Source organism: Rattus rattus, chromosome 14 (assembly GCF_011064425.1).
Source record: "Rattus rattus isolate New Zealand chromosome 14, Rrattus_CSIRO_v1, whole genome shotgun sequence".
NCBI classification, from domain to species: domain Eukaryota; kingdom Metazoa; phylum Chordata; class Mammalia; order Rodentia; family Muridae; genus Rattus; species Rattus rattus.
Window position 1 is genome coordinate 9,288,921 of NC_046167.1, and position 115,555 is coordinate 9,404,475.

The 115,555-nt window shown below is 41.9% G+C and overlaps 2 protein-coding genes across 3 annotated transcripts in view; both read right to left on the reverse strand.

Annotated features, from left to right (window-relative positions):
• The window catches only part of Slc39a12 (solute carrier family 39 member 12), an 82,701-nt gene extending 82,043 nt beyond the window's left edge, over positions 1–658 (reverse strand). For both annotated transcript variants that reach the window (XM_032884888.1, XM_032884887.1), the window contains exon 1: positions 328–658. In XM_032884888.1, coding sequence (XP_032740779.1) covers positions 328–585 — 258 coding nt within the window. In that variant the 5' untranslated portion in view covers positions 586–658. The remainder of the gene's footprint in view (positions 1–327) is intronic.
• A 22,251-nt stretch (positions 659–22,909) lies between these two features.
• Mrc1 (mannose receptor C-type 1) lies at positions 22,910–99,815 on the reverse strand. The gene is made up of 30 exons (XM_032885181.1): positions 99,758–99,815; positions 96,103–96,504; positions 92,190–92,363; positions 88,201–88,365; positions 78,248–78,361; positions 73,993–74,139; positions 70,034–70,219; positions 67,410–67,567; positions 66,400–66,510; positions 61,234–61,349; positions 58,006–58,154; positions 55,470–55,669; positions 51,997–52,124; positions 51,089–51,176; positions 49,803–49,947; positions 48,290–48,331; positions 46,994–47,157; positions 45,935–46,002; positions 44,381–44,481; positions 43,571–43,713; positions 42,708–42,822; positions 38,328–38,494; positions 36,784–36,886; positions 32,426–32,658; positions 29,890–30,055; positions 28,812–28,961; positions 27,023–27,136; positions 26,339–26,503; positions 25,020–25,061; positions 22,910–23,908 (listed from the first exon to the last, which is right to left on the reverse strand). The coding sequence occupies exons 1-30, from the start codon at positions 99,813–99,815 to the stop codon at positions 23,655–23,657; spliced, it is 4,368 nt and encodes a 1,455-aa protein (XP_032741072.1). The 3' UTR covers positions 22,910–23,654.
• Between the last annotated feature and the right edge of the window lie 15,740 nt (positions 99,816–115,555).

Below are 115,555 nucleotides of genomic sequence, written 5' to 3' on the forward strand. Positions count from 1 at the left end.
CTCTGTCTAACATCATCCATGGTCAAAAATAAAGAAGGATCTCAGAGAAGCAGAAAGGAGGAAGGGCCAAGTATTCATCAGCAAGCCAGTGCCCCTAAAGAAGCAGAGAGGCTCTGGAAAGCTCAAACGCTATTTTCCCAAGAGGGGAAAAATCCCTTGTGAATGGGCTGTTGTCGGGCAGATATGGGGCATTATCGAGACACACTTCACTTCCTGCTTGCATGTGAGCCTTGCATGTTATTTCGCTGGGATAGAAATGATCTCTGTGCAATCCACTATTCCCTTTGAAGAGAGTCTTAGTACCCAACCCCACATTAGTTCACTAACCAGCTTGCAATCTTCTTGTGTCCCGTCTGTTCTCTGTGGACACCCAGTCCTCTCCAACAGAATCTTGATGAGACTTTGTGGACGGTTGAGGGACCTGTCGTCACCAGCAGAGAGGACTCTCAGAACTTCTAACAGGCTGTGGCTCCCAACTCTGCTGTTATCCTGAGTGAGGGCTTTGCTGGTCTCAGTAGAGGAAGCAAGGTTGAAGGAGTGGGACACTAGGACCACCCACACTGAGAGCTCTGTCCAGAAGCACATATCCACTCTCTGGCTGGAGTTGCCCTGCGGGTGAGTGGGAGGCTTTGCGTAGGATAAACTTATAACCAGAGGGGTTCCTGTGGTGGAAAGGGAAAAAATAAAGACTTCAATTACTGTGCATGAACATGTCTGAAATGACTCACTAATTGGGTGCCTGAGCCGATTGGCGACAACAGGGGGTCTGGATGCAGCTTGTAACCCCAAAGACCAGGAAGGAAAGTCCCACTTCACAGTGGCCAGGAAGCTATACCTACACTAATCAGTCAAATGGTAGAAAAAAAAGAGGGTGCACTCTCCTTGTCTGCAGCCAATGCCCCAGAACCAGAGTGAGCTGCAACACCGTTAAATAAAAAATTCTGTGTAGTCAGTGGAGAAATTTAAAGAGAAAATGACTTCTAATGCATTTTCAATATCATACCGAGTTAGAAGCCTTTGAAGAGGCCAATGTCCTAGAGAAAAATAGTTACATTCAAGAAACACTAGTTAGTCTTTAGCTCAGTAAAACCATCCACCAAGACACTGGAGAATGAACTATCTACAAAAACTTCCAAGACCCCAGAGGGATAATAAATCCACCTACAAGATAGTCTCTGAAGAGACGGGAAATCACTGTAGAGTCCATCAGAATTCAAGAAGAAAACAAAGTCTTGAATCAATTGTTTAAGAAGTGCAAAATGTTAACAGCATCTCTTGTAGTATCCAGAGATGAGCCAATAATGACCCCCAGGGTAGTGACACGATCCCGAGGTCATATTTATGGTTTAAACAACAGCCTCAGACTCTTATGTTAGCATTTTAAAAGGAGACACGGTAGGTAACACGGACCTTTCTAAACCCAGCACTTACCTTATTTATCTCGAGCTCCCTGGGCCTTTAATTCTGAGAGCATTTTGTGGTCCCCCAGTTCTCTGTTTTAAAATTCCTTGATTGTGTGTGCTGGGAGCTGGAGAGGATTATCTCAGCCCAGAGACATTTCTAGTTGCTATGGAGAGAGCTGCTCAGAGGTAAAAATGAAGGTGGAGAAAAGCAGACAGTTGCTGGCTGACAGATTTGCAGGATAACTGAATAAATGCGGTTGAGGAATTATTCTTTTATATCAACAGTTAGCACAGCATTTTAAAATTATCTATAGTCATTTGCCTTCCAAGGAACAGAATCTAGGTCAAAAAAATAAATAAATAAAATAGAATTCTACCTTGCAAAGTGAAAGGGATTAGTGTTAGAGAAGGCATTTTCCTGAACAGCAGATTACTGTTTAACCCTGGCTTAAACCAAGAGTTGCCAGAAAGATTGGCCCTTTAAAACTTGGTTTCACAACTTGAAAATATTGAAACGATGTAAGGACTTTATAAATAATGGTTTAAACTAAAAGTGCATATTGAAGGAACACATTTTTTTTTTAAACTAAGAAGTCAGTAGATACAAATGGGGCACCTGTACCAATCACTCATTGGGTATGGAAACTGGACTCAGCCGGCTGAGATAACCAGGGTTCAATTTAACTACCCATTGTGTGCATGGTTTTGTCTCAAATGTCAAAGAAAGGGAATTGGCTTTTTTCTCATAAGCACCATGGTGACAGTGATTGGAGATAAAGGCCAGATTCACTCAAAAAGCAAGGAATTAGACCACAGTTAAGACTTTCAAACTGAAGGTTGAACAAGGGCTGAGTAACCAGGAGGCTTTGAACTTTGGACTACAGGACATTGGACCAAAACTCCTTAAAGGCATGTGTTCATCACCTGTGTCCACCCTCCATGTAAAAGGACTGGGTTATACAGTATCAAGAACTTGGTTGAAAGGCCACTAAAACAATAGTTCACTGCTTGTACAACAATCTCCTTGTTAGTCAGTCCCGTTACAAAGAACAGAACAGATCATCAAATTCATTCAACTCCCACAGTATAACTCGTCCCATTACTCCAAGACTAGTTTCTGCTGTGCTCTGATCACTGCTCTCAAGACTACAGTCCCGCCAGGCACTTTCTTCTACCACGAAACACCAGTTACATGTTCAAAACTCCTTACAGTACTATTCAGAAATGCTCAACACCACACAGCCAGTGAGCAGCTCCCGAAATCTAAAGCCGTCTGCACCAGAGTTAGAACAGACCCTGCCAAGCAACTGCTGCTTGCCATGAGCCATGAGACCCATGGCTTGTTTGTCTCTTTAAGATTTGTTTATTTTTTTTTGTGTGTGTGTGTGTGTGTGTGTGTGTGTGTGTGTGTGTGTGTGTGTGTGTGTGTGTGTGTGTGCTTGGCGTGCGTGCGTGCGTGCGTCGTCGTCTTGGCGTCCCTGAGTCTATGTATGTGAACCACTTATATGCAGATAACCACAGAGGCCAGCAGAGGGCACCATATCGCCCAGACCTGGAGTTGCAGGCTGTTGTGAGCCACCAAGTTTGCTGGAGCCCAACTCAGGGTCTTTGGAAGAGCAGTAAGCTCTCTTAACTGCTGAGCCGTCTTTCCTGCCCGTCAGCCATATTTTTTAAGTTTCCAAACTGCATGTGGATAATAGGTAGGACGGGACAGATGGTTGCCATGAGAACATACTGCACAGGTGATAATACACCATCTTTTAATCTTTGCCTTCCTGCCCCTTCAGCACCAACATTTTCAGAGAAAGATAATTAGAAGGTAAAAATTTCACACAAATACAAGCTAAAGTGTACTCCGTTCGTAATACTTGCCATTCATACTTCTTACTGGGTAGTTAAAATATTTTTCTTTTTCTAAATAGTTTTCTCCAAGTATGTGTTAGCTTTAACCGCTGTAATGAAATATTAAGAGAGCAACTTAATAGAGAAACAGGGTTTTTTGTTTTGTTTTGTTTTGTTTTGTTTTTTTTTTTTTGTTTTTTTTTTTTTTTTTTTGTTTGGTTTTTGGTTTTGGTTTTTTGCCTCACAGTTTCATGGTTACTTGATTCCATTGTTCTGGGCCTGCAAGTGATGAGTGTGATAAAATATCCCAACGGGGAGCAGGAAACACTAACGTCATAGTACACAGGGAAAAAGAGAGGAAGAGAGGGAGGAAAGGGGGAGGAAGAAACAGAGACAGAGACAGAGACAGACAGAGACAGACGGAGAAAAGAAACATTCTTTAAAGACGCACCTCTATTAACTTTCTCCAGCCAGCTCTGCTTCCTGACAGCCCCATATGAACTACGACCTCAGGAGAGTAAGCAATTCACTGATGAGGTCAGCAGGCTTCCCACCCCGTGACACCTCACCAGCATCGTCAGCTGTGGACCACACCTCCCTAGGGACCTGGAGAGACACTCCAGGCTATCACAGAGTATGAACCCACTGTACAACCAAACAGGGAGTGCCACAGACAGCAACTAGTCACATGCACCTCTCCGTGACACTGCAAAGTCATAGCATTTCCAATATTTAGAAAACCGTCAAGATAGATGGAATTTAGCCCTATGAGTCGCCTTCCCTTTGGAAGTACATAATAAAAGAAAAAAAAAAGCTAAAAATTTAATGTGAGATTCTACAGCGGTGTTTCTTTCCCATGTAGAAATTAAGCCTGGTTACAAATTAAAATCTGTAAAAGGAAAACAAAAAAGAAAAAAATCCATAAAACTAATGAATAAACCCAAACCAACTGAGTAGGCTAAAAACATCAATTATCCAACAAAGATAAAGACAAAGATTAAAGAGACTATATGAGATAGTTTGGGTCTTCACTCTTTGCTCCTTTAATGCAATTTCAATTATACATCTATTTCTGGGCTCATTGCTTATCTACTGCATTATATCAGTCTTGTTAGATGTTATCTGCCTTATCTTGTATATGTATCTGCCATCTTGAAAGTTCGATTCTCAGAAACTGTAGCATGCTATTCATGTGACTCACTGAGTTACTGGCTGCCATCTTTGGAATTTAGGGGAAGGATCAATAGACTCCCATTTCTGTGAGAGCACTTCCAGGGTTTTCATTGATTTGAGCCAGATGTCAACCCAAGAACAGCTTAACGCAACGGTGACGCGTCTTGCCATCTTTTTATCACACTGTTTCCTCAGTGACATTTTCAGGCAAAAGAGAAACTAGCAAACCCAGGAAGCTGGTGTTAGGAGAAGTAGTGCTTTCAATTTCGCAGCTAATCTGAGTCACTAGGAATGAGCCTCTACATAAACAGGTCTGCTCTGGGATTCTGTATGACAAATTGACATGAAATAAGTCACAGCAAAATGCATGACCTAACTCACAATCTTTGTGGATCAGGAATCCTCTGCTTCATAGTGGAAAGGTTTTGAGCCAGGGTTGGGGGTTTTTTGAAGGCTAGCCTAAATTGGGGTCCCCCTTTCAAGCACACCTGAGTGTTAGCAAATGGTGAATTTTAATTGGAGTAACATAGACATAGTGGTTAAACGTGAATTCCTGGTCCTGCTCACACTTGATGAACTACCACAGGGTTTAGCTCACCATGAACTTATTTAGGGCCATAAGGTGCTACAGACAGATGGGTAAGATGTTACAAGTTGATGCAGCATTCCAAAAGAGCACGCTTGTCACTCATGGCCTTTCCTGGGGTAGGGATGGGTGAGGCATTACATAATCTCTTGATCATACTCCAAGTTTGCCCATTTTTAAATCCCCTGGATTAGGTACAAATACCACCAAAATATAGCTTCGCATTAAGATTTATTCAGAATCCTTAGTAATCAAGTAAAATATTAGGGATATTTTTCTATTTTAATTAAGTCTTATTTGCTTGATTCTAAAATTGAAAAAAAAAAACCTATTCCACATTCCACATCCTTCTGTAACTCTCTTGAGTTAGAGAGACAGCTTAGTTGGTAACATGCTTACATGAGCACAAGGATTTGAGTGTGAGCCCCAGAAATCGATGAGAAACTATATATGGCAATGTTCTTGGCAATGGCTATTCCTGGTTAACTTGTCTATATCTGGAATGAACTACAGTCTAGAACTGGACGTCTCACCTGTGATCCTGATCTTGAGGCTGGGAGATACAAGTTTCTGACCTGGACCTTGGTATGGAGATCTTGAGGCATAGTGGCTATGAATCCCAGGAGACTAAGGCAAGGAGATCTCTGAGTTCAAGGTCATCTGGAATGAAGCAAGTCCCAGATCCAGGCATGGTGGTACACACCTTTAACCTGGGACACAACTTCTGCTAGAGACCTACATAAAGACATTAGAAGAAGGAAGATCCTCTCTCTACCTGCCTGCCTTGTGGGACTGAGCCACTGCTAGATCCTTGGACTTCCATTCACAGCTGCTGTTGACCATTGTTGGGGAGTTGGACTACAGACTGTAAGTCATCAACAAATTCCCTTACTGTATTGAGACTACCCATAAGTTCTGTGACTCTAGAGAACCCTGACTAATACAATTTGTAATACAGAGCCAGAAAAACAGGCAGGAATGACTATTGAACTTGCTGGCCATCAAGCTAGTAAATTTCAGGTTCAGTAGAAGACACTACTTCTAAAAATAAGGTAGAATGTGATTAATATGTCATCGTGTTGCTTCTACATGCATGTGCACACTGTATATTTAGGTACACACAGAAAGACATATATACACACAGACACACAGACACACAGACACACACACACACACACACACACACAATTATTCTGAATGAGCCTCTTTGGTGCTAAGATTACACCCTGGCTAAAAATGAATATTTTATGATTTGAAAATTTAGCATCATAAACATTGATATGGTTTGGATGTAGTACTTCCCCCATGGGCTTACTAGTGACAGCTAGGTCCCTAGACTATGATACAAGTATTAGTAGATGAAGTGAAACCTTTACTCTCTAGTAGGAGAGTCTTTTCTTTTCTTTTTTCTTTTTTTTTTTTCGGAGCTGGGGGCCGAACCCAGGGCCTTGCGCTTGCTAGGCAAGCACTCTACCACTGAGCTAAATCCCCAACCCCTCTAGTGGGAGAGTCTTAGACCATAGGTGTCCTTGGCAGAGTGAATAGCTATCATGGGACTTGCTTTAGTTACTTTTTCATTTGTTAGGATAAAAATAACCTGACAAAAGTAACTTAAGGAATTACCACTTTGTTTGGGCTCACAGTGTGAAGGTACAGTCCATCATGGTGGGCAAGGCAGCCTTAAATCAGGCACACTGCATCCACAGTCAAGAAGCTAAGCATGACGAATGCTTTTACTCAACTAACGTTCTCCCTTTTGTACAGTTCAAGTCTTCAGTCCAGGGAATGGTACCCACAGTGGGCAGGCCTTCTAACCCCAAGAATTATAGCCAATATAACCACACATAGGGATGCATAGGGACTCATCTCTCAGACGACTCCTGATCTTATCAAATTGGTGTTTAAGGTTAATCATCAAAGGATGGCTCAGAGAGTTTTAACAAACGAGCTTTGCTCCTGAGTTTTGCTCTCCGCCTCCTTGCCCTGAAGTGGTTTCCTCTCTGCAAAGCCATCTACTGCCAGGTCCTCACTGAAGGCTCAACCAACCAGAGGGGTCCACTCTGTCTCCGGAATTATGAGCTGAATAAACATTTTATACATAAACTTAGCCTGCCTCAGGCACATTCTAGTAGTTAAAAAGGACATGATTTTATTTCTCAGGCCAAAAATATTGCCATCCTCATGGATGTTCTTAGAAAAATAGAATTCTTTATTCTTTTAAGATTTTTAAATTGATGAATGGATATATCATATCACATAACTTATGTTAAAATTTTTACCACTTAGCATTCAAAATAAGGATGCTTTTTAAAAGTTCGTGTTTAAATGTTGCTTCAAAAGAATGATTCAAGACTCTGTTAAGTGAGTTAAAGGCATTGATGAGTATTCTAGAGAGAAGCCCCGAGGGCCAGCAGAATGAATGGTAGCAGGCAACTGGAGAGGTGGGATGTGGAGGCACCCTCTAGAATACACCAGAGACCTGGGAGGTGAGAGACTCACAGGACTCAAAGGGAGAGAGACCTTAGATGAAAGGCCCTACAGTGGGGAGAAGGAATTGTAGAATGCTCCTCTAGTAGAAAGTCAGAACATCAAATGGAGGGATGGGGTCGCCATCCCACAGTCAAAAACTATGACCCAGAATCGTTCCTGTCTAAAAGAACTGCAGGGACAAAAATGGAGAAGAGACTGAGGGAAAGGAGGTTCATCGACTGGCCCAATTGCCCTCCATCTCAAGGGGAGGCTCCAAGGCCTGGCACTATTACTGAAGCTATGGTGTGCTCACAGACAGGAGCCTAGCATGGCAGCACTCCAAGAGGCCCAACAAGTAGCTGACAGAGAAGCAGATACTTACACCCAACCAATGGAAAGAAGTCAGTGATTCCTGTGGTTGAGCTAGGGAAAGACTAGGAGAAGCTGAGGAAGAGGGTGAGGAGGGTCGACCAGCAGTCTCGACTAACCCGGACCCCCGAGATCTCTCAGACACTGAGCCACCAACCAGGCAGCATACACTACTGGTACAAGGACCCTGACACATATACAGCAGAGGACTGCCTGGTCTGGCCTCAGTGAGAGAAGATGCACCTAACCTTCGAGGGGCTTGAGGCCCCAGGGAGTGGGGAAGCCTGGTAGGATGGGGGCACGGGGGTGGGAACATCCTCTTGGAGATGGGGGAGAGGAGGAATGGGATGAGGAACTATTGGAGGGTGGACTGGGAGGAGGATAAAGACTTGACTTTTAAAAAATGATTAAAAGAATTTAAAAAAACTTTGTGGATAGTATAATTTATAATGAAATTATAATTTGTATTATAACTTATAATAATAATTGCATTTTTGGAATAATATCTCTTATCCTTTGTTCATCTTTACTAGAGTAAAACGTTCTTGGAGTAGAATTTTAAAGCTTTCTGACCTTAAATCATACCACAACGATAGAAAATGCTGTGATATTTGAGCTGTGTCTTAGAAGAAATAAAAGTCTGTGTATTACTGACTCCAAGTAGGATCCAAATAGATGTTTGTACCCTCTGGCCACAGTATACTCTGTATCAGGCACATTTATGTTCTGGAAAAATGTGTTTTCCACATGCCAGTGCTATCCAAGCTCTACGGTCTCATTCAAGAAAACACAGCCCCTCATCCCTGTGCTCGTTCACATCAATTGTCAACTGGTCAAGATTGAGATACGCCTGGTAGACAAGCCTTTGCACATGTCCGTGATGGATTATCTATATTGGGTTTATTGAGGTGGGAAGACTTGCTCTAACTGTAGGTGGCAACATTCCATGGGTTGGGGTCTTAGAGGGGACAGAAACAAGCAAGCAAGCTGAGCAGAACTCATAACTCTGCTTCCTGACTGTGAAAACAGGGTGGCCAGGTGCCTCCAGCTCCTACTGATGTGCCTTGCCATGCACCCAAACATGACCGACTGCACCCTCAAACCAGCTCAGACCAGGCCTTTCCTCCTTAAGTTGCGATTCACAGGTATCTGCCAACCCATTGAGAGTAGTAACTGGTGCAGCCACCATGTCTTTGGCTCCTTCTGTAAGCTATCATCCCTTGCTTCTTTAGATAAATTTTCCTGCTATTGTACCAAACTAAAATGGCCATTCCCTTCCCTTCTCCTAAACCTCTTCTCCTAAAATCAAGTTCTTATTGCTTTAAGACCAGTCCAGATATCACTTCAAATCAGAGCATTTTACAGAAGGAGCTCTCTCCCTAGTCCTGTTTCCTTTGACCAAGAAAACAGACACCTGTAAACAATGATCACAGTAGCATTGTTATCATGGAGGTCCAGGGTCTGTCAACTGCCTAACAACAGGGGAACTAGTCCATTTGTAGAATACTGTTTCAGTTTACCACCACTACGGAGCCAGTAAACTAAGTCATTTTATAGGTACTATGAAAAGTAGTTTTTCAAAGTTACCTTAAGGGAGAAGTAAGGCATATGATTTTGCATTTGTATAAAATAACAACGGGAGAAAGTATATACTGCATTTTTCTTTTGCCACATATAGGGGTCTATATGTGTAAAAATGCTACTATTTCAACCTTTGTATTTCCAGAGACATGCTGTGCGTATGTAACTATATATAAGAGTGTGTGTGTGTGTGTGTGTGTGTGTGTGTGTGTGTGTGAGAGAGAGAGAAAGAGAGAGAATGAGAATTGACCACACTAGGACAAAATAGATCAGATTGGTATATTGATTTTATTTCCAAGTGATACCAATTAAGGCTCTATAACTACTTCAGGCAAGATTATTTGGTCTGACTTCCTCTTTTGAAGGAACCATAAAGATTCTTTTGCAAGAAATGTTCTTCTCAAAACAAGGGTGAACGATGATAGCTGTTAAAACCAGAGACTAGGGTCTGCAACAGATATAAACAAACTCTGAAGTGGCCCTTATCTCCCACTAGCCTCTGACCCCCGGCTTTTAGTAGTATCCGGAGAACTGACTGTTTTTAGTAATATCCCTAGTCTCAATTGTTTATTTGGACTGCTCTTCCTTCAAATGCCAATATTTTTTTTTTTTGCCTGAAAAATATAAAAGCATCATGGTTTTGTCATCTCTTTGGACTTTACTCTGTGTAGGGATCCCCATGCTATGAGGAAAAACTTTTCTCTTGCAAATCAGCTCCTGACTTAAGTAGGTTCCTAGATGTAGCCAGGGAGCCTACACAGAATAAAAAAGGGGGGAGGGGGACAGTGTAGAGATGTCTTTCTACCCTGCAATGCAAAGAGCACCCTTTGAGTCATTAAATCTGTGTGCTGTACATAGGTGTTATCCATTTGTTTTAAATCTGTGTGCTGTACATAGGTGTTATCCATTTGTTCCTGATGAGGATGCTGGTATAAATGACTATGGTGCATGGAGAAACCGCAGCAGGATTCTGACTCTGTGGTTTCAGGAACGACGGTTTCAGGAAAATAGCAGAAAGCCGTATCACTCTGTCCACCTACAGCTAAGTACTCCAGGCCTTTCAAATCCTGGGAAGGGAGACATGGGGGCTGGAGGGAAGCCCACTGGACCTTGCTCTCCCTACTTCAAGATCCTCTGACTCGCGGTGCCTTCTCTGGTGAACACTGACTCTCTTGCCTTTGGGATGTTCTGGCCTTCGGTTTAGCTCCACCTCAAGGCCGATCTCACTCCATCCTGACCCCTTCTTTTCTCCCTCTTGCCCAGGAAAGAAACGCACAGAGATAAAAATCTTCATTCTCCTGTTTTTTTTTTTTTTTTTTTTTTTTTTTTTTTTTTTTTCTCTTTCAGAGTTATCTTGATTACTCGAGATCCCTGGCTTGATTACTCAAGAGCCAGCCTATCAAGACTCAAATTCTGCCTCTGCTACTTGGGCTGCAAGAAAAGCTACATGGGTGATGATCCCAAATTTTTCTGAGTAACTCTCCAAGCTACTGCTCTGTTGCTGTGCAGAAACACCACGACCAAGATGAAAGCAGTTAACCGAGGGCATGCATCCGTGACCATCATGGCATCGAGCAGGCAGGCATGTGCGGCTCCAGAATGGTAGCTGAGAGCTTATATCTTAGCCCCAAATCAGAGGCAAACAGAGGAACACTGGGCCTAGCATAGGCCTTTGAAATACTAAAGCCATCCCTACTGAACCCCCTACACACAAATCCACACTACCCAAGCCTTCCTAAACGGTCCGCCAACTGGGAACAGGCCAGCCAAACGTATATGAGTCTGTGGGAGGCCATTTTCATTTAACCTACCGCAGTGAAAATAGAAATGTAACATCCGAATCCGAACACAATTGATGGCAGGTGTGACTACAGGTGTAGCCCAAATTCCAGTACGGATGAGGAGAAGCCAGAGGATTCTCACCGCCTAGCAAAGGTGTTGTATAGATAGCTGATGGAGATGGGGTGGGTGGTGGGGTAGGGTTTTAGTTTCTACTACCCTGCTGTAAACCCCAGATAGACCGTGCAAACCAGACACTGTCCTGGTTTCCTTGGATCCACAGATGAAATTCACACATACCGTATCTTATTGTTAATATGATTTTTAGCTCAGTGGCCGGGCCTTTCTAAGCTTCCCTTGGCTAATGTGCCCTTACGGTCACTCCCAGCTTAACACTCTAAATCTGACCTTAGTTTAGTCGCCTGGTTACCTTCTCCTTGCTCAACATCCTACATTTGGCCTCAGCTTAGGTGCATTTCTAATCTCTGCCTGGGGAAGTAGCCAGTGGCCAGTAAACCCGAGATCTCCAAAGTGTGGTGAAATCCCTTCCCTCCTCCTGAGCCTCCTTGCCTGCCTGGGAGAACCTGGAAGTCCCGCCTCTTCTGTCGAGCCATTGGCCACTGGCATCTTTATTGATCAGTCAAGAATCAATGAAAAGCTGACCATGCTGCACTAGCTGGTCTCACATTCATAAAACAGCCCTAAGTAGACATTGTCAGGTTGTTTTAAAAAAACAACTGAAGTCGAACTTGGAAAAGAAAAATGGTAGGGGTAATAGGAAAAAAACGGAAAGAGATGGAATGTAGATTTTATTAAAACACATTATATAAATATATGAAATTCTCAAAAAAAATTAAGGAAGGGATATTCACTGTTCTGTGACAATCCTTAATCTATTATAGAGGACAGAAAATTTGGGGCGATAAAAGTTAAATTGGCTTTGAACTTTATAATAATATGGAGATTTCTATGAGAAATCAAGTGGACCACACAGGTTAGGAATGTCCTTGAATAAATGGCTATTGCTAGGCACCAACTGGCATGGAGCCATAGCTGTCAAGGATTCCTGGGGAGTTGTATTGGACCCTCAAAGTAGGTCACAGTGTATTCTGGCTCATTAATAGACTGTGATGTGGAAGCATAAATGTATCTCCTTGTTTGGACTCCACAGGCTTACCTCAGAAGAAAGTGGGGACAATGAAAAGGCAAGAGCCACCATGTCTCCTGGCACAGAAGGTCAAATGCTCAACTCATGACTCTCAGATTGTTGTGAGCACTGTCATACAAGATTTTCCTACCATGAACTTTCAGGGTCATACTCCCTTCTTTTATTTAATTTCCTCAGTTCTACCCTGTTTTCTGTTTGCTGCCCCTATTTAAATTAAGTCTCTCTCTCTCTCTCTCTCTCTCTCTCTCTCCCTCTCTCTCTCTCCCTCTCTCTCTCTCTCTCTCTCTCTCTCTCTCTCTCTCTTACACACACACACACACACGTATATAGATATGTACAACGTATATTAGATATATTTCCTAGTAAGATTATGGAAAAGTAGTTCACAAATTGTGAAGGCTGTTAATTCCAAGACCTCCTTGTGAGTTGGAGACCAGAGGAGCAGGTGGTAGAATTCAAGCTAAGCTCTAAGACACAAGAAGCAGGGAAGCCAGCCAGTGGTGTGAATCCTAGTCCAAGGACAGTGAGGTGGGACTCGCCCAGCTTAAAGAGGAAGACTGGAAGCAAAAGGATAGACTCATCTTCCTCCTGCCTTTGTTCCTCCCAGACCCTCGCTGGACAGGGAGATGCCCACCCACACACAAAGGTGGACTACATTGTTGAGATATCCAGATCTTAGCTTAGTACATTGGCGAATGCCAGTAATCTTGGCATCTGGATGCGGAGAAAGACTTAATGTGCTTTTTTTTTTTTTTCCTACCAAGAACTCACTCTCAAGGACTGGAGCTTTCAGTTTTTATCTTACCCTATGTGAGATTTCTTGGCAGGGATGTTATCTTGGCTAAAGCGTTCTGCTTCTTGTGAAGGAGAGAGTGTTTTGTAAGCAGTTCTTTGGTATCCTGAGGCTTGGCACCACACAACGTGCTCGGTTGAAGACGGGCCAAAAGAACACAGTGGCTCGGATGTCCAGGGATCAACTTCAGGAAAGGTGGCCTGACACAGCCTCAACTTCCTCAGCTAATTTTTCCTCACTCCTGCGCATGTGCAGAGCTCACATGTTTACTGCCCTTCAAGGAAGGAATCTGGCTTTTAAATAAAACAAGAAAGGAACAACAAAAACAAAAACAGGAAAACTTTCCGCACTGGGTGGGTGGTGGGGGGCGGTACAGAGGCGAGCTTTAGCCTCACAGGCTGGCCAAGGCGCTCAGAAAGTGCGCCAGATTCCTCGCTACTTGGCAGTAGATTCAAGTCAGCTGCTCAGGCTAAGGTCCTAACTGAATCTGTTTTCTTCATGCCCTGCAGGTTTTGCCTGGAGGAGGTACAGCCCTGCAAACATCAAAACAGGAGTCCTACCTGTGATAACATGTGTCACAGGTGCCTGAGACTCATGGCTGACGCATTCGGCCTGGTTGCCGCACGTACTCGGGGAGATGGCTGTCAGCAGAGGTTGCAGAGCACATTCGACGTGAATAAACCGTTCTGACAGAACATTTATTTCATGACCCATTCCTGGTACCAGTGAGGCTGGCAATAAGGCTCAGTTGGCAAAACCCTCATCATGCAAGTACCAGGACATAAGTTTCATCCCCAGAATCTACATGTTATAAAGGTAGCACACATTTGTAATTGTAGCTCTGGGAGGCAATCTCCCCAGCCACCCTACTAGGGGAGTTTCACTGGGACAAGGAAGGGAGGGAGGGAGAGAGGGAGGGAGGGAGGGAGGAAGGAAGGAAGGAAGGAAGGAAGGAAGGAAGGAAGGAAGGAAGGAAGGAAGGAAAGACAGGCAGACAACATCACAGGAATAATGCCTATGATAAATCTTTGGCCTCAACATGTGCATGTGCATGCGCCCGCGCGTGCGCACACACACACACACACACACACACACACACACACACACACACACCCAGATATACAAAAATAATAAGAAGGAAATCAGAACTTGTTCTAAGACTCAAACTCAGTAACACAAAAATGACAGAGAGATAGCTCCATCCCTCTGTTCAGAATATTTCCAAGAGAGTTAAACCTTACTAAACAAATAAATGCTTACATTCAAAGAAACAGAGTCCTAAAAATCAGTAACACTTTCTATTGGACACTTTAAATCCTCCTTTGCCCCATCTATGTAAGAGCCAGTGCCTCAGAGTTTGGTATATGGCAGAAAAGGACTGTATGGAATCCAGTTTACATGCTACTGCCCAAGCCCAGGATGGGCGCCAAATCAATTATAGTATGACAAATGGTACCTTTACCTTCATACACTTAGGGGAAAGAGCCAGGATTTCCTTCAAAATACATATTGCTGTTCTCTTAAGAAACCGTTGTGGTTTCTACTTCTGCCTTTAAAAAAGAGAGAGATAGAGAGAGAATAAAGCTGTGTTAACAAGTTCTGCTCATTCTGCACTCTCAGCCCAGAAGCTCATGCTTCCTTCCTTTTAGGAGAGGAACAAACACTGACCCAAGGACTCTGAAATTTTCATGAAGTCAGCATCTCTAGGGGGACACTCTCCACTGTTATCATCAATAAGGTAGAGATGTGGTTTTCTTTTACAAAGATGTAAGTTCCTCCTCCCCAGGACTACAGAATATCCGACCATTCTTCTCTTGGGAGTTCACACTCCAGAATTTGACAAATGAGAAGTATTTGCTGGTTCATACTCATTTAATGGTGCTTATGAAAGGGACCTGGGAACCATAAAGCGCAGGAAAGTGAAGGAGATCGAAGCACGTGTGTCATGCTACCAGTTTTCTGTTACTGTAGCACAACACCCAAGACTATTAATTTATAAAGAGGAAAAGGTACATGTAGGGTGCCTCCGGTTTTTAGACTTGGGTACTGAAACATAAGGACCATGAAACTTCAAGGACAGAATAAGCTACATAGAAGTTCTGCCATAGCGCGAATGATACAGTAAGACCTTGTCTCAAAAAGAGAGAGAGGAGAGGAGACAGTCACAGGAAAATGGAGTGAGCTTAAAGGAAAGATGGTAGGAGGGAGGGGAGACATTTGTTTTTGATCATAGTGTTAGAGATTCCAGCCTATGACTACGTGGACCCATTGTTTAGGGGCACTGTTCCATTGCTATGAAGAGACACCACCATCAAGTTAGCTCTCAGAAAAGAAAGCATTTAATTAGGATCTGGGTTACAGTTTTAGGGGATAGTCCATTATCACCATGGGAGAAGCATGGCAGTGCAGAAGTGAACATGGTGCTGGAGAAGTGGCTAAGAGTTCTATATCCTGATCCATGCACAGAGAGGGAAAGACAGACAGAGAGACAGAGAGTCTGGGCCCAAGCATGGGCTTTTGAAAATGCAAAGCCCTCCTGCCATGACACCCTTCCTCCTACAAGGCCACACCTACTCCAACAAAACCACACCCCCTATTCCTTGTAATCCTTTCAAACAAGACCACTCTCTGGTTACTAAGCACTCAAACATATGAGCCTATGGGGGCCATTCTTATTCAAACCGCAGGAGCCTTTCTTAAGGCAACAGTAGTGGAAGGGGTGAATGATACAGTAAAGATGACCACAGAAAAAGTCAGAAAAAAACAATGAAAACTGGGGACTGGAGGTCCCACAATTGCCTTCAAGTATGCAAGGAGTTTTCACAAGGTATTATCTCCAAAAGATCCTTTGCTCCCTAATACTGCTACAGTAGGAGCAGGCCTGGCGACCATTTATGACCCAATCTACGTCAAACACAGGAGCTGAATTTAGAACCTATGGTTACTGACAGGAAAAAAAAAAATGAAGATGCTACACCCTTAGTTGACTTATTTGTTCTTGGGCTGTGACCTCAGGTTATGTGAGATTCCTAAATGCTTAGGGAAATAGTATGTTAATACAGTATATCTCCAAATGTAAATGTCCTGTAGGTATACATTTTTTGCAACCTACTTTTAATTTCTCAATGGAAATGTTACCACAAGTGGAGCTCAACGATGCTATGTAAGGTGAGCCTCTACATGCCTGTCTTTAGTAAAGAGTAGCGAGGCAGAGCAAACCAAGCCAATGCTCAGTGCTCGTCTCCCACTGTCTCCGGGGCCAGGTTTATATTCCTTTATCAAGGGTCCTTTCGCTTGTTTGCTTTAGCCAAACATCCTTTCACCTGTGTATGCCAGCAAAACATCATTTGACATAACAAACTTTCCAAAGAAACTAGATGTTTCCCCTTCAGTGTCCATCAAATTCATTCCTCGGGCTCTCTAGAGGAGCTGACTGAAATACAGATTCCAGGACTCTGGCCAAGGAACTTCATTAAAATTCCAAGCATGGACCTACAGAAACGGGAACGGTGAACAGGATCCTAGGGCCCTAGCACACAGCAAGGTTGGAGATTCCTCCACGAAAGCCATGTACCAAAGAAACACAAAGGAAGTTTGGACTTTCTTGTCCTTTAAAGTCTGAAACCCAGCAAGAAAAAGAAAAATTATGCAGAATTCTTTAACATCCCCTGGGATCTAATCAGACCCCGAAGGAGAAAGTTATACAAGGAAGGGTTTCCACTTTTCATTCAGGGCTAGTTCAAGATTAATAATTATTACCAAACAAAATTAGCAACCTGCAGTGTCCCCGACCAACAAAGGGAGCCCTCTAATGTCCTTGTCACATTCTTTTAAAGGATCTGTCTGTCAGGGACCCTTCTAAATGAAAAAACGCTATTTACAGCATGCAGAAGAACTGCTAATACCAAAACAGGCATTCCTGGTACTTGGCGGTGTGGTTTGGGTAAAATTTTTCACTAAAACCATCTCCTCCTGAAACATTTTTTTATGATAACATTTCTTGAGACTTAACCAAAGCCAATATTTTACGGCCATTTTTATGTGATCTTTGGACATAATATGTATTCCCTATGGAAAGAAATAGCAACATGAAGCAGGCAGTAATTAGATCACTTTTGGTTAAAGCCCATCTTAAAGGGAAATTGGGCATTTTAGGAGCAGTCTCACTTCACCAGGAAGGTTTCTTCTCATAACTGTGAAAGAGCTCGCCACCTTCTCTTTGCAGGAATTCAGACTGATCAGGAACGGTGAGGAATGATTCACACTGCTAGTCACAGACTGTTTTGGATCATTGCTTCCTCTCTGAGGCCCCGTTGTGCTGTTGTGATAGAAGCGGGTAACTTAAGAGAACAGAACTACTTTCTCTCAGTCTCCAGGAGGAGAACACATGAAAGGTACTAATGTGCAAGAACCTCCATCATTGTGATTCAGAGGAAGAAGGCGTGGTCCTCATGTGGCAGAAGGCACAAAGAAAAAAAAAAAAAAAAAAAAACTTAATGTGTGTGGTGGCTCTTTCCTAAGGAAGGCAATCACATCTCCAAAGGAAGAATTCCTGACCTAACACCACGAAACAGTCATCTGGCATCCCTATCCCACTGACTTGGAAGTTTGGATATTACTTTAGGAAAGTGTCAATCAAGCCTCGGAAACTCATTACCCAGTAGAAATGTCTGGAATTTTTCTTTTGTTTATGTTGCTCCAGTGCATACACACAGAGGCCATCGGCCAATCTCAGATGTCATTGTAGGGATGCCATTCATGCCCTTGGAAACATCGTCTCTCACTGCTCTGGCGATAACTGACGAGGCAGAATTGATGGCCACTGGGCTCTAGGAAACTTCCTGCCTCTGCCTTCCTCGAGTTTGGACTATATGTGCATACTGCCATGCTGGTTCTTCACATGTATTCCGGGGACTGGAGAATCAAGGACGGGTCTTCATACTTTCCAAGCAAACGCTTCATCAGCTGAGATACACACAGGCATGCATGAGGGCGGCCATGGGTGTGGACGAGGGCGGGCACGGGTGCAGGCATAGGCGTGCCTGTGTCTGTCTGTCCATATGCCCCTTACATAAAGGTTCCATTAATGGTATTGATTCCCTCTCCCAGATTCTGATCTAGGATGTCTGGAGGAGGGCCAGGTGATTACAGTCAAGTCACAACAGAACACTCTCGCTTAATGAAACTCTCTCTCCCTAAGATCTCAGCTGAGAAGTTCTTACTAGCATAGGGCATTCTATTCTCTTAATAATTCAATGGTTTGCAAAGAGAGGACATGCTGACTCTGGTCTGCTATTGAGAAGGCAGTGATGTGGTGATTTGGAGTTATGGTGTGTTTACGCACATAACGGTTCAGTGGCCAGAACTGTGGAGACCTCTGACCCTAATTTCCCGTGGCTATACCAGATTATGGCCTGGGAATTTAAATGTGTATAAAGCCGAAATACTTCTGGCTTTTAAATTAAGCCGGGTCAGGGAGGCAATTTTCATTATGCACTATCAGTTCCTTTGGTAGGTCACTTTGGCAGAGTCTGACACCAAACACACCAGGGTACTTTAAATGCAGGTGGAGGACAGGGTCCTACCATGTCTAAAGCCCAGTCCCAGCCCAGCATTCCTCCCCATCCTTTCTGCTCAAAGCCCTCTTATCCCAGCAGCTCTCAAGCTCCACGTCTGCTGTCCTTTCCTCTTAGATACTTTCCACTCCTTTCTAGGCCCCTCTTCGTGTGTCCATTCACTTTTTCTGGCCTTCAGAGCAATGCTACTGACTCTTACATTTCAGACTCACTGGCTTGCATGGGCTCCTTCCAAGGCCCATCAGGGCTCTCACATACTTGTGGAATTTTGTTGTTGTTTGTTCTGGTTTGGGGGCTGGGGTCTTGGTTCCTGAGGAAGGGGTCTTGTTCTGCAGCCAAGATAGTCTCATTCTCACAATCTTCTGCCTCAGCCTGGACTTCACGCATTGCTATGCCTGGTTATCATGATTGTGTTTTTAAAATAAACATCACGTAAGATATTTTAACTACAACAGTTTCAATTGTTTATCAAAAATTTTTTGCTTGCTTCCCCATCCCCCACCCCCGATAGCATGTATCTATGTAGGCAGAATGTCCCGATTCTTACTGTGTACCCAGCTACATTTCAGCTCACAAGACACGAGCCGGCCTTAACCTCTCAAGTTCTGGGATAGCAAGCGTGCACCGCCACACCTAGCATGATAATTGCTTTCCATCCTTCATTTCAACTCTTCCCCTATCATCTTCCTCTTGTACCGAATACTGATGAGCTTTTGGGGGGGACTCAAGGTAAACAGACATTGAGATTGGAATAAATCATGTGGCTGTGAATATGGAAGAGATATGTAAGTCAAGATCCTACTATGGGTACAAAACCTAGAGGGAGCTGGCAGTGGTGGCCAAGTTATGCCACCCAGCACTTGTGAGTCTGAGACAAGAAGATTAAGAATTCATGAACAGCCTAGTAAAATTATATCTCAAGAGAGAGAGAGAGAGAGAGAGAGAGAGAGGAAGAGAAGAGAGAGAAGAGAAGAGAAGAGAAGAGAGGAGAGACAGGGTGACAAAAACAGGAAATATTAGAAATGAGCACAAGACAGAGGCTGTCTTATGGTGCTGGTGTGAGGTACATGTGACAGCCGCCAGGAAAGGGGAACCAGGGGACAACTGGAACTTCCCTGGTCAAAGTGGTGCTCCATGCAGGACTCTCTTCTTTCCAGCCTTCAGAACTAAGAGAGACTTCCTATCTGCTGATAGACTGCAGATGCTGTCTTACATTAAACCAGGAAACAGGAAATTTATCAGATTAACTTCTAACAGTAACATGCAGCAATTTGTGATGTCATGCCTGGTAATTTCTCATGATCGCTTTATAGTTTATGGTTTTTACTTGCATATCTACTTTTGTGTTTCTTTGAGACTTGTTAGACCCTGCTGGGTCCCCTGAAGTGATTTGACCCCAGCTGAAGCTCTGCTGATGCATGTAGAAACCTTTTGTTCTTAACAAAGGAATGCCCTGGTCCTATAGCGACACACCCGGGCATACACCTGGGCGATGGTCCATTAGTTCCTGTCTTTTGTTCTCAGTCTTTGTTCCTGGGACTTAGGCTGGTCTTCCTGGATTTCTTCCCAGTAAGTTTGGGGCAGTATTTGGTCTTTTGTTTCTGAGGCCCTAAGCCAGTTTTTCCCACTGTGCTTCCTGGAATTTTCCACCCAGTAAACTTGAGGTATATATTGGGTGAATAAAGCTACAGATTTGGCATTCTCTTAACAGGAATGACCCTAATATGTGTGTTTTTTTTAACCCCGCAGGCTTATGCCTGGCTCTTGGTACTGTGTCGGTGCGGGCACCGACAAAGACTGTCTCTCTAAACATAATACTGAAAATTGAGTGTCCCCAAAAGTACTGGATCCCCTTGTTCTCTCTTCAACAGATATCTGTAGAATGACTTACCAACATGCCCACCACATTGCCATAAAGTAATGGTGGTGGGTCTGTGACTCTTCTTCCTGAATACAGGCACTATTTCTCATATATTTGTGAATCTACACAGGACATACCATGCATCCGTCTGATGACTGAATGGATAACCTATAAGTGGAAGCTTGAATGGATGCTGAGAGATACAGGAGTGACCTGGACACAATCAAGAACACCTTTGCTTTTAGAACTCAAGTTGCTCACTAATCATGGGATTTTTGTGTGTGTTTATTTGACTTGGAGCAAAGAGTGCTTTAGAATCATTCGGCTACTGAAAGTGTTGAAAGCCAGATGCTAGTATAAGACCAGTGAGGAGATCAAGAGCTTTGAAACGGCTAATATCAAGGGAGAAAGTTCCGGTTAAAAACATGTCCGCACACCAAACCCATTATGACAGCCCAAGATGTAAGTGACTGAGTGAGACGATCCACACAGAGCCTGGTCTTGTCTGTGCAATGTCCCCTCTCAAATGCACCTTGATAAACCAGTGCAGTTGCAAATCGGGACCTGAAAATGCAGGACTCCTCTGTTTGGCTGTGTGTTTGAGAGAGGGTGTGGAAGTGTGAAATACAGTACTCAGAAGCTCTGTCAAGCACAGGTTGTCCTTTAAAGTGATAGCATTTATGGGTCTGGGGTAAATGCTGTTAATAACACAAAGTATTTTCTATGGGAATGTAACCAAAATTACAATGAAATGACTTACATAAGAAAGTGTAAACTATTTTACTTGTGTACTCTCTCACCCCCGGGCTCCCTCCTCGTTCCATTTTTGCCATTCTTTGCTATATCTCAAGGAGGGTGGGTAGGACAGAGATGCACATATACACAGAGAAATGAATGTCCTTCAGATAATTCCCCAACCACGGCTTTAATACAAGTCATCCTTTCTGTTAGAACATGCTCAAAGTGAGTAGGTTTAATATTTTTTTACCAAGAAAATAAAAAGCATTTGCTTTTGATTATCTGATGTGTAGAAAGGAGTTGTCGATAACCCAAAGCATCTCCCACAATCCCCCACATCTCGATTCCTGTTTCCTTGTCCCCATCATGTGTGCAAGCCGTGGTACTGGCAACTCCATCACATGACTATTAACAACTCACTTCTTACCCTTGTATTATATTATGGATTTCTTGAAAATGCAATTATTCTGTCCTCAAATAAAAAGCCACAAATCTATATGCACACAAACGCAGAAAATTCTAGCTGGGCACAGTGGTACAGAGCTTTACAGCCAGACTACATAGCTAAACTCTACCTCAAAAAGTCACAGGAAGGAAGGAAGGAAGGAAGGAAGGAAGGAAGGAAGGAAGGAAGGAAGGACGGAAGGAAGGAAGGAAGGAAAAGAAAATACATTTTACATCATCATCAGTGATGCAGGTCACAGAGGCAAAACCTGGGTGAGAAACCTTTGTGTGTGGGTGATCCATTGGGCAAGTGAAGGGAACAGCTACTTATGATAGCACTCTCCTGTGATCACAGCCACCGGGGGGAAGCAATGGGACAAGAATCAAGACAGATGTCTCAGAAGGTAAAAGCACTCGCCACCAAGACTGACTGCTTGAGTTTGATCCCTGGAACCCATATGGTAGAAGGACAGAGACAATTCCTACAAGTCCCACAAGTCATCCTTGGACCTTCCTATGTGTGCCTATGGCACATAGGTGAATGGACACGTGTACATGTATTCACACACATGCATGCTTGCATACATACACACACAAACACACACACACACACATACACACACACAGAAAGAGAGAGAGAAAGAGAGAGAGAGAGAGACAGAGAGAGAGAGAGAGAGAGAGAGAGAGGTATATAAGTCAAAATAAACCTTTAAACTTTAAAAAAAAAACCAATTTGAAGACATCCTAGGCTCACAGGTAAACTGTGTCTCTAAAATAAAGAAGCAAAGAAACATAAGAAGATAAGAAGTGGCTGAGGGATAACTTTCTGGCAAACTTGAAACCTACAAGGTATTTCACAATTTACATAAAACGTTATCTAGGGCAATTTTGTAAATAAGCAGCCATCACTCCAGAGGAAGGTAGTTATTTGTGTTTCTCATTCCCAACAGTGGAGCCTCGGATTGTTGGATCTTAAAAGATTGTGCAGCTTTTATAAAAAGGAAAAGATCATCTTCCCCAGACATGAACTCAAATCACCATTTCTCTACAAGTTGGTCAAATGCAAAGCAATTAGATTTTATGTTTGAGCAAATTTACACTGAACAAGCTCACAAAAATCAAAATAGATGTCATTTTTAATGTTTATTTCACATTAGTTCATCACATTAATTAGATAATAAATAGTACTATTTATTATCTAAGTACACCCAGTTATGTAAATTTACAGGGTTTTTTTTTTTCTTCACATAATCACTTCCCTAATATACATACAACAGAACACATTTGTAATATTTAGCCTGTCAAACCTTGCCTGGGACAAACAAGATTCTCAGCATCGTTTATTATTTTACATATGGATAAATACAGTTCTCAATAATTGCCATGAATCAGGACTGTTGAAAAAGAAACTGGGTACATTCCATCTGGGGTTATGTGCACTTGTTTATCTTAACACGGTCTTCTAACTGTTGATTTACAAGTGAGTGTATAACTCATCTCTGGGAGGCCCTGAAAAGACCCTGCATGGCTTACGTGGTTATTTCTAGAGCTCTTGAAATCTGCAGAGTTGACATGAGACCTACCACCACCAGCGTAGCGGTGTTGAGACTGTAATGCTGCGTGCTCACCAAGGGTATCTTCGAAAGTGGCAATCAACAAGCAGCCTTACTATCCCTCTTTTGGTTTTTGTTTCTCTAATCTTGCCAGGATAGAAAATGAGCAGTTATCGTTCCATTAGGCAAAGAAAAAAAAAGACAGGCCAATGCAACCCAGTGCTAACTTTTTAAAGGAAACGATCATATTGAATTAACAAACTGAAAATTTTAGTTAAGGCTTCATGAACTTGGAATATAAGACAGTCACGTTAGGATGCTAAATGACTGCATGCTCATTCTGTTCGATGTTGCCCACGAGATCTTTCGTGTCACTTGTTCCAGGACTTGGATTACTGTTGAAGTAGAGAGTGTTTTCAAAGGTGGCCTCTTGAGGTATGTGCAGTACACGCCTTTTCTTGTAAAAGAAATAGGCCGCAACACCGGCACCTATCACAATCAGGAGGACCACGATGACCACTCCCGCTGCTTTGGAAGAGCCCTGGGGTTGAGGATCCATCTTCCTTTGGTCAGCTACAGACAGATAAAACCATTGGCAAATAAGTGGAACACGGGAAGGGGTGAGGGGCAGATGCTTCGGAAAGCAGCATAGCCGCTCTGGCTGGGAAGCTTTGACACAGGAATATTCTTTAAAACAGTATTTGTCACGAGATGCGAAGGCGGGTACTTTACATGTTCAGATGAGGTTTTGGTGGATAGATAGAATGATTATTTCACCTCCTTATGTAACACTGCGGTAGTGCATCAGCTGGAATTCACACATATCGCTTGTATCAAAATAATTAAGTAATTGAAAGATGGCTAGGGGGGGAAAGCTCAGTGATTAGGTTCCAGAAAACCAGAGTTTGGTCCCCGGGACCTACCTCCAGAAGCTCACAACTGTCTGTAACTATAGCTCCAGGAGATCTCATGGTTTCTCTGGTTCTTTCAGGCTCCAATACATATGGAACAGCCTGTCACACAGACACACACACACACACACACACACAGTCACACACACACACAGTCACACACACACACAGTCACACACACACAGTCCCACACAAACATATTACAAAAATAAATCCTCTCAAACTAAAACAATAATGTAAGGCTGCTTACAAACATCCTTTCAGGAGAAAAATAAAGTGGTGGTCGTGATGGTGGTGGTGGATAGTGTAGCCATTACAAATAAAAATTTAAAACTAGGGGAGTTTATAATGGAAATCTGAACTTCTAAATATAATTAATAAATAAATAAGGTATTTATAAGCAAGTCATTGGTCTCATGTTGAGTTCCTGTAGCAACCACCAAAAATAGCTAATTTACTTTGTCTATAAAGATGAAAATGAACTTTTTAAAACAGGAAAACAAAATGAGAGACCTAGAAAGACCTTGAAGGAAATGTCTTTTCCTAGGATCTCACGGGGCAACTTTTTACAGTTCAGCATGTTCAAGAAATTTTTAACATAGAAATACAAATTTCTTTTTCTTAAACATCATGAAAGATGGATTGTGGCCTAATGATAAAGGTTAGTATTAGTCAGTCTACTGAAAGTGGAGGAGAAGGAAGGATACTATGGCTTTTAAAATAAGCAGAATCATATGACTAACGGTGAACTCGAGGTTTCATAATGATCTTACCTTTGGTTGTAATAGATGAGTGTGTAGTTACAGGATCAATAACTGAAAGAAAGAAAGAAAATAATTGTTGTAAAAATCCATAATAACTGCATGTAGATACATTGCATTCAAGTTAGAGATGCATGACATCTCCCATCGTTATCTGTGATCTGATATGATATGATACGATGTAATCCGATGGATTCTCACCCATCAGATGTGATCTGACCTGATGTCATGTCATGTGATGATGTGAGTGCATGGATGGTGTGATTGATATCCATGAATGTAGGCCTAGGCATATAAATAGGAAAATACCTCTACTTCCAGCTGTTTACTCCCTCCCTATCTACCTGTCCATCCGTCTGTCTTTCTCTGTCTTTTGACACTCCTGCAGCATCCTTTACCTATGTGACGAGTTTGGCTATGCTAGAAGATTTGAAAATAAGGACTTTCAAGTGTTATTTGAACATTAATATACCTAAACACCTCCAAAATCTATGTGTAGCTAAGGTAATCTCGATGAGAGGTTTTGAAATTGGTACACTGAAGCCTAATCTGTTATAAGACATCTAACTGAAAAGTAAAGTAAGACACCAGGGACTGTAACCATAGCTCTCTCTATACCAAAGGGTAGAGAATCTTAAACTAGAGTAATAAACTAAAAACCTACACACTTCCAAAACAATAAGACCTACTGAGGAAACAAAACTATGCTCACTGCTTGCTTGCTTCCTTCCTTGCTAGCTTGCTTGCTAGCTTGCTTGCTTGCCTGACTGACTGATTACGATCATAGGAATCACAGTTGCAAGGGTTCTGTCCCTGAACTACACCAGGCCTCTTCATTCACTTATTTCAGATTCCAATTAATAATCTTTTTTTTGGTAAAGATTGGTAGAATGGCAAAAAATATCACTCATGTACAGTCAGTGGCAAACAGAGGTTTACCAGTTGTTTTTCTTTGCATGCTCTACCACTCAATCTCAGATAGAAATTGGGCTGGTTTTATATGACTTAATTCTCTGGCTTCTTATGCTGTGGACTAGTGTCTGCCCTCCCCTTTCCTAGTGCAGTAGCACTGTAGAGATAGGCTGTCCAGACTCCTTGCAACTTAGCAAAACATTACAAATGTACCAGTAAACCAAGGTTTGTCAGAGCCGCCGCCTTTCACTCAAAGCCACAGGCAGAGATTGATCCTCATGACAGGATGGATTCCCACCAAGAACGGAGAACAGTAAGCAAATGGGAGGCGGCCACCCTAGCCCTTTGTCAACATGTTACATTTGGGGGGAGATGGTGGTCTGGGAACACATAACCATAGTAAAGAACGTTTAACTTACTTTTTGGCATTTTACAAATAAATCCTTTGTATGAAGTACAGTGGATATTATTCCAGAGGCCAGAAGATGAAGATAGAACTACACAATCATTCCGTTCACCAGAAGGGTCACCCGTTTTCCAGTTGACAAAGGACACAGGATTGTCATTCAACCAAAGCCACTTTCCTAGCCATCAAATAAAACCAGCGAAAGCACGAGTTAGAAACACTCTGTCTTATGTTCCTCTCCTTTGCATGAAATGCTTAACCCTGATATTATTATGTCATGCTAGAACCAATGGTTTCCTTCCGTTCTATCAGGCAAGATGCTAATGGGAAGTTGTTACAGGGAAGAAAAGCAAGAATGTGTTTGTTAGATTGCTTTAGTTGAAAATTTATTTCCACTTAACGGAAAAATGCACGCTCATCTTTCTCTATCATTTCTATTATGGTGGAAAGAAAAAGAAACTGTTCTCTGAATATTTTTTTAACTAACAGCTACAGGAGAGCTTTGAATTGACAACTTTCAGGGATGGACAATATGTCTTTTAAACTTTTGGTCATTGCAAATAAAATACGATTTCAACTTTTCAGTCTCACCACAGATTAATCAGTGTTTAAGGCTTGGCTTGCTGGAACCAAAACACCGTTTTCTATACAACATTTAAAAATATTAGCTATTAAGTAGTAGTTTTGCAAGAGTTACCTTCAACATTTCGGAACATGCCTATCCAAAAATTGGTTTTACTTTTAAGAGGTTCAACGCGGTATGACAGAAAACTGGATTCAGCAGCAGTCTCGATGGAAACCAGGGAGGCACCTGCAAAGTGTACAAGAATAATGAGAGTAGCCGAGAAAAGTCCTGATATTAAGAACAATGAATGGCAACCTGAGCTCTACTAAGGCTCAGTACACTGTAGTGGTGTTAGCCCAAGGCCATGCACACAATTATTCAAAGACTAAAGAGAAAACTCAACAACTGTCCACGAATGGCAACCTGAGCTCTACTCAAGGCTCAGCATACGGTACAGTGTTAGCCCACGGCCATGCATGCAATTATTCAAATTTTAAAATACTTCTGACGTGTTTTGATCAATGAGAATTGCTCCTTTTATCTGATAGATAATATAATACCTAAAACTGAAAATAAAGTTTGTGCAGATTCATTTTAAAACTTAAAAGCAAAACACTTAAGCAACTTGTAAGAGTTTTGTGGAGCTGGAGAAATGGCTCAGTGGTTAAAAGCACTGACTGCTCTTCCAGAGGAACAGAAGCATTGGTAATGGGGAATCCATTGCCCCCTTTGATATGCCGGAAGAGTGTGACAGTGTACTCACATTAAAAAAAAAAAGTCAAAGGGATATTGCAAGTCCTCTGCAAAACAACGGGAATTTTCTTAGCCATGGGCTTGCAAAGATTCTAGGAGGACAGGAAGGAGAGGAAAGGAGGGAAGGAGGGGAGGGAGAGAGGAGGGAAGGAGGGAGAGAGAAAGAGAGGGTGGGGGAGAGAGAGAACGTGATCTTGATAATGTGCCCACAGCTTTTCTTTAGCCCTGTGGTACCTTTGAAAGCTAAAATTCCAACAACCACCCTGAAAACCAGCAGTCCAGCAGCCACAAGTGGGTATCAGAATAAATTCGGAGCTCTTTTCAAATTATGTATGCAGTGCACTGTAATCCTCATGTCAACCACTAATAAAATAACTAAACGGGAATTAGAAGTTTCTCAGCTTAAAGTGGAGCAGGAACTCAGTAAGCTCATTGTATAGTTCAGAAATCCTAAGTTGAATGAACCATTTTAATAAGTTGGAAATTCTTTTTAACTTGAACAAAATTTTGTGTGCTTGCTATCCCAGCACTTGGGAGGCAAAGGCAGGAAGATCAGGAGTTCAAAGTTATCCTCAGCTACATTTCAAATGCAAAGCCACTGGAATATGTAAGACCCCCTGTCAAAACAACTACAGCAGAGCTATCTTTACCATTTTTAAGATTTGGTTTTGTTTTTCCTTACAAACAAAGTAGACAGGCATACAACCTCTTCTATTAATAATAAAGAAGTCATTTCCTAATCAGTTATAAAATCTAATTTATTAGTGATGACACGGAAACATAACCGTTTAGTAACTTAGGATCAGATCCCTAAGAATTCAGACTATTTGGATAGAAAGATTTTACATTTTAATAAGAGGGCTTTTAAACCTAAATTCTTCAAAATTTTGAGGTTACAAAATTATAAATTACATTTGTGGGAAATGGTGTTGACTATTCTGTTAATAAAAAAAATTATTTTTATAAAAATACACATGTGGTTGGGGACGTGACTCACTGACAAGAGCTGTAGAGCTCTTACCTAGGAGTGCCCTATATTTGATCCCCAGCAACAGAAAATAATAGAAAGCCACTCGAGACCCCTTACATGTTAATGTATAGCATTTTAATGTCATTGATCTAGAAATAGATTACTATGGGATTTTCTTTCCGGAAACGTGGCACTCACCCATTCGAAGGCACTCCAGGGAGGCTTGACCCCAACTCCTTGTAAAAGAAGATTCAATGTAGTAACAGTGGCCGTGGAAAGGGATCCACGCGGTCTGCTCTGACTCTGGACATTTGCCAGGCAGCTGTGGGGGTTCCGTAGCCGGGATTTCTGTAAGTAAACAGGCATTTAAAGGAATCAAAATAATTCATAAATAAAAGCTGGGGTTGCTGCAATACGTGGAATATTATTTTTATAGCTAAGGAAAGTTATATCCTCTACCATTACCTATAATTTACTGATGTTCATTATTTAGAGCCACTAATTTTCGTGGATTTTTTCATTTACTTTATTGTTTCAAGTATACTTAGAAAATAGTGGTCATGAATCGTATTCCTCACAATTTACAATTAGTGATGTTTAGACTTCTGTAATGATGTCTGAGAGTTAAGTTGGGAGTGGTGGCATAGCCTTTAAACCCAGCCCTCTAGAGATGGAGGTGGCTGGAGCTGTGATTCAGCTTGGTCTACATAGCAAGACCCCATCTCAAGTAAACAAACAAATAAAAATGCTACAAGTTTAACAAATTATGTCAAAATAACTCATGAGCTGGATTTCCTTCAAGCCACTTCTTTTCTGAGATTCTAAGTCCTGTAGTGTCCTCTTAGCTAAGAACAGCTGTGACAAACTGCCCTAGTTTGAATTCTAGGACTGCGTCCACAGCTTTGTTTACTGAATTCAAGTTGTATGCATCCTGGTGTAACTCAGCTAAAGCAGTTGTGTTGTTGACACCAAAGGGAAGGCCACCTTCTTTGGAGAATCTGTCACTGTAGATTCAGAGGACAATTTCAATAGCAAGCATTCAGAAGTCTATCACGAGCAAGTAAATCATAGGGATAATGCAAATTTCCATCTCCATCATTTCGACCTGTGCATATTGGTTGACAGCCAGGTCCATCTTTTGATAGGTTGAGCGGACGTTCTATTTTGCTCTCAGCTACCCAGGATACATTACTGGTTAATAAAGTCAGCAGTAATGGGTAATAGTTTATTTCAGACATCTTGAGATTCCCCAACGCCCTTTTGCACATCCAATTACCATCTGATTTTTTGCAGAGAAAATAAAAGCTTTCATTGCAATATGATGTCTTCCAGTAGCCGTCGACATCCATGTAAACGCATGCTGACTTAAGCTTGGGTTCATCAGTTCCCCAGTTAGTGTACCGCACCCTCCATTTATCCGTCCAAGTGTACTCATTGTTGGTCTGCACAAAGAAAAACAATCACGGTGCTTCAGTCTTCCTTCTCATAGGAATCGTGAAGGAAACAAGCAAGGGATAAGCACAGTACTGGAGGCTGTAATTTGACACAGAACCTTGAACACTGGTCATTTTTAATAAATTATAAGTCATGCTACCAACTCAAATTCAGTAAAAACACCCTTTCTTAAAAGTGATTATTTCATGACCATCTTTAGGTCTACAACCTGGAAAGTATTTTGGCTTTTTTTAAAAAAATGATTTTTGTTGTTGTGAAATTTTCCTTTTCTTTTCTTTCTTTTTTAAGAGAATTAGAGGGGGGGGAGAGTTTTGAGAAATATGTGTGTGTGCGTGTGTGTGCATGCGTGTTTGTGTTTGTGTGTGTGTGTGAGAGAGGGGGGGTGGGGGAGAGGAGAGAGAGGGGCAGGATGAGAGAGAGGGAAAGAAAGAGAGACAAAATGAGAACAGAGCATTGGGTACAGAGATGAAGATGATCCCTTGGATGGAAGGGTTTGGGGGAGTAAAAAAAAGCAAAATTATATTTATGATTAAGAAATTGAGGAAAGGAGTCACAACTGATGGTTTACAAAGAGACAACTGGTAAGAAAAGGAGACAGTGACTAAAGACTATGTGTTTATTCCATAAAGCTGCCTTTGTTCTCATGGCTAAAGAGAAGTAGGATTCTCATAACAATATAACATTTATCTTACTGAAGTTAAAATAACATCTGTATCATCGAATCCTGAAAGAAACCTTCATTAGTTCTCATGATCTTGTTCTGCTGCTGAGAAACCAGTGATAATACAACATCAGTAGCCTTTCAACTGTGCGGATCGTGCTGTTTTTAAAAGCTGGCTGTTTTACTCCATTTGCACATTTGACATATTTTCTTTTTAAATTTAGACAAAGGTATGATCACATCCAAGCTAATTAGCCATATAAAAAATACTACTTATCTATCAATCAGAGTACATGATCTAAAAGTTGTTTTATAAGTAATGCCTAAGAAGAGTGTTACAAAACGTTAGCAAGGGAGAAATAATTTTTTAAGGCTGAAACACTTTCCTCATCTTAATTCCATGATTTATTTTACCCAGATAATCACTAAAGATCCAACAGGAAAAAGTAAAAGCACATTTTTATCTCAAGGTAGAATTGTGCAGCATTCTCTCATTTACTCAAACAATGTTTGCATATCATTGACTCTAGAGGTAGCATGAAAATGCCATTGCTATTTTAATTGTAAATTTCAGCCTTGAGGGAAAGTATTTCATCTTTCACAATACATTTGATGGCCAATTTGAAACAAATCTATGAGAAGAAATGAATGATTTATCAGATACATTCATTATCTAAAAAACAGTCCACAGAAATATGAAAATTTCTTATCTAAGCACAATCACCAAAAACACATGGGGCTAATTATTTTAAATATTCTTCACCCTTCACCTTCTCCCTGGTACCCTTCACTAGGTACCAGGAAGTACCTAGTGTATGATTAGTTTGCATTTCTGCACCACAATCTAAAGCTCCACAAAACCTGACCTCAGGCCACCATCCAATCTTATGCCCTTCTTTCCTTCTCATGTTTTCTGGTACCCACCCTCAGCTCTTACCAACCCAGTCCATGTCTAATCAGGTTGAGTTTCTTGGGATGATGGGAGAGCTCAGTGGTGGAACCCTTGCCTAGCATATGTGAGGTCCAGATTTAACCCAAGTACTGAAAGAGAGTGGTTGAATTTCTTTAACAAGCCCTCTTGAGCCACTCCCCTGCCCCAGGACCTCAGCAATGCTGCTTGCTGGTTTGCTAACTACTGGGTGGGCAGAGGAATGATGGGTGGTATATGCCTCAGGAGTCTCGTCACTACCTCATTGCCTCTCTTAGTTTGGCGCCTCATCCCTCATTCTGCCCCAGTCCTCCACCAACCCTTCTCTCTCTGCTTTGGAAGAAAAGAATATGACTTCAGTGAAACACTTTTCACACATAGATTAAAAACTCTGCAAGTCTGGGACCCATCACAATTCTAAATTGTTTTGCAACAAAAAAATGAAGTATCCCATCCCCTGTTCCCTATGCTCCTGACCTACTTTCTAGTCTCGTGCTGCTGCAGCTGTGTGACTATGACACTGAAGAGGGATAAACAAATGCATGAAGCTGTTTAGATGTACAATATAATTTTGGATATAACTATTCAAAGTCAATTATTGTAAATACCAGAGAGTTCTCCATTTGGTTTCTGACACATATCACTAGGTCACTAGACCGTTGACAGTGGTGCTTCATGGTAAGTGTTCAACTGAAGAAAGGGGAAGAGAAACTCATTGGACTGTCATTTTACTGATCATGTTAAGCTGTGAATGTTCTAGCATCTTACCAAGTTGCTGTTCAGGGCAATCCATATGGGTACATTAAATGGGTGCATTTTCATCCATGCAAATGCATTACTATAGGGGTCAAGAATGCTGGCAAGCAGGGAAGTACGGTCCTTGCAATATTTCTCTGCTTCGTGCCATGACGACTTCAATTTCATAAGGGCATAGCTGCTTTTACCATACTTAACAAAGCCATCTTTTGGTGCCGTGGTTGGAGAGATAGGCACAGAAGGGTCTAGAATAGAGAGATTGTTTTCATTAACATTATCAATGAGCAATGATTGAATATCTTCAGTATCAAACTCCCCTGCTCATCCATCATAGATGTAGACATGAGATCATTAAGTCCAAAACTAGCAGGCCTATAAATATTTTCACCATGTATTTTACAACATAAAACTAGTATTTCTCTCTGTGTACACATTTGTGTACATTGAGGTATATATAGTACCACATGTGTTGGGGTGCACATGTGTATACATGTGCACGTAGAACCAGGGGTCAAGCTTGACTTTTTTCCCTAGAAGCCAAGATTGTGACTTTGAGAAGGGGCCTCTCCCTGAGCTGGAATTCCTCAAAGAGTGTGAGATGACTGGGCAGTAAGCCTCAAAGATCCACCTGTTTCTTCTACCCCTCTGCTGGGATTACAAGTGTGTGTCACCTCCCTTGTCTTTTTATGTTGGTAGAACTCCTTACATTTGCCAGGTAAGCACTTGACAGAGCTTTCTCTCTAGCCCACAGAGCTTTATTTTTAATCAATATGTTTGACTAAATAATTTCCAAACTATGAAATATATATGTGATTATGCATGTGTATGTATATGAATACATATGCATATATAATAAACATATTATACATGTACACTATACATGTATACTATTATATCTATTCTTTATATATGAATCTAGAGGGAAAGCTCAGCAGTTCAGAACACTTGTTATTCCTGAAGAGGATCTGGGTTCAATTCCCAGCAACCACATGACGTCTGACAACCATCCACAACATCGATTCATGGCAATGTGATGGCTTCCTTTTACTTCCATGGGAACAAGGTATGCACATGGTACACAAACATATAAAGCAAATCACTCATATACAAAAAATTAAATTAAAATTGTTTAATATATATCAACAAATTTCTAAATAGAAAACAAAGATTTTTGCAAATCTATAATCTACCGTCTCCATAAAAGAAAGGCCACGGTTTAATACTACAAATTAAATAATATCTGTCTTCCTGCCATCATTAATCCTTGATTTTTTTTTCTCGTGGCCAAATGTCATAATCGAGAACATCTTTTGGGGCTGGAGTGATGGCACAATGGTTAGGAGTACATGTTGCTCTTGCAGAGACCCTGTGTTTGGTCCCCAGCGCTGACACAGCTGCTCACGACCATCTGTAACTCAAGTCCCAGGGTATCTTTTTGATCTTCTCAAATGTTGCATGCACATGGAGCACAGACAGGACTGCAAGCAACACACTCATAGAATAAAAAGATATTTTCTCAAAGAAACCCCTCTGGGCCTTCTGTGATTTCATCTTTCTATCTATCCAACTCTATCTGTAATACCCCTGTAGAAACTAGTGCTGTCTTAGCCAAATTAATTCTGAGGCTTGGAGCCCCTCAAAGACAGGTCTTCTCTTCTTTCTTTAATGTCCCAGCTTGGGCTTCTAATTGCTATTTTCTATCTGGACTTAAGACACAGAGAGAAGAGGTTGTTCTTGTGAACCTTAGCTAATACCACTGGGGAGAGAGACCAGCAAATAGAAAGAAAGCTAAATCTGATCATTTCTCTGGTTTTGTAACATATAAGCTACTTGCTGGTGGGGGTAGGACATAATGTTTCTTGACCTATGAAAATCAAATTTGTGATTTTGTTCTATTGGAAAGCACTTACTTTCATTTGTTTACATCTTATCTAAAACTGTTCCCAACTGTGACAGGGTGGAGGGGTCTTGAGAGACATTGTTTGGGCAGCACACCCCAAATACTCTGGTCTTTATAGAAAAGTGATCTGTAGTCTCCAATTCTATTTACTCTTGGCTACAGGTTCTGTCCGGGCCAATTCTCTATCCTGTTCCACATAAACATCTGCCTTATTCCACACCTAAGAGGTACCAAACTTTCTTTATTCAGTCATGATCTTTATCCAGAACTCATTTCAGGAAGTGTCGGCCTCCCTCTCCTCTGCTGCTGCTGCCATCTTGTGTTGGTACAAGAGACCCTGGACAGACTCCTTAAACTTTCACATCTTCAATAGAAGCCTTAAAACTCCCAGCCTAGGGAGAACTGGGTGCCATGCCATTGGAATTTTTTTTGGATCATTAAAAGTACTAAATGAGGCTTGAAGTGAAGAGGAGGAGGAGGAGGAGGAGGAGGAGGAGGAGGAGGAGGAGGAAGAATAAAGAAGAAGAAGAAGAAGAAGAAGAAGAAGAAGAAGAAGAAGAAGAAGAAGAAGAAGAAGAAGAAGAAGAAGAAGAAGAAGAAGTGGAGGAGGAGGAGGAGGAGGAGGAAGAAGAAGAAGAAGAAGAAGAAGAAGAAGAGGAGGAGGAGGAGGAGGAGGAAGAGGAAGAGGGAGAAGGAGGAGGAGGAGGAGAAAAGGAAAGGAGGAGGAAGAGGAGGAGGAGGAAGAAGAAGAAAAAGAAGAAGAAGAAGAAGAAGAAGAAAGAGAGAAAGAGAAAGAAGAAGAACAAAGAAGAAAGAAGAAAGAAGAAGAAAGAAGGAAGAAGAAGAAAAAAGAAGGAAGAAGAAGAAAAAGAGAAAGAGAAAGAGAAAGAGAGAAGGAAGAAGAAAGAAGAAGAAGAGGAGGAGGAAGAGGAGGAAGAGGAAGAAGGGGAAGGGGAAGGACAACAACAGGACAGTTTCACAGAAATTTAGACACAATCAAGACATTTGAGTGTTATGTCTAGTGTACTTATTCCTTACAATATCAGTAGGAAAGAAAAAGAAATGTTACCAAATATTGGGAAATTGTTTCCATATAGTTAGATTAGGCAACTTTTTAGTTTTTATTTATTTTCTGTGTGGGGGTGTGTTTTTCATGCATACATATTGGTATGGTCTAGAAGAAGGCATTAGACCTTCTGGACTGGAGTTACAGATGGTTGTGACCCATCAGGTGAGCACTGGGATTGAACCTGAGTCCTGCACAGTGCTCTTGCATCCCTCCCACCTCACCATGTGCTTTTCATAGGCTCCATCACTAGTCTATGGTCGTATTGTGAAAAAGAAGAAGAACACTAGAGGTAGTAGACGAGTGTTGTCCCTCACATCATGCCCTTGAAGAGGTGTAGAGGAATTTTAACCTAACAACATGGCTGCCCTGGCACAGATTTACATTTGAAGATAGAAACTGACAGGAATGGAGACACGCCCTGGATTACAGAATGATTTGGCTGGGATACAGACATGCCCTTAGTACACATTTCTAATCTCTAACAGCATAGGTAAATTTAGTTTGTAGAAGGAAGCAACCATGTTTGAAAGGAATGTCTAATTGAGGAGAAGACAAACTGATGAACCAGAGAATAATTTGACAGAATGATTCAGAGATAGGATACACCCCAGTCTCGTGAGAATAGACTGGAAAGAGGCTACTGAAGAGAGCACTCCAGGGAATGGGGGGGGCGTTTTATAGAGATGGGTTACAGAAAGAACAAGCTAGCCACAGGTGAAGAGAGAACGAGAGCCAGAGAACGAGAAGGACCCAGAAGACTGGGACAGATTGCCACAGTGACTTAGAGGCAAAGCAGAGCAATTCAGTCAGAGGCCAAGAGAATCTAGTATGAATCAGTCAGCACGTAGAGGACTTTTAGGCCAGATCAGCCGAGCTGAACTAGCCAGCCGGAGATTAGAAAGAACCAGAAAGCATGAACCTATTTAGCAGTAAGCTGCAGAGATGACATTACATCTGGAGAATAAAAGATTCTTCTACAATGGGGCAATAGCCCTTCCTTTCTTTCCCTTTTGTTTCCCAGCCGCTATGACATGGCTGTGTTTTTCCATGGCCTGCTCCAAATTGTATTTTTCCTCACAACAGGCTAAAGTGATGGAGCTTAGAGGCCAGATGCTGAAATACAGAGTCAAATATACCTTTGCTGCTTTTAAGCTGATGCCTTTGGGTATTTTTTTCACAGTCACAAAAAAGCTGACTGGCACATATTACAATTTTCCTTTTTTAAAAAAAAATCCACTTCAAGCTTAATCTGCACAGAACTTCTATAATGATAAGGGATCAGATTCATAAATATAAAAAAAAATAGTACCTCTTTGGGGAGGGGTAGATCACCTCTTTTGTCTGTCATAGGCTCTTGTGGCTTAAACCCAGCCCTTGTTGGTGAAGTTTAGCAAAACTTACCAGTCTGTGTTTGGCATATATAGCCTTGTTTACTGTCACAGGTGCTATCCATCCAGGTCCCTGCCTCTCGTGAATTGCCACCAATCACAACAACACAGTCAACCTGTCACATTTGTGGGTAAGGAAAATGAAAGCCACAGGTATAAATTAATAATGATTCAAATCAATCCACTAGTAAGACAATGCACTCTCATTATCCCTCACTTAAAAATTTTAAGACCATCCACGCACACAGCTTATTCTGCCCACCATCACCTGCCAACTGCTGCACCCACTTCCCATGCAGAAAACTTTCACTGCTTATGGCTTCCTACTGCATTCCATTTTATTTTACCCTCACTATGTTTTTAGCCCTAATTTACACAATTAGTGTCAAGTAATTGCTACAAAGGAAGTCACTTACATATCAACAGAATGTATCTACCTTGAATATAGTTTATCAAGTTAACTGTCACAAAAGCCACATTGATCAGATTGTTCTCTACCCACCCTTACTCTTTGTTCTCCATGTGACAACTCACAAACTCTCTCACACAGCGTCAAAGTTTCTCTCAATTCTGCTTATCCTGAGCTTACTCTTACTTTTTTTCTAACATAGAAACTCCCACTGCCGTCTGAACCATTTACCCATTCTTAAACACAACTGGAACATTTTCCAGAATGACTCTGTTCATCTCATGGCTGCCATATTCATCCTCTTTAGTTTTCCTGACTATTCTGTTTTAAACTTCCTGAAAAAAAATGACTACAGCTATTCTTTTCCACCCCCAAGCCTACATCATGTCCTGCAGTGACAGTGTCTGATACAGAGTCCCACAGGCGTGTGCCCACACAACAAAGTCACCCTATCTTCTGGCATTGGACAGCAGACTCTGTCTATCATGATACTCTCTCATTTCTCTATTACCACATTCCTAATGTAAGACTTGCATTATGGTTTAAAACTTTCATGCTTAAATATGGATAGCCATACTTAAAAATAACACAAACAGATTCGTATTTTTTCATGTTGTTCAGAATCTCTAGGATAATCTTTAACACTAGCCAATTTATCATTCGATGATATAAGAATGAAGTAAAAAGTTTAAAAAGAAGGTAGAGAAGCAATAGTCTATATTCTGCTGTACAGAAGCACTTAGCATGCTGTTTGTCACAGATCAAGTGCTGTGCAATACAGGGTAAGTAATGGTCATGATGCTGATGATATCTTCAAAGGTGGTGGTGGCATCCTAATCAGCATCCCAATTGCTGCAACAGCTACAAAGGATAACGGGCAAATGGTGCAATTATAACCTTGGGATCAAATCTTTCTCCTGAGTACCAGTGAGGCTTAGAGCGAAGCTGGTCATCTACTGCTCACTGCCAATGGAGAGTTCTTAACTAAATCTATATCCCTCCTCTACAGTTGATTCAGTCTGACAGAGAAAAATCTGCAAACACAGAGGAAGGAGGGTTCTGGCAGGTATATCATGGAATACTAATTAACAAGGTGACTCTTTGCACATAGAGATGGTATGCAGACGTGACGTAACAATTAAGCTCACATCTTCGTACGACAGACTGCTTCTCCTTCCGCCGGGATAGCCTTTCCCCCAGTTTGTATAATGAACTCCTCGTCCGTCTGTCCAAAGGAACGTGTGCTCTGAGTTGATGTCATTCAGTCCAGTCCAGGCGTTGAAAGTGGAGTCTCTCATGTGATAAGTGACAAATGCTGAAAACAAGGTACGGGATTTAAAATTGGGAACTTTGAACAGTACGGGGACAAAAAAAAATACGTTTTAAATATGTTAAATTAAAAATATCGACCATATGACTCCACTCTTGTTAGTAGTCCCAAGCCAAGAAAGAAAAAAAAACCCACAAAAATAGACAGAGTCTGATCTTAGTGTCCCCATCAGCAACTGAGTTTTGGGCTTTGATATGTTCCTTAAATTACAAGTCTGGGTTGCATACAGCCACTGCAGGGAGTTGGGAAAGTTGTATCTTACCCAAAGGCCCCAGAAAAAGGGCTAAGTGAGTCTCAAAGCCATCCTATCCACTCATGCTGGAGACCTCAATATGAGCTGTGGTTGGGGGCTGCCTACTACCCTGCAGAAGGAAGTATGCTTTCTTCTAACTCGTTAAAACTCATCCTGTAATCCTATTTTGCAGTTTCCTTTTTAAGGGTTTATTTTATTGGAGAGAGAGAGAGAGAGAGAGAGAGAGAGAGAGAGAGAGAGAGAGAGAGAGAGAGAGAGAGAGGTGTGTGTGTGTGTTGGGTTGCCTCAGAGGCCAGAAGAGGATGTGGAATCCCTTGATATTGGAGCACAGGTGGTACAAGACTTTATACCCAAGATTCTGAGGTAGGAAGATCCCAAAGATCCCAAGTTCAGAGCTCTCTGGACTATGGGATAAATTTAAGGCCAGTCTTAGCATGACCCTGACTCATAATGAAACATGAAAAGGTGACAGAGCATATAGAATGGGCACCAGCAAGGCCCTCATGTATTTCTCCCTGGCACCCTGTAAGCTACCAGTTTTTCTGGTTCTATAAACAAAACAATATGATGACAAGAATGAGGAGAGGAAGAGTTTCCAACTCAGAAAGGCTCTGAAAATCAAAGCCATTTATCCAAACAGTAAGCAGCCTGCTCCTAAACTTTCAGTATCACAAAATACCCAGGCAAAGGTTATCTAATCAGGATCCCTCCAGGGAAGCAAGGCCTGGAGAACATTGGCCATCTAATGTGGATGTATAGAGCCAGACATCCTTAAGCTAAAGGGTTCACGACATGGAATTGGAAGACCTGTAGTATATAGAAAGCCACTGCTTTTTGTTGCATCAGTAATTCTGTGGCAGAAAGGGCAGGAACGAATATTCCAAAACAATGGAAGATTTTATTGCCCATATGCCCTATACCTTCTCTTTAGCTCCACGCCCCTCCAAGCCTCACTCAGCAGCTGCTTCTTAATCCCACATGCTAGATAAAAGATATCTCTATTGACTAAAACAGCAATATATCCCCCATGAATATGGACAAGAAATTGAAGGACACAGCATTTGGGGATTCTGTTAGAAAATACAAAATAGGGGCCTGGAGAGATGGCTCTCTCTATATTTGAGAATGTATGCTACATTTTCAGAAGGCCCAATTTCAATTCCTAGTACCTATACTGGGTAGTTTACAAGCACCTGTAACTCCAGCCTCAAAGGATCTAAAATCTTCTTCTGGTCTCCACAGGCAGACACACACACACACACACACACACACACACACACACACACACACACACACACACGCTCGCGCAAATAATAAATAAATCTTTTTAATGCAAAATAAAGTCTGCAGAGACATAACCACCTGCTCACACATGAGCACAAAATTCTGAGGAACAGCTGTTCCCAAATTCTAATCCTATTTTCAAATAGAAGAGCCTTGTTCATTTTTACATTTTGCTCAATTAACTAAAGATAAAAATAGGTCCAAATGTTTTTCTTTCCATATTCTTTGGTGAACTAAGAGTGCAAGTAGATATTTGTTTTGATTTTACTTGTCTCCTAAACAAGACTGTAACTTCTGCCTCCTGCTCAACTTGAAACATGACGTGAACAGCTCTACATGGTAGCCAGCATACAGCACTGACTTCCCCACCAGTGCCAACAACCGCATTACGAATTCAACAGCGTGTGTCTGTTCTGCCAGGAATAATGTTATTTTATCTGAAAATTGTTTCCTTCTGTACATCCCACTGCTCCGGTTCTAACTCTGTTGTGCCAGGAATCAGCACTTTGTGGGGAAGAGAGGAAATTCAGTACTGTGTTTCCCTGCTGGGTAGCTCAGGCAAAAATTCGGTGAGCCAGCTCGAGAAATGTGAATGTTATGTTCTTGTACCATGTGTTACTGTTTGACCCTTTGCTGTGGGTGTCTGAATAGCTGGTGAACTTGTCAAAGATTCCTGTGGAAACTTGGTTGGTTTCATGTTTCGTGGGTCCTAAGAAAGTGCACATCTGTGCCTTAATTGAGCAAGCATTTGGGAGAGCAACACGCAGGTTTCTAGGATCTTCTGTACTTTTCCGGATACATAATCTTTGATAAGTATTTTGAAAGTCAAAGATGCTCTGGGGTTGGAGATATGAAGCAGTAATTAAGAGGTAGGACCCAAGTTTGGATAACAAAAGATCAGGTAGAAACTGGATGTGATGATATACATGCCTGTAACCCCAGCATGGTGGAGGATAGAGGCAGGAGGACCACTGGAGCTTGCTGGATGCTAGCCACGCTGCAGCTTCAGTGAGAGACCCTGACTCAAGACACAAGACAGAGAGTGGTAGAGCAGAAGAAACCTGGTGTTCTCCACTAGTCTCCGCATAAGCACACACATCTATGTGTACCTTTACACACATGCACGCACACACCATACAAGCATATGTTCCCGCCCCCACCTAACCAACTAAAAGAGATGTTAAAGATATGTAGCCTAATTTTTCCTATAACCTTCTTATAAATCTGCACCCACAATAAACCTCTATTCCGTATACAACATATGGGCTCTACTCTGTACACAGTATACATGGCTCTACTGTGTCCATTTGAGCACCATACAACTTAACCATTTGCAAACTTTGACCCATTCATGACACAATGTATTTCATCAGTCCTGGCTGCTGGAATGGCCTCCTCATTTTGAACCTAACTATAATTCCCTATATCCATCATTCATCGAGACCTTCCTATTAGAACCATACAAGGTGCACCCTCAAAGGACATGTGTTCTCAAAGTGTTTAACCTGAGGGCCTCTGATCCATAACTCGACTACTATGGTTTCCAAACTCTACAACAGCTTTAGTCTTAGAACACAAATCATCATTTGAATGGGATTACCTATTTCAGCAAAGTAGTCCCCAAAGGGTCACTCAAGAGTGGTCAGTACCTTTATTTCTGGGTAGAAGAGACAAAGTCTGTGTGCTCATGCATGTGGGCATGTGTGTTGAAACCAGAGCACCTCTGTGTATTTCTCAGAATCTAGCCAACTAAGGTTTTATGTAAAAGGGTCTCTTCCTGCCCTGGAGGCTGCTGGTTTTATTTTATTAAGCTGATGGGCCAGAAATCCTCAGGGATTTTCCTTTCTCGAACTCCCCTGTGCTGGAACTACACACGTATGTCACCATCCCAGGCTTTGAACATGGGTGCTGAGGATTAAACTCAGGGGTCCTCATGGCTTGCACAACATGCTCTTCATTGACCGAGGTTTCTCCCTAGCTCCAACTTCTTTCTTTTGACAGAATAATGGATTTAACAGTCCTCTTGATGGTTGTGACAAACCATTCTCTTATCAGATACTCCCATAACCAGTTTATCCTCGAATCGCATCAAAAACTTCTTCCTGCCTTTGTCCAAAGCTTTCATTAAAATGTCAGCTTGGATGTATTATAAATTATATGACCAGGGGCCAGACAAGGAGCATTTGTGAGATCAGCAGCTGCTCACTTTGTACTCAGAGCTACTTGTCCTTAGTCCCTTGCATGACAGATTTGTTGGCAACTAGACAGGATGTGGACTGGTACCCAGGGTTTTGATCCTAAACTCCACTTCTGACTAAGCATGCTCCTTCCCTCAAGGCTCTATGAACATCAGTTCCTTGTCCACAAACTAGAATAATAATGCTTGGCTCATAGAGTTGCTATGAAAATGGGAAAGAATTCTATGGAGAATTTTCTTTAAATCCCAGTATAGCATCTAACACTATATAAAATCACTCTTAATAAGAAACTGAGAAGATATTTTCCCCTACTGTATCTTATTCCAGAAAAAAAAGTAGTTATAATAAGCAACAGCCTATCACTCTAGGGCACACACACACACACACACACACACACACACACACACACACACTTGTAATTGCCAGGAATATTCATAACTGCCCAGGTGTGTACTTTACACACCTTGCTCTTTTGCATTCTCTATGGACACCAGGTTTCCTTTCAATCCTACGCAAGCTTTCCGTGCCTCTTTCCAGGGCTTTTTTTCTTCTTCAGCAAACCCAAAAATTTTAAAGCACTGTAACCAAAGGGGAGGAAGAAAACAGAGGTTTTAGCTAAAGATAATAAAGTTCACATCAAGAAATCAAGTTACTCATGAAACTTACAAATAAATAAAACTTTCCTCAGGCCTAAACAAGAACTAAAAGGGAAAATTAAATCAGCTTCATGGCCCACATGTTTTCTCTACAGAGTTTTATTTTTGCCCTTGAGATACGGGCACAGATCTTTGGCTAATAGCTCAGGTAGGTTCTTTCTTTCCATTGAGAATTTGTGATGGAAATCTCCAGCTATTCTTGCACAAGTTGTGCTAAAGTGATGACATAGGCAGAAGTTAACTCTGAGGCCTGCGGTTAGCATCTGTCACTGTTCCAGAGTGAAGAGCGCTGCTCGGGTTTAGTGGGAAATGATCCCCACACAATGGTGCCATTTTGTAACGAACTATAGAAATGATCCCTGAAAGTATAGTCTTAATGGTGGCATTTTGTGATGCGCCTGGATTAGGATACTGAGGTAGGCCCTCAGGGATGCAGCTGGACCCTGTTCCGGTCCTTTGTGTCCTAACCCACTATGGCATGAGGAGCCTCTACCATTTATTCCCACCTCCATGAAGCCAGCCATCTAGTCTACCTGCTCTGCTCAGATAGACTGGGTCCTCTGAAATACGGAGCCAAAATCTCTCTTGCTTCTATTGTCTATTTTTCACAACCACAAGAAGACCACCTAATAATACGAATACCAAGACTGAGATCAGTGTTCTCTGATACCTTGTTGTTGTACAAATGCCAACCTTCCTTGCAGCCACCTGGAGTTGGGGGTGTGGTAGGCATGACAGTGGCATTGATGCTGCTATTATGTCGCTGGCAGATGAAGTTATTTGGATAACCGCAGTTGATATCATTCCAGAACCCTGTAAAAGAGAAGTGCTAAAGTAGATCTGCGTATTCATAGTTTAAAGCATACCTTCAAAGATACAATATCTCAGTAGGGGTCTCGGAAAATGGTTCAGAGTAACTTTACCTTATTTTCACATGACTAGAAGAACCTACCCAGGAATTCTCTGTCTTTGTTTCACTTATCTCATAAGAGCTCAGCTTGGCAGAAAGATTCCTATATGCTGAGCATGCTCTTGGTGTTACAGATATGTTATTAAATTATTAATCACCAATAGTCAGTCAAATAATACTTAAGTATGTGTTTAGCATTAGACATTACTTCATTTAATCTCCCCAACAAAAGACACATCACATCAGCCCTCTCATTTTATGCAATGAAAAAGAGCTAGACAGAGAGAAAGATGATTGGTTATAAGCATATTCTAGGTATTTTCCTCACATAAGAACATTTAAAAATGCCTCGCAAATTGGAAGAAACAGGATGATACATCATTTGTTAGCTTGCTGATGAACAATCCTGATAAATTTATCTTTGCAAATGGAACTGTTGCACCAATAAAATTTGGAGTCTCTGTTCTTCTCCTATGAAAGTATACTGCTTGCTATTTTTAGCCTAAAGATGTAAGAAATGGCACACATCACACCCCAAAGCATGTTCAATAAGCTCGGTATATGATTTACCTGAATTTGTGTACATTGTTACACAGTTTTCATCATCATTTGCAAAGTTTGGTTCCCCTGTAGCCCAAGCCACAAAATCTACTTTGCTTCCGTCCATCCAACTGCAAAAGAAAATTGAAGCATTTTTCGACAACCCAGCCAAAATGACAACTTAGAGGTGGGAAAAGGCAAATACATCAAGATAAAGGGGGCATGGGATGTGCAGCAAACGGGAGGAAACTAAGGAAAGGAACTCTCAGATGTCGGGCACTGGGTCTCCTTTGTTTCCCTCTGCAGTCTCCCTGATGCCTTCAGGTCAAGTTCACAAACAACCACGTAAGATTTAATCTCAGAAAGTAAGGATTCCCCACATGTGGGAAATGCATAGTCTATTACTAAAAAATCTACTTAAGAAGATGCATAAGAATGACGTGAATACTAAATGCTGTTCCACCCTCTGCACTCCTCAGAACAAGCTCCCAATAGCCCTGAAGAGGGAACCATGTAGAGCCTGATTAGTCTGGAATTCAGAAGCAAAATTCCTTCCAAAGTAATCTTCAATCACGATGTCCATACAACTTAACAGCATGCGATTTCCATACAATTTATCAAAGAGGAGGCAAATACAATTATTTCTCATTAGTGCCATTCTAAGTCTTTTGCTTACTCCATGTTTTCATTAAGTGGGTGAGCCAATGACTATTGTCATAAAGTTATAGAAATTCAAGGACTCTGGGAGCTGGAAATAAATCATAAAAATCAGCCCTCTTTTTTTGGAAATGATCAAATGGGTGTTTTCCATAACGATAGCCAACGTCTTTATTCTCTAAAAATAACAAACTTGACTCTAGGTCTCAGTTGCTCGAAAGTAGCAATCAAAGTCCCACAAAATGTACATCACTAAGATGTGGGACATCTTATGTGGGACAGATAGACACATCTGCTCTTGAAATGCATGAGAACCATATTAATGAACATTGGAAGAAACCTTCAAGATATAAGAATTCCTTTTCTCCGGAGCTGGGGACCGAACCCAGGGCCTTGCGCTTCCTAGGCAAGCGCTCTACCACTGAGCTAAATCCCCAACCAAGAATTCCTTTTCTCAAACACAGCCATTCCTGGCCCTATGTCTAAGGAAGGCCCTAAGTCTGCTCTTCTGGGGGTAAGTTTCATCATGAACTTGAATACATTAGAGACCCAGAAAAGGGATCATTTGGCCTGTGTACCAACATTGGTCAAAACAGGGTTGCCATCTTGAAAATATATTCAGCGTTCTTCTCTCTTTAACACATCTTCTTAGTCAATGATTGACCTACGGCTGAGTGCCTTAAAATAAAGACTAGTGACATTTTGTGAGATCAAATCCATTTTTGAGCTTTTAAATAATTAACAATGTTGAAAATCTTAATAGAGTTATCGTAAATAGTTTTACTTTCACATTTTGAAAGATTTCTTTTTTCAGATTCAGATCGTCACGGAACTTTCAATGCACTCAGCAAATAAAGGTCTCAACACAACTCATATGTGTTTATCTGATCTCTTTTCTAAGCCATGATGTCGGCTTGATTTACTTACATGAACTTCTTATCCAAGCTGATCAACAGGCCAATAAAATACGGTGACTGCCCACCATTCTTGTTTATCTAGAACACAAAAGTTTATAGATACAATTTACAGTCACCTACAAAGCAACTTAGGCAAAAACGTATGTATTAATAAGGGGGCCTATTTACATTTGCCAAGAAAGAATTCATGCACAAATACTATAGGATTATATTCATAAGGACGAAAAATACACTCATGATGCAATAACCTGAGTTTAGAAAGTGAATACTGTAAGTAATTTATTATAATAACAAATAACTAAAACATTTTGGTGCTGAAGAGGCCATTTGAAATAAAATAGGCAATGAGATTTGTACACTATACATAAGGATATAATATGCAGCACGTATTACAAATAGGCATTTGTGCAACATTAGGGAGTATCCTGGGAGCTTCAAAGCAAGGCATATCCACAAGGAGGAATGCTAAACTATCCTTTGTACTTAAGTGAACTTTTCCTTTAAATATTGACAAATCCATTTTCTGCTATTCTGCTCATTCCCTCTTTGGCAAATGATGAGAAGGTCACATAAAGATTCTTTTTATTTATTTTTTTAAAGCAGAAAAGTACTCAGAAAACACGAAGAAAATTTTTACTTTCAGGAATAGCTAACAACACGGGCACTACTGAGCTTTTTGTATAAATAACAAAACTGTACTATCTGTTAGCAAATAATTTGATCCAACAAAGACAGACCTCTTGATTAATAATCATAGTGTATGTTATACAAGTGGTGTGGGATTGAGACAACAGTTGAGACAGTGATCCTTGAAAGTTAAATTCATAAACTAAAGGGGATCGTCGTGATGTTTAGACTTAAAGTATTTCTGCGTTCTGTGATTCTACAATGGGTGTTCTAACAATACAGTACATCCCTCTGTGAGGCTCTGTGTCAGAGCCTCGGGAACGTGAATCATTTACCCTCAACCTCGCATTTAGTACATTATTTGAGAATTTGTTCTAAGGCACTGGAGACAGAAATCATCTTTCTTCCTAGCATGGCCTTCTACTCCTTACTATATCCTTACATATTTCCACAGAAACTTCTTTTCACTTTCGCTTTTAATGGTAGCAAGATCACCAAAATTCTTCTTGCAGAAGGCCCGCGCGTTGTCCATGGTTTCCTTCTCCTTGCTGAAATAGTACTGGTAGTCTTTGTAAATAACCCACCCATCTGCAGTCACTGGTGGATCTGAAAAAAAAAGTCAGAGAAAAAGATATTTCTTTACTTAGATACATTATGGAATGTGGTTAGTAGGGATAAGCACTATTGCAAAGATACGAACAACTCTAAGACCCCAGAATATGTACCGTGTCAGTCAGGGACAGATTGGATTGTTCCAAGCCAAATATCTACCTCCCGTCAGTTCAATGAAGACTGGCCTCTCTCCTCCTAAGTAAGATCTATGAGTTACTAGTGGGTGAGAGAACTCCTGGCATGGCTCTAGCAGAATAGCAGATCTAGGAAGATTTACACACATACCTGTGATGTTCAAAGGCCAAGCTTGAGGACTCCTAAACTTAGATTTCATCTACAACCCCCAAGACTTCTTACAGATGGATTTGAGCTGATCTAGGTTGGATTAGAGAGCCAGGCAGCTTATTCATAAAGAAGGTGTCTAAACCCTCTTTCAAAGCATAGAATTTTCTTTTTCTATACTGCGAAAGGTTGTAAAGGTGTCTATAACCTAATCCTAGGAGCCTGTGTATGTCAGACAACAATGGAAAGGACTTCGTAAATGTGATTAAATTGTGGGTCTTGAGAAGGAGTTATTATCTTGGATTATGTGGGTGGGCTTTAGATCTAATAATGCAAGGGCTCTCGGGGAAGGACTCAGAGGCAAAGACCCAGTGCACAAGGGTGCGATGTGACACTGAACAACATGGTGCAAGGCTGGGTTGAGGATGGACCCAGGGGCCATTTAGGGAAGAATTCAAGGAAACCAAGGAAGGCATGGCACAGAACTCTGTGGGTGGGGTGGGTGGTTCTGTGATGAAAGCATGTGTTTGGACTCAGGGGAAGCAATTTCAGATTTTGACTTCTAGAATTTCAGCAAATAAGCGTGTACTGCTTTAAAACCGCCAAGTTGCAAGTACTGGTCATGTGCAAAGAAAACCTTGGACCCTTGGATTCGACTCACGAAACCACATGCTAACAGGGCAACTGGTTAGTGTCTCCGGAGACAAAACTCCAACCGTTCATGAGATCCTCAAAGATACTAAGATACTAAGAGCTCTCTTCCCACCATCTCCCTTTTCATCACGGAAGGAAAGGAGTCAGAAAAGGCTATAACAAAGAAATCAGAAAAGTCAGGGACACCTACTGTCTTGAGGAGCGGGTGTGGGCTCGGGTAGTAGTGTTTTCCCTGTAAAATAAAAATACAGAGTCGTCAAGCGTCCACTGGTGCCGATCCTTGGGTTTTCCTGGGTCAATAAAACCTTGACACAATCTTCCACACTTGCCCCATTCCTCTCTCCCATCACATGGGGGTGAGAGAATGAAAGGAGAGAGATAGACAGACTAAGGTTTATACAAGTCCATACCGATACCATAAGTGGGAGGAAATATCTAGGCCTTAATAGTGCCATATAAAGGAAAGAAAAAAACATTAATTTTGGAATCAGGAAGTCCAGCTTCAAATCCAAAACTATTTTGTCTTCACTGCCCCCCTTATAAGAAAGGACTAACCATGTTTATAAATAGGTGTGTAAAAGATTAAATTTTCAGTATGCAGTCAGTGTTCACTACAGAATAATTTTCCAGGTAGACATTTTAGTAGTAACCATGAAATAATGTACAATTCATTATCTGGAACTATCTGAGGTGAGTCGTATGTGGATAAGACACAAATATTGTCTTTTCAATTATTATATCCTTACTAAACTTTTACTTATAGCTCACTAGGATTTTTTTAAGAAATATTTTTCTTTCAAAAAATAGTTAATATCTGGATTTCGTTAGAATCTGACATGAGGGCACAGGTAATACTTTGCCTTCCAGGTAACATATTTTCTATCTACCAGAGTAAAACAAAGCGACTAACAGCATTAAAAGGTCACGATGTGTCTTTCACTGGCAGACAGCAGGAGACTGTTTTTAAATACAAGGCAATGATTGTTCCATTTGGGAAACTCAGAAGGATGCTAATCCAGAAGGTGGAAGCCTGTGCATCCAGCCAGCAGAGGGCAGTACCGGGCCTCTTAACTGCAGAATAGGGGCAGCGGCCATGATTCCCCAACGGCAGAGGGCAATGTGATTCCACTCAGCTATTGCAATGATGTCAATATACGTTTTGATTCGAGGGTGAGCTTGTTTCCTCGTTTGTCATAATCCACCTCCTCTGACCTCAATGACTACCCTGACTTTGCACTAATTTCCAAGTCCTCATACATAATAGGTGAGTTCCATAACACTAGGGCCTTGCCCCACACAGCTGGTTCTCTGAGTGTTTTGGATATTAAAATATCCGACTTGGAGGGAGCTTGTACCTGTGTCAAGGGTAAAATAGAAGGTCAGAGGGTGAAAGTTACAGAAAGTGAAACGGCACTAAAGGCCAGAACTCCCATTTGCCCCTGCAGCTGCAGGTGACGGCCAGAGTCCCGGCTGCTGGTGGGAATGTTTCTGAGGACGTGACTCTCGTCCAGGATTCTCAGGTGGCCTTTTGATCTTCTGTTCCTTGGGAACGCCTATCTCAACGCCTCCATTCTTATCCTGTGAAATAAGGGCCCCACACTTCCCTGATGCTGGTATTTTTGTTTGTGCCAACAGAGGAAACAAAAAGGGGTGTCAGGAGGCTAGCTCTGTAGTGAAAGAGAAAGGGGGCACAGGATTCATACCTTTTTGTATCTGACAGATCCAGTTGTTGAGGTGTTCACAGTTAATATCATTCCAGGACATGCCAGGGTCACCTTTCAGCTCACCACAATATTCAACGTTTTGGTAATTATTTGGCTCTCCGTAAGCCCAATTTTCATAGGAAACCTATGGTAGAAACATCACGCTTGATATGAACCACAACACCAGGTTGCTATGCTGTGCTAGAAACATTAGGCTGCAGATATTAACCACGAATACCACACCAGTGCAAATCCACATTGGGGGCAAGGGGGAAGAGGAGTGGCTTGGATTCTTCATTCAATTGCTTTTTACTTTTAACTTTGGAAGCACATTCTGTAGACATGGGCGAGAAACTGCTTTTATTACATGGAAACTTCTGAAGCCTACTAGAGTAGGGAATTGGTTTTTTAAACAATTCCTCTATTCCCATTAAACAGAATGGATCCAGGGGCCACAAGCAGTGGGATTTACATGTAGGAAAAAATTACCAAGAAACTTCCACATCTCAGTCGGTGGTTGTAATTTCCTAAATCTACAGCTCGTTCTTAAGGGATGATATTTCAGTAAGTTGTTGGAAACACAGGCTACAGAAAAATAATTAGAGAAGAAAAAGTCTTATAAAACGCGGCTAACGGAACGGCCATCCTTGCCAAAATGAACAGTGGAAACAAACCGGGGACCTGGGTAGTTTGCAGTGATCAGAGTCCAAAGAGCTCTGGATTAAAAATTATGATCTGTTTTCCATAAATACAAACGTGAAATCCAAACACCAATGCAGTCACCAAACAAACCATGTCACCTAAGTCGGTACCTTGGGAGGTGCCTCTGGGTTCTAAGAGGAAGCAGTGCTTGTTGATATCATAAAGCACCGTTTCCCAAGATGACCAGGACCACCAAATGCTGTTAGCAAAGCCAGAGCTCCATCTGACTCTGATGGCTACCAAACTCGTGTCCAGTTTCACTGAGCTAAAGGCAGCCGCAAAAGAGCTTTGAAGGCGTTCAACCATGTAGATGCTGGCTTTGTGCAGAGTGGAGTCATTTTATAAAAACTGGGAGGTGGGGCTTTTCATTCCTTAGGTTATTCTTAAACATGGCTATGAGGAGGCCAGTGCTAGGCAGTGAGTCTATACTACACTTACATTCATTTTGCGTAAAAAAGTCTCCAACTGTCTTAATGACATACCTTGATAAAGCACCAATTAACCCAAATGATAATGCCAATGTAAATACAGTACAAGGTAAATATATATATATATATATATATATAATATTTAAAGCTACTTACAGGAGAACCATCACTCCAGGTGAACCCCTCTGAAGGACTTCCATAGGTCAGTCCCAACCAAAACAGCTCATGGTAGCTTCCACTGCTCCTGTAACAGGCAAAGAAAGAATATGCCTCATTCTGAAAGGGCCTCAGACTTCCAAAGGACCCTCAAGAGTTGATAGGTCCCTCTGAATAACACGTCAGAGAATACACAAGCAAAGAGAATGGCAATTAAATGTGTTCTGCAAAACGTGCCTCTGGTGGTTACGATTGGTTGTACACTTGATGGGTTCTAGAATCTTCTAGCAAACAAGTCTGTGAACACATCCATGAGAAGTTATCTAGATTATGTTAGCCTTGAGGCACGCCTGTGAGGAATTATCTGGATTATTCTGAAGTGCGAAGACCTACTCTAAAAGTGGGTGGCACCATTCCTCGGACTTGTGTCCAATACTGCACAAAGAGATGGCGAGCTGAGCACCCCACTCACATCCTGTATACTGATGTCAATCCAACTTCCACCTTGCCAATACAATGTGACCAGCTGGTCTCCTACACCTATTCCCTGCTTTCCCCGCCGATAGCTACGAGCAACCTCTCAAGCTATCGGCCACAATAACCTCTGTCACCTTCAAGTCATATGACAGCAAGAAAAAAAGTGATTAAGAAAGTGTGATTTTGGGTACCACTTATCAATGTTCTGAAAATGGACCGCTATTTGTGGAGGGGAGACGGTCGCAGGAAGGTGTCGAAAGACATCCATTCACCTAAATATGCATTGAACATCTTGTACATTTTTAAAGAGCTTGGTTGTAGGATCTACAATTACTACAGGATTTTGAACTGAAACGTAATCAAATATTTTCTCGGCATCCCAGGGACCAAGTGGGTAGCACACGGCAGCCCTGCCCGGAAGAGAGACTTACGTAATCAGCCTCCAGATCACTTGCTGTTCATCTTTACTCTTGATGCTCGCCAGCTCTCCCCCAATAGCTTTGCAAAAATCTCGAGACTCAAACCACGTTTTCTTTTCATGTTTTCCTTTTGCGTACAGCTAAAAGAAGAAGAAGAAGAGAAAGGTTGGGGGAATTATTTTACATTTGGTAGCTGGTCGAATCAAAATAAACAAGTCATCTACTTTCAGTGAGCTTGCCATTGAGAGACAAAGCAAGCAGCACCATGTTCCCAAACAACGTAGGTCATTTCTGGGTGACTATTTGGATACCTAAACGTGGGGTGGGAGGTGATTTCATTGTGAAAGCCTTTCAAAATAAATGCAGTTGAAAGCCTGGGGGTAAATTAGATTAAAATAGTGGAAGCTGAGGACATGTGGATTGGGTATACAGATCACTGTAGAAGAAGAGAAAGAGAGTAATTTGGTTAAGTATGAAAAATTGCATTGGAACACACACACACACACACACACACACACACACACACACACACACACACACGTACATGTAGCCTGGCAAATTTTCAACAGTGTTGGTGGTGTCCTTCAGAACCTGTTGTCTCTTTTCCTTGAGTCTGTGTATTTTAACAACTACTAGAACACACACCACGGTCGACTCCCATATGACAGAAATGGGTTAAAGTTAAATTAAATTGTACAGACTGTGTAAGTAAGTACTAGGCCCTGTCATCCAGAGAACTGCAAACGGGACCCAAGGTGCCAGTGTAGGGCGTGTTTAATGAATGCCAGAGATAGTTAACTGTAGGGAGTAAGAGAAAGGGTCCATGGTCAAAAACGGCAAGTGGCTCACGTTGAGAAAGGATTCAGGGAAAAACGAAATGCTAGGAATGGGAAACAAAGAAGTTTGGAGCAGAATGCAAGATGCCAAGCTAAACAGGCAAGAAGAGAGACAGGGCCCTGGGCTAGTGACAACAGGCCCACTGGTCTCCTGAAGCTCTTGAGGAGCATATGTAAGTCACCTTATCCTTTCGTACATCTTCTAAGGCCCCTAACTAGAGCAAACAAAGATAGCTGCTAAGAGGGCCTACCTATCCCAGGACAGAGAGCCTAGACCACTAAAGTTAACTAAAACCTCTGCCACTGACAAGGTACAAGGATCATTTGGACCAGGTACTGGCCCTGTACAAGCATGGAGGAGGTGGTGGGCCAGTGACTGACAGCTTGCAGAAAGTCACAGTCTACCCATCAAAGCTGAAGTCTGTTGAGAGTAAAGAGAGGCTCCACCTACCACTAACTGGGTTGGCTACACAGGAATAAGGCATGGCCATTTTCTTGTTTGGCTAGAAGAATATGCATAGCGAGCTGTGCCAACTAATCGTCCAACTAATGAAATTATCTTAGTCTTTGTCCAGTGAATTGGCATGAACAGAGGAGACCAGCAGTTTTCCCTCTTTGGGGAATTCCTTTCACTCTGGGAGTTACTCTTGCTTTGCCATTATTATTATTATTATTATTATTATTATTATTATTATTACTATATTACTATTATTGTTAATATTAGCTTTCAATTTGTCATTTTTCAATAATTCTCTTTTAGAAACTGTTTCTGCTTTGCTAAATCTGACAAACATCTTCATCTTTAACCTTAGTGGCACTAAGGTTGACAATGAAATCAAGAGTTATTCTCTCAGGTCTATTTTTGGTGACTTTTTTGGGTTGAGGATACCTGGGCCAAGAAAGATACCATTTCTCTAATATATACATATATATATGCAATATATACATTGCACCAGTAACACTAAGCAAGCAGAATCAGAGCTCGCTGAAGCCAACATTTTTTTTAAGTTTTCCTCCAATATTCTTCATGAGTCATGGCTTCCACCCTTATAGGCTTGCAGAAAAAGAATTAGCTTCCAATGGGTTGTGGCTGCCTAGGTGGTTAACAATACTTTGACCCGTACCCGGCTTGAGCTCTACAAGTAAATATGTCTTAAGCAAATTTTCTTAACATCAGCTCTCTCAATACTACCTCAGCTTCCTGTATCCTGTTATTGTATTTGCTTCCTTAACTTACCTACCCACTGAATGTAATTAATTCCCACATCTTAGAATTTATAGGAATAGTTTTTACATGTGTAACAAACTACTTCAAATACTTCTGAAACTGCATAATTTATACTGAGGCATAAACGGATCTGTTGAACATCTGGATTTTCATTCTGGAATTCCTAGTTCACAGCATAGCTACAGACAATTCTACTGGGATCAATCACTACAGCCTATTACCTTCAGATATTTGTACCATGATAGGTCTGGTATTTGAATGATGATGCATAATTTTCAGAATCTATTTTAAAAATCCTCTCTTGCCTTGCCCCATATATCCCCTTTCATAGAAATTATACATTTAGCTCTTAATAGTCAAACTCAGTCAAGCAACTCACGGGTCTCTACTTCTACAAACAGGAGTTCCAGCTCAACCAGACATCCCTTCTCTAGTCAGAGCCTAGACAATTTTATTTTCTCACGTATTTTTTCATAATTTAACACTGGGGATAGACCCCGTGTTTTTCACTTGCTAAGCAAGGATTCTACCTTGAGCTACATCCCTAGGCTCTGATTGAATTCTTCAAGTGTTTTATCAAACGGTCTTCTGACGCATGTCAGGATCATGTGTCTTTGAAAGGGCAAAAGAGGTCCCGAGCATATAACCACTAGATACATTATCATTAGGCACAAGATACATTTCTGTGTTAGTGTAAATCTAAATTTTTCTGTGAAGTTTAGGGCAACATAGAGGGGGAGGAGGGGAAACCAAATCCTTATTTCATTGGAGTTGTGATATTTTGTTTGGTTGATGCTGGTTTTGTTCTTAATTTTGTTTGACTGGTTGATTATTTTGGTGATCGCATAAGGAGAAAACAGAAGGTTCAATCTGAGAATATGTAAAAATAATGACAGAACACTGAATCCCCAATTAAAGGAATTGAGGGCCTGTGCACTTACAATATTTCCATTGTCCATCCTTACCGTCATTAGGTCTTAAGTTGGAGAAATAGAACATGAACTATGTAATGCTGACACAACACGAGTGTAGACCAGCTTTTCAATTAAGCTAGCTAAAGCTCAGGCTTGACGGCAAGGGCAAAATGAAATGCCAGAGGTCAGAGTAGGAAAGAACAACTGTGTTCTTAATGAGCATTACAAGCTCAATACAGGGCTAGAAAGTCACGGAGGAAAAACATAGAGGGAATGATTACAGCAAAGCAAAAGAGGCAAGAGGTCGGAAAGTCCTATCTGGGCTGTTGCCTGTGTTTGTGGGTCTCAGTTAATGAGTCATTTATCTCTATCCGCGGCACTCATCGTCAATAAAATCATATTAAACTTTCTACAGGTGGAACTGGAGCTGGACGCTGCATCTTCTGGAGTTTGGTTTTAGTTCTTGGGTATTTCAGATGCTTTATTAGTTCGACAAGTGATCCTTACCTTGAAACACATGCTGGTTTTACTGGTGGTACCCCAGTCTTCTGGACATTTGGGTTCAGGAGTTGTTGTGGGCTCTGGTGGACGAGTTACTCCTTCTGCCCAGTGTTTGCACACAAATTTTGCCTTTTCTTCACAACTCAAAACATCCCATAAACCACCTGACACTCCAGTTTTCATGGCAACGCATCCTGCCTTTCGTCCTGCCGTTAAACAGAAAGTGGAACTCAATCAATGGGTTGCTGGCTGAAGATCCACCATGCTCACAAAAGGCAACCAAAGCGGCAAGATAGTGTGGCTCATTCCCTGCATGTAAAAATGAAATGTGGCATTTGGAAGATGGGTTACCATATTTTGCCTTTTATTTGTGTGGTCTATATTCCCAACATGCTCATAAGAATAGGAAGTTTTGATAACATCTTATATTTTCCACATCAGGCAGAGTGGTCCACATTTAGACATTTAATGATAAAATATTTCTACTATAATGGCAAAGATAACCGTATAATGGATTTTCCTTCCTGTCCTTCTGCTGGACTTCCTCCCTTTCCTTTTTAATTCTTTGAGATTCCCCCTCCCCACCATGATCCACTTCAGACTCCAGGATTTGAGCACTTGGTAAGATTTCCAAACAAGAAACATCTCAATTGGACGCTCTGGGAAAGTGGGTCAAGCTCTCTTGCTTCCTTGTCTTAAAATGCAAACCGCAGGTTCTACTATGCAGAACTGAGAGGTAGGTAATGAAAGGGTCTGTGAAAGTCAAACAATGACCCAAGTCGAATTAAAAGGTTGTAATTCTGTTTGGTGGCCATTGTAGTAAGAAGTCTCAGAGAGGTTTAAAAACATCAAGATTCTTGCCACTAAGAGGAGCTAATAGTGTTATCAATAGTTTTCAAAGGATCTTAAATGCATAAAAGTTTATTATCCTAGTGCTGAGGAGACATATCCTTTCTAGAATGTTTTCTCTAAACCCTCCGATTTCCTGCGACTGTTTTCAGATTCCTAGAGTCATCTCCCTCCCATTCACAGGCATGCACTGAAACCGACTACTACTACAACGGATGGCAGTTGAGGCTGCTGTGACATACTGACCCACTGGTTACAAGAGTCATTCACTTTTCTTGATACTTAGGTCAGGCCTCCGAATGCCTTGCCTGTTCTTGAAGCTGCATGTTTGGGCACTCAGTCAGCATTTCTTGAACAGAAAACATCATCTTTCCATCAAGTAGATACAGGCTAGTGGGGTCTGATTGCAAGGCTGTGGTCAGCACATGGGGGGTGGGGTGGGGCTGAATCAGAAGGATCTTGAGTTTAAGACCAGCCTACATAGTAAGCGCCATAGAAAGTTCTACCAGCTACATTGCAAGTTCAAGTCTAAGCCTGGACTATACAACAAGAGGCTTTGTCTCCAAGATTCTCAATGGTTACAGCTGAATTACAGTTCTAGTTTAATGAATTTTTATTCAGAATCCTCCTGGTGAGTAAGTAACTGAGGCAAAGTAAAGCTACCCAGTAAGAGCTGTGACTTTCACCAAAATCGAAGCAAACAAAACAAGAATGTGTTCATTTACATGACCTGGAATCTCACAGTTCCTATAATGTTTAATGATTTAATCATCACACAGCAGTTGTACAAACAATAATCTGACTGGTGACATCAGTTCCTCACTCAAAGCTGCTTATACAAATTCAAGTAGCAGATGGAGATTAGGTTATATTGGGCCAAGGAGCAAACCCTTGCACTTAAGTAGTTATTCCGCTTTTAGCTTGTGATCCTGGCACACTGACTTGTTTTTTGTCAAGGGGGTTGAACTGTCTGAGAAATGGCATAGTCAGTAATATTTGCCAATAACATCAGAGTATTACAATGATATAGGAGCCTCAGAGTCTGCTAGAGAGGCCACTCTGGCTCTCCAATTAAAGAAAGCAAGTCAAAATACCGGGGCAGTCAGTTGGTCCAAAACCAGATACCTCAGATTAGCTTATTGACCTGATTAGTATAAATCTAGGCTTGGGTATCACTAGTCCTGTAAATCAATTTCCACATCTTTTAAATGAAGATACTTAAACACCCTTTGTAATTCTTAGAGAGATAAAATAAAATCCGATGTTTGTAAAGGGTTAATGATAAAGATACATGGAAGACATTGGAATATTGATTCCCCATGAGCACTCCCTTTGGTCCCGCTATTCAAGGACATTTATATTCATATTCAGCCCCACTGAACAGCTTTACATCTACTACCTGTAGAGCCGAGTTTTAGGGCATTAAACAAACACCCATGACACTCAAGAGCACTTGACATCTCCCATCTCTTTGACTACACCAGAACTAAATCACTTAACAATTGTCCTTGCTCCAGAATGCTGCTAGCTCATGGGAGCACATGGCGGAAGAGAAATGTAAACATTACTGGAACACAGTTGACTTGCATGCTGCATTAGAGAGGTGTATTCTCGGCTGGCAGGAGTGAGCGAATGCCCTGAGCACGGCACCCCCATACCTGGCAGGTCTACCCTGAACACGGCACCCCCATACCTGGCATATCGGCGTTCCAGTGTGTAAACTGCACCTGCTCGTCCACAGTCCACCGAAACGTCCCTTTGTTTTGAACATCTGAGAGTCCTGTCCAAAAATATTTTTCAGGCCTCAATCCAACCAAACTAGTCAGGAATGCTTGTTCATATCTTTAAAAGAATTAAATTCAACTAAACTTTAGAAACATTTATGCACATCGCTTAAATGATCAACATGAAAAGTATTTCAATTGTATATCTGAGTTACGATTTAGTCGATAAATTCAGACATTGCTTTACTACTCTGCAGCTATTTCCCCTGGATTCTAACACTCTCTCTGAAAGACAAAACATGTCTCATAGATCCAGGAAGCTAAGGAAACTGAGAAAGCTCAGGAAGGTTATGAAAGGTACAGGACTCGCAGGGCCTCTCCCTGGGATTACAGAAGCAATAAATAATTGCTAGGGAGATGAGATCCTTCTTTGGAGCTCCTGCAAGTTGGTCAGGGAGTGTCAGGGATGCAGCCTTCATGAATCATCCCCCACACTGAGGTGAGCTTTCCAGGGAGAGAGCTGCCAATAAATCACTCATATCCATATATGTAACCTTTACTCACACACCCCTTAAAGTAACCCTGTAAACTCCCTGATTCACCAAGCTGGACCTGGGCAGAATCATTTCCTTTATGATCGTGCATGAATAAACACTTCATAACTCCCCACAAGGAATTCCCCCGCAGGAATCTTAACTTTATATTACTTACATTATAATATTCTTCGCTAAGGAAACATAAGTTTATGAAGTTAAACTACCATCCAGCTGAGTGGATCAATCAACTCAGACATCGTTCTCTTGTTCTCATTTTGGCCTCTTTGGCCATCACAAAATTTAAAAGAACTTTGAAAATATGAAGGAGAAAACTATAGCAGTTGGAAAAAATTATTTGAAATGACCAGTCCACTTTTCACACAGGCCAAGTGTCCTGCTCAATTCTTGATGGCAGAGGTAGAGAGATGATAGGGTTATCAAGGAAAATCACAAATCGAGACCATCACATCTCTTTCCCCTTCACATTGATAGGCAAAGCAATAAAAATCTGTCTTAGCTTAAAAAAAAAAAAAAAAACCTTGAAACAATGCAGGCAACTTGGGCAGAAACATCTCACAAAAGAGCAAAAGAGGCACTCCATTTTCAGGAACATGGAGAGCCAGGGAGAACAAAGAGGACTGTGGACCCTGCTAAAAATGACATGTTTTATTTAACCATAGTCCAAATAATTCCAGATACCTAAAACCAGCAAACAAAATGCCATGAGGACAATTTAGTTTTTAAAACATGAAAAGCAATTTTAATGACAATTAGTAGAATTGATTGCTAAATACAAATAGCTCAAAGAACACATGGAGAATAAGTCTTTTCTTGTACACGATTCTTTAACCAATCAATCACAGTTCAGTCCAAAATGTTATTCCCCTAGTACTTAAACAATTCATGTTCTCTGTCTTAAGAGAATATGTATCTGTGTTCTTATAGTCAGATGTTTATATTAGCGTGTTATTGCTGTCAGAGGAAGATGCAGTTTGAAACGCAATCCTCTGATACCTATTTTTATCACAGGATTTTTAGTATCAGCAGGACTCTGTGGATTTTGAGTCGGCCCTGAAGTAATAAAATGTCCGTGACTTTTAAATTTTTTGAAGTTTCTCAAGCGTATAATCCAAACTTTGAAAAGAGTAAGAAACAAAAAACAAAGAGGTAAACAGTTCTCAAAGATGGATGGGACCTCAGAGGTTAAAGTTACGTTGTTTTTTTTTTTTAAATCCTCTACTTTCTGTTTGATTTTCTTGGTCTATCAGTCTATTAACCTAGCCCAGCAAAACTTAATTAATTAGTTAACCTGATTAATTAATTAGTTAACTAAAATAAAAGAATAGAAAAATGAGTAGAATAGTTGCAGATATTGCAATATGTATTTGGGAGGTTGTAATCATAATTTTGGGCTCTGATCTGCCTTCTTCAGTAATAAGTGATAAGACCCATCCTATCAATCCTGGAGAGGGAGAAAGGCTGCGTGCACTAAGAGGTACAGAAGAATCTTGACACATGCTGTGATTCCTTGCTTAGTCTATTAGCAAGCATCCTCAAGCAATCATGTCTCTCTTAGTGGCTCACCTCTCTCTCTCTCTCTGTCTCTGTCTCTGTCTCTCTGTCTGTCTGTCTCTCTCTCTCTCTCTCTCTCTCTCTCTCTCTCTCTCTCTCTCTCTCTCTCTCTCTCTCTCTGTCTGTTACACATATGAAAACCAGAGATCAGTGATGTTGGGTATCTTCCTTGCTCTCTCTCCATCTCCTCTCCCCTAATCCTCTCCTTTTGACATCCCCTAAGTGAATCAGGAAATGTAAGTGCTTCCCAGAGTTCTCTGAGTTGTTCAAGCAAATGAACGGAACCCAGCATGGTGTTGTAGGAATGCCTTTCTGTAGCTGGCCATTCAGAAACTCCAGCAGCAGAGTTTAGGGCCTGCAACGGGATCTGACATGAGTAAAGCACAAGATCCAGAGGGTTGAACCCTGCCTGTGGGCTCGGACACTACTGCCACACAGACAATGTAAGAATTGAATTAAATTCAGGGATCCAAGGGTGGGGTCATGGAAGAATTGCTTGCTGGGTGCTAGGGGAAGCCTTGACACCTTTGAGATTGGAAAATTGATTTGAGCTGTGAGTGTGCATTAGGAAAACATATCTGTGGGCTGGTCTTTCCTTGGAGTCAAACCCCTCTGCCCCTCTTTTCCAAAGAGTGAGTGCTAAAAAGCACAAAATGGGGTGTTACTTGAACAAATCTTATTTCTTTCTTGCTTTAAAATTTGACAGCTAACAGATTAGGAAACACTCAATCTATAACATTCAGTGGATTAGCCATAAACTTCTGAATACAGATGCCAGTCATGGTGTCTCACACTTATATCCCAGATCTCTGTGAGTTCAAGGCCATTCTGGTCTACATCACAAGGCTACATCATAAGACCCTGTCTTAAAAGTAAGGTTTTAAGTAAATTGGTGCCTAAAAGTAACAAAATAGTTTTATAACGTTTTCAATTTAGCCAACAAATGAGAGCATTTTTAACATTTCTACCTTTTAAAGCATGACTCAAGAGCATATGTAATCTACTTCAGCATGAATAGCATGCTAACTCTATGATTTTTTAACACATACTATTTGGCTCATTTTAGAATACGTTCAATATAGTCCATACCTGTCTTCAACTGTTGTCAAATAAGCCTTCTCATTTGTGCATGTTTGGTTTGCATCAGCGAATGTTGAAAGGGTGGATCCAATCAAGTAGCAGTAAAACCCATGCCGTTTCCAGCCCTGTGAACACCATCAGGGAACAAGCAAACCAGAGGGTTACCATGCATATTCATACTTTTAAATACTTTTCAGTGATTCCTCCATGTAACAGGAGTTGCTGGACAGGAGAGTCTAAAGAAAACATGTCAGAATGCTATCAAATACAGTGTGAATTACTCATGTATTTGAATGAAGGAAACAGCATGACATTGTCCCTCACATACTAAAGGAAGGGAAGGCTGCCCTCTGGATTCTGAGGCATTCTGCAAGGCACACTGCTTGTGAAATGACCCCTGAGGAAACCAAGTAGTACAGTGCAGGATCCATTTCACATGAGGTCATCCCAGAAAATAGCTTGAGGAACTGTAACCGTAGATGTCTACTGATGTCAAAGGTAGGTGGTGAACATGAAACTGTGACTCCTGGCCATTGGACTTCATGACATTTGTTTCCCACAGTTCAAATACACAAAATACTACATAAAGTCATGCAAATTAAAATTCCTGGGAAGAGACTGAGAGGAACTGAGGAACTCTCTGGGCACAGAAAATCAAATTAAAAGCTAAAGTTGTGGTTGGCTGGGAGTATATCAAATGCAGACTGGGGTCTGGGGCGAGGGTCCTGCTGTCAACACAGAGCATAGTATTTGGCCTTCTTCTACAGTGAGAGCAAACGAAAGTGTAGCCGTACAATTCCAAGTTAATAGTCCTGTTATCTGCTTGGTGTGTTAGATTCCAGAAAATAATGTTTCAAAATAAATGCCATCTATGTATGCCCACAATGCCAAACTTTTGAGACTTAAAAGTTAGATTCCAGTCTGGGCTATATAACAGCAGGACCCTGTCAAAAAACCAAAGACAGGTGACTGTATCTCAGTGATGGAGTGCTTGCTTGCTGTTTTCAAGGGTGGGAATTTTACATCCAATACGGCAAAAATTCAATCAATCAATACCAGGCATGGAGGGTGTTCGCATCTGTGAGGGAGAGAGTAGGCACATGGGCACTAACTCACAAACAAAAGTCATAAACTAAATGATGTCTTGTATTGGATGAGAATCACTGGTTTCACAACAGAACAATCAGAAATCTGTATTGCACAAACAATCATGTTTGAGACGATTTAACAACCAAAGATAAAATAGAGATCAAACTGTGGAAGATTTAAAGTAAATTAGAATTTCTAGAAGAGAAAAAATATAGAAATGATGTTTAAAAATACAACACTCAGATTAAATACACTAAATACTGTTTCAGAGATAAACAGTAAATTAGATAGATGGATGGGAAGACGAAAAGAAGCTTAAACAGGAAACATATATTTCCTGGGAAAATATAAACGCTAGTTGTGGTGGTTTGATATGGTTGGCCTAGGGAGTGGCCCTATAGGTGTGGTAATGTTAGAGTAGGTGTGGCCATGTTGGAGGACCTGTGCCACTGTGGGATTAAGCTTTCCCATCCTATGCTCGAGCTCTGCCCACTGCGGAGGAGTCTCTCCTCAGAAGACAGTTTCTTCTGCTGCCTTTGGACCAAGATGTAGAATTCTTGGCTTTTGCAGCGCTGTGTCTGCCTTGACACCGACATACTTCCCATCATGACGATAATGGACTAAAACCTCTGAAACTATAAGCTAACCCCAAAGAAATGTTGTCCTTTTAAGAGTTGCCTTGGACATGGTCTCTCCTCTCAGCAATAAAACCACAGATATTAGTACTGAGGGTAAAGTGCTGTTGAACGGGGGTGAGGAGGAAATTGAGGGAATGGCCACCCAATGACTGGCCCAACTCAAGACCCATCCCATGGAAGAGAGCCAACCCCTGACACTATTAATGATACTCTGCCATGCTTGCAGACCGGAGCCTAAAGTCACTGTCTTTTGAGAGGCTTTGTCTGACAGCAGATGGAAACAGATGCAGAGACCCATGGCCAAACATTAGGGGGATCTTGGGATTCTTGTGGAAGAGTAGAGGATTGAGAACACACCAAGAAAATCTACAGAGTCAACCAACGTGGGCCCTGGAGATTTGCAGAGACTGAAGCACCAACCAAAAAGCATGCATGGGCCGACCCTAGGGCTCCCACACATTCGTAGCTGATGTGTGTAGCTTAGTGATCATGTTGGTCCCCTAACAGTTGGAGCAGGGGCTGACTCTGACTCTGTTGCCTGCCTTTGGATCCCCTTCCCTACCTGGACTGGCCTCAGTGGGAGAGGGTAGACTTAGTCCTGCTGGGATTTGATGTGCCAGGGTACGTTGGTACCCAATGGGGGGATTCCCAGTTCTATGAGGGAGAAGGGAAGGAGGTAATGAGGGCAGGGATTTGTGAGGGTGGAACTGAGAGGAGAAGAGGGAAGGGGCGGCAACAGTGATACAAAATAAATAAGTAAATACATAAATAAACACATACATGCATACATACATACATACATACATACATACATACATACAGTCGATAAAAAAAAAAAAAAGGACAAGTGTTCTAATCCCAGCACTGGAGGTTGGAACAGATGGATCCTGGGGTTTGTTGCTCATTCACTCTGGCCTGTTTGTTGAGCTGCAGGCCAATGAGAGACCTTGTCTCAAAAACATCAATGTGGGGGTCATCATCAGATAAATTTCCCCCCAGCAGCAGATGGAACAGATGCAGAGGACCCACAGCAAGACATTACTTGGAGAGAGTCTAAATGGAATTTCTTCATCAAATCCCTTCCCTCAGACCTCAGGAAACCCTGTGGAAGAGGGGGCAGAAAGTGTAAAAGCGCCAGAGGGGATGGAGGACACCAGGAGAACAAAGCCCTCTGAATCAACCAAGCAAAGCGCACATGAGCTCACAGAGAGGGAAGCAGCAGGCACGGGGCCTACACAGGTCCTCTGTGTGCACATTACAGCTTTTAGCTTAGTATTTTTATAGGACTCCTGACTGCGAAAACAAGCGGGTCTCTGAGATTTGTGCCTCTTCTTGGGACTCTTTTCCCCCTGTTGGGTTGCTGTGTCCTATTTTGACATAATGGGCTTTGCCTTATCTTATTATATTTTATTGTCTTGTGTTTGGTTATTATTTCTTAAGCCTGTTTTTTTTTAAATAAGGAGAGACAGAAAGGGATTGGCTGCAGAGGGGAGGGAAGGTGGGGAAGAACTGGGAGGAGGAGATAAAGGGGAAACTGTAATCAGGATATATTGTATGAGACAAGAATCTATGTTCAATAGAAGGAAAAGTAGCAAAATATGACAAACGAACAAACAACAACAATAAGACAATGTGGGAAACCTCCTCATTAGGGGTAACATAGGTTGCTGAATAGCCTCCACTTACATACACATATAAACACAAACATGCACACACACACACACAAACACACACAGACACATATACACACACACAAACACACAGACACACACATACACAAACACACAAACATACACATGCACAAACACATGCACACACACACAGAGACACACACACATACACACACAAACACACACACACACACAGAGTGGGTGGGACATAGTACTTGAGGAAAGACACCATAAATTGACCTCTGGCCTCCATACACATATGTGTATACATGCACAAATGCCAGCACACACAAGTGTATCCACACAAACATGCACAATACAAGAGGAAAGACATCTTTATAACTTCCCTGACTAAGTTCTTGGAATGCGAAATCGGGAGGAATTTTGACCACTGTTAAGACCGTTCACGAATCTCTCAGATGCTGCGGGTTTTTTTTTTCTATTAACTGCTGCTTTTCTTTACAGTGTATCTGCCCACTAAGAAGTTATGAGTCATATATTCCTATTTTTCATGGTTTGTTATCCGATGGTGTGACCAGCGCATAACACTGGAAATGCTACCAAAAAAATCATAAGTTTTCACTTTGCCCTTATTTCAGGAGAAGTGAGAAAGTACAAAAGAGGAAGATGAGCTACTCTTCGGATGGGAAAACAATAACCATAAGCCTATGCTGTTTTTCATCCTTTTAGACGTCTTTTACAATATAATTTATTTTAGCCTTCTGGAACTCTATGTTTCTATCTCTGTGTGTCTGTCTCTGTGTCTGTCTCTCTATGTATCTGACTCTCTGTGTCCATCTATATTTAATCTATATGCCCTTTACTATCTATCTGTCTGTCGGTCTGTTGGTCTGTCTGTCTATCTATCATCTATTTATCATTCTTTCTATCTATCTATCTATCTATCTATCTATCTGTCTATCTATCTATATTTAATCTATATGCCCTTTACTATCTATCTGTCTGTCGGTCTGTTGGTCTGTCTATCTATCATCTATCATTCTATCTATCTATCTATCTATCTATCTATCTATCTATCTATCTATCTATCTATATTTAATCTATATGCCCTTTACTATCTATCTGTCTGTCGGTCTGTTGGTCTGTCTGTCTATCTATCATCTATTTATCATTCTATCTATCTATCTATCTATCTACCTACCTACCTACCTACCTACCTCTTATCCATTTCTCAGCGTGTCTCTCTGCTGGTAAGGCACACACACTGTGAGTTTGTGGGATTTTATTTGACACTGTTACTCAGCACAAGCTGAAGGCTAGTTGCCTTGCCTCTTACTGTAGTGATGCCCTGAAAAGTTTCCCTAGTGGAAGAAAGCTCATTCGAAACTCTGTAAGCAAGAGTGGCCAATAATGGCTTGCTACCAGCGTGTCCGCACTGAAACTTACTCACTGGAAATGTCTCCAACTGCCCATAGGGTGTCAGACTCCCGGATCCTGCGCAGTGACTTCTCTTGGGTCTTTCTTTGTCTCAGCCCAGGCTCTTTTAATCATTTCATTTTATTTTCTATTTCCTGTTCAGTTCTCATGACATTCTGAATGGAGCCCAGGAGTGAGTGCACCTCCCCCGTTAACCAGAGACTGCCCAAGAAAACCTCAAGAAGGATGGAGAAAACTTCTTACTTCAGACACAGTAAGACACTGAACACTTACACAGTGGAAGCGCTGGCCTTGGACGATAAGTAAGCACTGCCTCATACGAAGCAAAGCCCACTGTACCACCCAGCTATCTTACGTCACTGTGGATGGTCTATACTCACTTTCCGGCAGCCTTTTTCTGCACCCTCTGGTACTACAGCGTGGATTTGTGAGACCGTCTTACAGATGTAACCCAGTGGTTGCTCACAAGCTCTATCTGCCCAGTATCCATCCTACGGCGTAAAAGAAAAAGAAATGATTATCTGCTTTAGGACCTTGGTATATTTGTTTCGTGCCTGAACCCAGGGTCTAATACATGCTAGCCAGGGGAAGCTATGTCTACAAACAAATGGCAAATTCATATCCTACAAGTGTATTTGTCTCTAACTGTACAGGCGTAAAGAGATCGCAGGACTAAGGTGAGTCTTTATCTTGAATATTCGAAGCCAGTATGTGTAGTAGATTGGCCTCACGCTGTTTGAATTCTGACGTTAATTCTGCTTCCTCAAGAGGAGTTGCCCCTGATGAGCACACCATCACATAGTCAGGTGGTGTCATGTGAACCTTTCCCCCATGTTAACTGGTCAATCAAAGGCTGGTGACTGGGCAGTGAAGAAGAATGGTGGGACTGGAGGTTCAAGAGAATGGGGCAGGTAGGAGAGGAAGAGGAGAGAAGAGAGGATGGAGAGAGAGGAAGAGAAGCCGCAATGAACCAGAACTATGAGGCCAGGGGCAAGTAGTAGAAGGTACAAAGCTCTGAATTGTTGAAGTCATATATATGCATACATACGTACAGATTTGCATACATCTATATATAAACATACATAAGTATGTTCAAAATGATGTTATATACATAGATATGGCATGTGCATATATTTTTTTCAGAATTCAGCAGGCAGTATTATTAGTTATTACTTAATGCTACCTTTCAGCCAAACTTTTATTCCATTTACCTATCTTACAGTCTTCCTGACTTCGCTAAACTTTGCTATAGTGAGACACTCAAAGACCTGAGTCTGAATTGTGGTGTAACATAAGTCTATATCAACAAAGGAAGCAATCTCAGCAGACGATAACCGAGGCAGAGAAAGAGGTCACGGCACCACAGTCAGGCATCAGCAGAACACCTCACCTTCCCTTTCATCACCACGCAGTCCTCCTGCCTGTTGTTCTCATGGCTCGGCTCTCCGGGAAGCCATTTAGTAAATGTCACCGGGGTCCCATCGCTCCACTCAAAGTACATCTGAATCTTGATGTCATTTAAACCAATCCACAGCTCATCATTTGGCTCTGCACAGGAAGAGGAGCACCTGAGTAAGTAGCTTACATACTGTTTTCCAAAAGTAACGCACAAGTACAACAGGAGTGTGCTTTCCAAAGGCCAGCAGAGAGCCTGAGAAGGGTGCTGGGCTGGCCCGCTCAGCTCTGCTCCCTTGATCTTATAGAACTATCATAGAAGATAATCTATATGCAATAGACACACACCAACTATATATTAGAATGTCAATTTTAGGTTATTCAATGTTTTCTTTCCATTGTAAATGTGACTATTTCTACTTAATATTTATACATTAAATATTATATTTTATGGTAGTTGTAAAAATTAAATGAGCAACCCCAATCTTGTGAATCTATGTTATTGCTGCAAATAACTTATATTTCTGGAACAACAGGATCATTCACATATATATATTTCATATATACATATATATATCATTCACACACATATATATCATTCATATATATACATATATATATATATATATTAGTCAAGGATAGTGAAATATATAATTGAATGAATTTGTAGTGACTGAAGATCTCAGGTTTCATGACTACAAAATAAACATTTCCAAACTTAAAAGTTAAGTGTTATACAATTCATTCTCTGTGTAATTTGCTTAACTGAGAATGCCCCTGTAGCCTCTGATTCCAGTCTTTGAACAGTAGAAGACAATGATTTCAAAGAATTATAAAGATGGCAATTGGTAGAAAATGCCAAGTGGCTAGTTTTCTTCCTCCTGAAAGCTGTCAATCAACTTTGTTTTTGGAGAAGTCCTCAAGTGGCCTTTTGCCAGCTTGAGCAGATGTTTCCAGTGTCCTGAAGCCCGGGGGAATTGGGCCAGGATGGGCCCCTCTCCCTTTCACTTGAGTTAGCAGATCAGGAGCTTGTGAGTAACAAACATAGGCTTCGAAGAGAACTTACACACTCTCAAGAACTTTAAGATACAGACCAGTTTAAAATTACATAAGTATATATGAATTTTCTATATATATTTGCTTTAATTTATTTTTATTAGTTTACAAAGAATTAGACTTTATTATAGCATTCCCATGTATAATTTTCTTACTAAACTTCCTCCTGTTAGATTGCTTGCAATTCTAATATTCTACAAACACATACAAACACACACACACACACACACTGTTTCAAGTTGTTAAATCAATTGTCATAAGCCAGTTAAACAAATTATATGAACTGGAATTCATTCTTTCCATACTTAGGCTCCATACTGTCTAGTTTGTTCTTTATTTCCATGACTAATATTAGAGCTTCTATCTCACCTAATTAAATACTTTTGAAAAGTTTTTATTTAGAAGCAATAATCTTGATTTTATATTTTACTCTTGTTGAGATTATTTTGTTCTGTTAAATAAGGAAATATTGTACTAAAATATTATAAATGCTTTTAGTAATATTTTTTATTTCTGTTCTTTCATGTGAGTTTTTCCTTCACATATATCTCTGTCCCAGGTGTGTGTAGTGCCCACTAGGATCAGAAAAGGGCAGCAGATCTTCTAGAACTGGTATCACAATGGTTGTGAGCTGCCATCTGGGGCTGTGAATCAAACCCAGGTTCTCAGTAAGAGCACCAACTGCTCTAAACAGCCGAGTCACTGCTCCAGTCCCCACAACTCCTTTCTTCCTAAGGGAGAGCTCTCCAGCTCATTCATTTATTCTCAGGCTGAACCGAAAGGAAACCTTGGCCACCTAACTTTCATAACCAATTACAGTTTAAAAAAAACCCACAGGGTTCTTCTGTGGCTCTGTCACGTCACAGAGAGTAGAATGGACAGCCCTCTGGCCTCTTAACTAACCTGCTTCCCACACTGGTTAATGCCAAGCTTCCCAATAGGTCATGATAAGCTTGAGTGACTAATACTTAGATACTCCCATTATGATTTCAGTTCCATCAGTTAATCTGAGTTTCCCAGGATAGGTGGGCACAGAAAAATTAAGAAGTTGTTCACATGCTACAGAGGCTACTTTCCTGTGTGTGTGTGTGTGTGTGTGAGAGAGAGAGAGAGAGAGAGAGAGAGAGAGAGAGAGAGAGAGAGACAGACAGAGAGAGAGACAGAGAGAGAGACAGAGAGACAGAGAGAGAGACACAGAGAGAGACACACAGACACACAGAAACAGACACACACAGAGAGACACACAGACACACAGACAGACAAACAGATGCACAATTCCAAAGTTGCAGCAGGCAACTTTAACACAGACATCCGCAAATCCAGATATGTGGGAAAATAATATTGAAAGATACCCATGAAGAGAACATTTTAAATTTCTTAATGATACAAGTATTTAAACTACTCTACAATCTGTGTTGGCAGAAGTACCATCTACTTAAATCTGTATTGTCAATCAACTACCAATTTAAGTTAATGAAACTGAACACTTGTGGCTATGTTTTTGAGATGAGGGTGGAAAGGAGGCAGCCAGGGTGAGCCTAGCGTCAGGGGGATATCTCTCACCGTATCCTAGCTGGGAGAAGATGAAGTCAAACTCCTCAATGCTGTGGACACTTGCCAGGTCACCACCCTCCTTCCTACAGGCTTGCAAAGCATATTTCTGGATCTTCTTCTCTTCCCTGTAGATCCTGTAGCAGTGGCCTGCATAGGGCCACCACTGATTAGGGCAGGCAGTAGGCACATCACTTTCTAGAAAGGGAAAAGAAGTTTAGAAAGCATTTGAAAGAAATTTGTTTAAAATTTGCAACATTTTCAACTACCTTGTATGTAAAATTTTATTATATATACATATATTATATATATATACAATTGTAGACATAAAAACATCATTCTTCATTTTATGGCATATGCATTTATAAGAGATATATGAGAAAGAACTGTTGTGCTTGTTTTGTTTTGAAAAGGGCAATTTGGAAAAAAAGAGTATCTTTTACTTTAAGGGGAGGACTGGAAATGTAGATCACTAGGCTATCCTGGAAGCCAATGAAGAAGGTCCTTAGAAACTGTGATAAAGATGCTGAGATTCAGAGTTGATGGGGGGTATGTAGTCCCCTTGTGAGGTCCGAGGACCGGGAAGAGGGGGAGGGGGAGGGCTCAATTATCTTTAAGGGGCTGGACACTGAGTGTTTAACCATGGTCCAATGAGTGTACGGGCAACACAAATTTAACTTGTCGCATTATTTTTTTCCATTTTGGGGGTAAAAGTGGGAGGGTTGACCTATGTGGAACACGAAATTGTATAAAATTTCCAACTATTCGATAAAAAAAAGATTTATGTTGGAAAAAAGATAAATCAAAATAAAATGATGTCAAGGGCTGAGGAAATCGGCACAATGTGGGTGTGAGGCCCTAGGTTCAAGCCCCAGAGCCTCAAAAATAAATAAATAAATAAATAATAGATAGATAGATAGATAGATAGATAGATAGATAGATAGAATATCAACAAATGAGAAATCTATTTTTGAAATGTGAGCCTTCAATGAGACTACCAACGGATCATCTGATTTTATCTGTCCTTATCACTGTCAAACTTGAACTAAGCATCTGTGATCACTGTCTAACTGCATGAAGCCTGAAGGCTGATGCCTGATCTATTCTCTAAAAGGTTGCAATGTACCTGTTCTCATGGACCCTAAAAATGTCATCCATGGAGAAAGAGCAGTGCTCCTAACATAGGTAGGAGAAGTGTTAAGAACAGAGTAGGATGGACATGAACTGGAGGGTCACCAAGGGACCTGTGTAGTCATCACACCACAAGCCTGCTACTCCTGCCTCTGACCTGACCCAACACCATCCGTTCATGCCCAAAAGATGCATGAAAGCAGTTTAGGTTCAGAAATTTTTGAGCAAAACCTGACTTTGCCACAAGGGGGTTTTAAGCAAGTTACAGCATATGAATCAAAATAGCCACATACATATTTTGTAAAAGCAAAAGCTATATTAATATTAAATTGCCCATCCTCACTGTTCCTAGATGAGGAAAAAAACTAGACACTGTACTTCTAGAAGACAAGCCACACAAAATCATTATTTAAGTAAATCAGTGTCAAACATCCTCCTTATTGCTGACAAGTTGAGGTCAATTGCAAGCACAATTGAGGTCTTCACAGGTTCATCCATAGTTGCTGTAGAAAATCTGTAAAGTGGAACTGAGACCATGAACCAGGGACCTCCACCCATATCCATAAGAGTTCATAAACTAAGGGCCCTCTACCATGCCCATCAGAGATTATAAGCCAGGGAACCAATTTACACCCATCAGGGATAATGTACCAGAGTCCACATACACATTTATCAGTGATCACTAACCAGGAGCTAACCACATCTATCAGAGGTCATGAACCAGAGCCCCTGTATACATCTATCAGGGATCACTAACTAGGGGCCATCCATATCACGATCAGGGCCCTCCACCATGACTATCCAACAGCTTACCTGCTAAAACTATAAAAACACCTACTCTCAGAGGTAGACATTCTACTTCTAGGAACAGCACATATCCAGAATGGTATGCCTGGAAGGTTACTCAGCTTTATAAACGATTAAATGCAATCTAACGGTCAAGGCTGGGGGAAAGCTCTGTTGGGAAAGTGCTGTCTTTTTAAGTGCACGCACTAGAGTTTAAGACTCAAAATACATACTAAAATAAAAGGCATGTGCTCATAATCCCAGCACTGGGACGTGGGAATGAGACAACCCCTAGAGTTTACCAGCCAGTCTTGCCAAACTGGTGAGTTCTGGGTGAATTAAAAACCTAGTTTTAAAAGTGGGGAGGGACAGAATGACTGGGTGATACAGTCTGACTTCAAAACACATATACATAAGTAAACAAATGAAGCGAATAAACAAAATCTATTAATACAGGACCAGTCTTTCCATATAATAGCGGCTCCCCCACCTCCCAAAACGTATGGAAAATCAGTTTGCATATCCAGTGGAATGATAAACTAAACTGTTGACTAGCAAAACCTTAGGATGCAGTATACATCCTAATTATACTGCAGTCAGGTGGTGGTGGAGGAAGAGGCAGGTGAGTCTCTGTGAGTTAGAAGTCAGCTGGGTCTACAAATCAAGTCTAGGACAGCCAGGGCTATTATACAAAGAAACCATGTCTCAAAAAAAAACCATGCTGGCATTCACACAAAACAGAGAAAAACCACTGTAAATGCATTTGCCTAAACACCAGAAGAAACAGCGAGGGACATAAACACTCTGAAACTGTGGTCTTCCGAGAAACAGCCATGGGTGGCAAAAACAAAGGTGGGGGAAAATATTATCATTGTCTGTAATTTGGTGCCCTCTGAATTTTTAACCAGGTCAATCATAGTTACAAATAAATAAAACTGATTCCAGGAGTCGGGGGAGAAAGGTAAAGAAAAAAATGGGCTGTCTTAGTTATTTTTTGCTATTTTAAGATAGCATGACCAAGGCAACTTATTAAAGAAAGCATTTATTTGAGGCTCATGGATTCAGAGGATTAGAGTCCATGACCTACGTGGGGATCATGTCATCAGGAAGGCAGGCGTGGTGCTGGAGCAGGAGTTGAGAGCTCACATCTTCAGACACAACCATTAGGCAAAGATAGAGATCCTGGGAATGACCCCAGCCTACTGAAATCCCAAACTCCATAGTCACTGACACCTCCTACAACAAGATCACACCTCCCAATCCTTCCAAAACAGTTCCACCAACTGCAAGGGAGTAGAGGAGTGAGTATTCAAACCTTTGAGCCCATAGGGGGCATTCTCAGTGAAACCATCACATGGGCCATCACGTTTCCCAAACAGAAACAAAGTAAATAAACCCAGGTAAAGCATGAATCGTGCCTCCAGAATAATTGTAGTGATGACATGAAGGTTAGCTTTCAATATGTTGAAAGGACAATCTATTAGTGCCTTAGCTGCTCAATTCTTCTATAGACTTATAAAACCATTCATTTGCTATTCTACTGGAGCCCAGTGGAGTGTACTGGGCTTACATAACTTACATTACATGCTTAGTTACTGTTTGTCTTTTGAATCATTTATTTTACTGTGTGAAGATTTCAATGCAAGATGCTATAGCGAATCCAACTTTATCTGTGTGCACAGAATAAAGTCTTTCATTCCAGATACTTACTTCCCAGTTTTAAATCCAGTTTTGTTAGGTATATGGGAATTATATATCCTATAAATTCCTCTTTTCTTTTCTATAACATGTGAAAATAATACCTACTTTACAAGACTGGGGAGATGAATTTCTTATTTATATAAAAAGTTTTTCCCGATGTTCAAATACTTCTTTATGTTCAGGAAACAGTAGTACTGACCAAAGAAATGGGCTTTTGAAGGCATATCATTTTATTAATCTATAAATAATTAATAATATCTCTAGAATTATTTCATGCGATTTTGATTGAGTTACAGTTTTATTTATCTTTAATTTCTAATATTTTATACATTTGATCATAGAGATCCTCTTACCTGAGGGAATGATAAATGGGTTCAAAGTATTGTTGCCCTTTTTACAAATGTAGCCAAGTTTCTGAACACATTCCAGATTCTCCCACTTGGCATTTTTTCCAGGGTTTAGTGACACACAGCTCTTTCCAGGTTCTGATGATGGACTTCCTTTAAGAAAATTACAAAGTTACAGTGGGACTACTGCATTCCCATGAATAGATGGCTTACATTCACCAACCACCACACCTTACGTCGTCATCCTTGGGATTTAATGGATCCCCATCCTGTCTTTTGCTACACATTCACAAATGATTATTTACTGAGTGCAGAGCAAAAGGCATGGTGGGTATCTATTTGGTTTCTTGTTGCTGGCTTATTCCAAGGCTTAAAATGTTGAGCGCAGAGTAGAGTGGTTTGAAATAACCACCCACAGCAACAGAAAACATTAGACCTTAAGCTTTAAACAACTGTGTGATGATATATGATATCATGATATGATATCATGTATAGAATGAATGTATAAGATTAATATATACTGCTACAAGTTGGCCATAGTAATGTCAGTAGCAACCCCCAAAACTAATTGAAGCTAATTTAAGAAATAGTCCCAATAGACCAGATGACCTCTGTTAACCTTCCCCAGTCAGAGAGAGGAGATCAAAATAAAAGACAGTGGGAGGGACAAACACAGTGTAAGAGATCTGGAAATCAATGTGCCACACTCTCAGAACTCATGGTTTTAGTTGAATTCATTGAAGAAAATCTTTTGGAGTTATCTCCTCATCCCTTTCTTACAGGAAGCTGGTTAAAGAACCAGACTGGGTTGACTTCCATGGAAACATGCATCTATCATTACATCCTCTGATGTATCATTTGTCTGCTGCAATGGATACATGGATCCATCTATATCCTCTGATGTATCATTTGTCTGCTGCAATGGATACATGGATCCATTCCTGCATCCTCTGATGTATCATTTGTCTACTTGAATGGATACAGGGATCCATTCCTGCATCCTCTGATGTGTCATTTATTTACTGCAATGGATACATGTGTTCATCCCTACATCCTCAGATGAGTCATTTATCTACTACAATGGATGAATCCATCCATCCCTACACTCTCTGATCTATCATTTCAACCCCAGTGTTCCAGAAAGTAACTTCATCTCATACCTAAGTCTGACAAACAAGTTATACACATTCTGTCCATAATTCTATTTCATGACCTTTGACAGATGTTTATTATGCACCAGAATTTCACTCTTCCCATAAAAAGGAAATCATGTCACCCGCCCTTGGAAGTCTCTAACAGAAACATTTTCCAGGTTGTATGAATATGACATAATATATAGAAAACTGCCAAAATACATATAAAGATGTTTTGAAAAATCTGTTGCTAATACAGCCAAGATAACAGGATAGTAAAGTTCACAGAATCTGCATACGTGTGAGAAAACACTTTCTAGAAACAATAGCACATTTAATACATACTGGTCTTAAACACTGTGCTGTTTGGTAAATCATATTATGTATTCATTTATCAATACAACACCTCTGCCAACCTTGAGATAGCAGTTACAGGTCTTTAATAATCTCGTGACTATTATATAGCTGAATTTATATTTCTTCATCATTTACCTAAAGGATTCTTAATTGAACTCCATATATGTTTTATCACATGAATTACTTAGTAAGTGTTTAATAAAACAGTCGAATGAGTAATTTATAAAAAAAATAGTTTAAATATTCCAATTTTAATTTTAAGAAACTCTCACATTATTTAAGAAGGTGAGTTAGTATTGAATCTATTTTCCAGGAATAAGAAAATACTTTTTCTTTCCTAAAATGCCTTTTCCAAAATTAACACCCAATTTTTTTCAGTGAGATCTAAGACTACCAGGGGATGGATATTAGACTCTTTTTACACAACTGAATAATAGAGAAAATGACCTACTTTATGACAGGCAGTACTTTTTGCTACTAAAGATAAGAATGAACTGTTGTCCCCTACCATATAATGAGCACTGTCTGAAGCTTCTGAGTCCATCTGCAATTCTCTAACTTCCCTTGAACCCAAGAGCAGCAGACAAATGACGTCATCACTTATGACGAAAGGGAATTTACATTCACATGCATTGACGGTTACTTCCCGTATTTCAGAAGACAGTAAAGCAGATTATCCTTTCAAGACTCAAGTCTGGTGCTGGGGATAGCTCAGAAGTAGGTGACCCAGTCATGATTTCTAGCATAAAACAATTCACATACAAGCTCTGTGCCCATCAGGCAGTGAGAGAACATGTTGAGTGGAGTTTCATGGAGAAATATAATCAGAACAAATATATATAATTTTTGCAGCACCAATCATTGGGCCCAGGATCTTGTGCATGATAAATGAGTGTTCTGCCCCTGAGATTTGTCATGGTTCCTGAAACCTAATCAAGTTAAATAAACACATAGCCCTATATGATGATTCTCTAAAATTCTCTCACGCTTAAAACTTTAAAAAAATACTGTTTTATCTATTTTTCTTCTTAAAAAGTAGAAGTCAAGATATGAAACAGAAAGCTTAGCATTTTTAAGCCATATGTTTTAAAAAGGCATTTAATGGCTCAAAAAAAAGGAAGGAAGGAAGGAAGGAGGAAGGAAGGAAGGAAGGAGAAGAACTGTGAAACAGGCATGGCCTGCATATTTATGGTTGGTCCCAACACTCAAAAGGCAGAAGCCTAACGATCAACTGCTTGAGAAAATCTGGCCAATGAAGGAAACTTGGTTGAGAGTGGGGTTATGAGAAGAGGAAGGGAAAGGGGAGGTGGGGAGAGGGAAACCTCAGTTTCTCAAACACATTCTCAAAAGTGTTCAGAGCAAAGCTGATAAAACATGACTAACACACACTTCTTCTGAGTCACTGATCATTAACTCTACTCTTCTACAGTAAGCCAGGCTTGGACGTGTGCTATAGTCAGAGAGGCTGGCATCACAGTTAACACCACTCCAGGGTTAACACACATCCTACTACTCAACAGGTGAAGACACTTGAGAAGTGAGCTTGATGTTTCTCTGAAGTGTTGCTTCCTATGTACAACTTGCATACAGCCTTCAGTCTCGTTTTGTGTTCTGTCATCTCGTATGTTGGAACAACGTGGAAGTGATAACACAGAAGAAAGAACAAAACCAGCACACGCACGCACGCACGCACACAAACACACACGCACACACCATGAAAGCGTAACAAAATGGACGAGATCCCCTTTCTAACTTTGAGATAATCAGAAGCTGCTGAAGAGAATCCGCTGACTCTCTTTTGTGATCAAACTGTATATGGTCAAGAAAATTATTAGTAAATATTTATTCTAGCATAATATTTTTACAATTTGGGGTTGAGGTAGCATTTTAAGTCAACCCTATTATATTATAAACAACATGAACGAGCATTACCATAGGCTTTAAGATCACAGTAATATTAAAAAAAAAAAAAAAACTCATGACCTAAGATGAGGAGAAATTCACCACCAACCCCAGAATATTCAGTTCTCCTAAATTCGTAACATATATGTAGATATTACTAGATATGGCCATATCATGTTACAGGAGGCTGAGAAGGAAGGATCCCAAGTTCAAGGTTTTCCTGGAGTAAATTCAAGACCAGTTTCTGTAATGAAGCGAGACTGTCTCAAATTAAAAGCATATAGAGGACTGAGGACATAGTTCAGTGGTTGTCTAACATGCACAAGGCCCTAGGGTCTGTCCTTAGCATCCACCCAAGTGTGTTAGATCATTAATATCTATATACAATTCCATATATCATAAATATATATGTATCTTATATATAAGCACATTTTAGCTGAATTTCTAAGATTCAAGTAGGACAAAAGAATCCCAAAATTTAGGGAGGACAATAGTCATACAAAAAGTAGAAAGCACTCAACCTTTACAATACTTGTTTCAAGAACAAAGACAAAGTTAGTACAACACAAAATACACATTAACACTGATTCTGTTATCTTTAATTAGACTTAAAAATAGCTCCAAATATGCTTTTGAATGTAGAGTGTAGACATCAAACGGAAGTGACTATTGACTGACACGATTGTCTTAGGAGACAAGCCCTAATCCCAGGAAGCTGGCCCTGTGTAAACTTGCACTTTAGAATAATCAAATCCAGGTTGCAGATTTCAAAGCATGATGGGAAATGAGCTATGCTCCATTAGGAAGACCTCTAAGACATCTCAGTGAATTACACTCAGCCAATAATACTCAGGCAGGCTTAACCTTACCTGGTAGCCAGTTCAGATACCGGAATGGGCTTCCCCCAGCCCACTGCCAGCCAGTGCTTAAACTTAAACTGTTGAGTCCAATCCAGAGTCCGGAGGTCAAGGAACTGGTCAATCCTGTAGGGCAAAAAACACAAAACAGGCATTGAGAAATGACAGTCAATTTAAATGTGCTAATCCAAGTTGTCAGAGAGGGTCCTAGCGAGATAGCTAAGTACTTGAAAACTCATACTGCACTTTCAGAGGCCCTAGTTAGGTTCCTACCACTCATGTTGGGTGGCTCACAACCATCTCTAACTCCTGCTTCAGGGGATCCAATGCCTTCTGGCCACCAAACAAACTTGCACATACCTACATACATGCATGCATGCACTCACAAATGGACACACACACACATGCAATAAAAAATAAAATTTGCTTCTTAAATGTGATGGAAATACTGATTAGTATGACTAAAACCTTATAATCTACAAGTAGAACCATGACCTCCACTGACAGAGAGAATTCTTTGAAAAGCTAGCAGGGCTCTGGGTCAGGGTTCCACACAAATGTCATCACCTTAACCATTGTCTACTCTTATGCTTCTTATATGGACAGGATGGTGTCGACATGGAATAATGACTCTCTTACTTCATGTGAGAGTAAAAATAAGATTTATTTTATAAAAAAGCAAAACTTCTCTATGACAGGCAGTTTTCACTAAGCACTTTGACCTACGTTGTCATAACTCATTAACTTCATGTTTTAGAGCTTATTTTGAGAATTTTATGATATGTTTTAAGTCAATTTTGCTACTTTATAAATGGCAATTAAACTGAAATTTTTAATAATTAATGCCAACACAAGCAATGCTCTCTTTAGGCAGATAATAAATAATTATCACAGTGGTTTTGATTATCGAAGCCTAATATGGAAACAAAAATAAAAATGCCACAGGGACCTGCCAACATAGTTTAACCTCTTACAGTTTGTATCTTTAAAAAAAAATCAAAAGTCAGGATTTTCTAATCTCCCCAAATTGTTTCAGTTACTGAGAAACAATTTTTAAACATATGCTTTGATTTATTTAATTAAAACAAAGCACTCAATTCTTTACACAGGTCAGAAAACAAATTTGCCGGTACATGCTTAGTGGTATTGGTGGAATATTTTCCTCTGTAAAACTTGTTAGTAGGAAGAGTTTGCAATTAAGCACTCACAATATTCAGAGGTCGGCGTTTGCCTATTTGTTCCCAAGGCTAAAAGACAGCACAGAAGAGGAAGCAGAAAGAAAGCAAGAACCGGAGGAGGGGGAGCCGTGCAGCGGAAAGACGGGTCTGAGCATGCGCCGCCAGTGTTCTCCGAGGTAGTGCTTATCTGCAAGGTAGCAAGGCCTTCAGTATGCCATCATGGGGATGAGAGGGGATCCTGAGGCCACACCCTCTTTCAGGGGCTATTGGCAATTAACAGTTGCTCGAAGGAGGGAGAACCGTTATCTTAAGGATGTACAGCTGCTGGTAAGTCGCCCTTACCCCAGGAAATAACCTCGTGTCCATGCTCAGTCAAGAAACTCCACAATTAAACTTAATGTGCAACACACAAGAGGACAGTGGAGAAAGGAAGGGGCCGTGTTGAGAAGAAGCACTCTAGCAGACAGTGATGAGAAGCAGGAATTTGATGTGTCAACGTCACTAAAATGGATTACATGAAGCCGTTAAATGAGAGTTTTTCATTATCTGTAAGTTTTACGTGGGAAAACAGAGTTTAAAAAGCCCGATGGAAGGGTTGGGGATTTAGCTCAGTGGTAGAGTGCTTGCCTAGCAAGCACAGGGCCCTGGGTTCAGTCCTCAGCTCCGGGGGGGGGGGGGGGGTTAGGGTAGCTGAACTTGGACCCAGGGTCCATATGACAATGGTTCTCAGGTTCCATAGTGAGAAAAGTCACACTGAAGTATGTTGAAGCCACTAAAATGGCTGCTAGGTTTCCATTAGCCCGCACATGCACACATTAGTGTCTTCCATTGAAAGATCTGGCAATGGGAACCCTGGCAATGTCCAGGTCAGATTTTACATCTATCCAGGCCAATTCCAAACACAGTGTGCTTTCTTGGGGAACCATGCCTTGTAACTTGCTTGTTCTCATCAAAGGAAGATTCACCAGAAGGTATAGGTAAGGCCGATATTCATTAGTTCAGAAGAGATTTATTTAGTTTTATTATTGAACTGTCCCCAGTCCTGAAAGCATGTGCTGAAAAATCAACCCACTATGACGTTTTAGAAATGAATTGATTTTCTTCCTGACAGCACCTTGCTATATAGCCCTGGCTTCTCCAGGAGTCACTAGGAAGACCAAGCTGGTCTCAGAGTCCCAGAGAGCTGCCTGCTTCTGTCAAGCGTGGGGAGGGGACAAAAGATGTGTACCACCAAGCCCAGATGTTACTATGACATTTTAACATGAACTAATAAGAGAAAAATAGAAAAGAATTGAATATTATATGTACATTTCAATGGCAATTAATTCAAATTCACTTATTTTTAATGCGTACAGGTATTTTGCCTGCATGACGTCTGTGCACACGTGTGCCTGGGGTCCACTGAGACCAGAAGAAAGTCACTGGGTCCCCTAGAACTGGAGACTTGGTTGTGAAGTATATGGTTGCTGAGAATTGAACCTATATACTCTGGAAATGTGGTCAGTGATCCTATACTGCTGGGCCATCACTCCAGTCTTCGTGCATTCTTTATCAGACTTTCTAGAATGAAAGGGTTGAAGAGTTAGCGCAACTCTCTCAAGTGCATTATACTTGGAGAAGTGTCCAGTCTTATTCCTTCAAGGAACATCTAGGACAAAGACAGACAGGTGAAACACCTTGCTGAAAGTTACAGAGTCGCATAGGTCAGAATCAGAGCCCAGGGTTTAGCCGAGTAATTCCAATCATTTAATCCCTTTTAAACTTAAATTTCCAGGGTGGCGTGGTGATTAATAGAATGTATTGTTCTTGCATAGGACCAAAATTCAGCTCCCAGCATCCACCCGGTAGTTCACCACCATCTGTAACTCTAGTTCCAGGGGAGCTGGTGTCCTTTTGTGACCTCCCCAGGCATTGGTCACATATGCGGTACACATACATGCATGCAGGCAAAATACTCATGCACCAAGGTAAAATTAGTGAATCTGAAAACCAAAAATGTCATCAGGAGGGGTGGGGTCTTGCTTAGTCTTAAATCCGTGTTATAAATATCAAATATTATTTATTAAAATAGATGGTGAATTTGTGTCATGTCAACTTTATAGTTATCTGTGCCACTGATAACTCCTTTTATTTAATTTTTTATATATAATTGAAATTAGTTTGAATGATGGATCATCCCTTTAGGATGAAGAAATCAGTTAAAAATTGTTGCCTCACTCTTAATGCAAAAGAAAATACCTCTAGACTGTGCTAAGAAATATCTAGGGATCAATACTGTATAGCTATTATCCTGTATATTAAGACAATTGCTGTTGAATGTTGGATTTTTTTCACAAATTCTAACATAAGGAAGGTTACGTTAACTTGAATAATAATCACTCCTATATTTCCAGGGGATATAGCAGAGAATATGCTCTTTTAAAATACCATTTCAAGGGGTTGGGGATTTAGCTCAGTGGTAGAGCGCTTGCCTAGGAAGCGCAAGGCCCTGGGTTCGGTCCCCAGCTCTGAAAAAAAAAAAGGAAAAAAAAAATACCATTTCAAGTTGAACATGGTGACGCAGGTCTATAACTTTAGCATTCAGGATGCTGAGCCAAGAAGAACCAAGAGGTATAGGCTAAGCCAGGCATGGTGGTGCACACCTTTGACACTGGCACTCAGGAGGCAGAGGCAGGCAGATCTCTGTGAGTTCCAGGCCAGCCTGGTCTATAAATCAAGTTCCAAGACAGCCAGGGCTACACAGAAAAACTTGTCTCAAAAACAACAACAGAGTTGCTTAGGATGAGACCCCGTTTACAAATTGGAAACTTAGTATTATTTTTAAACTGTTAAATCAGCTATTAGGAAACGTGCTCTGGCACTTTAAGATAGGAGTAACAAAGGAGATAAGAGATAAACCTAACAGTAAGTGTTCATAATCCCAGCACTCTAGACTGAAGGCGAAGGTTGCTGTGTGTTTGGATCAGCCTAAGGTATACAGTAAGTACCAGGCCAACCTGGACTACATAACAAGATTCTGTCTGGAAAACAAGCAAAATGCATAAGGTTTTCAAAGCCATGAAAAACTCAGTGATTAGTGAAGAATTAAAGTGGGTTTTGTATCACACTTTTTCCAGATCCGCCATCATGAGAAGTGACTGCAGCTCTTTAAAGAAACTACCCTCTGGTGACCTCAAACTCTGTGCCTCAGACCCCAGACCCTGACCCCACATTGCACTCCAGATCCTGGACCTGGAATCTGGAAGCTCCATGGGGCTTCTATGATTTCCTTGAGAACTAAATCGATGCTTTATAATTGTGCCTAGCACTGGAAAAAATTTCCTGAACAAAACACCAGTGGCTTATGCTCTAAGATCAAGGATCGACAAATGGGATCTGATAAAACTGCAAAGCTTCTGTAAGGCAAAGGACACTGTGGTTAGGACAAAACGGCAACCAACAGATTGGGAAAGATCTTTACCAATCCTACAACAGATAGAGGCCTTATATCCAAAATATACAAAGAACTCAAAAAGTTAGACCTTGAGGGAGACAAATAACCCTATTAAAAATGGGGTTCAGAGCTAAACAAAAGAATTCACAGCTGAGGAATGCGAATGGCTGAGAAACACCTAAAAAAATGTTCAACATCTTTAGTCATCAGGGAAATGCAAATCAAAACAACCCTGAGATTTCACCTCACACCAGTGAGAATGGCTAAGATCAAAAACTCAGGTGACAGCAAATGCTGGCGAGGATGTGGAGAAAGAGGAACACTCCTCCATTGTTGGTGGGGTTGCAGACTGGTACAACCATTCTGGAAATCAGTCTGGAGGTTTCTCAGAAAATTGGACATTGAACTGCCTGAGGATCCAGCTATACCTCTCTTGGGCATATACCCAAAAGATGCCCCAACATATAAAAAAGACACGTGCTCCACTATGTTCATCGCAGCCTTATTTATAATAGCCAGAAGCTGGAAAGAACCCAGATGCCCTTCAACAGAGGAATGGATACAGAAAATGTGGTACATCTACACAATGGAATATTACTCAGCTATCAAAAACAACGACTTTATGAAATTAGTAGGCAAATGGTTGGAACTGGAAAATATCATCCTGAGTGAGCTAACCCAATCACAGAAAGACATACATGGTATGCACTCATTGATAAGTGGCTATTAGCCCAAATGCTTGAATTACCCTAGATGCCTAGAACAAATGAAACTCAAGACGGAGGATCAAAATGTGAATGCTTCACTCCTTCTTTAAAAGGGGAACAAGAATACCCTTGGCAGGGAAGAGAGAGGCAAAGATTAAAACAGAGACTGAAGGAACACCCATTCAGAGCCTGCCCCACATGTGGCCCATACATATAGAGCCACCCAAATAGACAAGATGGATGAAGCACAGAAGTGCAGACCGACAGGAGCAGGATGTGGGTCGATCCTGAGAGACACAGCCAGAATACAGCAAATACAGAGGCGAATGCCAGCAGCAAACCACTGAACTGAGAAGCGGGACCCCGTTGGAAGGAATCAGAGAAGGAACTGGAAGAGCTTGAAGGGGCTTGAGACCACATATGTACAACAATGCCAAGCAACCAGAGCTTCCAGGGACTAAGCCACTACCTAAAGACTATACATGGACTGACCCTGGACTCTGACCTCATAGGTAGCAATGAATATCCTAGTAAGAGCACCAGTGGAAGGGGAAGCCCTGGGTCCTGCTAAGACTGAACCCCCCAGTGAACTAGACTGTCGGGGGGAGGGCGGCAATGGGGGGAGGGTGGGGAGGGGAACACCCATAAGGAAGGGGGGGAGGGAAGGGGATGTTTGCAAAATGTACATAAAAAAAAAACAAATAAATAAAAAAAAAAAAAAAAAAAAAAAATAAAATAAAAAAAAAAATAATTGTGCCTAGCAGATAGTAATATTCCCAGCGAGCACACAAGATGGCTGTCATTCCCACGACCGTTAGCAGCTACATGTTGACTTTAGCTTGGTGGTAGTATGGGGACAGAATTCCAGTCTTGTGTGTTAAGTGTGTCATTTAAAAGTCTGGCATCTGTGAGGTTCTATCCTCATCACAGGAAAAAGAAAGAAAGACAGAAGGAAGGAAGGAAGGAAGGAAGGAAGGAAGGAAGGAAGGAAGGAAGGAAGGAAGGAAGGCAAGCAGGATGGATGGATGGATGGATGGATGGATGGATGGATGGATGGATGGATGGATGGATGGATGGACAGACGGATGGACCACTGAATGGAGGCATTACCTACTCTCCTGCATGTGTGTAATTTTATAAAGGCTCAGACCAAGAATTTTTATTTTATCTATATAAAGCATCAATTGTCGATTCCATTAGTTACAATAGAGTCTGTCCATTATTACACCAGTATCTAGATTTTTCTTCCACATTGATATCTCATTTGTTTGCATGAAAGGAAATTGGGTTACACACATGTGCATGCACACATGCGCGTACACACACACACACACACACACACACACACACATATACACACCACATCACATCAGGGTAACAAGCCAAATTTCACTTCCTCCAGCCCCTTTCAGTTCTGTAAATGATCATTCAAATTACACGTAGTTACGAATCAGGTTCAGCAATTGAGGACATACATGTTTCAGGAGAGAAGCTGAAGAGGAGATAGAATGGCAGTGGGCCGTGTGCAAATAAGAATCTGGGTGGGATCATGCCACCCGGGGGATACTACAAAACCATATTACAGGTTATGAAGACATTTACTGGCAGAAGAAGATTGTGATGAGTGCATTAAGTTCCTCCCTGGAGCCTTGGGCATACCAGATTCCTGTTATTTTATGAGTGAGACCCAGGCAGGGTAAAACAGAAGACACTGGCTTCAATTCAGCCCTTTTTATGAACTTAAAAACCTGAAGGAAACTACCTCAGCTTTCACCCACTGGCCTGTCATGTCCTTTATACAGTGAGATAACAATATTTATTGGCAATGTTAATATGGACTTAAGAAGCTAATTCCAGATTCTGGCACATGGCCCCTATCCAATAGAGGTGAACAAATCTGTTTGAGCATTTATGGCAATCTCCCTACAAAGTCTACCCTGGTCTTTGAGCATGGGGATGACAGGTATCAACCACCACAGCCATACTAACAGGTCTTTAATTTCACAGCCATCGCTATGGCATATGCATACTTTTAAAATACTGTTTGCTTCCCACCCTCCTCTAATAAAGTACACTTTATTTCTATTAAGGGTTGTTTTCCATTTTGAAAGCCTATGTCTCAAAACAAAACGTCTCAAAACAAAACGTATCACAACCATCCATCTGCCACACCATTATTTCCTAGATTCCTCCTCAGCCAAAGGACATCGAATGCTGTGAATATCTTTCTTCTTGAGAAAGGAATGTCTTTCCTCTGTTTAAGATGTTTGCATTTCCTGTCAGATAACCTTTCCTTGTGGCATGCTATTTCAGACTTACAGAAAGTCAGGAAGTGCCCTGGCTCTCCCTGGAAAAGCCACTCAGAATCTAGATTCTCCTGTAAGTCTGCTGACTAAATTCTGGAAGTTGAGTAAGATTTAGAGAAACCTATGAAATGAACTCAGATCCATCCTCCGGGGCTTCCTGAAGCCCTGGTGGGCATGCTAACTCGCTGGTGACCTGACCATAGAAACCAGAGACCAGGGCAGAGTCTAGTTGGGTAGAGTTGCTGTCCATGCCTACAAATCACCTGAGTCAAAATGCAGATTCCCAGGCTAGCTACTCATCAAGACTGAGATAACCTTGGACCTCCACCTCAGGAATGTTCTGATAAAGATGACCAACTGTGACACTGGGGCCAGAGAGATGGCTCTGCAGGAAAAAGCACTTGCCACCAAGCTTACAAACCCGAGTGATCTCTGAAACCCTTATGGCAGAAGGAGAGAACGAACTGGAGCAGGCTGTCCTTTGACCTCCACACCCACATCCATATATATATACTAAATTCATAAACACAAACCATGAAGAGTCATTACGCTGTTTCCTTGCAATCAACTAACTGTTCCATTGTTCAGACTTTAGGGTGACAGTTACCCTTGTTTTTTCATCATTTGTCATTCAGCAAATATTGAGACAATCTTCCTTGGAAGGGTCAGTGAGAAGCTCCCTAGAGTAGGGGGCACACCTATCAGAAGGAGCCTCATCTCTAGCAACTTACCTCACGAGCTCGCGCTCCACACAATACTCATTTTGCTTTTCCCATGTTCCCCCTTCCTATCACTGTGCCTGGCCCCTTGTTGGGTTTCTTCTTTATATCTCTTGGGACTTTAAGTCCCGTGTTCACAGGCCAGGGTCAGCTTGGGTGTCCTAACAGAATGCCCACTGCAAAGTTATCACGATAGATAGATAGCCTGCTCAGTGAGTAAAGGAATAAACGGTTTTACTTGCTTAAAGTGTTTATACCTAGATTATGGGGGATTTGTGCAAACCAGTATATAAATCGGTAATAAGAAGAGGCAAGGGAATAATTTCACCAATAATGTGATTGCTACGTTACAAGAACTGAGTTTGATCACCAGAGGCCACATAAAAAGCCTTATGTGGTGGAACATTCATACAGTCCCAATGCTGGGGAGGCAGAGACAGAAGGATCCCTGCGCCTCAGTAGATAGTGAGACTAGCCTAATCAGGGAGCTCCCAGTCCCACACAGAGGCTTGTCTTTTGTAGAAAAAAATGGGGGGGATGATGTCACTCAAGATTGATGATCTGAGTCTAGGGCAGGACTCATACCCAAGAATTATTGGCCATCAAAAACTGAATGCCGTAGGTTTTGTTTTGCTTTTGTTGTGGTAGTGATTGATTGATTGATTGATTGATTGATTGATTGATTGATTGATTTTTGAGTGAGAATGTGAAGTTGGACAGGTAAGGAGATAGGAGAGAATCTAGATCTGGAAGGCATTGGGGGAGCAGAATGAGTCTGATCAAACTACGTTGCATGAAATTTTCAAAGAATAAATAAAATAATAAAGTGGCTGGCTTCTGAGGCACATACCCGAGGGTGGCCTCCATTTTCTACATGCACAGGAAGACATATGGATGGAAACCTGTACATGCATACACAATGTAAGTAAATATGTCATAAAGGTGCTAAAAAGAAGATGAGAGAAATGGAGAAGACTTCGTATTCGCTGTGTAGAGTTTGGGGAATGCTAGCTTTAAATCACAGTGCGGCAGAGAGCAATGTGAGACAACCATGCCACCCAGGAGGAACCAAAGACCTTTGTTAAGAGGTAAAATGCAGCAGTGGGGAGCTGTAGGGAGACAGCATCCTGCAACCAGGTAATGGTATTTCATGATGGGAAGTTAGGGGCCCTGAGTATGTTGTAAACCCAGAGGTCACAGGTCCAAGGTCTGTTATGTAACATTAATGCCAGAGGAACAAGAGGAAGCAGGCTCAAACAATGGGGAAGAAGAGACGTGTTTGTTAAACAGCAAGTCAATAAAAAGCCACGCTTGGGGAAGCAGAGAAGAGGGCCAAATATCAGCAACGCCCACCCCCACTGACATACTTCCTTTAGCAATGCACAACATGGACTCTAAAGACAATCACAACTGATAGGACAAAGTCTGCTCAAGAAGTGACAGTTGGTCATCTCTCGTGCTGTTTTCCGGGCACAGATTCCTTATGTGAACTGTACCATCTGCTTGGGGACAAACCTTTTCATGACAGTCATAATGCCTCTTAGTATCTCCTTGTGAGTCACGTGCTGTGGAAACCAAGTAACCTGGCTACACTTAGGAGGGTAAGCTCTGTCGGTCATTACCTGTGAGGTACATCTGCTCGTGAATCTCCGTGACACTCAGGAGCTCGGCATTCTGCTGCTTGCAGCTTGCTCTTGCCTGCTGCCAGGTTAAGGCAGACTTGGAGTTTATCTGGTAAAGAATGCCAGTCAGTGGGTCTTTATTCCACAGCCTCTTGCTGCCCTCAACTGAGAAAGAAGACAACGAATTAGCTGTGTCATGCATGGGAGCTGCTTCCAGTGAGCAGAGCATTTTAAAAACCCACCCAGTTCCCAGGGTCGAATCTTCTCCTGCTGTCCCTTGTTCTCACTCCTGAGAGGAAGAGCAGACTTCTCACGAGCCAACATCATTTATAGTGTTTCATACGCCTAAGGCAGGAAAGAGACACCTTCTCCCTGGTTCACTGCTGAGACACTTGGACCAGATGACGGGGCAGACACAAGGAAGAGAACTCAGGACAGCAGCCCAGCGTTCTGGAGCAGGGATTGAGATCGGTAAGGGAGAGAGAATAAATGAGTGGTTTCTCGTGGCAAGGGGCTCTGTGGTCTCCTCTTTCCTTTTAAGAAAGAAGGGCCTAAGAGGGAAGTTCCCAGGTTTCTTCAGGCAGCTTGACAGGAAAGTAACCTTCAGAGCACCATTCTCTCATCACCAGGACATCTTAGCCTAGGTCTTAGCAATAGAATGTGTTAATTATTAGGCTTTCTTCTCTTGGTTAAAAAATAAAAAGGCCATTTTAGCTTATATTGACTCTTGGCTGTTATATGACTGAAAACTTGGTAGATGCTACAAAGGCCAACACTGTAGATAACTATTATTTACAGCCTTTGACATATAAGGTGCTTGGAAGCTAGTAAATAAAATGTTTTTCTATGTCCCTTTCTTACGTTCTCATTAAAACAAAATTCTTCTTTTGAAAATAGGGAAATGGGGGAAAAAGGTATTCCCTTCAGATTTACTTACCAGAGAAAGAAAGGGGATTATATAACTCTAACAATTATATAATTTTATTATATGATAAAGTATTCAGCTTGCCAAGCAGCATCTCGCAGATAGCATGATGATTCTTAACCCTGGCTGGAATTGTGTGTTGTGTCTGACGAGGCAGTGGCAATCAGAATGTTTTCAGACACACATACACACCACGTCCTGTGATTGACATGTGTGGTGACATGATACAACAAAGAGCAAGGAGGGCAATGGCACGGAAGTGTCCAAAGTTTGCTGCTGCTGAGGATAACAGTGAAGATGAAGCCCTGGCCTCTGCAGAAGGTAGGTAGGCACCAGACGACTGAGATCCCCAGGCCCAGCACTAAAACAGCTATAAAGTCACAGCATGCTTACAAAAACATAAATTTCCATTGCTACTGTCAAACTTAGAATGGTCTGATGCCTGACAAATCCAATGCTTGTGTAAATGAGACTTTCCAGTGAGACCTACTTAGGTTTTATTTGAAGGCAAACATTTTAAGGACTATTTTATAATTGTGGATGTTGCTTAGAATAGGGTGGAATAGGTAACTGTTAACTAAAGGATGGTGCTTTCTAAAGGACGGTGCTTTCTTATTGGGGAATAGTCAAACGGATGGAACAACCCCAAAATAAGATGAAGTAACTCTTCTCTTCATTTAAAGAAAGTTTCCCTGTGTTTTAGATCAAAGGGTTGAAAAGTATCTCTCAATGGACATACAAGTGTGCTGGGTGCACAGCTCCCCAGAGTTCAGCTTCCAGCAGTAAACCAGGAAAGCGGATAGGAAAAGACAAAGTCACAAGCTATGGACAATCAGGAGGATGGGGTGTCTTCCTTTTCCTGTTCTCATGATACATGAAAACGAGTGTCCAAATAGAAGACATTACAATAAACAACCGAAAGGACAATGACGGAAGGAGTTGGTGTCACTAGCTCAGTAACTGATACCTCCTTGCCCTGTCTCAGTCCTACTGGGCTGAAGGCTAATATAAAACAATAAAACAATGTAAATTAAAACTCTGCCTTGGATGAACCACAAAGCAAAATTATAAATTTATGCAGATGAGAATAAAATAACTCTTCTATAGGCATTTGCCTTTTATATATGTTTTCTATCTGGCAAGAATATATCATTTGGCTACACAGAATGCACAGAATTAACGAGACGGAACAAGAACATTATTGTGCTGGATGTACCAGACACCCCCTTTCCACACATATCCAAGGACTACAAAGCCTTCTTTGTGCCCCTGACATCCTACTTGTGTTCTACACTTTATCCCTTGCACATCCATGTAAGAGGTCTCTATCAATATCAACAAGCAGAGCACACTGTAGTTGGATCCCCGGAACACATACTCCTAAGAAAAATTGGGACAGATCTAGAAAAATATCATTTTTCCTAAGTAAAGGCAACTAACTCTTCACTGGTTGAAAAATAGGGGTACTTTTAAAAAAATCACTTTTTCACACAAAAGAGTTCTTATTCAAAACATTAGAAATCTGTACAGCATGAATGAAAACCAAATTTCTAAATATTAATATGAGAGGTAAATACATCTTCCTCCACTGGGGCCAGAGAATTGTACCCATCAGGACGTGAAGCCTGTGACCTTCAAGTGTTGTTATAAAGACATCTACCTCAGTCAAGGCCAGAGCATGGCATCATTATGGACTTGAAACCTATGCCATACAGAGCATGAACTCAAGATTAATTTTAACACGATGAATAGGAATTATAAACTCAAAAGGTCAAGTAGGGCAAATTCTCACAAGTCTGGCTGTAGTCTGACATTAAAAAGTTTTGTTTAGCCTTACTGACTTAGAATATGGGTGTAGTAAGCATCCCGGTGTGTGAGTCAGTAGTCACAAAATGGTCAGTAGGAAACAACAGTATTGTTACTGAGATAATTCAATAGCAGTTCTGGACCAGGCTGGAGTCTGCTCTCTGGCCCAGTTCCTTTATGGAGTAGCAGAAAACCCGTGTTCTGTGATGTGCAGAAACATGCTGCCGTTTCCCAGCAGGCGGTGTGAAAGAGGCTGACTGTAAGTAACTTAGATAGAGTACTTGGCTTCAGGAAGTATGTTTAGAGAAACAGAAGTTAAACCAAGACCTCAACCTCCTCCTCCCTCAGCCCTAGCTCTGCCCTCCAGCTGCCCTCCCCAGCCCCACCTAAGCTGCCACACATTGTCTTTCAGATTCTTACAAATGGATAGAACCACAAGAACTCAAGTTCTGGTACTCTATGTGGTCTTGTATATTCTTAGTGACACCAAACTTCCATTTTTGAAGGACTGGGAAAAGCATAGGTTACCCACTTCCCTTGACTTCCAGCTCAGTCAAATTCCACCCTTCTTACGTTGAGATTCAGAAGCCTCCATCAGTACCATTTGTATAGGAAGGAGCTCCAGAACGTGGTGACAAGAAACGAGAGAGCCTTCAGAGCCTCTCTCCCACCAAACGCATTTGTGGTGTCATTTAAATTCCTGTTCTAACCCATGGCTTTATAAAACTAAAATATTTGGTGTTTGGGACAATGATGTGCCTACCTCCAGTACTGACTGTAGACAATACTATATACAGTACAATTTGCCCTAAAGTCTTAGCAAAGAACCGATAGGGCCAGGATGTGTAGCTCAATAGTAGAGTGTTTGCTTGGCATGTACAAGGCTGGGTTTGATTGCTAGCAAAAAGAAAGAAAGAGAAAAAGAGAGAAAGAGAAAGAAGGGGAAATAAAGCAAGAAACAAAGGAAGGTAGATAGAGGGTAAAAGTAAAGGGGTTAATTCATGCAAGGAATGTTGGGACAACTAGAAATGGTGCCTGATCTTTCTCTCAAGATCTAAATACAAAGGATGGTCTTTAGCCATGACGGTTCATTTTCTCCATGGTCAAATGGGAGCCACAGCATCTGTAAAGGGTTACAGTGGGATACTCCGGAATAATAAGTGTAAAAGAAATGGAGCATATGAGCTACATAAAGTCCAGGTCCTTCCAGCATGTCGCCATGCTGAATGTTCCAAGTGTACTGCTCTCAGTTACTTACACTGCAGTGGACAAAATCCAAACAGCTTGTCGGTGTCGTAGTCAGTGGTGGTTCCACACCAGAGCCATCCATCCGACCGCCCGGCAGAGGTGCAGTCTGCGTACCACTTGTTTTCAAACTTGAATGGAAATGCACAAACAGCTCCGTTTGCATTGCCCAGTAAGGAGTACATGGCTGGAGGGACAGAGAGATTTGCATTTAGAATGTGAGTGATGAGTGTCTGTATGCTGACTTTACAATGTACCCTGAAAGAGTTGGTCTCACTTGCCTAATCTGTGAACCCTTTCCCCCTCTGCTTCTACGGAGTCTTTTGCTAGGCACCTGTTGCACCATGTACTTAAAAAACATCTCTAGTACCACCCCTTTGCCACCACCTTTCTGAAGGGACTAGCTCCTTCCTCTGACGAAACACGGGTAATAAGCTTTTGGGGACACCAGCTTTAACTTCTGCCTTCCCTCCAAGACAACGCAGATGCTATCCCCTTCCTCCTGGGTGGAATTATAGTCTCCGTACCAATTTAGGTTGAAAACAATCGTAAAGCTATGGAGCTTGCTGCAAGTGAGGCTAGGAGTTGGGATCTCTGAACCCATATGAACAGGGAAGTTCGGGCCAATCCCCAGAGCAAACTGGCTAACTAGACTCACAGGTCAGCGAGTGCCAGGGTCAAGGGAGAGACTCTACTCCAGATAGAGAGAGTGATGGAAAACACTAGACGTCAACCCCTGACACATGAGCAACATACATGTTTATACACATGTAAACATGAATACCATACACATAGACACACATGCAAAAAAAATCCATAGAGTCAAGCACAGGGGCAATATTCAAATCCCCTCCAACTACTTGACTTACTCTCTCAACAGTGATGCAGGGGAGAGGGTAGGAACAGCATGCTTCTCTAATGCATGTCTTAAAAAGAAACTACTCAATCCCTTACACTGTTTGCAGTCAAAACTCTTCTCTTTGAGTTTGTTTTAAAAAATGTATTTAAGAGGCACAGAATCATTATTTAGCCCACCATAGTCTCAATTTTTTTACCTCTTATCCAGGTCTCCCGAATGTTGAGCTCAAAGGCTTGTACCACCATGCCAAAGATTCCTTTACTGGGGTTCTTTTGTATTTGTTTCTCTTTTCTTTTACCCATTATGCTTATTTCAAAATGCTATTCCAGCTTTAGTTCTGCTAAGCTCAGGGTCAGATCTCTTCTTTTTTTTTTTTTTTTTTTTTAATGTATTTGGGACGGAGCTTTATGAGTCAGACAGCACATGAGGAAGTGAGAGAGCAACCTGGCGGGTAGGGTCTTTCCTTCCACAATGTGGAACTTCAGGAACTGAACTCAGGTCATCAGGATTGTCAGTGAGTGTCCTCACCACTGAGCCATCTCGACAGCCCTGGGACCAATCCTCTCATCTTAAGTTTACACAAAGAACATGGCTGGATTCAGTAAGAATCAAGCCAAGTCTTAGTGCCGAGGTTTCCCGCTTCTTTCCGCAAAGACAGCCATGGGAACCAGAACAAGACCAACTGTACCCTTCAATAAGTCAGTCGACACAGCCTCGGACTGTATCTGTACGGGTGTCTCTTCGAGAGGGGTATTCAAAAAATGGGCACAGATGAGATCCAAAGAACCAAACTCCACCCTGCCTACCTCATTAAAGAAGCACAAAAATGCTATCGATTAGTGTTCCCTTTAGAGCTCAAACTTCCAGATAATCCTTTAAACCATCCAGTCTACAGTTCTGATACTATTATCAACCAGGTTTGCAAGGAGATGGTGACTTCCGTTCTAATCGATATTGTACTAATTTAATTAAACCATCGCTCCAGGGCTGGAGAGATGGTTCGGCAGTTAAGAGCAGGAAGTGTTCTTGCAGAGGACTCATGAACTCATGAGGCAGCTCACAACTGCCTTTCATTGGTTCATGGAAGCAGATATGCTCTTCAAGAGAGATACCACACTTACACTCACACAGACACAAGCACACTCTCTCCCAAGCACGTGCAAACACACAATTTAATTTTTTTTTTAAATCAAAGTCAGTTTTAGTGGCTAGGCCCTTCTGAAGTACTATTTTAAATATTGAAAGATTACCAAGATGATGGCTAAATGTAACTAGTGGGCCATCTTCAAAACCATCACCGGACTCTTCATAAAAATAACTCAAAGGCACTTGGGTCCTCCTTGTGTACTGATTAAAAATCTGAATGGGAAAGAACTCAAATAAAGCCTGCAATCTACACATTTAAACAAGCTTACCAGATATTTCTTAAACACATTAAAAGGTGATGATTCCTACTCTAAGTACTATGCACACTTCTCTCAAAGCAAATGGCAGAACAGGAGGATGGGGGGATAGGGGGGCTACCATATTTTGCAGTCCATTAAGGCAAGCTAGGTGGTACAGGCCTTAATCCCAGCTACTCAGAGGACTGAGGCAAAAAGACTTCATGGGGGTTGTCTGTGCTACAGAGTGAGTTCAAGGCCAGCCTGAGCAACCCAGTGAGACCCTGCCACATAATAAAAGGTAAACACCTACAATGACTGAGGATACAGCTCATCAGGGGAGCACATGCCCGGAATGTGTGCTGTGTTAGGTTTGACCCTAACTACTGTGGGGAAGAAAATAAATAAACGAGTTCAATTCGATGACCTCTAACTCTATTACCCTCACATTTAATTCCTCAATTCGACAACTGTTCCCTTTTTAGACTGGAACACGGTCAAGTTTGAGCGACCCCGCCCTGCCCCCCAAGCTTTGTATTGAGTTTACCCTGGAAAGGATGTTGCTTGGGTTGCCTCTCTTGTGGTGTCCAAGTTTATATCATGTTCAATAAATGCCTGGAAATAACTCCACTCTCGCCTACTTCAATTTGTACTGTCATCTTCTTTTTAGGACAGAGAACAGAAAGCAGACAAATAACCTCTTTACCAGGAACTGGACTCCTGGCTGACTCACTGTGATAAGCTAGATTCAACCCTTGTCCCCAGCCCTGGCAACAAAGTAAGTTTGGACTAGGTTTCCCTGGGCCCCAAAGTCCTGCTCTTCCTCTGACCTTGAAGCTGTTCTAGATAACACCTTACAATAGCCCAGTGTCCAAATGAGAAATGGGGTTGCAGCAGCATCTGACCCAAGACAGCAGCCTTTGGTAAAGGCTTCATGTTCTATTGAATTGTCTTGCTTTGGTCTCTGATTCTCAGTAAGTGAAATTGAACCAAGACAAGGGTAGGCTAAGTACTCTGATTTTATTTCCCCCCTTGAGAGCTTGAAGAATCAACTTCAAATACATCAACCACCCCCTACACACACACACACACACACACACACACACACACACACACACACACACACACACACCCACACTCATGCTACCTCTTTTTAAGGCAGGTGACTAATATGTTTGCTAATTCCTGAGCCAGTTCTTCCGTTTGAATAATCCAGAATGATTATTGTCTCTAAATACTTTGAGGTGACAGAATACATAAGAAACACTCAGAGTTTCTTTTCAGGTGATCTGAAGGAAAGAATATTCTTGGGATCATTTCTCCAGAGAGTTCTTAACCTTACCCTTGAGGTAAGGAAAAGTCTGGTTAGACTTAATGAGACAGTCTCATCCTGTCAAATAGGAGGCTTCAGGTCAAAGGCCATGATGAAATGTTTCTGAAAACTATAATGTCTTGCCTCAAAATAAGTAATATGAAGACATTCAAAAGTAATGTTTACCTGTGAATTACCAATAACTACCAGTTATTGGGGACATTTTTCCCATACCCATTGGCCATCGTATCTGTCTAGAACACAGGGTAAATTCAAAAGCTGTTTCCTGTACAGACCTCTCTAGGGCATACTTACCTCCTTCAGTGTCAAACAAAGAGATGAAGAGATAGCTGAATCGCCCTCAGCCTCCTACCTTCATATCCCCTAGAGCACAGGTCATCTGTGGTCCCGTAGACCTTCCATCTGCTCCACAAACCGGAACCTTTGTAAAGCTTGATATTCTTTTCTTGTCTGTTGCCATAGTTAAAATACAGCTCTGTGCCCTTGATTCCAAAGAGTGTGTCGTTTTTACACTCCCATTTCTGAAATTCACTTTTCGAGTCGCAGGCATACAGGGCGACGGAGGCCCAGTCAGTTTTCGATGGCACCCCCAAACACAATTTGAAAGCAACACTCATGATCTGCGACTCCGACACCCAGCGGAATTTCTGGGATTCAGCTTCCGGGTTGCAAGTTGCGGTCTGAACGGAGATGGCGCTTAGAGCGTCCACGCAGCGCTTGTGGTCCTCATTATAGATTAAAAATTGCCTTGAGTCTGTTCATAAAAGGGAAAGAATACATGCTTAGGTATGTTCGCATAGACAGGGTAGTACTTTAGGATAAAACTTCCTAGACTTTTAGTTTCCCTAAGGAGTTAGGATTGGAGGAAAACCGGTGGAGGTAACTGTGCCTTGGAGTATGGGGGGAAGAACCTGGGGCAGGGAACTGGTGGTTGAAAGTAAATGAGTGTGGATGGCTCTAGCCCCTAAGCATAAATGTCCCTGTATATGAATTCACGTCAAAGTGTTTCTTTTCTGCTTGCTTTTAAAGACTGGGCTATACAAGGAAAGTAAATGATTAAGTTCTGGCGGAAACATATGCTGACCACTTCTTGTGACATTTCCCTAAATTCATTGTGTCTGTTTTCTATGGTTCTTTCTACATGAGCTTGTTCTAGGGAGCCTGATGTTATCCATTTGAATTCCTTTGGTTTCCTGAAACCGAGACTCCATCAAGCCTAGATCCAGAACACCGGCTACCATTTGCTTCTCTGGAGTTGACAACTATCCCCTGCATATGCCATAGTTGACCTGGTCACGTGTTGTGATGGTTTGTATATGCTTGGCCCAGGGAGTGGCAGGATTAGAAGGTGTGGCCCTGTCCAAGAAGTGTGTCACTATGGAAGTAGGCTTTAAGACCTTCATGCTAGCTGCCTGGAAGTGAGTATTCTGCTAGCAGCCTCCAGATGGAAATGTAGAACCCTCAGCTCCTCCTGCACCATGCCTGCCTGGATGCTGCCATGCTCCCACCTTGATGATAATGGACTGAACCTCTGAACCTGTAAGCCAGCCCCAGTTGAATGTTGTCCTTAAAAGGGTTGCTTTGGTCATGGTGTCTGTTCACAGCAGTCAGTAAAACCCTAAGACACGTGTATAACTGAACTCCAGTCCACCCCTCACCTCCCTTTGTTATCCTCCTCAACAAAAATGTAAAGATTACAAGTACGGTGCTTTGCCCATAATAAAGCACAGGAGGAAAGTAAATAGAACTTTTCTCAAAAGCTACTGTGAGCATTTATCATGGGCGAATGCTTGTTTAGCCCCGCCCCCCTGATTTAAAAAAAAACAAAAACAAAAAACGAAGCAGCTGGAGAATCATCCATTGAGCTTAGCTCTCCCTAGCCAGCCTTGGCTTCTTCCACTTTTCAGAGAGCTTGTCTCAGCACATCTCTCTTCACTTCAGATTTCAGACATTTTAGGTTTACTGTTGGTAGGTCTTATTAAAAGCCTTTATTAGAAGAAAAAGCCACCCAGGAGGCAGCCGGTCATCGATGGTAAAGTTCAGTAAAGTCTGCCTAGTTCATGTGCCTAGGTTCTGTGGTTCATTTTAATTCCACTTAATTGAAGTAATATTTTAATGAACTGTCTTAGGTTTCTATGGCTGCAATTAAACACCATAACCAACTTGGTGAGAAAAGGGTTGATTCCAGCTTACAACTCTTGGGTCACAGTCCCCCATCCAGGGAACTCAAGGCAGGAACCGGAGCAGAGAAAGTGGAGGAGCCCTGCTCAGCATCCTGTTCCCCCTTTGGCTTCCTCAGCTCGTTTTCTACAACTCAGGAGCCCCTGCCCAGGGGTAGTGTAAGCCCAGTGTCTCCTATCAATTATTAATCATGAAAATGCCCTGGAGTTTGCCCACAAGCAGCGTGATAGAGGTAATTCCTCATTGAGGTTCCTCTTTCCAAATAACTCTGACCTATGTCAAGTTGGATAAAAACCAAAAGAAAAAAAAAAAAGAAAGAAAGAAACCATGAGGCAGGGTGAACCAATAGTCACTCGTTTCTCCTCAATGATGAACCACAATGCACCCAGATGCACAAGCCTAAATCTAGTTGACACCCTTGATTCCCAGCTCGCTCTCTCGCCCTCTCGCGCTCTCTCTCTCTCTCTCTCTCTCTCTCTCTCTCTCTCTCTCTCTCCACCCTCTCTCTTTCTTCCTCCTCTCTCTCCCCCCTACTCTCACTCTCTCTCGCTCTCACTCGCACACCCACTCCCCCTCTCTCTCTCTCTCTCTCTCTCGCTCTTTCTCATCCACCCCTACAGATCCTCTGTCTACAGAATTGCACCACACATCTCCTCCTCCAATCTTTTCTCCCCACTAGACATCGTCACTAGTCTGTGCCATGAAACCATGGTCTTGCTCCACTCAAAACTCTTTCTGAAACAGAATCATCAAGGCAGACGACTCCTGATGACCCAGCTTTCTTTGCGATGGTCCTGACAGGTCTCTCTACAACAGAATGCAACTGAATGACTGCATCCACTGTACCACGTGGAAGAGTCACGTTCTTTACATTCCGGCCATCTCTTTGCTGGATTGCCCCTATGTGCATTATTTTAATTGAGCGCTCGTTAATAAAATGGTTTTGTTTCTTTTCTCTTAACGAGTTGGGAGACAACGTTGTTTCTGATTAAAATGATTATTTTCTAACTGCAGAAATCCTTCAACATTGGAACAAAGGATCCAGCAGGGAAGTATCTGCCCTTCACAGCTCGCCCCTGGACAAGGAGATACCCAACCCTGACACTTCTCCCTCTTTCTCCTCAGCATTCAGCCCCTTTGCCCCTCATCCTCTGCTCTCAGCACCACTTACCACATCCAGCTCTGGGCCCTTCTGTCACTCACCACTCCTGGCTGGTTTGGCACTTCATGATACCAGCTCATAGGTCAGTTCCTCCACGAGCTGGCTACCCCCCACTCATTCTCTTCTCCCTTTTCTGTATGATATCCACAACCATCTTGAAGAATATGTTTTCCTTTCATTTGTGAGCTTTGTGGAGGTTGGGATTTTTGAGACAAGCAAGCCTTGAGGTCTCCATGGTGCAGAGGCTGGTCTTGAACTCCCGATCCTCCGGCCTCTGTCTTCCAGGGACTGAGATAACAAGTATGTACCACCAAACCTCGTTTACTCATTCTCATTGTGTGTCTTTGCTATAATTAAGCTCCATGAGACGGGCATGGCCTCTCTGGGTCAATACTATCATCTTTCCACAGAAAGCTTAAATAATTTTTAAGTTATTTATACAAAGGTGGTAGATTCATGATTATGGAACTATTTTGAGTTTGTGTTTTTCCCTGCAAGTGTATGTCCCCTTAGACACTTAAGCATCTGGACTTCTGAGATGGTGATAAAATACACACTTATCGGTGCTCGTTTCCTGTGTTTCTCCTTTGTCACTAGATGCAGAGCAAGGGTGATGTGGCTGCCATCAGACAATGCAAGGAAACACAACGTTATCATGACATACTGACAGAAACACACTGCTTATTCTCCCGATGGTCAGGGCAGAGTTTCTCTTGCACCATTGTCTCTGTCAAATGCATCTTAATTTAACAGTCATACATCTGCCTCCAAAGGGATGTTGAAGACCTTGACCAAGAGGCAGCTTGTGACATCGCTGCCATTTCCAAGCATTCCAGTGGACAATTGGTAAGCATTCTAATGCTTGTCCATGCTCGTTATGCGTCTGTAACAGAAATGCTACAACGCTGAACACATAGGGACACACGGACACGCATGTTCATTTCTCTGTGGTCTCACTATGGACCACGATACCTGAAGATTTTCTTTAATACTTACATACTAGAAACATGTAAAGGAGAATCTCCTTTCACCTTTATCTTTCTCACATCAGACCTACTTTTCAGCAAATACTTGGTAAGCATTTCCTGTGCTGAGTGTTGTGCTGGTGACAATATGAAGAATCCCAAGACATTCATTCCCTCCACACACCAAGGACATGCTGCTGTGATTATTTCAAGGAGGAGAGAGAGAGAGAGAGAGAGAGAGAGAGACAGAGACAGAGACAGAGACAGAGAGACAGAGAGAGAGACAGAGAGAGAGAGAGAGAGAGAGAGAGAGAGAGAGAGAGAGAGAGAGAGACAGAGAGAGAGAGAGGAGAGAGAGAGACAGAGAGAGAGACAGGGAGACAGAGAGGGAGACAGAGAGAGAGAGAGAGAGAGAGAGAGAGAGAGAGAGAGAGAGAAGCAAACAAGCAAACAAACACAAGAAAATATATTGGAAGTAGTGGTAACTTTCAATCCACTATCTCGGATATAATAACAACAAGAACAACTTTAGAGAGGCCAGAAATATTAGTAAAGTGGATAAAAGTATCTGCATCCAGGTCTGACAATGCGAGTTTGATCCCTGGGACCCACATGGTGGAAGGAGAGAATCAATTCTCACAACTTATCCTCTGAGCTCAACCTAAATTCCAGGGCACGAATGTGTGTAGCTGAAAAAAACAAGCATCCAATAAGGTGTGGGCTTCTTCTAGACATGTTTTAAAACATTATTCTATAACATTAAGCAAACTAATTAATGTCAAAAGTCTACCAGCAAAGAAATGCAGCCATAAAGGGAAGAATTGAAAAATAGAAATATAAAACACTGTATTTCCTCACACACTTGTAGATTTCCTATACTGTCGAGTAAAATACTGACACTAAAACATACAGGAAAATAACTTCTGGAAGGCAAAGGAGTTGAATTAAGAGAAGACAGAAAAAGACTCTGTTATTTCTCAACCTCTGCTGTGTCCCAAAATGTCAGGAGTCCCTCTCCACCTGGAAACATTTTCTGACAGAGTCTGCACACAGGGCAGATTTGGTGGGTCACAGAATTCACATCCCCTTTAAGGAGGGTATCCCCTATGACTCATGAGGAAGAATAGATACCCCATGGATTCTGGAAGAGAGTTGGGGGTCCCATTCTAGTGTCCCCTAGATCTCCACTGAAAATCACGGTGGCCTCTGGCACAATTACATGCTTTCCCATTTCACTTCCCCATTTGCCTAGTCAGTGCTTTCTGGGATGGCTTCCCACTAAAAGCACAGCTGTCCGATGTCATCTTCTGCGGAAACCCAGACTTAAGCTATAGTGTGTGTCTGTTAACCACCATAAATACAGTTTCAACCCACAATGCCCTCTTACCTCCTAACAGTAAGTGGGAAATACTTATCACTCAAATACACAAAAAGCTATGCTAGAAGGAGACAGGGCAGTGTTTGAGGCTTAGCAACACGGAACGAAAGGGTAAAGGAAAACTTAAGAGTTATTTTATTCTTCACTCTGATCCTTTATTCATCCACCAGAGTGTCAAGGAGGTTACTAATTCATGTCACTCCACATGGTCACTTGGAGAGGCTTAAATATGGTACTAAAAGGGGTTCTGAGCCCAAAGAGAAAATAACAGGGCATTAAATGTTTCAATACCCCTCGCATCTCCCTCACAGTATATGTTTCACAGCTGCCCTGTCACTTACTCACATGTCGGAGGGATGGCCTCACCCACTGCTCTGTGATCTATTGTTCCACCTGTGTCATGAAGTCGTCCCTTTAGGCCTTGCCTCCCCACTGTCTCCTAAGTCACCAACTTCCCAGCAGTAGTCTCTTCCCCAGCTTGGGGACAACAAATGCCTGCAGATAAGATATTTTCTCTGCATACTGCTTTTTTCCAGTGTAGTCACAAAGACAGATTCATCTTTGGGTATCCATCACCCAGAACAGAAGCAGAGTATTAGTAGCAGAGAGTGAGAGTCCACTGCTCACTGGCTGTGGCTTTGCTAAGTGTCTTAGTTATTTCTGTGCCTTCAATATATCAAATCAAGAGTGAACCATAGGATCCACCGTGTCTTATAAAAGTTAAATGAGACCATTTAAGTGAGTGGAACAACAGCAGATACAGAAACGATTCTGAACGTGATGGTTATCCTGATCAGGAGTGTAGAGAAGATAGGCTTGAATGGGGGTGAGAGACAGTTCAGAACAGGATGAAACTGGAAAGAAACAAAAAGAGCTGATGAAGCAGCTAGGCTCAGGAGCAGTCGGATAAAACAGCGGTGAAGATTGGAGGAGGTCACACAGTCCACAAGGGATGTTTTGGAGGGTCTGGGACTTCCTGTGTTGCCTGAGTTAAACTCATTATTGCAACCTCAGATCCTTAACTGTAAGGATCTGACACTATGGCCTCCAGCTCTATGCATTGGCCACATTATGCGTTAGTTGTACATATATGTGTGTGTCTCTATTATATATGTCAATATATAATATATATACTAAATTTTAAATTTGGCAGCTGACCAGATAGCTCAATGGGTAAAAGCACTTGTTACCGACCCTGAAGACCTGAGCTTGATCCCTGTAGCCCCCAGAATGGAAGGAATGAGCCAAATTGTAAAACTTGTCTTCCGACCTTCACATGAACATCATGGCACAGACATGATACACAAATTAAAACGTAATAAAAGTATGTTTAACAAGAAATAATCTAACGTAGGTATCTGTCCCCAGGTAAATGAGCAAACAGGCTTTCCAACATGAGGTCTGAGAAAGCTGCGGAAAGGACCACAGTAGCAAACAAAGGATGGAGAATGAGTCCAGTTTTCTCTTCCCTAAATGGAGTTCAAGCAAATAAGCACAGCATCCCTGTTGTAAGAGGTGCATTTAAGGTGAAATCAGAGTTTGTGAGAGCTGTGAGAATGGATACTACAACAGCCACAGGGCGATTAGAATGATTCTCTTCTGAGCATTAGATTAAAAAAAAAAAACAAAATGGCGTACGTGTCCAGGTGAATGTTCCAGCATGATGTCAGTGTCAGAATCACAGCTTAGCTGCTTCCCTTCTACTTTGAGCTCCCATGACGCTACAGCAGGGATGACCTAGCACTCTTGCTTGAAACTCATTATTACATTATGGCGAGAAATCAAGGGGGGTGGAGCTGAAGAGCTGGACATGGAAGTGAGTGGTATCCTGGATTGGCCGCTACCTGCTAAGCACTGACTTAGGCACTGGACTGCCCAAGCCTATCACCATCAGCAGAATCCAAGGGGGCGGCACTTGTGCTAATGAGTCTTTCCTCCAAACGAGGTTTTCCCTCATCACATGACTTCCTCTTCTTTCTTATGGTTGAACTTCCCATCACGTGACAGCCTGCTTCGCTGTGTCCTGAGATCTGGAAAGGTGTCCTGGTTGCCTTGTGGCACCAACCAACCAGAGTCTGCTGCCTGCTTCTCTCCCCAGGTCTGCTTACATGGCCTCGGAGTCATAGTTGGAAGTGGACCATGGTGGGAATATTTATACCATAGCGGGTTAAAAAAAAAAAAAATCAGCGAATGCCATGAATCAGCTAGTGTCCTATGTTTTGTGTTTCCTACAAAAACAGTCATTTTTGTGTACTAGCGCACCATTGCTCATAAGCCCGACCCACCAATTTATATTTCTCTGCTTAGTCCAAGGTCAGTGTCCAACATCTAGCATTAATTATAACTCCCCGTCTACATACTGATGCTTAAACACTGGCAAGAATGCCTGAGAGGTAGGTCAGAAGAGAAAGCAGGGCCAGGCAGCTCCTCTCTTAACCTCTCTAGACTCCCATCGCATAACCCATAGCCCCGAAATACATAGTGGTGTTGGGATGGAACGATCCCCTCGGGTGAGGAAAAGCTGTGGTTTATCAGGTAGCAAAGGTTCTTCCTATGGGTCTTGTAAGTTGATGGGAAATCAGGAAAGGGCGTCCTTGAGAACTCAGGTGTCCTTTTATCGGCTGTTGACCGAAAATGCTCCAACTGTTCCCTTAGGGACTTGGGATATTGCGACCAAGAGAAGATAAAGTAAGCACGGCTGACACCTAGGCCAGAGGTGGCTCAACGATGCAGATGCTGCCGCCCGCCAGGCCTGACGACTTGGAGTTGACCCCTGGGACCCACACAGTGGAATGTCCTCTGACCTCCACTTGAATTTCTATGGCACACGCACGCCAAAATGCAATGAACATAATAAAACTTTTTTCAGATAAATATAGTGAAAAGAGATGGGGGTATGGCTCTACAGCAGAGTACAAGTCTAGAGTCTCCCAGCGAGGGGCTGAGAAATCACAGGTCTGGAGTAACACAAAAACATCTGCACCTTCAAGGGACCCTCCTGCGCCCACTTTTTATTTGCTTTTTATTCTCTAGAGAGACCTGAAAGACCTCATACTTTGTGTCCCAGTAACTGAGCACACCAAGTGTCCCACAGGGCCTCACACTCTGTCCGAGTATCTGTGCCCAATGAGACCCACAGGTTCTCACACTCTGTATTCAGGTATCTGTGTCCAAAGACCTCACGCTCTGTCTCAGTATTTGTAGCCACAAAGAGAGAGACATTAGGGAGGCATCCTGCTGTCTCACGGAGGGAAACATTCCTAAGAAAATTGAGAACATCTTTATCAAACAGCTCCCTAGAAAACTTCCGGCATCAGTGTCACCACAGAACTTGGGTTAGGACCAAGGGTACAAACTGTCCAGCAGGTTTTAGTTGTCTGATGAAAAAGAAGGGTGATAAAAAAAAAAAAGGCAAAATAAGTCTCAAAATAGACCTGGGAGTGCAGACTCTCCCAGTCCCTCCCATTCTGGCGCTTAGGAGTCCAGAGAAATGCAGACTCAGCAATGCCCTTGAGCGTCTAAGGAGCCCTGATCAGTTCCTATGGACCTATCAACCACCTTCAGACTTCAGCACTGAACACATCCGCCTGTGAGACGGTAGGAACAATTTTGGATACAGAAAAGGATGGACTTTCTAGTAATAAAAATTATGAATGAAAGGGCTCATGGGAAACTCTGAGTGTAAGAATTACCATGTCCCTGCTCTAGGGAGATTCCCCTCCTTATCAATTTGCATCTCGGATGAGGGGCAGCAACTTCCTCTTTCCCCACTAGAGATGCTCAGAGGTATCTGTAGAGAAGAGGATAGCAGTGGCATAAACTGAAAACTAGAACTAGGGCAAACCACAAAACAAGAAGCCGTTGCACATGAACCAGGTAGAAAAAACTAGACATGATGTCCTCAGGAAGACAGAGGTGCTGAGGGCTTCAGCCTGGGCGATATCTAACATGGGAGAGCGGCAGCATTGCCTGGCTGTAGCTCAACTCCCACCCCGATTGCCAAGCCACGGCCAGACGCAGGCTCTATTCAAGTCAGGTAAAAACACAGATGTTAAGGACAGTGCATTCAACTCCTCTCCCAGATGTGCACAGGACTCTTAGCATAAACTTCAAACAAAAGGGTATGCAAAGCCCCCACCTCAAAACAGACTTACCCAAGAGTTGAACAGCGACCGGAATGACAGAGATAAAAGCCAGGAGCAGGGGGAGTCTCATGGCCCAGAGTGTGTGTTCCATTGAGGGAGACGAGGGAAAGGGGAAAAGAAAGGCCAAAGAATACAGCCCAGGCCCCCGGGTTGCCCCTTGGCTTAGTCCAGGGTCTGGGAGCCGTCTGACTGAAAAGGAGAAGAGAGGAAGCTGCCTCTTTTAAAGGACTCCTGAATTTAGGAAAACCCTCCAATTGACAGATATCCTGTCACATGGGGGCGGTTAGAAAAACAGGAATTCAAAGTTACAACTTTGCTTCGTAAGCTAAGGCACAGGGGGAAGGGGAGAGAGGAACATGTGGAGGAGAGGAGTGAACGCAGGAAGTGTGGAGAAGTGAGGACCCAAGCCTCAGGCCTCAGCTGCAGGAGGGAGAGACAGCCCAGCAGAGCTCTCCACAGGTGCTGGGCCCTGACTACGTTGGAGGCCATTATCTGGGTGAGGAAAGTGACAGTCTCCAGGAGGCGGTGTGGAGGCTCTTATGCATGTGGCCTCAATTCTAATGTCAGAAAGGGAGGACACGCACTCCAAAGGTCAGAAGCATTTCCTGAAGGTGTAAAACTGACCCTCCGCCCCAATCCTGTGTTCAGAGCCCCGGCCCCCGACACACACACACACACACACACAACTTGGAAAGGGTCAAAGGTATGGTTCACATAGAGCTTTGCTCCTATCTCTGGAAGGAAAATGAAAGAGAAGTTAATTTTAAGACAATCTCAGTGAGGTCCAGAAAGAGAAAGTTCTAGAAGCCTTTCTCTAGAAAGCCAGAGGAAACAGTGGCAAAAGCTTTGTAGTCGGTTCGCTGCCGGGCCTCAACCATCACAGTCCTCGAGTTGGAAAAGGGGAAGACCTCTCCCTTGCAAAAGAAAGTCTGGCTTGGGTCCAAAAGTTACTTGTTGATTCATGAAACTGGGATTCTCTCTTGACATTACAGGGTCGTTCACAAAGCACCACACAACCGACCTAAACATTGATTTTTTTTTTTTCAGGAGTTGAACCAGAATTAAGAATATTTTTGAAATGGATACTAGTGGTTAGATAACCAGGGAAAGACCTGGAACCGGAGCGTGGGAAATGTAAGTGTTTCAAAAAGAAGCTTCTGGAAACACTGGAGAGTTAGAAATTGTAAACAGATGGTTTATCTTCAAATGAAAAGCTGTTAAGAAGCATCAATTCTGAGGCAAAGGTTCACACTTTACTTCCCAGTAAGAACTGTGATTTCTCTCAATAAATTTCTTCTTTAAAAGCCTCAAGTAGGAAGATTTGGAGAGAGGACCCACGGTTCTGTTCCATTCTACCAAGGCTTAACTGACAAAGAAAATTCTCCCAAAACTAGAGGCACAGCAAATGTTTTGTGTCCAAACACTGCTTAACTGATGTTTCAGAGGAACATTGAAACAGTCTTTCAATGTTTCAATTCGTAGCTCAGGCTGGCCTTGAATTCTTAATTCCTGTTTCAGCTTTCTGAGTGCAGGAATTATGGGTGTGCCCCACCATGCCCGCTGCCCAGAAATGTTTTAATTGGTCTTTTAAACGCACGAATTGGTCTTTTAAACGCACGCCATTTAAATTGTTTTACCTAATTGAGGTTTACGTGGATTTACTTTCAGAGGAAAAGAAGAGTTGCCTGAATTGTAGGCGTCCCATCTGTACATCCACGGTTTTATTGCACCAATGTGTCATGCATGCACATGATAAAAATCAGAATCAGTAGCAAGACGCTGGATTTGATATAAAGTGAAGTCCAAAGTCCCACAAGGATTTGTTTCTATCATCTTTATCTTATTGGAACATTTATCAGGTGATCAAATCAACACAAATCAGTGGTTTCAGGTGGTGGTGGAGTAGGACTTTCCGTGGACCTGTCCTTAAAACAATCTTTGTGTTGCCAGGAACTGTGAGAGATAATACTTTTGCACTTCTGGTGTCTCTTCCAAACCTTGAAGCTCCAATTCAGAGCTTCGCTGTTTTTAAAAATAATGATTTATTTATTTACCTTTCAAATGATGCCCTCTTCCCTTCCCGGTCCCCCCTCCAAGAGTTCTTCACCCCATTCCCCTTCCCCTTTGCCTCTGAGAGGGTGCTCCTCCATCACCCCCACCACCCCGACTTCACCCCCGTCACATCCCACTTCCCGCAGGATTAGGCCTATCCTCTCCTACTAAGGCCATAGAAGGCAGTCCTCTCCTACGTATGTGCCCAGGACCACAGACAAACCCATGCATGTTCTTTGGTTGCTGGCTTAGTCTCTCAGAGTTCCCAGGGGTCTAGGTTAGTTGACACTGTGGTCTTCCGATGGCGTTGCCATCCTCTTCAGCTCCTTCGATCCTTCCCCTAACTCTTCCACAGGGTTCCACAGCCTCAGTCCAATGGTTGGCTGTGAGTATCTGCATCTGTCTCAGTCAGCTGCTAGTAGAGCCTGTCAGAGGACAGCCATGCCAGGCTCCTGTCTGTAAACATAATATGGCATCAGGAATAGTGTCAGGGTTTGGTGCCTGACTATGGGATGAATCCTAAGTTGGGCTGGTCACTACATGGCCTTTCATTCAATCTGAGATTCCATGTAGATTTTGGATAGGATTTCCCATATATGAAGTATGTCCATCTATTCAAACACTGCCATCCTCTTCATAGTATTTAGTCTTCCATTGCATAAACTTAGGCTTAATTCTTAATTAAGCTTTCTACTTAATTCTTCAATTTCTGTTCAGCTATGTTTTATACTTAACAGGATAAAAAAATTAAATATATATTAATGTATAATATATTATATATTAATATATTTTTAAATATATATTTGTATTTTAAATATATATATATATTTATATATACATATATATCGCGTCTGACTCCAGCTCTGCACTCTCATCCCCCACCCCTGTTTTGATTAAGAAAAGAGCAGGCCTCCCATGGATATCCTATAGAGGTTAGAAGAGGCAGCCAGTGGGAGGAAAGGGTCCCAAAAGCAGGCAACAGAGACAGCCCCTGCTCCCACTGTTAGGAATCCCACGTGAAGGCCAAACTACACAGCTGTAACACATGCACAGAGGGTCTAGGCCAGTCCCCTGCAGACTTCCTGCTTGTTAGGGCCATTTGTGTGCCCTCCTATTGGCCCAAGTTAGCTGATTGTGTGGGTTTTCTTGTGGTGTCCTTGACCCCTCTGGTTTCTTCAATCCTTCCTCTTCATCTTCTTCAGAATTCCCACAAGCTCCACCTAATGCTTGGTCTCTACACCTGTTTCCATCAGTTTCTGGGTAAAGCATCTCTGATGACAGCTGAGTTAGGCACCAATCTGTGAGTGTAGCAGAATATCTTTAGGAATCTTTCTTCTTCTTCTTCTTCTTCTTCTTCTTCTTCTTCTTCTTCTTCTTCTTCTTCTTCTTCTTCTTCTTCTTCTTCTTCTTCTTCTTCTTCTTCTTCTTCTTCTTCCTCCTCCTCCTCCTTCTTCTTCCCTTCTTCTTCTTCTTCTCCTCCTCCTCCTCCTTCTTCTTCTCCTTCTTCCTTCTTCTTCTTCTTCTCCTCCTCCTCCTCCTCCTCCTCCTCCTCCTCTTCCCTCCTCCTCCTCCTCCTCCTCCTCCTCCTCCTCCCTTCTTCTTCTTCTTCTTCTTCTTCTTCTTCTTCTTCTTCTTCTTCTTCTTCTTCTTCTTCTTCTCCTCCTCCTTCTTCTTCTTCTTCTTCTTCTTCTCCTTCTTCTTCTCTTCCTCCTCCTTCTTCTTCTTCTTCTTCTTCTTCTTCTTCTTCTTCTTCTTCTTCTTCTTCTTCTTCTTCTTCTTCTTCTTCTTCTTCTTCTTCTTCTTCTTCTTCTTCTCCTCCTCCTCCTCCTCCTCCTCCTCCTTCTTCTTCTTCTTCTTCTTCTTTTTCTCCTTTTTCTTCTCCTTCTCCTTTTTCTTCTCTTTCTCCTCCCTCTCCTTCTCCTTTTTCTTCTTCTTTCTTCTCCTCCTTCTCCTTCTTCTCTTTCCTCCTCTTCTCCTTCTCTCTCTCTCTCTCTCTCTCTCTCTCTCTCTCTCTCTCTCTCTCTCTCTCTCTCTCTCCTCCCCCAGTTGTGTTTGGTTCTATCTCAGGTCTCCCTAGGTCAAAGCATCCTCTGGTTTCTGGGTTTTGACCCTTCTAACAGTATCAGGGGTGGGCTCTCTCTCGTGGGTCTCAAGCTGAACCAGTCATGGGTTGTCCACTTCCACATTTCTGTGCGACCTTTACCCCAGTACATCCTGTCAGCAGGAGGAAGGTTTTATGACTGGGTTGATGTCCCAATTCCTCCTCTGGAACTGTTTACCCAGTCTGTTCTGGTTACAGGAAATAGTCAGTCCAGGCTCTGTATCCCCCTTTGCTTTGAGTCTTAGCTAGTGTTGCCCTCATAGATTCCCAGGAGTTTCCATTGCCCTAGGTTTCTACCTCATCCCAAAGATGACCCTGCCCCAGATTCTAGTTGTCTCTCCCAGTGCTCTCTCCCTCTGTCCCCCACCTAGTCCCTCCTGTTTCCATCCCCATCTCCCTGTGGAGAAGGGAAGAGAGCTCGGGCAGGGAGGAGGGACTGCTTCTACCACCTCTGCTGCTTGTCCTGTTCCTTTCCACTAGGCTGAACCAGCAGGAGACTGACTAGCCAATGAGGGGTTCAGGGGAGCTTCTGATGGCAATTTAGGGAGAACAGATCTCTTCCCCAAGCGGCAGTGTTACAGCTCTTGTGACAGAAGCTATCAGGTGATGGAATAATTCCTGCACACTTTTAATCCTGCATGATTCTTAAATACAGCTTTTGGATGGGTCAGTGTCTGACAACAGGTACTTCCTATTGGTTTGGCCTGAGAGCTTGGGAAGACCTCATCTACATATTCGGGTATGGTCCTATTTCTAGGACTGATCTGTCTAGGATTCATCTGTGGAGGAAGGGCTTGGGGCATTGCTCTACATGACTGGTCTGTCTCAAACCTCTCTACAGGGAGATGTGGGGGCTGCAGCTATATGAGGCCTAGATCTCCTGGGAGACTTGGAATGTGCCTGCCTTCCCTTTTAGGGTCTCCGGGGATTCAACATGTCTCATTCGACACGTACCAGGAATCAGGGTACCTTTCACAGCCCACTGCCCCACATCTCCCCACTGAGACCCCTCCCCCAAGGAAGTGTATTCTATTTCCCCTTCACCATGAGATCCGTCCATCCCTCCCTTGAGCCCTCCTTTTTAATTCTTCAAGGTTAAATTTACTCCTAAATATTTTTTTTCTTTTATGTGTTGTCTTTAGTTCCTTTTCTATCACTGTTGTAAGACGCCATGAGCAAGACAACTATAAAAGTGATTACTGGACTTACAGTTTTAGAAGATGAGTCCGTGAGCATCGTGGCAAAGAGATTTTCGTGGCAGGCAGGCATGTGACTGGAGCAAAGGCTGAGGGCTTACATTCAACTCACAAGCATGATGAACAGGTTAAGCTACATAGGAATGGCACAGGCTTTTGAAACTTCAAAGCCCACTCCCACCGACACATTCTTGTTTCTTCCAACAAGACTGCACCTCCTAATCCTTCCCAAACAGGTCCACCAACTGGGGCCTAAGCATTCAAATATTTTAACCTATGAAGACCATTCTCATTCAAACCGCCAATGCCATTGTAGATAGAATTATTTTCTTGATTTCCCTTTTGAGTTGTTCACCATAGGAGTATGGAAATGCTATTGAGAATCTGTGTATTTCTTGCAACTTTAACAATGTTCTAGAACATTCTACATATAAAGTCATGCCATCTACAGACAAAGTCCCTTTTTACTCTCCAATTTAGGTGCTTTAATTTTTTTACCCAATTGCTCTGACTAGAACTTCTAATTCAGGGTTGAACAGAATTGCCCAAGTAATTACAAAACACCAGTCATCCCTCAGCGCCTACAGGCTGATATTTGGAGGGTAAGGTCCTTATTATCCACACTGTTTCTAGGGATATTGGGACTACCCTTATGGCTGTCTGAGGGGTGAGCAATGAGGGGTGACAGGTGGGAAATGGATTATGGAAACCTTCAGAACTAAACGACTAAAATTCACCGTCATTTGAACTTCTTAACCTTGAGGCTGAGGAGATGGATCTGTGGACATTTTAAGTGTCTCTTGGCCACTTAAGATTCCTCTGTTGAGAATTCTATGTTTAGCTCTGTATCCCATTATTTTTCTTTTTTATTGGATTTTTTATTTACATTTTAAATGTTATCTCCTTTTCTGGTTTCCCATCCAGAAACCCACTATCCTGTCTCCTCTCCCCTGCCCCTGCTTCTATGAGGGTGCTTCCTCACCCACCCACCCACCCACCCATGCCCTCCAACCTCCCTGCCCTGACATCCCCTACACTGGGGCACTGAGCCTTGGCAGGATCAAGGGCCTCTCCTCCCACTGATGCCTAACAAGGCCATCCTTTGTTACATATTCAAATGGAGCCATAAGTCCATCCCTGTGTACTCTTGGAATGGTGGTTTAGTCCCTGGGAGCTGGTTGGTTGATATTGTTGTTCTTCTTATGGGGTTGCAGACCCCTTCAGCTCCTTCAGTCCTTTCTCTAACTCCTCCATTGGGGACCCCGTGCTCAGCTCTTGGGTTAGAGTCTAACGTCTTGAGATCTTTATATATTTTGGGTATTAGCCCTCTATTGGACGTAGGGTTAGTGAAGATCTTTTCCCAATATGTAGGTTGCCATTTTGTCTTATTGACAGTGTCCTTTGCCTTACAGAAGCTTGGCAGTTTCATTAGCTCCCATGTATCAGTTGTTGATCTTAAAGCCCGAGCCACCGGTGTTCTGCTCAAGGTAGTTGGACTTGTCCCCACACACTTACACATACATACCTCTGTTTCTCTATCCTCATGCCCTGAGTTTTCTGTCTCCATGTTTGTACCACATGACTACAGAGCTGGAAAGAGGGATGAGAGACAGACTGACAGGCAGTGGAAGGACAAGCAGTCACACTCCCACATTGAAGCAAAACCTCACAATGAAAGAGTCACTCTGTCATAAGATTTTAATTAAAAGGTAAAAATAGCTGGACATGGCAGCACATAGCTGTAACTATCCTAGCATCTGGGAGAGAGAGGCAGAAGGGTCACTCCTGGTTTGGGAACAGCCTGGGCTATATAGCAAATCCCAGGAAAGCCAGGGCTACACACTGAGACCCCGTGTATAAATAAATAAAATTTAAAGATTGAAAGTGGCAAAATAAAGGCCGTGAAAAACAAAACAAATAAATAGTTTTGTTCATATATGACTCGTGCCTTTTTTTTTTAATATTGTTTCTGGGAGTGTAGGGAGCTATTTTGACACCGTAAGTGCTAAGAGGTATGTCTTGTTTTTGTGAGATCCAGTTCAATATACTTTTAATGTTTATTAGGTAGAAAAGGTTGTTGATGTATTCAGTAAGACAAGTCCTGCCCCGACACAGACCATGTCCTGCACAAGGAAAGCAAGCGGCTTCCTTTCTCTTAAGGTTCTTATACCTTAGGGCAATGGCCACTCAGAGAAGCTCCAGATAGTTTATGTTTGGAATTCTGGGGACTCTTGAGAATATATAAATGAGAGAGCCCCCAAAGGGCCAGTGGTGGCTGCTGCTCCCCTGATGCTGCCCTCCTCTCCCCAATGATCCCTGCTCCTGCTGGTTCCTACTACCGTGTTTGCTATTGCTGGATTGATGGTTGGAGATATTCTGATGGTGAAGACTGGACTTTCCCCAGGGAACTTGATGCCCCTCATTGGCATGGAGTAGTCTAAAGAGGTCCATACCCTCTTTCCCCTCTAACCATCTTTCTCCTACTCAGTGTTGATTGGAAGGGATTATGGTGGAATGAGGGTCGAAAGGATAATAGATATAAGAACCCAATAAAGCAGCCGTCAAAGAATACCTAATTATGCAACTTCAGATTTTATTTAGAGTTAAATATGACACAGTCTATCACAGATCTGTCCAGTGTTTGCATTCACACTTTAAAGCAGAAATTAAGCTTTTTATTAGGACACGAAACCTTAATACCAACAACAATAAATAGCTTATAAGAATTACAGTATAATTTTAGTAATGTAGGTTTTAATTACATAATATAAAACTATTGATGCTACATCAGCATACGTCCTTACTATGTCTCTTAAATACCATAGGCTTGAGCTTTATAAACATCTGTACACTTAGGCTAGAGACACAAAGCTTTCCCTGCCTTACAGGATCTGTTTGTTATATACGCCTTCATTATCTGTTTCAAGTATTGCTAACATCCCCAGACATCAGGCATATCGACTATGAGACACAAAATGCAGACTAAACTCAGGTAATACTTTAAAGTTTACTGGGTGCTATTTGCTCAGATTGCAAAATAAAGATATAAACATATAATATATAAAGATATATCTATGTAAACGAGTTTTGCATTTATGAACATTGTACATTAGTCACTTGGTTGTAGGCACTTCTCAATTTTAGAAGACATGTATTTTATGTTACAAACATCGTGAGCACCTACCTGTAGGACTGACAGGTAGAGAGGCGCCATTAAACAAGACACTCTCGGGCTTCCTCGTAGGGGATTGTCAACTTAGTGAGAAACCAAGAAAAGTAGATATAAAATCTAAAGCTTTCAGACACAGAAAGAGCGGTCTAGGGGCGTGGCTTTGTGGAAGGTGTTTGTGTGGCATTGGTGGGCTGGCGAGGTGTGTTAATCTTCAGCAGTGCACACCCCTGTGATCCCAGCATGGGGGAAGTGAAAGCAGGAGGATGGTGACTCCCATACTGAGCTACATGGTGAGACCCTGCATCCAAAATAAAATAAATAAAAGAAACACAGCGCCATAGTCTGAGTTCTTTGAAAACTCACAGAAGTTCTATTCAAGTGGAAGAACGGCTTCCAACATCTGCTTTTATCTAAATATTTTAGCAACTCATTCACTACTGACCACAAGACTGATTGACAAAAACTTGTAGTCTGGGGTAACCTTGAGATCGTACAGGTTACATCTCATAAATGCCAGGTATAAACTATTATTCTCAGAAGGTGGGCAGGGATGTGGGATGGTATTGTTCAATACCCAGCGTTTATTACTTGTTTGCTGCTGTATTGAGAGCACTCTGAATCCTACAATCTCCTGACACGACTAAAGAAGTATTTACATAGTTTTCATCTTTTACACAGCAGTGGGGGCCACAGCATTCGAGGAACTAGCCCCAAGCTAATAAGCACGATTTAACAATTACCAGTAGATCTTCCCTACGGTGTGAGAACTATAGACATAATGGGAAAGGAACCTGGGTGTGCAGGACAGAGGGCAGGAACACTCATAGTTACTCATTGTTTGTTCCACATTACTCTGCAGAGATAAGCTTCTTACAGACTCCCCATGTAAACAGAGAATCCCTGCTGTAGATGTGAGCGTCCATGCCAACACAGCGCCTGCAGAGTTCATGACTGTGTCTGTCATTGTTGGAGCGTGAAGATATTCAGGACCTCGGGCAACGCAAAGCCCCTTTGGCATCACACCAAGTCCAAACTATCATTTTAAGAAAGGCTTGTACCTGATTTTTTTTTTTTTTTTATGATGGCATCAAATTCCACACATGTTACACTCTTACGGCGTATGTCTTCAGTTTATGGTGTCTGCTATACAACTTTATCTAGGAATCACAATGTACCTTGGCTCCATCATCCTCAACACTGAAGTACTGCCAGCCGCCCCAGCCCAAGAAGCTTTAGGGAAACTTTGCCAAGCTGCTGACTGCCGAAGACCCTAGATTTCTACTCAGTCAATGAGCTCAATAGAGGTGCATTTCTAAGGTCAGGGATGTGCTTATTGGTAGGTGGGTGCTACTACGAAGATAGTGTGCCCTGGGATCAATCCTCACTGCTGAAAACACTCATTCACACACACACACACACACACACACACACACCATACACACACACACACACA

Coding starts and splice junctions, on each gene's coding strand:
- Mrc1 (XM_032885181.1), bottom strand. CDS start 99,815: ATGGTGCAAGAGAAACTCTGCCCTGACCATCGGGAGAATAAGCAGTGT. Junction 67,568..70,033: donor CTTCTCCCAGCTAGGATACG/GTGAGAGATATC, acceptor CTTCCTGTGCAG/AGCCAAATGATGAGCTGTGG. Junction 28,962..29,889: donor TCTCTGCAAAAAATCAGATG/GTAATTGGATGT, acceptor GTTTACTTACAG/AAATCCCGGCTACGGAACCC.